The sequence below is a fragment of the Stomoxys calcitrans genome, chromosome 3 (assembly GCF_963082655.1).
Source record: "Stomoxys calcitrans chromosome 3, idStoCalc2.1, whole genome shotgun sequence".
In the NCBI taxonomy this organism is placed as follows: Eukaryota; Metazoa; Arthropoda; class Insecta; order Diptera; family Muscidae; genus Stomoxys; species Stomoxys calcitrans.
The window spans coordinates 125911839-126056017 of record NC_081554.1 but is presented as its reverse complement, the minus strand read 5'-3'; the positions used below and the strand labels follow the sequence as shown (position 1 = coordinate 126056017).

Sequence of the window (144179 nt, the reverse complement as noted above, 5' to 3'; positions counted from 1 at the left end):
TATATATGGGAGCTATATCCAAATCTGAACCGATTTTTTCCAATTTTAATAGGCTTTCTCTCTAGGCCAAAAAACATGCCTGTACCAAATTTGAGGTCCTCGGGCCCGAGACCCCCCTAAAATGAACTTGCCTATAGTAAAAAAAAATTAAATAAAATTTATTGTAAACACAAAATTTTACTAAAACTTTTTAAAATTACAATATGTCATATTAATAATATTTTACAGAGAAAAAAGGGACCACCAGGACCACCTCAAAATTATTTTTCTTAAGTTCAAAATTTTAATGAAATGTTTTTTCTAAACAAATTTAAATGAAATTTTTTCTAAACAAATTTTAATTAAATTTTTCTAAAGACAAAATTTCAGCACAAAATTTTTAAAGACAAAACTTCATTACAGTTTTTCCTAAAGTCAAAATTGTAATAATTCAGCGTAACAACCGGCCACCAAAATTTTATTTTAATTTTTCAAAATTTTTGTAAAAATTACATTTCAATGTTTTGTTTCTAAAGACTATATTTCAGTGATAAATTTTCTAAAGACAAACGTTTGCGCCGCGTACCTCCAAATTATTTTATTAAGCTCATCTTATATATAAAAATCAATTTGTGTTTGTTTGTAGGTTTGTTTGTTTGAATGTTTGTGTGTTCCTTATAGACTCAGAAACGGCTGAACCGATTTTCTTGAAATTTTCACAGATGGTGCATTATGACCCCGTGGTGAAAATAGGGTACTACATTTTTTGATATCTGAAGGGGGGCGGACCCTCCCTCTTACCCGAATTTTCAGAAACGCCAGATCTCGGAGAAGGGTGGTGCGATTTAAGCAAAATTTTGTGTGCTTCCATATAATACCCTAAGAATAAAAATTTTGTTTCCAAATTTCGGATGGGGTACCTAGGGGGGCCGCCCCACCCTAAAACCTACCAAACATATATTTAGACCAATCACGACAATATGGGACTCAAATGAAAGGTATTTAGGATAAGAAAACGTATCTACCCCTTCTCCAAAACACCCCTCAAACAGGACTTATTTACTGACCATGGGAATATGGGGCTTAAATAAAAGGTATTTGAGTGTAGAATTAGAATCTGATATCCAAATCTGACCAAGTGTTTGGGGGGCCGCCTCTCACCAGAAACATCCCCCAAAGGGGGACTAATTTACGACCATAGGCATACGGGGCTCAAAGGTCTTTGGGAGTAAAGCACGAATCTGATATTAATATTTGGGAAAAGTGTCTTAGTGCCACCCCACCCCCACAACACCAACCAAATAGTGAGTATTTGTTAACTTTTGCAATGTGAGGCTCAAATAAGAGGGTTTTTAGAGTTGAACACGAATCCGGCATATATTTTCAAGGCCAACTCACTGAGTGGCCGCCCATCCCCCAAAACACCCCCACAAGCCGGTCAATATGGGGCTCAAATTAAAGGTATTTGGGAGTAGACCACGTATCTGATATCAACATTAGGGGCCAACTGTCTAGGGGACGTCTCACCACCATAACAACCCCCAAATAGGACGTATTTGCTCACCAAGACATTTTGGTTCGTAAAGAGAGTGGAACTAAATATTTATAGTTTTTAGGGCCAATACCCCAAACCGCAAATATTTGCTGACTTGCAATAAGCAGTTTAAATGAAATTTGAAAACGAATTTGATATCCAATTTTGAGGCCAATGGCAATATGCGGTTCAAATAAATGATATATAGATATATGAGAACCCGGCCGTTACGGGATGACTATGAGCACCACACAGGCTGGCACTTTGAGCTCCGACTTGTGTGGTGCCCATCGTTATCACGGGAAGCTTAGCTGAAAGCTACCGGGCGTCCACAGGTTGCGGATGGTGGAAAGCTCCGTTTTTATACGGAGTAGCTGCAAATGCGGCCGCGGTCAGTCAGCGATTTTCGAGAGGAGAGTCTCAGTGAGGAGTCAGGTGGCACTGGCTCTTAACAAAATACTGAATGGCAATGATACTCGAGATGACAAGGCGAGTTATTGGCGCCTTCAAATAACCAATGGCCAACATCAGCGTCTGTTCCCAGGTTAGGGGCGGCTGGCGGCGAGCGTCGGATCTTGGAACAAGCGGCTCGCCACAACGAGGGGTACATGCAATCCCACAAACCCATGCGGTTGGGGCGCTGGGCCAGTAACCCGCCCCCGGAAAACATAGAACTACTATGAAAAAGAAAGGAATAGTAAAAACGGACCCCCCCAACGTTGACGACCCACGCAAACGAAAAAAGGACCATGATTTGCGGATCTGCACCTGGAATGTCCGCACTCTTTATAGAGAAGGTGCAGTATACGCGCTGGCGGATGTATTAGAGAAGTACAAGGCAGACATAACCGCCGTACAGGAAGTGCTATGGACTGGGAATGGCGTCACTACAACACCAAACGGTGATGAACCATACTATAGCTGCCATAACACGAGGCATGAATTTGGCTGCGGATTTGTGGTTATTCGAAGACTGAAACACCTAGTCTCCAGCTTTACTCCGGTGAATGAGAGGCTAGCCACAATCCGCATAAAAGCCAAATTCTTCAACATCAGTCTTATTTGTGCCCATGCCCCGACGGAAGACAAAGACGAGCAGACCAAGGATATTTTCTAGAGAGAGAATATGACCGCTGCCCCGCCCATGATTTTAAAATTGTTCTGGGAGATTTTAATGCGAAAATAGGGAAGGAAGAAATTTTTGGTCCAACAGTCGGAAAGCTAAGCCTCCACGAGATAACGTCCAGTAATGGGTTGAGGCTGATAGATTTCGCCGCGGCAAAAAACATGGTAGTTAGTAGCACCAGATTTCAACATAAAAATATCCACAAAGCCACATGGCTGTCACCCGATCAAAACACGAGAAACCAAATTGATCACGTTGTGATAGATGGAAGGCATTCATCAAGTCCGTGGAGCGAATATAGATTCGGATCATTACCTTGTTGCAGCAAAGGTTCGCACCCGTTTGAACATGGCGAGGAAAGTACGATCTGACACTGCACAGAAGCTGGACATTGAAAAGCTGCAGACACAACAAATGGCAGCGGCATACTCCACTCGACTGACCCAACTGCTTGATGAAAGCACTCCTTGTTCCGATGATATAATGGCGCAGTGGCAAACTATTGCCCACTCCATGGAAAATGCCGCGAAATCCGTACTTGGGTACCGAAAGCCTCCTCCAAAAAACCCAAGACCAAGAGTGTCGAGATGCTACTGAAGCCAAGAATGCGACATATAGAGCAACCCTGCAATCAGTAGCAACGCGCCAGATGAAGGAGAGGTATCGGGAGAAAAGGAGAGAGGAGAAACGTCTATTCTGCAGAAAGAAAAAGAAAATGGAAAGACGTGAGTGCGAGCGAATTGAGATGTACAGGAGTCAGAATGAAGTCCGGAAATTCTACCAAAGAATTAAACACCAAACCGATGGCTTTGGTGCAGGCACATCCTCCTGCAGAGACAAAGAAGGAAATCTGGTAACTGACACAGACAACATGCTGAGGATATGGGAAGAACATTTTACCCAACTGCTAGTGTCCGATGTTGGCGGCGAAGAGGATACCGCAGAACCAATCCCTGATGATGGTATAGAATGTTTACCTCCTAGTCAAAATTACGTCCAAGTAGTAGTGACCCGACTAAAGAACAACAAGGCAGCAGGAGCCGACGGGTTACCCGCTGAACTATTTAAGACCGGAGGCGACACGCTGATAAGGCGTATGCATCAGCTTATCTGCGCAATCTGGCTAGAAGAACGCATACCCGATGATTGGCACCTCAGCATACCATGTCCCGTACACAAGAAAGGAGACAAGACGGAATGTGCCAACTACAGAGGAATAAGACTCCTCCCCATCGCATACAAGATACTCTCGAGCGTACTGTGTGAAAGATTAAAACCTAAAGTCAATGAGATAATTAGGCCCTATCAATGCGGTTTTAGACCAGGTAAATCCACCCTAGACCAGATATTCACACTGCGCCAAATCCTGGAAAAGACCCGAGAAGGACAAATCAACACCTACCACCTCTTTGTTGACTACAAAGCCGCCTTTGATACTCCTTTACGTTCAGAGGTATTTCAAGCCATGTCTGAGTTTGGTATCCCTGCAAAATTAATAAGACTCTGCAGGATGACACTTGCTGATACGCGCTCCTCAGTAAGAATAGGAAAGAATCTCTCCGAACCATTTAATACCAAACGAGGTTTCAGACAAGGAGACAGCCTATCGTGTGATCTCTTTAATATCCTGCTGGAGAAGATTATACGAGATGCAGAAGTGAATAGATGTGGCACACTAATCACAAGAGAGCACATGCTACTTGCCTATGCCGACGATATCGATATCATAGCTCGGTCACCGGAAGTAGTAACTGCAGCCTTTGAAAAAATCGAAAGAGAGTCAGTGAAAATGGGTCTGGCAGTAAATGGAGATAAGACGAAATAGATGGTCTCCACTCCCAAAAAGCCTTGTACAACCGAGCAGATAAAGAACATGGAGAAAGTTGGGAATCACAACTTTGAGATAGTCAGTAACTTTATCTACCTCGGCACCGCCGTAACGGAAGCGAATGACACCAGTTTTGAGATAAAGCGAAGAATAATACTAGCAAACAGATGCTACTTTGGACTAAGTAAGCAGTTTAGAAACAAGGCCATCTCTCGACAGACGAAGACTACACTTTACAAGACACTGATACTACCCGTGCTGTTATATGGTTCTGAAGCATGGGTACTTGTGAAAGCAGATGAGGCAGTGCTTGGAGTATTTGAGAGAAAGATTCTTCGTAAAATATATGGACCAGTTTGCGTTAACGGAGAATATAGGCGATGTATGAACCACGAGCTGTATGACGACGATAGCATAGTTAAATACATCAAAATACAACGGCTGCGTTGGCTAGATCATGTTGTCAGAATGGATGAAGAAGCTCCAGCAAAGAAGTCTTTTAAAGGCAAACGCGGTGGTACACCCAAACCGGGAAGACCAAAAGCCCGATGGAAAGATCAAGTTGTGGGAGACACCTCGAAACATTGTGTCAGAGATTTTAGAATGAGCGCAGAAGATCGAGGCGCTTGGAACGCTATTCTACGTTCGGCTAGTGGAAGAAATATTCTGTCATAGCCAATTAAAATAAGTAAGTAATATATGAGAATAGAGCACGTTGCTGATATATTTTCCGGGCTTAGTGTTTGGGCGACCACCCCAATCCCCAAAACACCCCTAAATCGGCCATATATACCGACCATGTCAATGTGGAGCTTAAATGAAAGGTATTGGGGGGTAGAGCAAGAATTGATACCCACTTTCGGGACCAATTTTCTGAGGGTCAACCCCTTTCCCAAAATATGGGGTTCAAATAAATGATATATAGATATATGAGAATAGAGCACGTTGCTGATATATTTTCCAGGCTTAGTGTTTGGGGGACCTCCCCAATCCCCAAAATACCCCTTAATCGGCCATATTTACCAACCATGTCAATGTGGAGATTAAATGAAAGGTATTGGGGGGTAGAGCAAGAATTGATACCCACTTTCGGGACCAATTTTCTGGGGGTCAACCCCTTTCCAAAAATACCCCACAAACAGAAATTTTTTAGTGACCATCGCAATATGGGGCTCAAATAAAGGTATTTGGGGGTAGAATACGAATTTGATATCTAAATTTAGGACTTTGTATTTAGGGCATCACCCCTTCCCCAAACAAACCGCAAAGGGTAAAAAATTTTCGACAATGCCAATATGTGGTATTTAAGATTATAAAACGAATTTGATAACCTAGTTTGGGCTGGGGGACGCCTCATCCTGTAAACTCCCCTAAACCAAAGGCAATATGGGGTTTAAATAAATGGTTTTTGAAAGAAGAGCACGATGCTGATAGTTTTTCCGGACCAAGTGCCTGAGGGACCACTTCACCCCCGAAAACACCCCTAAATCAGATATCATGAGAGTAGCGGGCTGATATAAAGTATTTTTAGAATGGAGTACATCTTACATCCAAACTTAAATTTGTAGACCAATAAAGATCAAATGCGATTCGGACAAAGGCACTTATATCAGTCAAGCGATATACTATTTTCGTAGCATGATATTTCACTAATAACTCTTTAATTGTAAATAAATATTCCAAGGAAACTTTTGTTTCATAAAAGGTAAAAGAAGGCGCAGCGGAGCGGGCCTGGGTCAGCTGGTTTTTCTATAAAATTTATTGCACCTGATCAATGCATTGTGCGACACTACCTTTTTAATTTTTATACCCTCCACCATAGGATGGGTGGTATACTAATTTCGTTATCCTGTTTGTAACTACTCGAATTATTCGTTTGAGACCCCATAAAGTATATATATTCTTGATCGTCGCGACATTTTATGTCGATCTAACCACGTCCGTCCGTCCGTCCGTCCGTCCGTCTGTCTGTTGAAAGCACGCTAACTTCCGAAGGAGTAAAGCTAGCCGCTTGATTTCGCACAAATACTTCTTATTAGCGTAGGTCGGTTGGTATTGTAAATGGGCCATATCGGTCCATGGTTTGATATAGCTGCCATATAAAACGATTTTGGGTCTTGACTTCTTGAGCCTCTACAGTGCGCAATTCTTATCCGATTGAGATGAAATTTTGCACGACGTGTTTTGTTATGATATCCAATAACTGTGCCAAGTATGTTTTAAATCGGTTCATAACCTGATATAGCTGTCATATAAACCGATCTTGGATCTTGACTTCTTGAGCCTCTAGAGTGCACAATTCTCATCCGATTGGAATGAAATTTTGCACGTAGTATTCTGTTATGATATCCAACAACTGTGCCAAGTATGGGTCAAATTGGTTCATATCCTGATATAGCTGTCATATAAACTGATCTGGGGACTTGACTTCTTGAGCTTCTAGAGGGCGCAATTCCTATCCGATTTGGCTGAAAATTTGCAAGACGTATTTTTTTATGACTTTCAACAACTGTGTCAAATAAGGTTCAAATCGGTTCATAACCTGATGTAGCTGCCATATAAACCGATCTGGGATCTTGACTTCTTGAGCCTCTAGAGGTTGCAATTATTATCCGATTTGCCTGAAATTTTGTACGACTGATCCTTCCATGACCATCAACATACGTGTTTATTATGGTCTGAATCGGTCTATACCCTGATATAGCTCCCATATAAATCGATCATTCTATTTTACTCCTTGAGCCCCCAAACGACACAATTCTTATTCGAATTGGTTGACATTTTACACAGGTCTCCAACATATAATTTAATTGTGGTCCGAACCGGACCATATCTTGATATCGTTTTAATAGCAGAGCAAATCTTTTCTTATATCCAGTTTTGCCTAAGAAGAGATACCGGGAAAAGAACTCGACAAATGCGATCCATGGTAGAGGGTATATAAAATTCGGCCCGGCCGAACTTAGCACGCTTTTACTTGTTTTTGTTATGCTTTTCTGTCCCAAATAAACACAAAAACAAAATGAAAAATCACAAAATAAAATAAAAAATGAAAAATTTCCTTTGTAAATGCAAAATTTCAATGAAATGAGAAAATAAAAAAAAGAATGGTTTACATTTTTGAAGAAATGAAAAATCTTCTTTTTATTGCCTAAGCCACAACGTAGACAATGCCTTTGATATTTTGTAACCATTTAGCGAAGAAAGGTGGATTTAATAATATTAAGATAAAACAGCACTTCCTGGCTTATTGCCAATTTTTTTTAAATACAAACCATTAAATGCATCAAGAAAGGATTGCAGAAATCTCACTCCTTAGAATTTCGAAAACATTTTTTTTGATATATGTGAATATAAACAAGTAAAAAGGCGTTAAGTTCGGCCGGGCCGAATTTTGGATACCCACCACCTCGGGTATATATGTAAACCACGTTTTGTCAAAATCCGGTGAAAAATGCATACTTTATGCCCCATAGCAGCTATATAGACGCTGTATAGAACTGACCAAATACTTATAAGTATAAGTCATTGTTCAAATGCGCCTTTTATGGGGCCAAGACTTTAAATCGAGATATCGGCCTATATGACAGCTATATCCAAATCTGGACCGATTTCGCCAAGTTTCAAAAAAATGTCGAAGAGCCTAACACAATTTACTGTCCCAAATTTCCGCGAAATCGGACAATAAATGGGCCTTTTATGGCCCCAAAACCTTGAATCGAGAGATCGTTCTATATGGCAGCTATATCCAAATCTGAACCGATCTGAGCCAAACTAAGTCAGAATGTCGAAGAACCTAACACAACTCACTGTCCCAAATTTCAGCAAAATCGGATAATAAATATGGCTTTTATGGGCCTAAGAACCTAAATCGCCCGATCGGTCTATATGGGGGCTATATCAAGATATAGTCCGATATAGCCCATCTTCGAACTTAACCTGCTTATGGACAAATAAAGAATCTCTGCAAAATTTCAGCTCAATATCTCTATTTTTAAAGACTGTAGTGTAATTTCAACAGACCGATGTACAGACAGACGGACATGGCTAGATCGTCTTAGATTTTTATGCTGATCAAGAATATATATACTTTACTAGCTGACCCGGGCCCGCTCCGCTGCGCCTTCTTATACTTTATATGAAACAAAAGTTTTCTTGGAATATGTATTTTCGAAGATCTTTTAGTGAAATACCATGCTAACTTAACTAAGAGTTTAACAATATAAGTGCCTTTATCTGAATCCCATATGATCTTTATTGGTCTACGAATTTAAGTTTGGATGTAAGGTGTACTCCATTCTTAAAATACTTCACTTCAGCCCGATATTCTCAGGATTTCTGATTTAGTGGTGTTTTCGGGGGAGAGGTGGTCCCCCAGGTACTTGGCCCTGAAAAAACATCAGCATCGTGCTCTTCTCTCAAATACCATTTATTTAAACCCCATATTGCCATTGGCTTAAAAGGAGTTTACAGGATGAGGCGTCCCCCAATCACATGGCCACAAAATAGGTTATCAAATTCGTTTTCTGATCTCAAATACTTTTCATTTGAGCCACATGGTAGAAAATTTTTTTCCCTTTGGGCGTGTTTTGGGAAAGGGGTGATCCCCTAAATACATAGTCCTAAATTTGGATATCAAATTCGTATTCTACTCCCAAATATCTTTATTGGGAAGGGGATAGACCCCCAGAAAATTGGTCCCGAAAGTGGGTATCAATTCTTGCTCTACCCCCCAATACCTTTCATTTAATCTCCACATTGACATGGTTGGTAAATATGGCCGATTTAGGGGTATTTTGGGGATTGGGGTGGTCCCCCAAACACTAAGCCCGGAAAATATATCAGCAACGTGCTCTACTATCATATATCTATATATCATTTATTTGAACCCCATATTGCCATTGCCCTCAAAATTGGATATCAAATTCGTTTTCTAATCTCATTTAAACTCCTTATTGCAAAAGTCAGCAAATATGTCCGGTTTGAGGTATTGGCCCTAAAAACTATGAATATTTAGCTCCACTTTCTTTAGGACCCAAATTGTCTTGGTGAGCAAATACGTCCTATTTGGGGGTTGTTATGGTGGTGGGACGTCCGCTAGACAGTTGGCCCCTAATATTGATATCAGATACGTGGTTTACTCCCACATACCTTCAAGACCTCAGTGAGTTGGTCTTGAAAATATATATCGTATTCGTGTTCCACTTTAAAATCCCTCTTATTTGAGCCTCATATTACAATAGTCAGAAAATACTTACTATTTGGGTGGTGTTGTGGGGGTGGGTGGCCCCATAGACACTTTTCCCGAATATTGATATCAAAGTCGTGCTTTACTCCCAAAGACCTTTCATTTGAGAGGAGTGCTTCACGACTCATACAGAAGATCAATTGCGGAAAAATCTTCCAGAAGATTCTTTTTTTTCATCGCGGGGACGAACGCTCTTCCAAAGTTATGAAAATGTTTGTAGGGTTATGACAAATGTAGCTACACTAGACAGTTTAAGTTTCATCAGATTTGGCTTTAAAGATTCCATGGATAAATCTAAGTATTGAAATGCATAGTAGCTGCCACCCCCGCAAGCTAAATGTGGCCAATATTCAATATAGTTTTTTGGGAAACTTAATATTTCAGTGAATACTTGCAGGGCATGACGCTAGAATATATAAATCGACGCACACCTTTGGATTTAAATATGCACCGACAAGGAGCTGTAGGATTTCTTCCTTAAATTCTGCGAGCAAACTTCTTGGCAGATGTGGCTGGGTAGGATGCGGCCTTAGTGCTGCTGCTTCTTTAAAAGCATGTTCGTCGACAACAATCCTTCAGGGAGAAACTTTAAAAGTTTCATGTTGGCCATTCTCTAAGCGTTCATAAAGGCAACAAACACACAAATTGAGAAGGGAAGATGGCAACTCAATTTCAGACAATTGGGATGTTTAAAGTTAAATGAAACAATTTTCCAACACACGAAATAATTTTCATAACATAAGCAAGATGGTGGGGGTTTTGGAGACTTTGGGTGCAAAAATGCAACAGTTAGGAGGCATGCCAAATGCCAAAGCAGTTCACTATGGTGCCGATGCCGTCCAACAAATATTTCACACAGCGGTGGCGAATGTATCTAATAAAAACATTTTGTTTTGCCAATTTCTATCAACATTAAATCGTTTATCATACATTTTTAACCGGCAATGTTAAGGACGCCACCGTTGCGCAGAGGTTTGGATGTCCGCCTATGAAGCCGAACGCCTGGGTTTAAATCCCGGCCGGAACATCAGAAAAAATATTTCAGCGGTGGTTATCCCCTTACAAAATGCTGGCGACATTTGTGAGGTATCCAGCCTTGTTAAACTTCTCTAAAAAGTGGTGTAGCTAAGTGGCTCGACTCGGCATAAAAACGGAGCCCCGATATTATTATATGGGAAAAATATGTAATGCCAAATATAATAATAATTTTAACAATATGCCCATAAATCATAAACAAATAAATATATATGTGTGTGTGTATGTGTAAGTGGCTAGCAATCGCCGCTCGTAAGAATTGGACCTGCGTATCTATTCACAACTAGCAACATGCAACTCTGCTCAATGAACGTCAAAATTTCCATTGCTTCTGTCATAAATCTTACTAGCCCCTGGGATACTCAAAAATTATTCACCACACCAAACGTCATATTTCTACAAACCCTACCAGTTTGCTATCAGTTGGCACGCAGCCTTAAACTGAAGCAAGCGGAAACGGGTTAAGTTTAACAGCTTCGAGTAAGAATGGAATTCTTTATTTCAGTGTTCGATGCTATTATGTATGGAACTCGATTTCTTTTGCATGGCCACCACGGGGGTTTTCAAGCATAAATCGGCCGGTACTGCTGCAATTTCGTTTTCGTCATTCTTACAAAGTTCATCAATCGTCGCTGGATGTTGACATAGACCATAGACTTGGCGTAGGCCCACAAGAAATTGTGTAACGTCGTCAAATCGCACGACCAAGGCGGCCAATGGATTGGACCATTTCGTTCTCAAAATTTGGTTTCCATTAAATTGATTGTGAAATTCGCTGTCCTCCAAGTCCATATCATTGGGTCCACAACTACTTTGTTACCATTGAATTGTAGCGATTCCCATTCACAGCAATGTGCCGGTGTTTATCATCACAGAAGAAGTACGGCCCAATGATGCCGCCGCATAATTTTTGCGGGATTCAATGATGACTCATGGAGTACGTGTGGATTGCTGTCTGACAATAACGCATAATTTGCTTAATAACGAGCTATTCAGCCAGAAATGAGCCTCATCGCTGAAGCTCTTAACGTTGAGGCCACTGACTCCGAATTTCAGTAGGGACTTTTAATAACTGTTTGCTCGTATATCTTTCCATAATGAAATGGTAAATCTTACTGCAGAGAAATTTCAAACGAGCGGCAAAAAAAAAAAGAAAATGGCGTCGATTGCTGCCCTATCGGTCTACTTTTGTACAGTCCCTCAAAAAAAAGCTCTTTTCTATATGCGATATACTATTTCAAAATCGCACGGTCCTTTCTTCAGCACGCTATCTTTCGAAGGAGGCGCATGTAATTTTGCACAAATACTTCTTATAAGATGTAGGTCAGTTGGGATTGTAAATGGACCAAACCGGTTCATGTTTTGATGTAGATGTCGTATAAACCGATCTTGGATTTTGACTTCCTAAGCCTCTAGAGGGCGCAATTCTTAAACGATTTGACTGAAATTTTCCACATATTGTTTTCTTGTTTGAACCATTCCGTAACTCGAAATAGGTCATTATTTTTAGAAGAAAAATTTAAGTCACACAAGGATAACTACGATAGTGGTATTCATTAGGCGGTTGATGATCTGCGTCTGTTTTTAGTGGAGCGGCAGATCTAGAGCCCGGGAGTAGGATTATAATGGACATCAAAAACCGATAGCTGCAATGGTGGTGGTATCAGACCATAGCATTTTTTCAGCTACTGAAACCTCGAATAGTGAAGCGGGTGCTCCAGGCTCTACTAGCCGACAGACAACTCAGCTGACCATTTGTCTATCTGTCTGGGCTTTTGACGAAGACACCTGGTTCGAGTCTTAAGGATAAGGCCGAAACTATTCTACAATATCTTCGCATGCCTATAATTTGCCTAGGCCATCGGGTATTCCCGACAAACCAACACGCTCTTTAAGAGGTTGGAATAATAGAAGACGCATCGCTCTCAGTTTTATTGAGAGGCTTGGTGCGAATGATCCTAAGACTCTCACTAATAGGGAAAGAGACTCCCTAATTTGGGCTGCACTGGCTTCCCCAAAGACTACATGCCTAGATTCGCAAACTGAACCGTAGTCACCCAAAAGGCTGCGGTCACCTGGAGGGCATCTCATGCCTAAAAGATATAGGCGAACAACAGTAAGATGGGTTCAAGAACCTTTGCTAATGTCGCTAGGGACAGTTTGGTGATGACAGTTGTCGTCAAGGGAGAAAAACAGGGCTGCATACCTAGGAATAATTGAAGTGGGATAGTCAATGGACTGTCATCAGTATACTCCGATGTTCTTGCGGAATTTCCTGGGTCTCCTCCAGTTTGTGACGATGCAGGCTGGAGTCGGGGCCGATACACGCTAATTGCCTTCGGGGATCAACGCTCAATTGAAATGTATCGTTGTGCGCTAAAAAAGATTAATGAGATCTGGCCAGGTACAGAACTAGATTTCGTCGAGAAGGAAGATTCCTTCTTAAGGGTTTTAAACTACACAAGGGTACGGGGAATGGGAGACATGAAGACTGTTTTCTTGCAAAGAGTAGTCTAAATGTTTTTCTTCTTCCGTAGCCAGCCTTAAAATGAATAAGTCTCATTACAGGATGACTTCCATGTATATGGCACACGATACCGGGATGCCGCCTTCAAACTTTAAGTTTCTTGTTGTGCCGCTTCTGCAGGGAAGAAAAGCCTCATTGTAGGAAATGATGCTTATGCACATCACCAGATATGGGGAAGTTCGGATGTCAACGAAAGGGGTGAGCTGCTTATCGAGTATATTATAAGTTGCAATCTGACGATTTGTAATAAAGGGGATAAACCGATACACAATAGATATTACCTTTGTATCGGAAGATATAAGTGGAAGAATATGCAACTGGGAAGTGTTGGATGACCACAGCTTCTCTGATCATCGTCATATTAGTTTCAGCTTTGGGGAAAATATTGCAGAAGTGGTCCCTCGTCTCAAGAGAAAAAAGGCGGATTGGGATAAATTTCTGCAAAAATTCTACACGTCTATCCCTTCTGGACCAGAAAAAGAAATTGGAAACTACGGAGGATATAGACATGATGGTCAAGCGGATCACGATGGCCCGTTATGACTCGCTTGTGTCAGCATGTCCTAGTGCCAAGCCAAGGGGCAAACAGCGACTTCCATGGAGGATTCCAGAGCTGGTTGGTCTAAAGGACTGCAGAAAACTCTTCAACAGAGCGAAAGCCACAAGAGCACCACACGACTGGGACGTCTATATGGCTGAGTTAAGAAGATATAAGGGCGACCTGAGAAATGCTCAGAACAAAACCTGGGGAGAATTCTGCAGCTCCGTGGAGGATACATCTGAGGCCTCTAGACTAAGGAAGATTCTGTCCTCGAGACCTATTACGGTGTCTAGTGAGGAAACACTAGAACTACTCGTTCATACACATTTCCCGGGAAATTCTCCAACGGACAACGTGGCGCCAGAAGAGGTTGTCCCTGGTATGCGTTTGTCGAAGGCTATTAGGGAAATTGTGACTGAGCCGAAAATCCTTTGGGCGATAAGAAGTTTTGGGTTTTTTAAGTCGGCGGGCCCTGATGATGTATCAGCGGTTGAATTATTTACAAGCTGTGTCTAATAGACTGTTTCCCTGGTTTAAGGAGATATACTCTGCTTGTATCAGAATGTCATATATATCTGTGGGATGGAGGGACACGAATGTCATTTTCATTCCGACAGCAGGAAAACCGTACCACACGAATGCAAAAAAAATTTCGTCCTTTTAGTCTGTCATACTTTATGCAGAAGTCTCTTGAGATTCTTGGAGATCGCCTGAAGCGGCAGCAGCATGCAAATAGTGAAGGCGAATCCACTAAAACAGCCCTTCAAGACCTAGTCGGCTACATAGATTGTTCTCTCGCTATCAAGGAATATCGAATACTTAACCGGATCCAAAGGATAGCTTGTTGGATGGATGGCAACTGATGCACTGAATTTAATGATACATCTTATGCCTCCGGACATTGTCGCTAAACAAATTGCAGCGACCACTGCCGTGAGGCTAAGGGAGCTTTCTCATTGATCATATGGCGGCTACGGACACTGTGTTATCCTTACACGCTACTTGAGCCGCTTTTTGATAAAAAATACTGTACCACTATTACTGATAGAACCGATTGGAACTACGATATCCCTGGTAACAGAAGTTACATAGACTTTTATACGGATGGTTCCAATCTAAACAACCAGGTGGGCTTTGGGGTATACTCTAAAGATTTAGAACTGGTCTTATCGAAAAAGGTTTCCCGACCACTGCAGTTTGTATCAAGCGGAGATCCTTGCAATTATGGATGTGGTGGAATGGCTAAGATATAATGTCATTACGACGATTGAAATAAATATCTTCTCAGACAGCCAGGCAGTCATTAAATCGCTGGAGAACGTATTTCTGAACACAAAAACCGCTCTCTACTGTCGCAGATCTCTTAAGGCTCTCTTATGATATCCCAGGGAATTGTAAAGCGGAAAGGCTTGCGAGACTATGAACTACCTTACGCATTTCAGGGAAACTGGAATCTGTGGGTATGCCTCTAGCGACATGTAAGCTAAATTTCAGGACCAGGCTCGAAGGACAGCGAATGATAGATGATCACAAAGAGGAGGCTTTGAGCATTACAAAACCATGTGGCCTTATCTAGACTTGAAGAGGTCTTCCGCTTTGCTGTCATTGGCTGGAACAGATGTCTAAGTCATTGTGTCCGTCATGACAGGTCATTGTCTAATCCGAAAACTTGCTGACAGACTGAAGTTTGCCAGCAACGACGTTTGCAGAAGCTGTGAGGACATCAAAGAAGAAGAGACAATAGATCACCTTCTGTGTGTGTGTCCCGCACTAGCAGTCGGAAGGAGTAAAACTTTAAGTTCTCATTTCTTTGAGAACCTGTCTGATTTAGCGGATGTGAACATTCGCAGGTTGTTTAGCTTTTTAAAGCGATCTGGAGGGTTCAACGGTAGGAACAAGAAGGAATCTTCCTTCTTCTATTCCTGTGGTATCACAATGGACAAAAACGTTTAAGTGAGTCTGATGGCAGATTGCCACATAAACCTAACCTATGTCTGAGACCCAGTGACCCACCAAATAACGTTTATCGTTAGAACAATGAAATAGCGATTAGTGGGAATATTGGGCTAGAAAAAGTCATTGGGCTGTCACTTTTTTTGCTATTTGAAATTTTTTTATGGGTGTGTGGTTTGGTATTTACCCCTGTGGTAAATGTCACCCAAAAAAAATGATCTCGAACGCATAGGCAAAATAAAGAACTATGGAGGTAGATATTTCTTAGTATATATAAATTTCAGATTTTCGTTGAAATAAAAATCCAAATTTCTTTAAGTACCCATCAAAAACTAGGTAAGCACAAGTCATTACACACTGGCATACCAGTAAGCAAATTCTTGTAGGAATACCTAATAATGGGTTACCTATAATGAGTTTAATAATTAATTATTGGTATTAAGCCATAATCCAAAAGAAAATTTGAAAATTAAAGAATTCTGTTATATCTTAAAGTAATTAGAAAATTCTCAAGAAGTCAATAATATTTTTCATTCTTTTTATGATTTTGGGATATATTTTTGATATTTTTTATTTAGTGTTATTAGTTTATTAAACTGTCTATATCATCTAAATTTTTTAGGAGTATTGACATTGATTTTCCGTACTATTCTATCAAACTGATAGATAAAGTGGCCTAGGGGGCCCTTCACATGCGCTTTCCCCAATAATTAGGCTTTTAGTTCCTGTTCCAGGAACCTCTTCAATTATTGACAAAATCATTATTTTTAGCACTTCATTCTTTGTCATCTGGTGGTATGTTTACTCTGAAGCACTTTTCTTGAAGTTCATGCCCATGTTAAAGTATTATTGCGGTTATATCTACTAGTAAGTGGTTGCAGAATCTTGTTTCGGGTTACCCACTGACTTACCCGGTAATATGATTTTGTGCTGGATAGTTCATTCACTAATAAATTTGAAAAAATTTATCGTCAACGACGATATGCTTATACCCATATTTAGTAAAGTTCTCGCTTATTTCAAAAATAATCGTTCGAGGAATATAACCAACTCGACCAAAGTTGTAAGCTATTTTATCTATATTGAACGATTCTGAACAAGCTCCTTAGATATTGTTGTAGTCGTAGGGGAAAGCGATATGCAAAATTATGGGGAAATAAAACAATAAATGCGCTTGCAAAAGCTCTAGAAGTGAAAATCAGGCGATACATATATATATCGGAGCTTTATCTAAATCTGAACCGATTTCGATGAGATTAGAAACTAGTAATGTCGAGAGTAATAAGAGGAACCTTCATGCAAATATTCGTTAGAAGCGATTGACAGATGACGATATTATTGCAATATTAGTTCAAATCGGACGAAAATATATGTGGTGGCCATATCCGAATCTGAACCATTTATTTGCAATTTCGATAAGCTTCGCCTCTAGGCCGAAAAACACGTCTACACTAAATTTGAAGATGATCAGACGAAAAATTGCTACTTGTACGTTGTACACACATTAACATGGAAATACAAACGGACAGACAGATGGGCATATCTAAATCGAATCAGAAAGAGATTTCGTGTCGATCGGTATGCTTTTAAATGGGTCTTTCTCTCTTCCTTCTGGGTGTAACAAGCAAATGCACTAAATTATAATACCCTGTACCACAGTAGTGGTGTAGGGCGAGAATACGCTAAGATGTTGGTAAGCAAATTCTTCGAGATACCCTCATCTGCTCCAGACAAGTTCGTGTGGTCTGTCAAGAGACATTAAGGGTAGAATTAAATTCAGTGCGTGTCATCCTTAATGTGGATTTAGCTGGTCACTTCGCATTTTTGGAGCGAGGTAGTAGTCGCTTTTTTGGAGCGAGATTCACCCGACCAAAACACCATATAGCATTATAGATATGACATCTTAAGTATACAGCTAGTGTATGCTACATGTTTTTTTATACTAATTTCGTCATTCTGTTTGCAACTACTCGAAATATTCGTCTGAGACCCCATATAGTATATATATTCTTGATCGTCGCGATATTTATGTCGATATAGCCATATCCGTCCGTCTGTCCGTCCGTCCGTCCGTCTGTCTGTCGAAAGCACGCTAACTTCCGAAGGAGTTAAGCTAGCCGCTTGAAATTTTGCACAAATACTTCTTATTAGCGTAGGTCGGTTGGTATTGTAAATGGGCCATATCGGTCCATATTTTGATATAGCTGCCATATAAACCGATCTTGGGTATTGACTTCTTGAGCCTCTAGAGTGCGCAATTCTTATCCGATTGGAATGAAATTTGCACGACGTGTTTTGTTATGATATCCAACAACTGGGCCAAGTATAGTTCAAATCGGTCCATAACCTTATATAGCTGTCATATAAACCGATCTGGGATCTTGACTTCTTGAGTCTCTAGAGGTCGCAATTATTATCCGATTTGCCTGAAATTATGTACTACGGATCCTCTCATGACCACCAACATACGTGTTTATTTTGATCTGAATCGGTCTATAGCCCGATACAGCTCCCATATAAATCGATCTCTCTATTTTACTTCTTAAGCCCCCAAAGGGCGCAATTCTTATTCGAATTGGCTGACATTTTACACAGGTCTCCAACATATAATAATAGAAGAGCAAATCTTTTCTTATATCCTTTTTTGCCTAAGAAGAGATGCCGGGAGAAGAACTCGGCAAATGCGATCCATGGTGGAGGGTATGTAAGATTCGGCCCGGCCGAACTTAGCACGCTTTTACTTGTTAAGCCTCAACTTTCTCCAATGGCTCTGTAGCAGGTCTAAAACGTTAAATAACTTCCTAAATTGATATTTTACACTTATGGCTACCTATGATACCGACAATTACGGAAAGGATCAGCCTTAATTATTTCACAGCACTCACAATAATTTCCACTTCCACTCTGAGCTATTTCAAAGAATTTCTTTTCATCTCTTGTTAACATCAACTCAATTAGTTGTGACATTAAGCAATTTTGAGAATACAAGAACAAAAAAGAACAAGATTTTAACTGAAGCAAATTCATGAATAAAGAATTCCCATAAATCACGTATAAAATGGTTTGAATATATTTGTCAGCAGATTTCTTGCGGCGACTGGACTAAAGTACAAGTAGCAGCATAACGAAGCTAAATGTCGTTAAATGGAAACGGAAACGTAGTTTAAAAACAGTTTTTGCCTCACGTTGTTGTTGGAAGGACGAATAGTTCTCAGTTCATGACTACATGGACTGGCAACACAGGTAGTCTGTCGGCTTGGCAGATTGTGTATATTCCATTGGATTAGGGGGGCGTTTGGAAAAACTTCATTTGTACAACCCATTCGCTCTTTCACTTAGTATGCGAACTCACAGTTATCGAATAAGCAAAATCTTCAACAATTTTTGGAAGTTTTTTGTGCGCAGTGTTTCATATATGTATTTACAACAACAACAGCAATGAAAATGACAACAAAACTAACCAAACGCTCAAGGAAACTCAACAGTTTGTTGTTTTTATTGCAGCAGTTTTGTGGTTTCGTTTGCGGATAGGTGCCATCACAGGTCAGAGCAACCTTGAAGATGTTAAAAATTGGTAACATCCACATATACAATACATTTATTGTATAACTCTTATTCAAAACGCACCACAATATTTTTTCTTCCATGTTTAAATGCGTGTAAAATGAAATTATTCAATTAACATACTCATAGGTATTTTTAAAATCGGTTAATATATAAATCGTCGGGCCAAACCTCAAAGTCGTTCTACTGAATACTACCTGCCTTGAAAAATGACATGAGTTTTGTTGTAGATAAGTCCACCCAAAGAAATTTGTTTGCTGATATCACCAAAAACTTTCTGCTGATTTTAAATCAAAATTTTTGAACTACTGAAGAAAACTTTCTCAAATTTATGAACTTCAAAACAATAATTAAAACACCGCTTATATGTTAATAAAATTTTTTAGCCATTTTAGGGGACCGTTTTTTGTGTAAAATCATCAATAAGATTTTAGCTGATATTTTGTCTGCTGTTATTTGAAATCGGTAAAAAATTATTGTTCGTTTCTCTTTCGAGACGAGCTCAATGATCGGTGATGCAAATGGAAAAGGAAAGGCAAAGATAGCAACACACACCAACCACTATGGGACGCGTTTCGTCTTTGGTTAGAAGACTTTTCAACCATATTAGGCGTGATGGCTTCAAGTGTCGTGCGTTGGTATGTTGTATTTGAATTGTATTAATTGCGAATACGCGTCTATGATACAATTACCACATTAACCAAGCTCGACAACCCTGCTTATTAGCTGTACTTTTCCAATGCATTTATTTTTGTGTAATAGCAGACATTCTGTCTGTGGTAAATTACACTTCTTCCGTACCACACATGATTTTGATCATCTGTTGGAAGTTGTATTCAAATACAACATACCAACGCAAATACAACATGCCTAACGGGCAAAAAAAAAAACTGGAAAAAATCGGTAAAAAATGATTAAATTGTAGGAAATAAAACAAGTTAAAGTGCGCTAAGTTCGGCCGGGCCAAATCTTACATACCTTCCATCATGGATAACATTTGTTCCCGCTACGGGCTTAGATAATTTCGCTCCCGCTCCGGTAAAAACTCCGCTTCGAACCTCTGGTTGAGACTACAGGTGGGGTTGGGGAATCAGTAGACGACTCAGAAGTTGTTGCTGAGGAACTATCGACCACATCTCCAAAGGTGGCGGATCGCAGGAGACTTAAAATATCTCCGTCACAATCGAAACAGAAGGTGTCAAAAAGGGACTCGATAAGCCCTGTGTGAGTGGGTCATCCGGTAGGATTGGGATCAAGGTGTGTGGCGACGGAAAAGGACGGAACTCAACAGGTTCTTCAATAGCATCAGCTAGTGAAGCATCTAAGGAGAATACGTCCACACCACAAGTGTTCAGTGTCCTGAGGAAGAGTGATTTCAATCCTTTCTCAACTGCCCCTGTATGTGATAGGAAACTCATCATGACAAGATCGAACGAATTTTGTGTGGATAAACTCCTGGCGCTCCAGAAGGCGAGGCTAACGCAACGTTGGTGCGAATTCTGAATCCTGACTTTGGTCCGGTTTCTGCAGATAAATCTCCACCATTGTAAGGCTGCTTTGGCGGCACTAAAAGTCCTTCTGATGGCAGGAGGATTTAACGTGGTTCTTATCCAAGAACCATAGGTGTGCGTAAAAATGGTTCGTGGACTAAGAATTACTTGATTTAAACTACTCAAGGGTACGGGGAATTGGCGAAACATTGCCTTCTTCCTTCACTAAGCACTAAACATTCAGTAGTAGCCAGCCTTGAAATTGATAAGTCTCATTACTGGTTGGCTTCCCTATATATGGCAAACGATTGAGAGATGCCGCCCCTTTAAGCCTTAAGTTTCCGGCGCACATTCGACGCACATTCTGCACTTCTAGACCAGAAATAAGTGAAAACTGCGGAGGACATGACACAATGGTTTAGCGGATCACGCAAGCCATGAATGACTCGCTTCTATCGGCATGTTCTAGAGCCAAGCCAAGGGGCAAACAGCGATTGCCAAGTTGGATCCCAGAACTGGTTTGTCTAAGAAAGGGTCAAGTGCTGTCAAGGAATACCCAATAGTAGCATTTCTGGCACTTTGAAAGTGCTTTCAATAATGTAAAACCGACGTCAATCAAGAAGGTGCTGGAGTTTTTAGGCATCAACACTACCACAATAATGTTTATTTATAACTTATTTATTAATAGATGCATTACGGCAGGCTTATCATCTGTAAATTTAAAAAGATGGGTCAGCAGAGGAACTCCTCAAGGAGGTGTACTGTCTCCTCTACTTTGGGACATAGCCATTAACAATATAAAGGGTGATTTTTTTGAGGTTAGGATTTTCATGCATTAGTATTTGACAGATCACGTGGGATTTCAGACATGGTGTCAAAGAGAAAGATGCTCAGTATGCTTTGACATTTCATCATGAATAGACTTACTAACGAGCAACGCTTGCAAATCATTGAATTTTATTACCAAAATCAGTGTTCGGTTCGAAATGTGTTCATTCACCGTTCAGCGATGAGGCTCATTTCTGGTTGAATGGCTACGTAAATAAGCAAAATTGCCGCATTTGGAGTGAAGAGCAACCAGAAGCCGTTCAAGAACTGCCCATGCATCCCGAAAAATGCACTGTTTGGTGTGGTTTGTACGCTGGTGGAATCATTGGACCGTATTTTTTCAAAGATGCTGTTGGACGCAACGTTACGGTGAATGAACACATTTCGAACCGAACACTGATTTTGGTAATAAAATTCAATGATTTGCAAGCGTTGCTCGTTAGTAAGTCTATTCATGATGAAATGTCAAAGCATACTGAGCATCTTTCTCTTTGACACCATGTCTAAAATCCCACGTGATCTGTCAAATACTAATGCATGAAAATCCTAACCTCAAAAAAATCACCCTTTATTATTGTCTCTGGAAGAAAAAGGTGTAAAAGTGGTCGCTTATGCTGATGACTTGGCTACGCTCTACGTGCCATAGCAAAGTGGGCTACCGAAAGTGGTCTAGACGTATATCCGTGCAAGACAGAAATAGTTCTTTTCAGCAGGAGATACAAGTTACCTACTGTGGCACCTGTCTCCTTGGGAGATACTTGGGTGTTTTGCTTGGCAGGAAACTTGTCCTAATTTTAGTGATTCGAGCCAAAGTTTGGCAAACTTAATTTAAAGATGATCAATTTCAACTGTTTAAGTTAACTTCTTGAGCCTCTAGAGGGCGCGATTCTCGCCCGATTCGACTGAACTTTTGCACGTGGTGTTTTGGCATCACTTACAACAACTGCGCTAAGTATGGTTCAAATCGGTGTATGTTTTAATATAACTGTCATATAATCCCATCTTGTGTGCGTCATGACAGGTCACTGTCTGATCGGAACACATGATGACAGACTGATGGTTGTAAGTAACGAATTTTACAGAAGCTGTGAGGACGCCCAGAAAGTAGAGACTATAGAACATCTACTGTGTATATGTCCCACATTGGCAGTCAGAAGGAGTTCCACTTTAAGTTCTCATTTCTTTAAGAACTGTGATTTGGCGGATGTGAACATTCGCAAGGTTTTTTACGTTTTTAAAGCGATCTGGATGGTTCAACGGTAGGAACTAGAAGCCATTTTCCTTCTTCTGTTACCGTGGTATAACAATGGACGATAACATCTAAGTGAGTCTTATTGCAGACTGACTTATAACCTAACCTAGGTGGAGACACAATGCCAAACATGAACCAACGTATTGTAAGTAGCACGGAATTCCTTACTTAGATTTTCTCTTTCAAGGTTAATTTTTAGTATTCAGAGCGCACAATAAGCCAATTGCTGGCTAAGGTATATGTCCATAGTGGCATGGGGCGAATTAATATCATACCCTCGTTTCAACACAACCTAATCTAAACTAAAACTCTCTTGAAAAAATATGCTTAAAAAAATTCTTAATATTTAAGGCTGCCATATTGTTAAGAAGCTCGCTCTATATAAAAATATAGTTTTTTCTAATGAGTATATAAAGAAAACTCAGATGAAATTTTTTCTAAACATGCTACCAATTCTGCTACCGGGGCTCTTAACATTTAAGGGGACCAAAAAGTCGAATCTATTGAGAAATTGCGGCCCCTCGAAAACCTCCCAAGCAAACTGTCAGGGCAATATGATTGTCCAATGAAGGATATTAAAGAGTAAAGTTCGAATTGTATATCCAAGTAGATATCGATTCGCATATAAAAATTGAAACTCAAATATGATATGTATTGTAAAGGGTGATTTTTTAAGAGCTATAGAAGCTATTGTTCCATGCAAATGTTGACAGTAACTGCGCCTCAAATGGTCCATCATCTTAGTCTAATTTTGGCATACTCTTTTTAACATTTCGGCCGGTATCTCACGAATGAATGATTCAATGTTGTCTTCCAATGCGTCACTTGCAGCGGGCTTGTCAGTATAGACATGAGTTTAAACAAGGTCCCACAAAAATAGTCTAATGGCGTTAAATCGCACGAACTAAACGGCCAATAGGCTGTTCCGGAATGTGAAATAAAATATTCACCGAACTCGCCTGTCAAACCAAATGTCATGCAATCAAGGTCTTGCATCTTGGGCAAAAAAATTTGGATATCATTTCACGATAACGCTCACCATTCACAGTTACGTTACGATCCGCATCATCTTTGAAAAAGTACGGTCCAATGATGCCACCAGCCCGATGAATTTTCTTAAGAGAGCACGCATTTTGAAAAAAAAAATCAATAATTTGCAAGCGTTGTTCGTTTGTAAGACGATTCATGGTTAAATTATAGACCAAACTGAAGATGTTTGACAGTGAAACGAAACACAACAAGTAAAAAGGCGTTAAGTTCGGTCGGGCCGAACTTTGGATACCCACCACCTCGGGTATATATAAACCACCTTTCGTCAAATCCGGGGAAAAATGCTATATCGAAATATGTTCCGATTTGGACCAAATACTGATAACTACAAGTCATTGTTCAACTGTGTAAAATAAAATTTTGATCTTTTTAGTAGGTATATCTAAAAATAAACCGATTTGAACCATAAACGACACGGATGTCGAAAAGCCTAACATACGTCACTGTGTCAAATTTCAGTGAAATCGGATTATAAATACGCCTTTTATTGGTCCAAGGCTTTTCGTCGAGATATCGGTCTATATGGCAGCTATATCCAAATTTGGGCCGATTTCGACCAAGTTGCATGTCGAAAAGCCTAACAGAACTCACTGTCCCAAATTTCGGCGAAATCGGACAATAAATGCGCCTTTTATGGCCCCAAAACCTTAAATCAAGAGATCGGTCTATATTGCAGCTATATCCAAATCTTGACCGATCTGAGCCAAATTGAAAAATAATATCGAAAGTTTTATCACAACTCACTGTCTCAAATTTCGGCGACATCGGACAATAAATGCGCCTTTTATGTGCTCAAAACCTTAAATCGAAAGATCGGTCTATATGGCAGCTATATCCAAATCAGAACCGATCTGAGCCAAATTGACAAAATATGTCGAAGGGCCTAAGACAACTCACTGTCACAAATTTCAGCAAAATCGGATAATAAATGTGGCTTTTATGGGTCTAACACCCTAAATCGGAGAATCAGTCTATATGGCAGCTATATCCAAAACTGAACCGATCTGGGCCAAATTGGCGAAGGATGTCGAAGGGCCTAACACAACTCACTGTCCCAAATTTCAGCAAAATCGGATAATAAATGTGGCTAAGAACCTAAATCGGAGGATCGCTCTATATGGCAGCTATATCCAAAACTGGACCGCGAAGGATGTCGAAGGGCCTAAGACAACTCTCTGTCCTAAATTTGAGCAAAATCGGATAATAAATGTGGCTTTTATGGGCCTAAGACCCTAAATCGGAGGATCGGTCTATATGGCAGCTATATCCAAATCTGAACCGATCTGAGCCAAATTGACGGAGGATGTTGGGGAGTCTAACACAACTCACTGTCCCAAATTTCAGCAAAATCGGATATTATATGTGGCTTTTATGGGTATGAGACCCTAAATCGTCGGATCGGTTTATATGGGGGCTATATCTTGATATTGTCCGATTTGGCCCATCTTCGAACTTAACCTGTTTATGGACAAAAAAAGAATCTGTGCAAAGGTTTAGCTCAATATCTCTATTTTTAAAGACTGTAGCGTGATTTCAACAAACAGACGGACGGACATGTCTCGATCGTCTTAGATTTTTACGCTGATCAAGAATATATATACTTTATAGGGTCGGAAATGGACATTCGATGTGTTGCAAACGGAATGACAAAATGAATATACCCCCATCCTTCGGTGGTGGGTGCGTGAGATGTTTACATCAGTGTTGCCAAAAACATAACTGCTCAAAAATCACCCTTTATATGCAAAGGAAAGTTATCTTAAAATTATGCACCCAGTTCTAAGAACAATCGTTTTTGGCGATCCTGTCATCAAATGAAAATCATATTTTCATCGGAGATCCGGTTCAGTTGTGTTTGAGTCGGAACAGTCAAACAAAAAATTATATTCACTTTTATAAAGTTAAATTTAAATTTACCACCAATTTTTCGAAATATTTTTTAATTTGTCATTTATTTGGTAATTGACATCATATATTTTTCATTATTCTTCCAAAGGGGAGAGATTTCTTTAAGAGATGTTTAAAAATAATGAAATGACCAAGTTCTTAACTTATAGCGAAAAGTCGGAGATCGAGCATACAGGTATAGATTGTATATCAAATTTGATCACCACAGGAAATGAATCCTCTCAATCCTACAAAACCAGTATATGCCCAAGTGCCCAATGAAAATTCCCTTCCATGTGGCCCCGCACAATGCCACAAGTTGTGTTAGCCCTGCCAGGAAAAAGTTTATTCTGTTTAATTCTTTGGTAAGCAATGTGAATTTGAATCAACTACGTGTGTCCGTCCGTCTCGCTTTCGGTCTGCATGTACATTATCCTGTTCGTCCTGTTCATTGTTTGGGTGCAGGACGCTAAAATCGAATGAGCTTAAAACGCACTACCATGGGCGAGAGAAGAATACTGCTGTGCTGTTACCTTGCAGTCTGTAATGCTTCGCACGTGATCTGATAACACAAATAACAAATGTTCTACGTATTCTTGTTTTTTGTGCTTTGGAGTTTTTTTTGTTTTTGCCTCGTTTTTTTTGTTTTTTTTTTCTTGGGTGCTCAACTCTTTTGTTCCGGCTTGTCGCAATTTACGCTTGTAGCTTATTTACAGCTTGGTATAAACTTATCCACAATTGCACACTCTCACACACATTTATTAAAGTCACACCGCAGTATTTTCGCATTCCTTTTTCTCAGTGTTATCATGTACTCTTACACTCAAACATACATGTTCTTGGGCTCTGTGTTTGGGAAATTATTTTAAATCCAATCCAATATAAACGTATGTGAGTATTATCGCTCCTGTTTCTTTGCCTGTGGTTGCAAGCGTGTATGTGTCGCTGCTTTCTCCAATAAGTCTGTGGCTTTAATAAATTCCCTCTTGCTGTGGTAACTTTTCTCGCCCGAAAGGAAAAAGTTGAACATCAGAAATTATCATATTCGTATCCTCGCTAAAGGGGGTGACACAGTGTCATTTATAATGCATTCATGGTCTCTTATCGGCGTCTAGTTTTTGTTGGCGTTGCTTTAAGAATAAACTTTGCTGCATCTTTTGTCCAAAGAATGGGTAAGGACTTCTTTAATTCAGATATTTCACATGAGTCTTATATGTCTTCCTGCAGAGACAAGGAGGAAAATCTCGTAAGAGATGCAGATAATATGCTTAGGATGTGGATAGAAAATTTTTCCCAGCTGCTGGAGTCCGATGTTGTCGGCGAAGAGAATACAGCCGAATTAATTCGCCTATGGAATGTAAACCGCCTAATGAATGCACACCGCTTAGTGAAGAACAACAAGACAGAATGATCCGATAGGTTGTTATAGGTTGGACTAGTCAATACCGTAGCTGACTCGCTTATGCGTCATATGCATCAGCTTTTCTGTACAATCTGGTTAGAAGAACACATACCCGATGACTGGAAGATACTATCGAACTTTCTAATAAATTGGTTTTATAGAGTTCCTAACCACTTTAATTGGGATTTTGAGTTTATCATAAATCCAAATTGCAAAATTGTTAATCAACAATACAAATTCCTTTATAGGAGCGATTTCTCCAAATTTTTTAATTGAATATACAAATTTCTTAACTGAACATATTTTGTATACCCTACACAACCACTATGGTACAGAGTATTATAGATTTGTGCATTTGTTTGCAACGCTAAGAAGGAGACGCGGTAGACCCATTGAAAAGTATACCGATCGGCTTTGAATCACTTCCTGATTCGATTTAGCTATGCCCTTCTGTCTGTCGGTCCATATGTCCGTCTGTCTGTCTGTCCATGTATTCTTGTAATCAAGGTACAGGTCGCATATGCTGGCCGATTTTCACAAAATTTAGCATAAGTCTGTAGAAGCCACAATTTTGCTCCGATCGTTTCAAAGGATCGGATCAAGTGTTTCTTTTGACGTCCCAATATGTGTGCAAACTTTCATGAAAATCGGTTCAGAGTTAGATATAGCTCCCATAATTTGGTAAATATAGGTCCGACCTTTACCAAATTTAGATTAATATGTTTCGTGTGACGTCTTAATACGTGTGCAAAATTTCATTAGATTTGGATCAGATAGCTCCCATATATATCTTTCATCCGATATGTTCTTTTAAGGCTGTAGAAGGCATAATTTTGGTCCAATTTGGCACGAAATGCTTTTTGTGACGTCCAAGTATGTGTGCAAAATTCCATCGGAATAGGATCAGATTTATATATAGTTCCCATATATATCATTCATCCGATATGCCCTTTTAAAGCTGTAGTAGCCACAATTTTAGTCCCATATTTACAAAATTTTGCAGGTGATGTTCTATTTGACTTCGCACTACATGCAAAAAATGTCAACAAAATCTTTAATCGTTTCGACTTTTAGGGCTGTAGTAGCTGCAATTTTGGTCCGATCTCTAAAAAATTTTTCATGAGATGTGGTAAATTGACATCCCAATACGTGCGCAAAATTTCATCAAAATCGAATCAGATTTAGATAAAACTCCCATACATATATTCGTCCGATTTGCAGTAATATCGCGTTTCGACTTTTAAGACTGTACAAGCTACAATTTTCATACCATCGTAAGAAAATCGTACAAGGTTCTATTCGATATTTCAATAGGTATGCAAAATTAAAGTCTGACCAATTTTGGATATAAGTGCTTTAGATTAAAAGTATTACGTAGACTCGGATGAGTAGGGTATTATATAGTCGGCTTCGCCCGACTTTTGTCCTTCCTTACTGGTTTAATTTTTTTCTGTGCAGGGAGACAGTTAATGATATTAACCCTTTAATATAAGGTTATAAATAGGCAAGGCACACCATTCACAAAATAACACATTCTGCTCACCTACAACATAGATATTATGGGTCGGTCGTTGGCAGCAGTAACTGCAGCCTTTGAGAATACTGAAAAGGAGCCAATTAAGGTGTGACTGGCAATAAAGGGATAAAACAATGTGGCTGGTGTCAAAGCTCAGAACGCACTGTAAATCAGACCAAATAGAAAAAATTAGGAACTTCAACCTTTATCTACATCGGCACCGAAGTTAACTATACAAACGCAAAGCCACCTATCGACAAACGAAAATTACTCATGTTGTTATATTGAAGATGCCCCTCTAAGAATTCTTTGGAAAATATAATTCCGAAAGTGATTGGTTAGAATCGGCTCACAAAATCAACTTATCGGAGGTACTGACAACTATGCAGATGATCATCGACAATCACGCTGCACATATTTCTAGATCTGCTGCCAGATATCTTTGACATATGTAGACATCGCATAGTGGGGTATTTGACATTAAAATGGAGATCGGGGAAGCGTCTAATCTTGATGAAAATTTGCAAAAATGCCTAAGAATGAAAAAGCTTCCATAGATGTATAAGGAACGATATGTACTTTAATGGCTATAATATCGACAATTTCACTCTGATCTCTAAAAAATTTTGAAGAAGACGTTCTATATGATGTCGCAATATCAGAATTTCATCCTTATCTTATCAGACTTAGATATAGCTCTCATATATATCTATCATACGATATGCGATTCAATGGCTGCAGTAGCCAAAATGTTGGTCCGAACATTAATAAATTTGGTAAGAGATGCTATATTTTATGTCTCAATACGTCTGCCAAATTTAATAAGGATCGGTTCAGATTTGGATCAAGATCCCATAGCCACGATATGGGAGCCACAATTTCGCTCCGATCATTTTTAGATTTTGAATTATGTGTTTAATTTAATATCTAAACATGTGTACAAATTTATTTTCATAATCGGTTCATATTTACATATAGCTCCCATATTTATCTCTCACCCAATATACATTTTTATACCCTACACCACTACTGTGGTATAGTGTATTATAACTTAGCGAATTTGTTTGTAACACCCAAAAGGAAGAGAGATAGAGCCATTGATAAGTATACCGATCGACTCAGAAACACTTTCTGATTCAATTTAGCTATGTCCGTCTGTCCATGTTAATTTGTGTACAAAGTACAGGTCGCAGTTTTCATCCGATCGTCTTCAAATTTGGTATAAGCATGAAGACGAAGCCTATTGAAATTGGGAAAAATCGGTTCAGATTTGGATATAGCTCCCATTTTCGTTTGTTAACCGATTGTCTCGGAATTTGGCAAGAAGGATTTTCTCTTGACTCTCGATATTACTGGTGAATTTCATAGAAATCGGCCGATATTTAGATATAGCTGTCATATATGTATATCGCCAGATTTTCACCCCAAAAGCCACAGCAAGCGCATTGTTTGACCAATCTTGCCAAAATTTTGCAAACCGCCTTCCACGACGACTACCACATTATCTGAGAAGTTTGCTCGAAACGGTTCAGAATTAGATATAGCTCCCATATATATGTTCGTTAGATTTTGGGTAATTAGCTATAATGTCGTCATTTGTCAACCGTTACAGTTGTTACAGTTTGAACATATTTGCTCGCCGAGGTCTATCAAAATTGGTTCAGAATTTGACATAGCTCCCACATTGTACTTATAGGGTAGTTGTAGGGTATTATACAGTCGGCACCGCCCGACTTTTGCCCTTCCTTACTGGTTAAGTTTAGGTTTGACTTTGACGGTTTTGGTATGATTTCCACCAACTGTGCCAAGTATGATCTGAATCGGTTCATAACTTGATATAGGTAACGTTGAAAAGCGGGTGCGAATATTTATTCGCCCCATGCCAATGGACATACACTTAAGTAATTGGCTTGTTGTGCACCCTCAATACTAAAAAGTAATCTCGAAAAAGAAAAATCTCCTTTACGGCATGGGACCCACAATTTGTCTATCTGTTCCTCAGGTTATGGTTTATCCAGTGTCTAAGGATCTTGTTCAAATGGTACTAGTCTAAAGAGTGGACAAGTGTGTTTTAGAAGCCCATCGATGTAAATGCATACCACCAATGTGATGTACACATTGGCATCGAAAAATACTTATGCACAACCTCGTGCGGAGCAGTTTCCACCGCATGCTTTTTGTACTTGGGCAGTTTGCTGGATGTCCTACTCTTTATCATGGTATCCACGATATGTTTGATGTCGCATACCTTGCCTCTGGTATTAATACTATCCTTGCTTCCTGCCAGGCTTTCGGATTACATGCAAGTCTTAGGCACGCTGTGAAAATTCAGGCCTGCTAGCGTGCCAGATAGTAGACCTCCTTCTGCAGTAACGCCGGAAATATTCCATCAGGATCGGGTGACCTAAATGGTTTGATGCTCCTCAAGGCTTCCTTTGCCATAAAATCTGTCATGATAAGCCTATGATCAACGTCATTATTCCAAGATTCCGGTGTCTCCGTGAGTCCCGTCGTATCATGTGGAAAATTTGTTTTTATCAAAAGACTGAACATGTCCTCCGTTCTCTCTTCTCTCACTCTCATGTCGTCTACTAATGTTTCAGTTTGGACATGGTGTTTTGAGAGAAAATTTTCATCTTGGCGGTGTCATTAACATTATCGACCTGTTAGCAGAAAAGCTTCCAGGTGCTATGTTTTGCCGCTCTGATAATCTTATTGTGTTCCTTGAGCCGTGTGTAATACACATTGTAATATACTTCCGCTTTTCTACGTCATGGTCTGTTATAAAGTCTACGAACGTCTTTACCAATATTGCGAATCTCCCCGGTCATTCAAAAAAATTTTTTTTTGGGCGCGTTCCTTTCACGACGAAGAAAATTATCTTCGAGATAAATTAATGTAGCTGTCCTAGAAACCAATCTTTCAATTTGACTTTTTGAGCCAATTATTACTCGATTTGCTTGAAGTTTTGGAGTTGGTATTTTTCTATGACTTCTAACAGCCATGACAAGTGCGTTTCATATCGGTGGCAGCAAAGCGATTTTGGCACTTATCTTTAACGTGTTTGAAGGCCAAAAAGTGACAGTTTTTCATATTCGGCTACCTGCCACAGAATTGGTTCAATATAATTTTCAGTCACATCTTTTTATACCCACCACCGAAGGATGGCGGTATATTCATTTTGTCATTCCGTTTGCAACACATCGAAATATCCATTTCCGACCCTATAAAGTATATATATTCTTGATCAGCGTAAAAATCTAAGACGATCTAGACATGTCCATCCGTCTGTCTGTTGAAATCACGCTACAGTCTTTAAAAATAGAGATATTGAGCTGAAATGTTGCATAGATTCCTTTTTTGTCCATAAGCAGGTTAAGTTCGAAGATGAGCTATATCGGACTATATCTTGATATAGCCCCCATATAGACCGATCCACCGATTTAGGGTCTTAGGCCAATAAAAGCCACATTTATTATCCGATTTTGCTGAAATTTGGGACAGTGAGTTGTGTTAGGCCCCCAAACATCCTTCGTCAAGTTGGCCCAGATCGGTTCAGATTTGGATATAGCTGCCATATAGACCGATCCTCTGATTTAGGGTCTTAGGCCCATAAAAGCCACATTTACTACCCGATTTTGCTGAAATTCGGGACAGTAAGTTGTCTTAGGCCCTTCGACATCCTTCGTCAATTTGGCCCAGATCGGTTCAGATTTGGATATAGCTGCCATATAGACCGATCTTTCGATTTAAAGTTTTGAGCCCATAAAAGGCACATTTATTGTCCGATGTCGCCGAAATTTAGGACAGTGAGTTGTGTTAAAACTTTCGATATTATTTTTCAATTTGGCTCAGATCGGTCAGGATTTGGATATAGCTGCAATATAGACCGATCTCTTGATTATGGTTTTGGGGCCATAAAAGGCGCATTTATTATCCAATTTCGCCGAAATTTGGGACAGTGAGTTCTGTTAGGCTCTTCGACATTCATCTGCAACTTGGTCGAAATCGGTCCAGATTTGGATAGCTGCCATATAGACCGATATCTCGATGAAAAGCCTTGGCCCAATAAAGGGGCATTTATAATCCGATTTCACTGAAATTTGACACAGTGACGAATGTTAGGCTTTTCGACATCCATGTCGTTTATGGTTCAGATCGGTTTATTTTTAGATATACCTACTAAAAAAAAGATCAAAATTTTGTTTTACACAGTTGAACAATGACTTGTACTTATCAGTATTTGGTCCAAATCGGAACATATTTCTATATAGCATTTTTCCCCGGATTTGACGAAAGGTGTTTTGCATATATACCCGAGGTAATGGCTATCCAAAGTTCGGCCCGACCGAACTTAACGCCTTTTTACTTGTTTTACTTTTTGTGTGAATATATAAGTAATAAATCCAGTTGTCTTCTATTCCTCACAAAAACGTTACACGTTTATGTGTGTTTCACAACTGAAACAAGACTTATATTGGTTTTTAATTTTTTTGGCTAGTAAATAAAAACATTTTTGTAGCAATTGTTGGTCGTTAAATGAAATTCACACTTATACGATTGGCCGTTTAAAGAGTAATTTGTGCAGAAATATTGGAAAGAAATTCACTCATTTTTTAATTTTTGGCAGAAATAACAAATTGCACTTAAACGATTGGCAGTTAAACTAAACTATTCTTTATTTATGAATGTCTTGACATTCAAAGTCTACTTAGCCATGTCCGTCCGTCTGTCAAAAGAACGTTAACTTTCAAAAGAGTAAAGCTAACCGCTTAAATTTTGCACAAATACTTCCTATTGGTGTAGGTCGGTTGGTATTGTAATTGGGCCATATCCTTTCATGTTTTGATAGAGCCTCTAGACGGCGCAATTCTTATTCGATTTGGCTGAAATTTTGTAAGAGGTATTTTGTTATGATCCAACTTCCACAAAAACATGATCTCAATCGGATCATAACCTGATATAGCTGTCATATAAACCGATCTCGGATTTAGTCATCTTGAGCCTCTTGAGTGCGCAATTATTATCCACTTTGGCTGAAATTTTGCATGAGGTGTTTTGTTTCGACTTCCAAGACCTATACCAAGTATGGTCTAAATCGGTTCATAACTTAACTTCTCCTATGATCTTCGACGTATTTGCAAAATATGATCTTAATCGGTCCATAATCAGATATTGGCACTATGTAAACCGATCTCCCGATTTTATTTCTGAGCTTCTAAAGGGCGCTATTCTTATCCGATTTGGCTGAAATTTTGCACAGTGTCATCTACTATGGTCTCCAATATCCAAACCAAGAAAAGTCCGAATCGGTCCCATAAAGATATAGTGGGCAAAGAACTTGACAAATGCGATCCATGATGGAGGCTATAAAAGATTCGGCCCGGCCGAACTTTGCACCCTTTTACTTGTTTTGCTTTTTTGTTCTTCGTCTCGAAATATTGACTACATTCAAAGCAGCAAAGTTTAAGCTTCAGTAATCCTGGTGTACAATACCAAAATCCTCCATTCAAAGCAGCCATTACCTTGGACAGATGCTACTGTGTTCATGTTCATATAACTACATTAAACTTTTACATTTAAGAAACCCCCATCCACATCTGGTCTCCTAGCAAAAAAATTTTGGAAAAGTTATCCAAAAAATAATGCCATGCAATGGCCACAGGTCATATTTAGCACAATGAAATTTAAAATTTGTTTCTTCTTCTCGTTTGGATGTTTGTTTCTCAAATGACTCGATGAAATTACACTTTATTAAGCAAACTCCCCAAAAAGATGAAGAAAAAAATGAAAACTTTCAGCTGTATAACTTCTTTGTAAGCTTCATGATAGCCAATGGCATTCTTAGAAAAAAACTACCCAACGCACATTGGGATGAAACAAAAAAAAAAGTGGAAACAAGTTTGATATTTTAAAACGATTAGATATATATCTATGCAAATACGAAAGCGTTAGGAAAATCCTGTGCTTATCCTTGGGCTCTTACAGTTCATCATCCTGGCCCTACAAAAATTTGTTGGGGGATTGAAAAACCAATATGGGGTCGAATTGCTCGTACAGAGCAAAAGATATGCGCATGTTATGTAACTAAACCCAAAGAACACAAAAGGGGCGTTTAACCGCAAGCACGCACGCGAGCACGCACATCAGAGAAAAGCCTATGTAACTTCACCTTTTTTCCGAAGAGTATTCTAGAAGAGATCAATGTCAAGAATTTCTTGTTGCTCACGAAATCTTCAATCGTTTTCAATTCTATGCCCCTGAGCTGGTCTGTTATCGTATCCGAACCCTATGTCAGAGCTGCCAAAACTGGGCATTGATATAGGATATGTTCCAAAATCCAATAATCTTACTCACTGCCCTACACATACATACTCCCAACCGCACCCATTCTGCATAAAAGCTCCCGTACTCATATTTGACCCGTAATGATACCTTAAGCCATACTGATATTATTTCTGCTTCCCCTCAGTAATACTGACTGTTTTATTGCCGCTCTCGCCCTTCACTTAGTCTGCATCGCCCCGATAGGCTTCGGATTCAATAAGTTTACTGATGACAGTCCTCTGGCCCCAATGGCCAAATCGTGTGCCCTTGCGTTCTCCCCTACTCCGTTGTGGCCTGGCATCAAATGATGCAAATCGTGCCTTGCTCAGAGAAAGCGTTAATCTCCTTGCATTCCGAGGCGGTTGTCGACCCTACCGGTTTTTATAGCCCCGATGGTTATTCCCTTACCACATTTGTAAGCTATCCAGCCAAGTTAAGACTTCTCTAACAAGTTGTATCGTGAAGAGGCACGCCGTTCGGACTCGGCATAAAAAAGAAAGCCCCATATCAGTGATCTGAAACTTGTATACGACTGCAATCTCTGATATGAGAGAAGTATCCCCTGTTGCGAAGGACAACGAATAATAGTTTGCCACAAAGACGGGACTGTGAGCATTCCAAAACTATGTGGCCTAATCTAGACTTGAAGAGGTCTACCGCTTTGCTGTCATTGGCTAGAACAGTCGTCTCAGTCATTGTGTCCGTCATGACAGGTCACTGTCTAATCGGAAAACATGCTGCCAGTAATGACCTTTGCAGAAGCTGTGTGTATGTCCCGCACTGTGGGATATCGGTGATGTGGTTCTCATCATCCCGCACATAAGTGTAGAAAGGAACTTAGGGAGTAGCCTAAGTACACACCAGAAAAGTCTTAGTGCCTCAGTATGACCAAAGCTGTAACACTTCCAATTTCCTACCCACGATCACTGCCAAGTATTTGACCTAGTCGGTAATGGAAATCGTGCTGTTAAGGAAAAATCGCCCACCTTTATCTTCGTCGTAAACATATCTCAGCTTTCTCTGGAATTACATTCAGACTGCTAGTTCTAGTCGGGTGGTTGTTGTCGGAGCCACATTTTCATGTTGAGGCTGCGATCTTTGTCAAGCTCCTTTAGGCGAGCAAGTTCGTTCTGGTCCATAGAAGCGACGCCGCGGGAACATGACGGTCATTGGTTATTTAAAGGCGCCTAGTCGTATGCCACCTCCAAGACAATTGCTGATTCAAACTTTTACTTCTTAAAATATTTTAACATCGTTAGGAGCAGTTTCAAAACTCTCCTCAGTCAGCATCCATAGTAGACTATTTATGGTGGCCACTCATTGTTGCGTTGTGCCACATTGTGTTTTATGCCCAGATTCTTGTCTCTCCGTGTATCCCGCTGTATCCTGTGTAAAATCCGTTTTCATCAAAAGCCTCACCATGTCATCCGGTGACAACTCCACTCATATTCTCGTGTTGTGAGCATTCCAAAACTATGTGGACTAATATAGACTTGAATTGTGCTACCGCTTTGCTGTCACTGGCTAGAAGAGACGTCTCAGTCATTGTGTCCGTCATGACAGATCACTGTCTAATCGGAAAACATGCCGATTGGCTGAAGGTTGCCAGTAACGACTTTCAGAAGCTGTGAGGACATCGAAGAAGCGGATCCCGCACTGGCATTCAGAAGGAGTTCCACTTTAGGTTCTCATTTCTTTGAGAACCTGTCTGATTTAGTGGATGTGAACATTCGCAATGTGTTGGGCTTCTTAAAGCGATCTGGATAGTTCAACGGCAGGAACTAGAAGGGATCTTCCATCTTCTGTTTCTGTGTGATCATAATGGACGAAAACGTCTAAGTTAGTCTGATGACAGATTGCCACTTAAACCTAACCTCACCTATTCCCATGTTGTCCACCAACGTCTCAATTTGGTTTTTGCTGCTCTGGCCATCTTATTGTATTCCTTGAGCCGTGTACTAAGCAGGGCATAGGCGGAAAGTAGTACTGCTTATTGCGAGGAAAATGGCAAAAAAGTATTATAGTGGCAGCACTTGAAACTATTGCAGGCATCATTTTCGTTTGTTTTATGGGTTTCAATGGTTCTTTGTCTTTATTTATTTGCAAAAAAATATATTAAATAGAGAAAACAATTAATACAGATAAAATCAAATTTCGCTCGCGACTATAAACATCCAACTAAACTGCCTCTTCAATGTCCCTAGATTCTCTAGGGTCCTACACACAAACTGGCAAGTAGTTCTTGTACTCATTCTAAATTTCATGGAAATATTTGTATACCTTCAATAATGACAACCTTTTAATACTTTTTGTCTCAACCCATTGTGCAATGTAAGAAATAAAGAAGATGGAAACTTGTACTTATTATCATTGTCATCATTATTCTCAACACAGAAAGGGAATGAGATGGAGGAAAGATAAACTTAGCCAAATCGTTGGATAATCTGTAAAGTGGTTTTTATCGATATGGAAATGTCTAAGGATTTGAATTCACGTCTAAGGCGAGAGTTAGAGGGCTATAAAGGTCGAAGTTTTAAGAAACGTAATGTAGCTATTAAAGTTAAGATCCACTGTTACTTAATGATGTTTATTAAAAAAAATTTATTTGATTATTTGCTTTAATGGTGGTGGTGAAATAAACGTATCCTTTGTAAAATGTGATGCTGCCGGTGTTTGGAAAGTTAATATGAGGGTAAAACGTGAATCAAAAATATTTTCTATTTCCTAGCAAAAGAACAATTTATTTATAGCATGCTTTGTGACTTTAGCTCATAAGTAGAGCGAAATTAAAAATTTGTCCATTAATGTTCCATTAACCCATTAACGCCTGACCTTCGATTCCCTCCAATTCCAATTGTGATGTAATTTCATATACCAATATTTATATCATTTTATTAAATTATATGCATAGAAGTGCAAAATACGAATTATGTACAAGCTTTTGAAAAAAACAAGTAAAAAGGCGTTAAGTTCGGCCGGGCCGAACTTTGGATACCCACAACCTCGGGTATATATGTAAACAACCTTTCATCAAAATCAGGTGAAAAATGCATACCTTATGTCCCATAGCAGTAATATCGGAGTATGTTCCGATTTGGGCCAAATATTGGGTTGCCCCAAAAGTAATTGCGGATTTTACATATAGTCGGCGTTGACAAATTTTTTCACAGCTTTTGACTCTTTCTTTTGTCAGTTATCAGCTGTTACTTTTAGCTTGCTTTGGAAAAAAAGTGTAAAAAAAATATATTTGATTAAAGTTCATTCCAAGTTTTATTAAAAATGCATTTAATTTCTTTGAAAAAATCTGCAAATACTTTTTGGGCAACCCAATACTTATAAGTATAAGTCATTGTTTAATTGTGTATAACAAAATATTGGTCTTTTTAGTAGCTATATCTAAATCTTGATCTTGATTTGCTATATGCATATCTTGATCGACCTAGAACAAATTGCAGAAATATGTGGAGGGCCTTAACTTAACTCAGGGCACAATAAATGCGCCTTTTATGGGCCCAAAACATTAAATCGAGAGATCGGTCTATGTGGCAGCTATATCCAAATCTGGACCGATCTGAGTCAAATTGAAGAAGGATTTCGAAGGGTCTAACACAACCCACTGTGCCAAATTTCGGCGACATCGGACAATAAATGCATTTTATTAAATTATATGCATAGAAGTGCAAAATACGAATTATGTACAAGTTTTTGAAAAAAACAAGTAAAAAGGCGTTAAGTTCGGCCGGGCCGAACTTTGGATACCCACAACCTCGGGTATATATGAAAACAACCTTTCATCAAAATCAGGTGAAAAATGCATACCTTATGCCCCATAGCAGTAATATCTGAGTATGTTCCGATTTGGGCCAAATATTGGGTTGCCCAAAAAGTAATTGCGGATTTTTCATATAGTCGGCTTTGACAAATTTTTTCACAGCTTGTGACTCTGTAATTGCATTCTTTCTTCTGTCAGTTATCAGCAGTTACTTTTAGCTTGCTTTGGAAAAAAAGTGTAAAAAAAATATATTTGATTAAAGTTCATTCTAAGTTTTATTAAAAATGCATTTAATTTCTTTGAAAATATCTGCAAATACTTTTTGGGCAACCCAATACTTATAAGTATAAGTCATTGTTTAATTGTGTATAACAAAATTTTGGTCTTTTTAGTAGCTATATCTAAAAATAAACCGATCTAAGCCATATTCAACATGGATGTCGAAAAGCTTAACATAAGTCACTGTGTTAAATTTCAGTTAAATCAGATTATAAATGTGCCTTTTTTGGGGCCAAGACTTTAAATCGAGATACCGGTCTATATGGCAGCTATATGCAAATCTTGATCGATCTAGAACAAATTGCAGAAATATGTGGAGGGCCTTAACTTAACTCAGGGCGCAATAAATGCGCCTTTTATGGGCCCAAAACATTAAATCGAGAGATCGGTCTATGTGGCAGCTATATCCAAATCTGGACCGATCTGTGCCATATTGCAAATTATGTCAGGGGCTTAACATAACTCACTGTCCCAAATTTCAGCAAAATCGGATAATAAATGTGGCTTTTGTGGGCCTAAAACCCTAAATCGGAGGATCGGTCTATATGTCAGCTATATCCAAATCTGGACCAAGTTAAGGAAGGATGTCGAAGGGCCTAACACAACTCACTGTCCCAAATTTCAGCAAAATCGGATAATAAATGTGGCTTTTATGGGCGGATCGGTCTATATGTCAACTGTATCCAAATCTGGACCGATCTGGACCAAATTGAGGAAGGATATTGAAGGGCCTAACACAACTCTTACTTACTTTTAATGGCTATGACAGAATATTTGTTCCACTAGCCGAACGTAGAATAGCGTTCCAAGCGCCTCGATCTTCTGCGCTCTTTCTAAAATCTCTGACACAAAGTTTCGAGGTGTCTCCCACAACTTGATCTTTCCATCGGGCTTTTGGTCTTCCCGGTTCGCGTGTACCACCGTGTTTGCCTTCAAAAGACTTCTTTGCTGGAGCTTCTTCATCCATTCTGACAACATGACCTAGCCAACGCAGCCGTTGTATTTTAATGCGTGTAACTATGCTATCGTCGTTATACAGCTCGTGGTTCATACGTCGCCTATATTCTCTGTTAACGCAAACTGGTCCATATATTTTACGAAGAATCTTTCTCTCAAATACTCCAAGCACTGCCTCATCTGCTTTCACAAGTACCCATGCTTCAGAACCATATAACAGCACGGGTAGTATCAGTGTCTTGTAAAGTGTAGTCTTCGTCTGTCGAGAGGTGGCCTTGTTTCTAAACAGCTTACTTACTCCAAAGTAGCATCTGTTTGCCAGTATTATTCTTCGCTTTAGCTTAAAACTGGTGTCTTTCGTTTCAGTTAAGGTGATGCCGAGGTAGATAAAGTTACTGACTATCTCAAAGTTGTGGTTCCCAACTTTCTCCATGTTCTTTATCTGCTCGGTTGTACAAGGCTTTTTGGGAGTGGAAACCATCCATTTCGTCTTATCTCTATTTACTGCCAGACCCATTTTCACTGACTCTCTTTCAATTCTTTCAAAGGCTGCAGTTACTACTTCCATGGACCGAGCTATGATATCGATATCGTCGGCATAGGCGAGTAACATGTGCTCTCTTGTGATTAGTGTGTCATATCTATTCACTTCTGCATCTCGTATAATCTTCTCCAGCAAGATATTAAAGAGATCACACGATAGGCTGTCTCCTTGTCTGAAACCTCGTTTGGTATTAAAAGGTTCGGAGAGATTCTTTGCTATTCTTACTGAGGAACGCGTATCAGCAAGTGTCATCCTGCAGAGTCTTGTTAATTTTGCAGGGATACCAAACTCAGACATGGCTTGAAATACCTCTGAACGTAAAGGAGTATCGAAGGCGGCTTTGTAGTCAACAAAGAGGTGGTAGGAGTTGATTTGTCCTTCTCGGGTCTTTTCCAGGATTTGGCGCAGTGTGAATATCTGGTCTAGGATGGATTTACCAGGTCTAAAACATCATTGATAGGGCCCAATTATCTCATTGACTTTAGGTTTTAATCTTTCACACAGTACGCTCGAGAGTATCTTGTATGCGATGGGGAGGAGACTTATTCCTCTGTAGTTGGCACATTCCGTCTTGTCTCCTTTCTTGTGTACGGGACATAGTATGCTGAGGTTCCAATCATCGGGTATGCGTTCTTCTAGCCAGATTGCGCAGATAAGCTGATGCATACGCCTTATCAGCGTGTCGCCTCCGGTCTTAAATAGTTCAGCGGGTAACCCGTCGGCTCCTGCTGCCTTGTTGGTCTTTAGTCGGGTTACTGCTACTTGGACCTCATTCTGGTTAGGAGCTAAACATTCTATACCATCATCAAGGATTGCTTCTGCGGTATCCTCTTCGCCGCCAATATCGGACACTAGCAGTTGGGTAAAATGTTCTCTCCATATCCTCAGCATGTGCCTGCACCAAAGCCATCGGTTTGGTGTTTAATACTTTGGTAGAATTTCCGGACTTCATTCTGATTGTACATCTCAATTCGCTCGCACTCACGTCTTTCCATTTTCTTTTTCTTTCTGCGGAATAGACGTTTCTCCTCTCTCCTTTTCTCCCGATACCTCTTCTTCATCTGGCGCGTTGCTACAGATTGCAGGGTTGCTCTATATGCCACATTCTTGGCTTCAGTAGCATCTCGACACTCTTGGTCGTACCATGGGTTTTATGGAGGCTTCCGGTACCTAAGTACGGATTTCGCGGCATTTTCCATGGAGTGGGCAATAGTTTGCCACTGCGCCATTATATCATCGGAACAAGGAGTGCTTTCATGAAGCAGTTGGTCAGTCGAGTGGAGTATGCCGCTGCCATTTGTTGTGTTTGCAGCTTTTCAATGTCCAGCTTCAGTGCAGTGTCAGATCGTACTTTCCTCGCCATGTTCAAACGGGTGCGAACCTTTGCTGCAACAAGGTAATGATCCGAATCTATATCCGCTCCACGGATCGATCGTACATCTAACACGCTGGATGAATGCCTTACCATCTAACAACGTGATCAATTTGGTTTCTCGTGTTTTGATCGGGTGACAGCCATGTGGCTTTGTGAATATTTTTATGTTGAAATCTGGTGCTACTAACTACCATGTTTTTTGCCGCGGCGAAATCTATCAGCCTCAACCCATTACTGGACGTTATCTCGTGGAGGCTAAACTTTCCGACTGTTGGACCAAAAATGTCTTCCTTGCCTATTTTCGCATTAAAATCTCCCAGAACGATTTTAATATCATGGGCGGGGCAGCGGTCATATTCTCTCTCTAGGCGCTCGTAAAAAATATCCTTGGTCTGCTCGTCTTTGTCTTCCGCCGGGGCATGGGCACAAATAAGATTGATGTTGAAGAATTTGGCTTTTATGAGGATTGTGGATGGACTCATCCACCGGAGTAAAGCTGAAGAAAAGGTGTTTCAGTCTCCGACTAACCACAAATCCGCAGCCAAATTCATGCCTCGTGTTATGGCAGTTATAGTATACTTCGTCACCGTTTGGTGTTGTAGTGACGCCATTCCCAGTCCATCGCACTTCCAGTAACACAACGCACTGTCCCAAATTTCAGCAAAATCGTATAATAAATGTGGCTTTTATAGGCCTAAAACCCTAAATCAGAGGATCGATCTATATGACAGCTATATCCAAATCTGGACCGATCTGAGCCAAATTGACGAAGGATGTCGAAGGCCCTAACACAACTTACTGTCCCAAATTTCAGCAAAAGCGTATAATAAATGTGGCTTTTATGGGCCTAAGACCCTAAATCAGAGGATCGGTCTATACGGCAGCTATATCCAAATCTGAACCGATCTGAGCCAAATTGACGAAGGATGTCGAAGGCCCTAACACAACTTATTGTCCCAAATTTCAGCAAAATCGGATAATCAATGTGGCTTTTATCTCTCTTTTTAAAGACCGTAGCGTGATTTCACACAGACGGACAGACAGACGGACATGTCTAGATCGTCTTAGACTTTTACGCTGATCAAGAATATATATACTTTATAGGGTCGGAAATGTATATTTCGATGTGTTGCAAACGGAATGAGAAAATGAATATACCCACATCCTTCGGTGGTGGGTATACAAATATTTTTTTTTTATTTTCTAAGCCACTACATTTTTATAACAAAAAAAAATATTTTCTTAATATTTAATGGCCATTTAAAAATGGTTTTTATTCACTTTGACATAAAATCGCACTGTCAAAAGTAGTAAGTTAACGCCATAAATTTATTTTCATACCCACCACCATAGGATGGGGGTATACTAATCTAGCCATTCCCCGGTTGTAATCCCTCGTAATGTTCGTCTAAGACCCCATAAAGTATATATATATATTTGATCGTTTCGACGTTCTGAGTTGATCTAGCCATGTCCGTCCGTCTGTCGATATCATGATAGCGGTCGAACGTGTAAAGCTAGCCGCTTGAAATTTTGCACAGATACTTGCTGTAGGTCATTGGGGATTGCAAACGCTTCATATTGGTTATATTGGTTCAGATTTAGCTCCCATATAAACCGATCTCTCGATTTGACTTCTTAAGCCCCTGGAAGCTGTAATTTTTGTCCGATTTGGCTGAATTTAAGCATGTTGTGTTCTGTTAAGACTTCTAACAACTGTGCCAAGTACGGTACAAATCGATCAAGAATTTGATATAGCTTCCGCGAACCATAATTTTTGTCCGATTTGGCTAAAATTTTGCATGTCAAGACTTCTTACAACTGAGCCAAGTACGGTACAAATCGGTCTATTACATGATACAACTCCCATATAAATCGATCTCCCGATTTGACTTTTTGAGCCCCTGGAAATCGCAATTTTTGTCGATTTTGCTGAAATTTTGCATGCGGTGTTTTGTTATGACTTTCAACAACTGTCCTAAGTACGCTCCAAATCCGTCGATAACCTGACATAGCTCCCATATAAACCGATCTCCCGATTAGACTTCTTGAGCCCCTGGAAGCCGCCATTTTAATACGATTTAGCTGAAATTTTTCATGTGGTGTTATTTTACGACTCTCAATAACTGTACTCAGTACGGTCCAAATCCGTCGATAACCTCATATAGCTCCCATATAAACCGATATCCCGATTTGACGTCTTGAGCCTTAACGAGCTGCAATTTTGTCCGATTTGGCTTAAATTTTGCATGTGGTGTTCCGTTACGACTTCCAACAACTGTGACAATTAGTCCCAGTCAGTCTATAACCTGATATAGCTTCTATATAAACCGGTCTCTCGATTTTTCTTGTCCGGTTCCTTTAATATTTGCTGGTTTGACAGATGTTTGGTATGTAGAATAAAATTATGCCCTTCAACAAAATTTATTTTGTATAAATTTTAAGCAGAATCCATGGTGGTGGCTTCCCACGATTCGCCCCGGCCGAATTTAGCATGCTTTTACTAGTTTTTACACAGAACCCATCAAATGCAACAACACACTAAAACGGTTTCAGAAATCTCGCTACTTAGAATTTTGAAAAAATTGCGGACAATTCGATTTATATGACTGGAAAATTTTTTTTTACACGGTTTCATTCGTCTACTTTACGCCAATGCAAATTTCTTTAACAAATTTCATTTGTCTACTTTACGCCAATCCAAATTTCTTAAGGATACCTCTTTCCTATCTCGAGCTAAAATTTTTCCAAGACAGCTCTATTCTTTGGTATTTTTCTATCCATTCGCCGTTAATGGGTTAAGGTACAGATGGAAAACGTCTCTCATATGAACAAGTGCTGCCGGATTCAAGCTTTTGAACTCAGGGTTAGGAGACCTCCACTTAGCAAAAAAGGTGTACACGGCTGAATACTTCACAAATGACGCCAGCATAAGTGAGATGCTGATGTTCTTGCTGGAATTTGAACCCAGTCGTTTGGCCACCCAATGGCCATCAGTAGGGTGCCACTAAATCAAGAACATAAAAAATCGCCCCACTCTTATCTATCCTTGTATACTTCGTACATATGTCCTCTTAGTCCCACTTGGTCATTTCTTTGTGACACAACAGCCATGATAAAGTTAAAAATTTAAAAGAACTAAATTATGAATACTTTGCAGCACAACGACAACGACAAGGGCATTCAACACTAACAGAGTCCAAAATAGGAAGAGTGAAAACCATAAAATCCCCTTTTATCCTAAAAAATACAAACAATAGCTTCTTTAGTTTTTGTTGAGTGTTATCTCTATTCTTTCTTTTTTTTTTTTTTGTTGGAAAAAGTACAACGAGAAAAAAATTGTCCACATTAGAGATTCGTTGCACAAAAGCACCGAATAAATCCTCCGGGGAGTACGTGTTTTCATTTTCATTTGTGTTTTTGGTCATTTGTTTTAGGGTGCTGCCACCACCCGACTCACTGATGGTGCATACTTGAAAGTGGGTGATAAGAATCTTCTTGTTAGTATAAAATTTAAATGTTGAAAACTTATTTAAAAAAGTTTTCACCGCCCTTGCCATTACCATGTGGCCATTGCCCCAAAATAAGATTCCAAACAAAACAAAACTTAAAGCAAAATATCCTATCAACGGTCGAAATGTGGTACGGTGGCCTGTCCATCTGCGGGTGTGCGATTGGTTACTCTGCCTAATGTTGAAGCGTTTTAAATGCATCTTACCTTCCATTATTTTGTTTGTGTGAAGCGGCTTCCTCTGCAACTTTTCTTTTTGGCGGAATCCCTTTTGGTGAAAACAATGTTGGTGTGAAAAATGGAAATTCATTCAACTTTTGCCTTTTTAATGGACGCTTGACTTAGTTTGTTTTATCCTTGATTAATGATGACGACCATTCCAGTGGAGGCAGAGGTGTTATTTTGTCAATATTCACGCAAATAGGCTTGGAATGAATAGCTTAGGGGAGAGGGGAGTAGAGTGTGATATGGTGGTTTGAAATTAAAGTTCACTTTGTTTGTTTTCTCTTTCTCCTGAAACTTTTTGTGGGATAAGTCTTGCCTTGGGTTGTGCGAAAGGAGGGTGTTAACCTAAAGTCATTATTCATGAAGTGGTTCCGCACGATTTTCTATTTTCATTGTGAAACTAGAACAGGTTTACTTAATTAAAGTACGCCACTTCTGCTGTTGTTGCCAACGATTTGCAAGGATACTTCAATTTGTTTTTTATACCGGAGTTTTTCCAATAAAATCTCAAATGGAATATTTGGTGATGCTATACGCTAACCACAATAAGTTTGTGGTTTTATGGTGGTGCAGGGTATGTGGTAACAAACGGGTTGAAATGTCCATAGGATAATATGTAAATTGGGCCACAAATTAATAATTTTAAAAAGTACAAACTGACAGGAGTATATTTGGAAAATATTATACTAACCTAATCATTAGTTCACAAATCGAATCATTAGTTAGTAAGCCTAGTTTTGTGATTTTGAAAACAATGGATTCAAAACCATTTCGCATCTTGAATTAGATAGAAAAAAGTACACAAAATCGTTTCGGAAACCCGAAATATGAAGGAGATAACTGACACTTTAAAAATATCAAAGGAACGTATAAGTTTTATAATGTAGGAGCATTTGCTCACAGTTGACCAAAACGACAGACAATAAACCGGGTCACAAGTTTCTTGTCGCCAGGGCTATACCGCACGAACTACATTTCGAATACATCAGATTTGGGTCCCAGCGATTTCTGCCTGTTTGCAAACCTGAAAAAAACTGGTCCAAGGAAAGAAATTTATCTTCAATGTGATTTCTGAAACTGCGATGTGATTTCTGAAACTGAAGCCTATTTTGGGAACAAAAATAAATCGTTTTCAAAAAGCTGCTGACATGATTGTATCGTCCACGAAGGAAACTAGGTTGAAGAATAAATTAAAATTTTGATAACATATCTTTTTACCGAGTCTTTTAGCCATGTGTTATAGCAATGATACTAACTGATTTAAGTTTAGATTTATGAATAATTTTGCCAATTTAGATTTTATTGATAGTAAAGAAGAAAAAGTTGGAAAATCTTAGGATAAAAAAGTAAGAGCGTGCTAAGTTCGGCCGGGCCGAATCTTTTATACCCTCCACCATTGATCGCATTTGTCGAGTTCTATGCGCGGTATCTCTTTTTAGACAAACATAGAATATTGAATAAGAACTGTTATCCTATTGGAGCTATATCTAGTTATAGTCCGATTCGGACCATAATTGAATGCTGATTGACATTGTAGAAGTCATTGTGTAATATTTCAGTTCATTCGGATAAGAATTGCGCCTTGTAAGGGCTCAAGAAGCAAAATCGGGAGATAGGTTTATATGGGAGCTGTATCAAGCTATTGATCGATTCAGACCATACTAGACACGTATGTTGAAGGTCGTGAGAGAAGGCCTTGTACAAAATTTCAGACAAATCGGATGAGAATTGCGCCCTCTAGAGGTTCGAGAAGTCAAGATCCCAGATCGGTTTATATGGCAGCTATATCAGGTTCTATATCGATTTACGCCATACTTAGCACAGTTATTGGAAGTCATAACAAAACACCTCATGCAAAATTTCAGCCAAATCGGATGAGAATTGCGCCATCACTTGGCTCAAGAAGTCAAGATCTGAGATCGGTTTATATGACAGCTATACCAGATTATGAACCGATTTGAATCATACTTAGCATAGTTGTTGAAAGTAATACCAAAACACTACGTGCAAAATTTTAGTTAAATCGGACGATAATTGCGCCCTCTAGAGGCTCAAGAAGTCAAGACCCAAGATCGGTTTATATGGCAGCTATATAAAAACATGGACCGATATAGCCCATTTACAATACCAACCGACCTACACTAATAAGAAGTATTTGTGCAAAATTTCAAGCGGCTAGCTCTACTCCTTCGGAAGTTAGCGTGCTTTCGACAGACAGACGGACGGACGGACGGACGGACATGGCTAGATTGACATAAAATTTCGCGACGATCAAGAATATATATACTTTATGGGGTCTCAGACGAATATTTAGAGTAGTTACAAACAGAATGACGAAATTAGTATACCCCCCATCCTATGGTGGAGGGTATAAAAAGTTAGGTCAAGTCATAAATTCCATGGATTTTTTATATATTTGTATAAGATCTGCCAAATCCAGGAACCGGATTACATAAGAGCTATAGAAGGTTGTCGGTCGGTTGGGACCATACCTGTTTTAGCGATTTGGGTTAATAGAAATCAAAGCAAAAATTTCAGCAAGGTTGGTTAAGAATTGTTCCCTCTATAAACTGGAAAAATAATGTGTCCTAACATTAAAGATTTTTTTCGTAATATTAAGAAAGCGATATTGTCCTAAATGACACGTAAGTGTTACTAATAAAATCTCTGACGCCAAGTTTCGAGGTGTCTCCACTTGATTTTTCCATGGGGCTTTTGGTCGTCCCGGTTTGCGTGCACCACCGTGATTGCCTTCAAAAAGCTTCTTTGCTGGAGCTTCTTCATCCATTCTGACAAAATGACCTAGCCAACGCAGCCGTTTCATTTTGATACGTGTAGCTATGATATCGCAATCATATGGCACGCGGTTCATACGACGCCCATATTCTCCATTTGCGCAAACTGGTCCATACATTTTACGAAGAATTTTTCTCACAAACACTCCAAGCATAACCTCGACTGCTTGCACAAGTACCCATGCCTCAGAACCATATAACAACACGGGTAGTATCAGTGTCTTGTGTTGCGTGATCTTCCTCTGTCGAGAGGTGGTCTTGTTTTTAAACTGCTTACTTAATCCAAAGTAGCCGCTAGTTTTATTCTTCGCGGTATTTCAAAACTGGTGTCATTCGTTTCGGTTACGGCGGTGCCGAGGTAGATAAAGTTGCTGACTATCTCATTGACTATTGTGGTTCCCAACTTACTCAAGTTTCTTTATCTGATCGGTTGTACAAGCTTTTTTGAGATTTGATACCATTCATTTCTTTTTATCTCTATTTACTGCCAGACCCATTTTCACTGACTACTTCCATTGACCGACCTATGATATCGAATGTAGCATGTGTTTTCTTGTGTGTAGTGTGCCATATCTATTCACATCTGCATCTCGTATAATCTTCTTCTTGTCTGAAACCTCGTTTGGTATTAAATGGTTCGAAGAGATTCTTTCCTATTCTTACTGATAATCGTCTTTCAGCAAGTTTCATCCTGCAGAGTCTTATTAATTTTACAGGGATACCAAACTCAGACGTGGCTTGAAATACCTTTGAACGTACAGGGCTCTCGAAAGCGGGTCTGTAGTCAACAAATCGATAGTAGCTGTTGATTTGTCCTTCTCGGATCTTTTCAAGGATTTGGCGCAGTGTGAATATCTGGTCTATTCTGGATTTACCTGGTCTTAAGCCGCATTGATAGGGCCCAATTATCTCATTGAGTTTAGGTTCGAATTTTTCACACAGTACGCTCGAGAGTATCTTGTATGCGATGGGAAAGAGACTTATTCCTCTGTAGTTGGCATATTCTGTCTCGTCTCCTTTCTTGTGTACGGGACATAGTATGTTGGGGTTCCAATCATCGGGACATAGTTTGCTGAGATTCCAATCATGCATACACCTTATGAGCGTGTCGCCTCCGGTATGAAATGTTTGGAACTTTATTTTAAAGACTTAAAAGCACTTAAACAAAAGTTAATTTTTTACTAAATTTTACGATATTGTCTTTATTATGACGCCTATTTCCATATCCATTAAATTAGACCTCATCAAGTGGTCTAATTTAAAAAATATGGAAATACGGAGTGCAATCCTAATATTAATCAATAGAATTTTTTGTGTTCAAGAATTTAAATATGGAGAATCTCCATTGAAGAAAATTTTCACATTCAAAATTGGGAATATGAATATAATTCATGACAATTAGGCTCAAGGAGTTTAAGAAGTTAAAAATGTAGATCGATTTTGGAGCGTTATCTAAATCTAACCGTCTAGCACCGATACGCGCATTATTATAAAGTGTGATTTATGTGACGCGATACATCTATCAAGTCGCTAAGCTGCACAAGATGCCCAAAAATACATTGAATGACGTTCAATCGTCGAATGTAGTGAATCATAATACACAACTTGGTAACATCCGAAAGACACTGAGAAAAGTATGATGGCAATGAAACATTTCGGAATTAAAGAAAAATTTATAAAATAGTTCGAACTATATCATATCAAAGAGAGAAAAAAATTAGAATAGTAAGTAATTTTTAACAAATCATACTTTTTGGTACCAAAAAGAACGAAATAGCTTATTTACTTCTACAATGAACGGAAAAGGGTACAATTAAGCGAAGAGCGAATCTTATATACCCTCCACCATGAATCGCATTTGTTGAGTTCTATGCGCGGTATCTCTTTTTAGGCAAACAAAGAATATTGAATAAGAACTGTTATGCTATTGGAGCTATATCAAGTTATAATCCGATTCGAACCATAATTGAATGCTGAACATTGTATAAGTCATGGCGTAATATTTCAGTCCTTTCGGATAAGAATTGCGCCTTATAGCGCAGCTGTATCAAGCTATAGATCGATTCAGACTACAATAGACACGCACGTTAAAGGTCATGAGAGAAGCCGTTGTACAAAATTTCTGCCAGAGATAACGCTCCAAAATCGATCTACATTTTTAACTTCTTAAACTCCTTGAGCCTAATTGTCATGAATTATATTCATATTCCCAATTTTGAATGTGAAAATTTTCTTCAATGGAGATTCTCCATATTTAAATTCTTGAACACAAAAAATTCTATTGATTAATATTAGGATTGCACTCCGTATTTCCATGTATTTTAAATTAGACCACTTGGTGAGGTCTAATTTAATGGATATGGAAATAGGCGTCATAATAAGGATAAATTCGTAAAATTTAGTAAAAAATTAACTTTTGTTTAAGTGCTTTTTAGTCTTTAAAATAAAGTTCCAAACATTTCATACTGGAGGCGACACGCTCATAAGGTGTATGCATGATTGGAACATCAGCAAACTATGTCCCGATGATTGGAACCCCAACATACTATGTCCCGTACACAAGAAATGAGACGAGACAGAATATGCCAACTACAGAGGAATAAGTCTCCTCCCCATCACATACAAGATACTCTCGAGCGTACTGTGTGAAAAATTCGAACCTAAACTCAATGAGATTATTGGGTCCTATCAATGCGGCTTAAGACCAGGTAAATCCAGAATAGACCAGATATTCACACTGCGCTGAATCCTTGAAAAGATCCGAGAAGGGCAAATCAACAGCTACTATTGAATTGTTGACTACAAACCCGCTTTCGAGAGCCCTGTACGTTCAAAGGTATTTCACGCCACGTCTGAGTTTGGCATCCCTGTAAAATTAATAAGACTCTGCAGGATGAAACTTGCTGAAAGACGATTATCAGTAAGAATAGGAAAGAATCTCTCCGAACTACTTAATACCAAACTAGGTTTCAGACAAGAAAACCGATTATCGTATAATCTTTGCAATATCCTGCTGGAAAAGATTATACGAGATGCAGATGTGAATAGATATGGCACACTACACACAAGAAAACACATGCTACATTCGATATCATAGGTCGGTCAATGGAAGTAGTCAGTGAAAATGGGTCTGGCAGTAAATGGAGATAAAAAGAAATGAATGGTGTCAAATCTCAAAAAAGCTTGTACAACCGATCAGATAAAGAAAATTGAGTAAGTTAGGAACCCCAATAGTCAATGATATAGTCAGCAACTTTATCTACCTTGGCACCGCCGTAACCGAAACGAATGACATCAATTTTGAAATACCTCAAACAATAAAGCTAGCTGCTACTTTGGATTAACTAAGCAGTTTAGAAACAAGACCACCTCTCGACAGAGGAAGATCACACAACACAAGACTCTGATACTACCCGTGTTGTTAAAAGGGTCTGAGGCATGGGTACTTGTGCAAGCAGTCGAGGGTATGCTTGGAGTGTTTGTGAGAAAAATTCTTCGTAAAATGTATGGACCAGTTTGCGAAAATGGAGAATATGGGCGTCGTATGAACCGCGTGCCGTATCATAGTTACACGTATCAAAATGAAACGGCTGCGTTGGCTAGGTCATGTTGTTAGAATGGATGAAGAAGCTCCAGCAAATAAGCTTTTGAAGGCAATCACGGTGGTGCACGAAAACTGGGACGACCAAAAGCCCCATGGAAAAATCAAGTGGAGACACCTCGAAACTTGGCGTCAGAGATTTTATTAGTAACACTTACTTGTCATGTAGGACAATATCGCTTCCTTAATATTACGAAAAAAATCTTTTATGTTAGGACACATTATTTTTTCAGTTTATAGAGGGAACAATTCTTAACCAACTTTGCTAACCTTTTTGCTTTGATTTCTATTAACCCAAATCACTAAAACAAGTATGCTCCCAACCGACCGACAACCTTCTATAGCTCTTATGTAATCCGGTTGGTGTTACAAACAGAATGACGAAATTAGTATACCCCCATCCTATGATAGAGGGTATAAACAAATTTTTAAAAATGATCGATGTCTTGACAGATATAGAATGAGTTGTACCAAATATGAAATGTTGAAATCGTACCAGGAGTGGAATAAAAAGTACTTAAGTGCGATAATTGGAACTATTGTATATAGTACTTTCTTTATAGATTGAGCTACAGATCTGAAATTTTGGATGCAGACACATCTTGGCTGTATGCACCGGACGACTAAAAGATTTTGTTAATATTCTCACATTTTGATACTAAAACGTGCAATATGGCACCTTCTATACTGTGCGAGCTACAGCTCTGAAATTTGGAATGCAGTTACATCTAGGCACTATGTACCGAGCGAAGATTTTTGTGATATTCATTCATTTTGGTACTAAAACGTTCAAATTGGTGCTTTATTTACAAACCGAACTACATCTGTGAAATTAAGGATACAGGTACATCTTGGCGGTATGGCTGGCTAGCAGATGGTTTTGATTTTTATACATTTAGGTACTAAAACGTACAAAATGGTACTTTATTTACGGTTTGAGCTAAAGATCTCAAAATTGCGATACAGTTATACCTTGACAATATTTATCGGTCGACTAGAGCTTTTTATATCCTACACCACCACTGTTGTACAGGGTATTTTAGATTTGTGGATTTGTTTGCAACGCTAAGAAGGAGAAGAGTTAAACTCATCGATAAGTATAAGGTTCGGTTTGGAATCACTTCCTGAATCGATTTAGCTATGTCCGTCTGTCCGTCTGTCTGTCCGTCTGTCTGTCCATGTATTCTTGTAATCAAGATGCAAGTCGCATTTGTTGTCCGATTTCCAAAAAATGTTGCATATGTGTCTTTTTTTGGTCCAAGGACGAACGCTATTGATTTTGAAAAAAATCGGTCCAGATTTAGATATATTTCCCATATATAGCTTTCATCCGATGCGCCCTTTTAAGCTGTAGAAGCCCCAACTTTGTTCCGATCCTTACAAAATTTAGCACGAAGTTTTTTTTAACGACCCAAAACGTTTGCAAAATTTTATTGAAATCGGTCCAGATTTAGATATAGCTCCCATATATATCTTTAATCTGATATGCCCTTTTAAAGCTGTAGAAACCACATTTTTTGGTGCGATCTCTACCAAATTTGGCACGAAGTGCTTTTTGTGACGTCCCAATATATGTGCAAAATTTCATCTAAATCGGTTCGGATTTAGATATAGCTCCCATATATAACTTTCGTCCGATTTGACCTAATAAGGCTTTAGAAGGCACAATTATGGTCCGATCTTTACAAAATTGAGCACAAATTGCTTTTTGTGATGTCCCAATATGTGTGCATTCTAATCGGATTAGATTTATATATAGCTCCCATATATATTTTTCATCCTATATGGCCTTTTAAGAATGTAGATGCCACAATTTTGGTCGTTTTGAAAACCTGGGCAACCGAAGCAGCAGCTAGAGCCATTGCCGTTTTTTAGCGTTCGAAGCCATTAATACAACTTCCAAAAGATATTTGCACTTTAACAAATGTCACTTTATGACCAAAGGCCACCGCCGATGTGTTAGTTCTAACGCCAAGTTAGCACGATTTTCCAAAAAAATTGAGGTATTGTGGGGTGGGCCTCCCCAAATATAAAATCCTGGCTACGTCCCTGATGGGAGCTATATACAAATCTGAATTGATGTGGCCCATTTGCAATCCCCGACGACCTAAATAAATATTAGGTTAGTCAGACTCACTTAGACGTTTTCGTCCATTGTGATAACACAGAAATAGAAGAAGGAAGATGCCTTCTAGTTCCTACCGTTGAACCCTCCAGATCGCTTTAAGAAGCCCATCAACTTGCGAATGTTCACATCCGCTAAATCAGACAGGTTCTTAATGAAATGAGAACTTAAAGTGAAACTCCTTCTAACTGCTAGTGCGAGACACTGTTTGTCTCTTCTTCTTCAATGTCCCCACAGCTTCTGCAAAAGTCGTTGCTGGCAACTTTCAGTCTTTCAGCATGTTTTCCGATTAGACAGTGACCTGTCATGACGGACACAATGACTGAGACGTCTGTTCTAGCTAATGACAGCAAAGCAGTAGACCTCTTCAAGTCTAGGCCACATAGTTGTGGAATGCTCAGAGCCTCCTTTGTGACCATCTATCATTCGTTGTCCTGTTCCTGAAAACTTAGCTTATATTACGCTAGAAGCATACCAGTATCCCTGGAATGTGCAGGGTAGTTCCTAGTCTCGCAAGCTCAGCCATATAGAAGTCCCAATAGTGTGGTGCTCTTGTGGCTTTTGCTCTGTTGAAGAGTTTTCTGCAGTCCTTCCTTAGAGCAACCAGCTCTGGGGTCCAACATGGTGGTCGCTGTTTGCCCCTTGGCTTGGCACTGGGGCATGCTGACACAAGCGAGTCATTCAGGGCCTTCGTGATCCGCTTGACCACTATGTCTATATCCTCCGTAGTTTCCATTTCCTTTTCTGGTCTAGAAGGGATAGGCGTGCAGAATTTTTAACGAAATTTAACCAGATCGGCCTTTCTTCTGTTTAGACGAGGGACCACTATTTCAGTATTTTCTCCAAGGCTGAAACTAATATAACAATGATCAGAGTAGCTGTGGTCATCCAACATTTCCCAGTCGCATATTCTTCTACTTATATCTTCCGATACATAGGTAATATCTAGTACCTCCTGCCTGTTCTTGGTAATAAAGGTCGGTTTTTCCCCTTTGTTACAAATCGCCAGATTGCAATTTTAAATATATTCAATAAACAGCTCACCCCTTTCGTTGACATCCGAACTTCCCCATATCTGGTGATGTGCATTAGCATCACTTCGTATAATGCGGCTTTTCTTCCCTACAGAAGCGGCTTCAACCAGCGACTTAAGGTCTGAAGGCGGCATCCCTGAATCGTGTGCCATATCCTATATATGCCAGCCAGTAATGAGACTTTGGACTGCTCTTTGCAAGAATACAGGCTCTGTGTCTTCCATTTCCTGTACCCTTGAGAAGTTTAAATGCCGGAATTCTTAGTCCACATAAATATTAAGTATCGCTGCAAAATTTTAAGCGGCTAGCTGTACGTGTTCGGCCGCTATCGTGATTTCGACTGACGGACGGTCGGACATGCCTAGATCGACTCAGGATGTCGAGACGATCAAGAATATATATACTTTATAGGGTCCTAGATCAATAAAAACAAAAGTTCTGACTACAGAGGTCATGCCTATGTATATTGGATTCTTGTTTGAACCGTTGAGTGGAGCAGACGTTTTGTTTTTTCACTCCGCAAGAGTTTTCCTGCAACTCGTAATAAACCTTTAAGTCACTCAAGGATAGCTGCGATAAAGGTATTTATTAGGCGGTTGATGATCTGCACCTGTTGACAGTGGAGCGGCAGATATAGAGCCCGGGAGTAGGCTTAGAATGGACTCCAAAGACTATCAGGCCTTAGCATGTTCACTGCTACTGAGACCTCGACTGATGGGGCGGCTGCTCCAGGCTCCACTAGCCAACAGGCGACTGGTCAGCAGGGGCTTTTGACGAAAACACCTGGTTCGAGTCCTAAGCACAAGGTCGAATCTATTCTTTCTTCGCATGCCTATAATTTGCCTAGGACATCGGTCTTTCCCGGCAAACCAACAACTCTTAAAGAGTTTGGAATTATTGTATTGACAGGCTTGGTGCAAATGATCCTAAAATTCTCAATAATAGGGAGAGCGACGCCCTTTATTTGGGCTCGGGAATTCGCTGCTCAGGCTACCCCAAAGACTACACGTCTAGATTCGGAAACTGCACCGTAGTCAACCAAAAGGTTGCAGTCACCTGGAGGTCATCCCATACCTAAAATAACAAGGGCGACCAATTGTAAGATGGGTCCAAGAACCTTTACTAATGTCTCTAGGGACAGTTTGGTGATAGCAGTTGTCGACAAGGGAGAAGGACAGACTTCGGCTGCATTGAGTTTCCTGTCACTACCTGATGATTCAATATAAGGATCTTTGCCTATACTAACATCATCGGGTCCTTTTCGTTAGGCTGTACGGAGTCTCCCATCCCTGCACTGCCGGAGGTCTCAATATAATGATCTTTGCCTATCATTGTCTTCACAATCTTGAAAAGGACATCCTTGCTCCAGCCTTTAATCTTAGCCAAACTTGTAACCGAAACTTGGTAATTCCCAACACACAGAACTGCACGCTTCAGCTCGTCTCTGCTGTGCTTTCTTACATTTTTCAGCGACCATCTTCCCCTTCCGTTGTGGCTGTGGCGTCCTTTTGGAAGTCACAGTTCGTCCTTTGGAAGTCACAGTTCATGAAATCTCAGGGACCATGGGCGCTTCCTTCGATCCTATTCCGACTATGTCTACCTGCGCAGGATCCTGTCTAGCGTCTCCATGGAGAGAAATCTGGCTTGGTCTTTTCAGAATATTTGAAAGCGGGGAGCTCTTTTCCTTTTTCATTGTTTTAGCGGTGTCATGCTCTTCGGGAGATCTGATTGTTTTTCCAGCTTCCGTAGCAGTGCTTGGAATGTCCATTCTTTCCTCTTCAGCATACTGCACCTTTGCGGATGGGATTACCGCGGGAACAAACAAAAAAGCTCAACCCCAATGCAATGTGTCCGCTTGAAGGTTTGCTGGTGAGAGCTAGACTCGCGGGTTCTTACCGGGTTCATGTTCTGATGTATCTTTTAGATTAAGTACCAAGTTGTCTGTCATTGAATCATCTTGAAACATGTTGAAATTGGGAGATATCAGCAGACATGACTTTTTTTTACAGAAATCAAATTGCCTCAAACTTAGAGTAATTATGTTATGAAATTTGGCACATTCAAATTAATAGTGAATAGCACTCTAACGCTTAAATATCCCGAAATTCGATTGTGTTTTATAGTGATTGATGCGTACTCACCTAATTATCTGCTTCAATAAAAATTGATTCTATTTTGTATTTTATGTATTACAATTTTCTATATATCTATAATTTATTTACAGTTTTCAATGATTACATAAAGCACTTAAACATAGGCAACTTTACAGATCGACATGTCTCTCTTTCGAATGATGCAGCGTGGCAATCAATGATACAGGTACAAATTCATTAAAGTTTATCTCCTCTGGCTTGGCCAATAGGTTACGACTTTTATGGTAATAGCTGAGATTTTCCTCAGGTGGTGGTTGCGGCACTTCTTTCTCCGACTCCACATCCTTGGCATCCATCAACAGCATGCGATCGTCGGCATCGAAAAACCACTGCCGGTAAATCTCATTTGGATCCAATTGCCAGAATTTGTGAAATGAGACGGGTGCTTCCTGTTCCAAGCGTTCAGCTGGGTAATCGTTAGGGCGAGCCTGTGAGTATAGCAGTGGTAGAGGGAGACGAAAAAGCAAACAAACATTAATGACACATGGCCCACATATAAAGTCAAGTTGTTTTTATGTATCACTCTTGGCGAGTAAATAAAATTAAAGTATCCTACTTGATGGAAACGCGATGAATGAAGTGCTTTCAACTGAAGTGTGTGCAAACAGGAACCCAAAATCATATCGTCGGGCGCCGAGGGTGAAGGACAGCTACAGTGCTGCACAATCAATTGAAGCGCCGGCACCGACAATGCAATGCCACCACCCCCAGTGATGTAGTTGAAGCCATCGGGAGCATACAGGCGATAACCATAGCGTTCGCCCAGATAGATTTCATCCATTGAATTGTAACAGCCAAGTACTTGGCAAACACCTGAAACACTATAAGGGTAAAAAAGCGAAAAAAAGCAATGAAAAAACAGGAAGACAGAAGTGGCACATTAACACAAATACAAAAAAAGTCACCACCAAGACGGAAGAGCAGGGAATTTTTATTTGTGGCATGCATAATGAGGTGGTGAACGACAATGTGTTTGTATATGCAAAATTGTGCCCACAATGAGCGAACTGATTTCGATGGAGGATTCTCTATTCAATGAGTCCACCACAGTAGTGTGAAAGTATAAATTATTTAAAACAAGTAAAAGCGTGCTAAGTTCGGCCGTCCGAATCTTATATACCCTCCACCATGGATTGCATTTGTCGAGTTCTTTTCCCGGCATCTCTTCTTAGGCAAAAAAGGATAAAAGAAAAGATTTGCTCTGCTATTAGAGCGATATCAAGATATGGTCTGTTTTGGACCACAATTAAATTATATGTTGGAGACCTGTGTAAAATGTCAGCCAATTCGAATAAGAATTGAGCGCTTTGGGGGCTCAAGAAGTAAAATAGAGGGATCGATTTAAATGAGAGCTGTATCGGGCTATATGCCAATTCAGACCATAATAAACACGTATGTTGATGGTCAAGAGAGGATCCGTCGTACAAAATTTCAGCCAAATCGGGTAGGAATTGCGCCCTATAGAGGCTCAAAAAGTCAAGATCGGTTTATATGGCAGCTATATCAGGTTATGGACCGATTCAAACCATACTTGGCACAGTGGTTGTATATCATAACAAAACACGTCGTGCAAAATTTCATTCCAATCGGATAAGAATTGCGGACTCTAGAGGCTCTAGAAGTCAAGACCCATGATCGGTTTATATGGCAGCTATATCAAAACATGGACCGATATGGCCCATTTACAATATCAACTGACCTGCACTAATAAGAAGTATTTGTTCAAAATTTCAAGCGGCTAGCTTTACTCCTTCGGAAGATGCTTTCGACAGACAGACGGACGGACGAACGGACAGACGGACGGACATGGCTAGATCGACATAAAATGTCGCGACGATCAATAATATATATATATACTTTATGGGGTCTCAGACGAATATTTCGAGTAGTTGCAAACAGAATGACGAAATTAGTATACCCCCATTCTATGGTGGAGGGTATAAAAATGTAAATACCATAACTCTTTAAACAAGTAGAAAGGCGTTAAGTTCGGCCGGGCCGAACTTTGGATACCCACCACCTCGGGTATATATGTAAACCACCTTTCGTCTAAATCCGGTGAAAAATGCATACCTTATGCCCCATGGCAGATACATCGAAATACATCCGATTTGGACCAAATACTAGTCACTGTTCAATTTTGTATAACAAAATATTGGTATTTTTAGTAGCTATATCTAAAAATAAACCGATCTGAACCATATACGACACGAATGTCGAAAAGCCTGACATAAGTCACTGTGTAAAATTTCAGTGAAATCGGCCTTTTATGGGGCCAAGCCTTTAAATCGAGATAACGGTCTATATGGCAGCTATATCCAAATCTGGACCGATCTAGGCCAAATTGCAGAAATATATCGAGGGGCTTAACTTAACTCACTGTTTCAAATTTCGGCGACATCGGACAATAAATTCACCTTTCATGGGCCCAAAGCCTGAAATCGAGAGATCGGTCTATGTGGCAGCTATATCCAAATCTGAACCGATCTGGGCCAAATTGAAGAAGGGTGTCGAAGGGCTTAAAACAACTCACTGTCCCAAATTTCAGCAAAATCGGGCAATAAATGTGGCTTTTATGGGCCTGAGACCCTAAATCGGTGGATCGGTCTATATAGGGGCTATATCAAGATATAGTCCGATATAGCTCATCTTCAAACTTAGCTTATGGACAAAAAAAAAAAGAATCTGTGCAAAGTTTCAGCTCAATATCTCTATTTTTAAAGACTGTAGCGTGATTTGAACAGACAGACGGACGGACATGGCTAGATCGTCTTAGATTTTTACGCTGATCAAGAATATATATACTTTATAGGGTCGGAAATGGGTATTTCGATGTGTTGCAAACGGAATGGCAAAATGAATATACTCCCACCCTTCGGTGGTGGGTAAAAAAAAGGTGTGGATATTATGGATTATTTGATTTACTTTATTGTTAATAAAAATTCTCTAAATGGTTCATAGAGCATTCATTACTTAAAAGTCGCAAGGAGCACTGCGCACGCCTATGAGCGTATTTATAAAAAAACACGTATAAGGACACACTTCAATGGCAACATGAAGGGTAACGGAGTGATATCGGGAGCAAAGGTCACGGAGAAAGACATATTCCGTTGGGAAAAGAACATTAAAAGCGTGCTAAGTTCGGCCGGGCTGAATCTTATATACCCTCCACAATGGTTCGCATTTGTCGAGTTCTTTTCCCGGTGTCTCTTTTTAGGAAAAGGAAAGGGATGGATAACCGAAAAGAATTGCTATGCTATTGGAGCTACATCAAGTTATTGTCCGATTCTGATCGTAATGGAATGAATATTGGAGACCATAGTAGTAGTCATTTCAGCCAAATCGAATAAGAATTGCGCCCTTTAGGGGCTCAAAAAGTAAAATAGGGAGATTATTTTATAGGGGAACTGTATTAGGCTATAGACCGATTCAAACCATATTTGACACGTATATTGAAGATCATGGGAGAAGCCGTTGTACAAAATTTCACCCAAATCAAATAATAATTGCGCCCTATAGAGGCTCATTAAGTCAAGTCAACCCTGATCGGATTATAAGGCAGCTATATCAGGTTATGGAACGATTTGAATCATACTTTGCGCAGTTGTTGAAAGTCATAACGAAACACGTCATGCAAAATTTCAGCAAAATCGGATAGGATTTGCGCCTTCTAAAGGCTCAAGAAGTCAAGACCCCAGATCGGTTTATATGACAGGTATATCAGGTTATGCACCGATTTCGCCATACTTGCCACAACCGTTGGAAATCATAACAAAACACCTCATACAAAATTTCAGCCAAATCGGGTAAGAATTGTGTCCTCTAGTAGATCAAGAAGTCAAGATTCAAGATCGGTATATATGGCAGCTATATCAGGTTATGAACCGATTTCAACCATACAAAGCAAAGTTGTTGAAAATCATAACAAAACACATCGTGCAAAATTTCAGTTAAATCGGATAAAAATTGCCCCCTATAGCGGCTGAAGAAGTCAAGACCCAAGATCGGTTTATATGGCAGCTATATCAAAACATGGACCGATATGACCCATTTACAATCCAACCGACCTATTTGTGAAAAATTTCAAAGCGGCTCGCTTTATTCCTTCGAAAGTTAGCGTGTTTTCGACAGACAGACATAAAAATGTCATGTCGGCATAAAATGTCATGACGATCAAGAATATATATACTTTATCGGGTCTGAAACGAATATTTCGAGGAGTTACAAACAGAATGACGAAATTAGTGTACCCCCATCCTATGGTGGAGGATATAAAAATAACAAGTAAAAAAGAGGCATTAAGTTCGGCCGGGCCGAACTTTGGATACCCACCACCTCGGGTTTATATGTAAACCACCTTTCATCAAAATCCGGTGAAAATTGCATACCTTATGTCGCACAGCAGTTATATCGAAATATGTTCCGATTTGGACCAAATACTGATAAGTATAAGTCATTGTTCAATTGTGTATAACAAAATATTGGTCTTTTTATATATACGACACGGACTTCGAAAAGCCTAATATTTGCCACTGCGTCAAATTTCAATGAAATCGGATTATAAATGCGCCTTTTATGGGGCCAAGACTTTAAATCGAGATATCGGTCTACATGGCAGCTATATCCAAATCTGGACCGATTTGGTCCAAATTGCAGAAAAATGTCGAAGAGCCTAACACTACGGACAATAAATGCGCCTTTTATGGCCCCAAACCCTAAAACCGAGAGATCATTCTATATGGCAGCTATGTTCAAATCTGAACCGATCAGGGCCAAATTGAAGAAAGACGTCGAGGGGTCTAAGACAACTCACTGTCTCAAATTTCAGCGATATCGGACAATAAATGCGCCTTTTATAGCCCCAAAACCTAAATCGAGAGATCGGTCTATATGGCAGCTACGTCCAAATCTGGACCGATCTGGGTCAAATTGACGAAGGATGTCGAAGTGCCTAACACAACTCACTGTCCCAAAATTCAGCAAAATCGGATAATAAATGTGGCTTTTATGGGTCTAAGACCCTAAATCGGCAGATCGGTCTATATGGCAGCTATATCCAAATCTAGACCGATCTGAGATAAATTGACGAAGGATGTCGAAGGGCCTAACACAACTCATTTCCCCAAATTTCAGCAAAATCGGATAATAAATGTGGCTTTTATGAGCCTAAGGATGTCGAAGGGCCTAGCACAACTCACTGTCCCAAATTTCAGCAAAATCGGATGATAAATGTGGCTTTTATGGGCGTAAGACCCTTAATCGGCTGATCGGTCTATATTGGGGCTATATCAAGATATAGTCCGATATAGCCCATCTTCGAACTTAACCTGCTTATGGACAAAAAAAGAGTCTGTGCAAAGTTTCACCTCAATATCTCTATTTTTAAAGACTGTAGCGTGATTTCAACAGACAGACGGACAGACGGACGGACATGTCTAGATCGCTGATCAAGAATATATATACTTTATAGGTTCGGAAATGGATATTTCGATGTATTGCAAACGGAATGACAAAATGAATATACCCCCATCCTTCGGTGGTGGGTATAAAAAGAATAAAGTGAAAGTTGAATTATAGACTGAAATCAGACTTATGGCTTTGGTAAAGGCACACTTCTCTAGAGATGAGGATGACAATTAGTTAACAGATAAGAAGGATATGCTAAGTATACGCTAATGCAGTAGTGGCGAGAATACCTCCAAACCAATTATAAATAGGTGGTATGTACACATACCATCGATGGTATTTGAAATTGTTGAAACTTTGCCCTCGATCATCATTTAAAAAAGAAATTGTATGAAGTATCTGAGTGCTCCTTCCGTAAGTGAACTGTATATTTACGAGTGAGTCTGTCAATGTAGGAATTTTCTTATTTTTGCTGTGCAAAGAATAAGGTCAAAAGCTACGATTGAGAACGCATCCATTTTAGAGGAAAAAGTGGTCATATTGCAAATAGCAAATTTTGCCCATGAACATTCCACTAAGGAACAGGGGCAAACTTCTCACATATCAATGAGTGCAGTCCGATTCAAGTTTTAAGCTCAATGATAAGGGGCCTCCTTTTAATAGCCGAGTCCGAACGGCGTGCCGCAGTGCGACACCTCTTTCGAGAGAAGTTTTACATGGCATAGTACCTCACAAATGTTGCCAGCATTAGGAGGGGAAAACCACCGTTGAAAATTTTTTCTGATGGTCTCGCCAGGATTCGAACGCAGGCGTTCAGCGTCATAGGCGGACATGCTAACCTCTGGGCTACGATGGCCTCCGTGCCATATAGTGCCATAAAACTGATAACTCAGTTTAAGAGTCAATAAAAATTCAGTAAATTCAAAGATATTTTCTTAATGCTGTAACATGGGTTCAAAATTTTATACAGTTGGTTTGGCAGAAAACGGAGATCCTGCCAATGGATTCCGTCAATCATTATGTTGCCGCTGCTCCCCCATCTCAAAGCATGAAATTGACCAGCATTGTGTCCAGGAGTTTCTAGTGTAGATCCCGGTTTGTTCACAATGGGCACCGCCTGGCTCGAAGGACCCAGTCGCCCAGCTGGGTGCGTTTTATTTTTGACTAAAATAGCGTTTATTCTTTTTGAATATTAAACAAGTAAGAGCGTGCTAAGTTCCCCGGGGCCAAATCTTATATACCCTCCGCCAAGCATCGCATTTGTTGATTTCTTCGCGCGGAATCCCTTTTTAGGTAAACAAAGAATAATAGATAAGAATTGTTATGCTATGCATGTTGAAGACCATAGTAGAAGTCATTGGGTAATATATCAGTCCATTCGGATAAGAATTGCGCCTCATAATCTGGAGATCGCTTTGTATGGGAGCTGTATCAGGCTATAGACCGATTAAGACACGTATATTGGATACGTATGATGAATATATATACCTTATGGGGTCTTAGACGCATATTTCGAGGTGTTACAAACGGAGGGTATAAAAAGTTCCCGCACAATCCTCTTTCAAATTATATTTTTTTGAAAAAATTTTTACTTTTTCTTTTTTTAAATCATACAAGTCCGAAACGGAAAAATGTGTCAAGCCTTATAACTTTCACGAAAAGCCACATCTTTTATATAAAAAATCTAGATACAACACGTCGAAGTATAGGGGGTCACCCAATATAATTTTTAGATATTGGGTGGAGGCGAACCCTCCTCCTTACCCCAAAAACCCCACCCATATCCGAAAGTGATCCGATAGACACAATAAGAGTATCAAATAAAAGGTATTTGAGACTTAAAACGAAAATGGTATTACCATTTTGGTGCAAGTACCCAGCGGGCCCGACCATCCCAAAACTCCAAAAGATATATTCGTAGTTCATGTCAATATGGGACTCAAATGAAAAGAATTAGTCAGAAGATTACAAATATGGCATAAAGCATTAGCTTAAAGGAGTAAGGAGAAGTCGCCCACCCCCAAATACCCCCAAATGGGCATATAAGCCGACCATGGCTATATGGGATTCAAATTAAAGGTATAAGGGAGTAGATTACGAATATGACATTAAAATTTTGCGTTCAAGTCTAGGTGGCGTTTTTCCTCCTAAAGATACGTCAATTTTGGAGCCAAGTGTTTCGGGGTACGCCTTAAAGCATCCCGTTAACTGAACTTCATTTCCGTTTTGGGAATAAAGTACCAATTTTATAACAATTTTCAGTGTGTCTTTTTTTATCTTCATCGTGTTTTCGTTGTAATTTCTTTATACAGGTTTACACGTGGCACATTTTAGCTCACTACCTTTAAGGATGTTAAAGGCAACTACCCAGATGACACCGTGGGGAGGCTTCTGTCCACATTTGAGATGGAGGAAGACCAAGATAAGCCGAGTGTAAACCAATCAGAACAGTTGCTTGGTTTTCAACATCACTAAGTCACCTTTCGATGAATGGTCTTTTTGAAAAAAAATTGCTTTAAAATATCCACATTTTTTTTAGCCTCCGCAGAAAAATTACTAGAAAATGCCGATTGGGTATCTATCTTTGTCCGAAATGGACGTTATAGATGTTTCTGTGAAAAGTTTCAAGCAGTATTTATTATTGGTGTTTTAAGGGTACTTTTATCTGCAAAACTTCCGAGAAATGATTAGGATAACTCCATTCGTTTTTGTCTTAGAATTTTCGTTTTCAGAAAAATTGAATTTCTCCCCTAATTATGTGGTTACACATTCATTCATTTAATTTTCACAGTCATTCCTCTGAGATTCACTACACTATTGAACAAAAAAAGAATTTTGGAAATCGGACCACATATGAAGATTTGGCAGCCCAAACAAATTTTCGAAATGCCGAGGTTTTAACCTAGGGGCTTGAAATTTTACAAATAATATCAAATTGCATAATTTTTTCTAGTTTTATCGACTCTATTCCACTGTATGTTTCTTGAATCTACCATATACCATTTTTAAATTTATATTCTTTTAATGACATCCCAAAGCCTCCGGAACTTCATTATCCACCCATATACGCCAGGTAAACCAATCTGACACCTCTACCACCAGTCCGCTTACCTTACTTTAGAGAATATCTTACCTTTTCTTGGAATGCAATAGCTTCCATTGTTGTTCCAAACCACAGTAACATCATGATTATCTACCCAGCAAAAACAATTTGACCAAAAAGTAAAGGGAAAACTTGTTGCCACCCACAATCAAATAAAAATTTTCGCCATCATCGTCGATGCCAACAACTTAACCTATATAAAATATGAGACTTATCTAAAAAGGAAAACCAGACTACAAAAAAACAGGAGCAGAAAAAAAATTCAGATGTGAAATAAAGCCACAAATATGATGCTTATACGCTGACTCTTTCCATGAGCAAATCCATATCGAAATCAATGAAGCAAATTCGCTTAATCCTCCATGATACAAATTGGAATTTTAATTGAAAATGGATGTGTTAATTTTAACTCTTCTCAGACTTAAACTGAATTGGAAATAATGAATGGACAAGTACTGAATATGTTATTCACATTCCCAATGCCCCAGGCACAGATTCACCAAGTCATTAAAATTTGTGGAAAAAAGAATAAAAAAAATATGTTCATGCTTCTCCCAACAGAATCCTTATTCAATTAAATTACCTTAATATCGTATCATCATCGCTAAGAACCAGCCATTGAATTTTACGATCCTTTTGTTCAATTTGATTGAGATGGTGATGGAAATGATTGTTCGAATTGAAGATGTAGTTGTTGTCGTCATCACTGCTTTGAGCTTCAATATCCCTCAGCGCCAATTTTAAAATTTGAATTGTTTTAGCACAATGGCCCATTTCAACATTTGTCACACCTGTGTTGATTGTTGGTATCGTGTTATCTAAGTTAGAAAAACAGGCAGACAATATGGAGTTCATTAACATTGATAGATAGGTATATCATACCTCGCACAGTAAGCTAAGCAATGTAAAGGGTGATTTTTTTGAGGTTAGGATTTTCATGCATTAGTATTTGACAGATCACGTGGGATTTCAGACATGGTGTCAAAGAGAAAGATGCTCAGTATGCTTTGACATTTCATCATGAATAGACTTACTAACGAGCAACGCTTGCAAATCATTGAATTTTATTACCAAAATCAGTGTTCGGTTCGAAATGTGTTCATTCACCGTAACGTTGCGTCCAACAGCATCTTTGAAAAAATACGGTCCAATGATTCCACCAGCGTACAAACCACACCAAACAGTGCATTTTTCGGGATGCATGGGCAGTTCTTGAACGGCTTCTGGTTGCTCTTCACTCCAAATGCGGCAATTCTGCTTATTTACGTAGCCATTCAACCAGAAATGAGCCTCATCGCTGAACAAAATTTGTCAAAATTTGAACACATTTCGAACCGAACACTGATTTTGGTAATAAAATTCAATGATTTGCAAGCGTTGCTCGTTAGTAAGTCTATTCATGATGAAATGTCAAAGCATACTGAGCATCTCTCTCTTTGACACCATGTCTGAAATCCCACGTGATCTGTCAAATACTAATGCATGAAAATCCTAACCTCAAAAAAATCACCCTTTACATTCAAATGTTTCAAGTTCTCTTAAATAATGGGCGGAGCAAAACTTCTTACCTTCAATATCACTAAAAAATTTAATGTGTTTGGCATAAGGAGCCCATGTACTCTTGATGATAGGCAAACGTTCCTTATGGTATTTGGAGCATGTCTTAACAGCAAAATATATATGGTCACGTTTAACAGGAATCTAAAAAGTACATATGTATAGTAGAGTGGTATCAAAGTCGTTTAATTGATTTCCCTTATGACAATGGGATATCTAAAATACTTTTTGGACGTTCATACAAAACGCAATAGTGTAGGCTGAGATTATATGTAAAGAGTGTTCAAAATTATGTTACGTATAGAAATTAACTGTTACTGTCTTGAATAAGACAGAGACCAAAGGAGAATTCATTGGTGTTTGGCTAAATTTCAGCCAAATAACGAAGTAGAATCTGGAGATCGGTTTATATGGAAGCTATATCAGGTTATGAACCAATTTAGACCACACTTGGCATAGTTGTTGGAAGTTATAACAAAACACTTCAATTAAAGCTAAATTTCAGCCAAATCGGGTAATAATTCCGCCCTCTTGTGGTTTCAGAAGTCAAGATCCGAGATCCGAGCTATATCAGGGAATGGACAGATTTGAACTATATATAGAACAGTTGTTGGAGGCCACCGTAGCGCAGAGGTTAGCGTGTCCGCCTATGACGCTGAACGCCTGGGTTCGAATCTTGGCTAGATCATCAGAAAAAATTTTCAGCGGTGGTTTCCCCAACATTTGTGAGGTACTAAGCCTTGTAAAACTCCTCTCCAAAGAGGTGTCGCACTGCGGCATGCCGTTCGGACTCGCCTGTAAAAAGGAGGTCCCTTATCATTGAGCTTAAACTTGAGTCGGACTGCACTCATTGATATGTGAGAAGTTTGCCCCTGTTCCTTAGCGGAATGTTCATGGGCAAAATATGCAAATTTGCATAGAACAGTTGTTGGAAGTTAAAACAAAACTTTTCATGCACTTTTTCAGCCGAATCGAATAATATTTGCGCACTCTAGAGGCTCAAGAAATCAAGATCCGTGACCGGTTTATATGGTAGCCATATCATATTATGAGCCGATTTGGATCACACTTGGCACAGGTATTGGAAGTTACAATAAAATACTTCGTGCAAAATTTAAGCCAAATCGGATAAGAATTTCGCCCTCTAGAAGCTCAAGATCCAGGATCGATTTATTTGGCAGCTATATTTCGATGTGTTCCAAACGGAATGACGAAATAAGCATACCCCAAAATTGGTATATCATGTGCTGGAGCGCATGAAAATATTAGAGAGGGGTTGGTCATATTAAATCATGCATCGCTATTATTAGTTTTTTGATGCTTTTTCAAGTATTTGCGACGTTTATAAACTCCACCATAAAAACAAACATTGCCATACCCTCTGTTACACCTCGAAGTAATGATAATTTTAAAAACGACCGGGTGAAAAATTATAAACTGGCTTAAATTTTATATGTGGTGTGTTTTTCTTGACTTCCACTTTTACCTCTTTCACCGCTACAAGTTTAATCCAAATCTTTCTAGAAACTGATGTACATAGTTCCCATAAAAACCGATTCCCGAATAGTTGCTAATTTTGTACGTAAAGTACGCATGTTCCCTTTGAGTGGTGGGATAGCACTCTGTTTTCTATATCACATTGGAGCTATATTCTCAAAGCCTTTAGTCAGAGACCCATATTTTCCACTTGGCTTATAAGTCCGCTTGGATGATTTTTGAGAAGGGGAGTTGTTGTTGTTGTGTTGTAGGCACTTTTGAATATGTATTTATGTATGATGATTCATTTGATAATATAAAGGACTAGCTGAACCGGGCCGGCGCCGTTGCGCCTCAATAACTCTTTAATGTCTTTTTAGGGTTGGGACACTTCGCCCAGAATGTGAATATCGAATTCGTGCCACTATAGCCTATATCCGCCTATGACGCTGAACGCCTGCGTTCGAATCCTGGCGAGAACATCGGAAAAATTTGAAGCGGTGGTTATCCCCTCTCAATGCTGGCGACATTTGCGAGGTACCATGCCATATCCGATTAGGGAGGTGTTTTGGGGTGGGACGGCTCCCAAACCACATGGCTCTTCAATTGGATATTAAATTCGTTTTTATACCCTCCACCATAGGATGGGGGGTATACGAATTTCGTCATTCTGTTTGTAACTTCTCGAAATATTCGTCTGAGACCCCATAAAGTATATATATTCCTGATCGTCGCAACATTTTATGTCGATCTAGCCATGTCCGTCCGTCCGTCTGTCTGTCGAAAGCACGCTAACTTCCGAAGGAGTAAAGCTAGCCGCTTTAAATTTTGCACAAATACTTCTTATTAGTGTAGGTCGGTTGGTATTGTAGATGGGCCATATCGGTCCATGTTTTGATATAGCTGCCATATAAACCGATCTTGGATCTTGACTTCTTGAGCCTCTAGAGTCGCAATTCTTATCCGATTGGAATGAAATTTTTCATGACGTGTTTTGTTATGATATCCAACAACTGTGCCTAGTATGGCTCACATCGGTCCATAACCTGATATAGCTGCCATATAAACCGCCATATTTGCCTGAAATTTTGTACGACGGATTCTCTCATGACCATCAACATTCGTGTTTATTATGGTCTGAATCGGTCTATAGCTCGATACAGCTCCCATATAAATCGATATCTCTATTTTACTTCTTGAGTCCCCAAAGGGGGCAAATTCTTATTCGAATTGGCTGACGCAGGTCTCCAACATATAATTTAATTGTGGTCTAAACTGGACCATATCTTGATATCGCTCTAATATCAGACCAAATCTTTTCTTATATCCTTTTTTTTGCCTAAGAAGAGATGCCGGGAAAAGAACTCGACAAATGCGATCCATGGTGGAGGGTATATAAGATTCGGCCCGGCCGAACTTAGTACGCTTTTACTTGTTTTCTCTCAAGCACCATTTGTTTGAGCTCTATATTGTCATGATTGGTCTATATACCCATACAGGAGGGAAGGCACCTCAGACATTTCGACTCAAATTTGGATATCAAATTCGTGTTCCACTCGGACTTGGACTCCATATTGCCGTAGGGGGAAATGAAGTTCAATTCATGGGGTGATTTAGGGCGTACCCCCTAACACTTGGCTCCAAAATTGGATATCAAATTTGTTTTCTACTCCCAAGTACTATTCATTTGAGTCCCATATGTCAAAATTGGATATCAAATTTGTTTTCTACTCTCAAGTACCTTTCATTTGAGTCCCATATTGTCATAATGGGTCATTAACCTATTTGACATATTTCGAGGAGGAAAAGCGCCACCTAGACTTGAACGCGGATTTTAATATCATATTCGTAATCTACTCCCAAATACCTTTCATTTGAGTCTCATATAGCCATGGTCAACTTATACGCCCATTTGGGGGTATTTGGAGGTGATGCGGCCCCCCAGTTACTTGGACCCAATTTAAAATATGAAATTTGTAGTCCATTTCTGAATACGTTTCATTTGAGTCCCACATTGTTTCGATTGATTCACTTTTATTTTTGGGCAGTACTTTTTGGATAAGGGCGAGGATCTAACCCCTTTCAATATCAAAATATTATAAAGCCTATGTTTCCTTCCAGACCAACCTACACAATCTGCGAAAATTTTCAAAGTAATTGATTCAACCGTTTTTGAGAGACAAACACAAATTGATTTTTATATATAAGAAGATATACTTAATCTTAATTTTATTATAATAAATCATAATAAGACAAAACATAATTTGTTGTGTGTCTGATTGGCAGCAATAATCTATTTGAATATTAAAGATTAAAAAAAAAACAAGATTTTTTTTTCTCACCCATATTCGGTAATTAAAAGTGATCTGTATTTGTGACATTAGGAGTGTTTTTGGGGGTGAGCTGGTCCCCCGACACTTGGCCCTGAAAAAACTATCAGGATCGTGTTCTTCTCTCAAATACCATTTATTTAAACTACATATTGCCATTGTTTTAAGGAGAGTTTATAGGATGAGACGTCCCCCAAAATTTGTAATCGAATCCGTTTTCTAATCTCAATTGCCTTTCATTTGAGGGGTTTTTTGGGGAAGGAGCGGTGCTCCAAATACATGGTCCCACATTTGGATATCAGATTCGTATTCTACTCCCAAATACCTTTATTTGAGCCCCATATTGCTATGGTCAGTAAATAATTGCTGTATATGGGGTATTTTGGAAAAGGTGTAGACCCCCAGAAAATTGCTCCTGAATATGAATAACAATTTCGTGCTTTATTCACCAATAACCTTCATTTGCGCCTCACATTGACATGTTAGGTAAATATGCCCTTAAAGACCCAAATTGAGTATGGTTGAAATCGGTCCATAAGCTGATATTGCTGTCATATAAACCTATCTGGCGTCTTGACTTCTTGAACCTCTACAGGGAGAAATTCTTATCCGATTTGGCTGAAATATTGCATGAGGTGTTTTGTTATAACTTTCAACAACTGTGCTAAGAATAGTTAAAATCGGTCCATAACCTGATATAGTTGCCATATAAAGCAATATGGGATCTTGACTTCTTGAGCCTCAAAGGGCGCAAGTATTACCCGATTTGACTGAAATTTTGTACAACGGATTATGGCATGAATCGGTTTATAGCTTAATACAGCTCTCCTATAAATCGATCTCCCTATTTTACTTCTTGAGCCCTAAGTGCGTAATTCTTACTAGATTTGGCTGAAATTTTACACAAAGACTTCTACTATGGTCTCCAATATTCAGTTCAATTATGGCCCGAAATGAACCATTATTTGATATTGGTCCAATAACATAGCAATTATTTTCTTTTATCCTTTGTTTGCCTAGAAAGAGATACCGTGGCAAGAGCTCGACAAATGCGATCCATGGTGGAGGGTATATGAGATTCGGCACGGCCGAACTTAGCACGCTTTTACTTGTTATATATAATATTGTTTTACACGACATTGACCAATGTTGTTCAAAATTTCACAAACTTCGGTAGTTTTAAATAGACATTTTTCGCGAAATAATGCACTCGATAGAATGAAAATATTCGGCATCTCCCAAGAAAATTGTATGTATTTTCCATTTCATGTAGATTACAAAGTATGCAAACGTCAATATTGTCGGTGCGAAAAGAACGAGCATTTAACTTAGTAAACCATCTCTGGCTTTCATGATCGTTCCAACAAAAAAAGTCTTAGGGCGGCATATCATATTGCATAATAGAATACATGTCATGAAATCTAGCTACCATCGCACTCCTAACAAAATCATCATATTCCAATGATTTTAATGACTCCAGGATAAAAGTATGTAGAGACTATAGGTCCCATCTCCATCTCTCAAGGGATGGCAATTTGCTGACACAATGTCCACCAATGTGAATACCAAAAAGCACCCAGTCGCACAGTCTTTTCTGCAAGTAGACGTGGTAATCTACCAACGTCAAGGGCAAAACCCTTCCTAATGTAGCACAAATGCAGATGGAGAGTACCTTTACACAGCGAAGGAATGCTTGTCTCCAAGTGGAGCATGTAATTCGGAGTATTCTTTGGTAAAAATAACATCTTATTTAATAGCAACTTCTCAAATGTTGAAAAGTCCAAATCTATGTACCGTAAAACAGTACAAATTGGCAGCAGAGTTAAATATCTGCACCTTATTCGAAAGATTTATCTTCGGATTATAGACATAGCTCAGCCAGTCTGCATTGATAGCCTTTTTTTCTAAAGCGAGTTTCGATTCTAGACGGTTAGGTTAAATGTTCTGTTAACACCTAGGTACTTATACTCATTTACAAGTTAAATACTCTGTTCTCCGTACTTCCATTTCGTGTCTCTCCCAATTCTAAGACCTTTCCTAAATATCATTATCTTTGATTTACTGAGATTGATTTCCAGACCCCATAAGCTGCAGTAAGGAAGGAGAACATCTATCATACTCGGTAGCTCGACTGGTGAATCTGATATCGTCCGCATACAATAAAACCTTTAACATCGTTCCACCGACAGATGCTCCATGGCAAACATTCCGGCAAGTCGCTCAAGTACAAAGAAAATAAAACTGGACTCAATGACATAAAAAGGTTCAGAGAGTGTGTAGTCGTACACTCATATAAACTCCGTAATACACTGACCACTTTGGTCGATAAACCAGTGCTGCTCAGTTTAAAAAATAAAAGATTACGCGAGATCTTGTCGAAAACTGCAGAGAAATCTGCAAAGAAAGAAAGACAATTTTAAAGTGGAATATCCTTTACGGAAACCAGCCTGTAGCCAGCTCTTTATCCGATTAAGTAATATCCCGCTGAACAAATTATAGATTGTGTCTAGTAGCGACAGCCCTCTTTAATTTGATACTAATATGTTCGCATCACGCTTTATGAACAACGGTACCAATATAGAATTAAGAAAAGATGTGGGAATAGCATTTGACTAAACTGAAGCAGAATCTCATTTAGAAACGACGTTGGGGATTTTTTTTTAAATTCATAACTGATTTTATCGTTTCCTGGGGCTTTATTGGATTTCGTTGTAAAGAACAAGGATAAGCTCTCTAAGTTCGAAAGGTGAGTCAAGCCAAGGTTGAGCATTATATCCCCCACACCAGGCGATGACCCAGTTCAAGGACACGTTAGTCAGCAGCGATGAAAAGAAATCTCGGAAGTCTGTTATGGAATGATTAGTGGCTAAACTTGGTAAACGTTTATTGAGTGAATTAGAAATCTTCCACCATTCATTGCTTTTATTGACACTGTTAAGTCTCTGTGTATTGCGATCCTCAACAACACGTTTTTCCCGTTATAATGTCTCCTTTACCTCGATCTGTATTCTTAATAAGTCATCCTATCTGCGTCCAGCCCCGTAACTCTGTTCTTATTAAATTTCGAAAACATCTTCATCCTATATCTCTCATCCTTTGCATCAAACCATTTGTTCTTTGGATATATAAATATTTCACATTACAATTCATACCGGCAGCGAGTAAATTTTATCGATACAATTGTGCAACTTCTCCTGTATACTTTACTCCAAATATAAATAGTCCAGCCCCGCAAGTGAAACTAGATTCGAGACATACTTGTCAAAATTGCTTGGAATCCAAGGTAATTTCAGCGGTAAAGTCAGTTGCTTATTGTTGTCAATCATAGATGAACAAAAAGATATCGAAAGGGGCATACGATCAGAGAATGATTTGCTTAGAATGCGGAAATCAGATAATAATAAATGAACAAACAATAGTCGATAGTAGAACTTCCCATTACCCCGCAAAACGTTCTCTCGCCGCCCATATCCCCATTCACTCGACCGTTCAAAATTATTCCGCCTATTTCCTCCAAAATACTGAGCATCTGCCTATCTTTGGGTTCAATTTTCATATCTATTGACCTAATAAATTAGCTCTTGTGCGCTTCTCACTCTGGCATTAAAATCTCTTAAAATGCAATATGATTCGCCTTTGGAGCACTGCATAAAACGTTGCAGCTTATCGAAATCTTCAGACCAATTCGTACAGTTTAGGAAACACGGTATGAAATGGAAACTTATACCACACTCATAGAAATTTGTTAGTAAAAACAGCAATTTTACAAGTATATACGTTAATTTTTTTTTTTTAATTTTGTACAATTTGCTAATTTCTGATCGAATTTCAATAACAGCAGGCAAAATAGCTTCTACTTTTATATTTGGGCTTTGGAAGAAAAATATATGCATTAAATTGTCAATTTTTTTTATTAATATCGAGCAAATGCCTCAATTGTTGTTTTTAAGTTAAAAAAAAAAAAATTTTTAACTGATTCATTCAAAATTTAAACATTTTTAATGTTTAAATTTTGAATCAAATTTGAATCAATTGTTGTTTTCAAGTTAAAAAAAATTTTAACTGATTCATTCAAAATTTAAACATTTTTAATTTAATATCAGCGGACAGTGTTTGCTGATTTCAGCAGACTAATTTTTTTGGGTGCACCAATTTTCGGTATTTACATGCAATTTTATTAGATTTCTTGAGACCGAACAAGCACCCACCAGAAGTCCGACTCAATGAATGTCCTTTTTTAGCCTCTATCCATTGAAAATTTCAGAAAAGAATGTTTGTTTATCTGCTAGAATATGTGTTTTATGGAGACAAAAAGATATCAAACTTATTAATAAATGTAAAAAATTTACCATACTTTAATTAACTGTTTAAATTTGCTACGTTCTATGAAACCATACGACACACTTCTAATTTTGAATATGTGGATATGGCGATCCTCAAGCTAATGCAGGTGAGCAAGCTTGTTCCGGTCCAAAGGACCGATCGTCGCGGGAACATGGTGGTCATTGGATATTTAAAGGCGACAATAACTCGCCTTGTCATATCGAGCATAATAGGAACTCAGTATTTGTGCAAGAGCCTGTGCTGCCCGGCCTCACACTAAGACTCTCCGCTCGATACCGCTGATTGTCCGCGAATGCTCACTGCTGTCCCGTGCCGGGAGAGGGGAGTTCTCCTAGTTGATGTTTCTCCAAATTAGTTTTAGAAATTGGTGTATTTGGATTACCATTAAACTGCAAAAAAAAATTTAATCCGCCCAGTCCTACGATTGCCACTATGAACATAAACCTAAGCCAGTAATCAGCTTGTTGTGCGCTCTAAAAACTAACAAGGTATCTATTAGCGGCGAAAGACGGGCAATAACATAGGAAATGCTCCAACGTCTCATCATCCTCCCCACATGCCCTACACATGCTGTCACTTGCCGCACCGACTTTGCATAAGTGAGCTCGTAGTCCTTTGTGTCCTGTTATAATACCAAAAGCTCTACTGACAGCCTTCGTACTTCCCCTCAGTTGGCGCTAAACTCCTTCTTATATTCCAAGAGTGTTCGTGATTTTACCGTCCTGATTGTTATTGCCCTTATGGCCTTTTTACTGTCCGTATAGATGTGCCTGGGTTCAAATCCTGGGAGACCATCATAAAATTTTCAGCGGTGGTTATTCCCTGCTAATGCTGGCGACATTTGTACTATGCCATGTAAAAGCTACTCCTCAAAAGGGGTGTCGCACTGCGGTACGCCGTCCGGACTCGGCTATAAAAAGGAGGTCCCTTATCATTGAGCTTAAACTAGAATTGGACTGCACTCATTGATATGTGAGAAGTTTGCCCCTGTTCGGTCTTTTTGCCAGGACTCCTTCCTCTTTATCCAAATTAAAAAAAAAAAACACTAAATTTGCGGAATGGTTGGGTCGAGTGAAACAAAATTAGTTTTTGCCCCAAAAACATAAATCTGATATACGAGTAAAAGTTTGGAATCAAGATACTGGGGAAGCCCCCATCTCCATAATTTCCAAACTGACATGTGATTCGATCTGGGCATATGGGACTAAAATGAGAGGTCTTTGGGAGTAGAGTCCTAAACTGAGAGTCATCCCACACATAAACCTCCAACCGGGCATGTCGACCCACATGCCCGGTTGCTAATTTGCCCATGAACATTCCATTAATGAACTTTTCTGATATAAATGAGTGCAGTCCGATTTAAGTTTAAGCTCAATGATAAGAGACCTCCTTTTGATAGTCGAGTTCGAACGGCGTGCCGCAGTGCGACATCTCTTTAGGGAGAAGTTTTTACATGGCTTCTATACACCTCACAAACGTCGCCTGTATTTGGAGGGGTAACCAATGTGCTCGCCCTAAAAGAAGAAGAGAACTATATATCTTCTTTTTACACCACTGCAAGGTAAAATACAGCAAAAAGGACAGAAAAATGAAGCCAACGCACAAGACAAAAAAAAAGTGCGCAACCAGAAACGGTCCAGAGTATGGACCAGTCTGCCAATTCAGGCTTATACAGAAGTCTAGAAAGACAAGGGAAACAAAGGCTTGGAAGGAATCCAACCACCAAAAGAGGTATACACACATGGCACTGTGTCTTCTTTTTATAATTGACGGGTGACGTCATCGCACACCCTGCAGGAGTCTGGCTCCCCTGCGTCCAGCGGTACGTCAATGACCCGATGTTGCAGCGACCAGCCAAGACTCTTATCAGCAGTCATGCTTCCTCCTTCCCAGGATATGCAGCGCCCTGTTGTAAGAAATACTCGAACATGCAACCCTGCAATACACACAGTCAGTCCTCGCCTTATTCGCAAGATCATCATAGAAGCGTCCACCCTACACTAGAAGCTTGCACAAATTAGGGATCTCTGACTCCATATCTCGATAAGAGTTAATCAGCGAACCATTCGTGGACAGCTCGTCGACCGCTTCCATGCCCGTTACTCCTTGAAGGTGCGGGACCCAGAAGAGCCATACAGCCTTTCACATGATTCCGGGAAGCTCTTTGCATATTCTAAACAGTCTCTACTACACATGACCCTATTTCTGAGTACCCAGGGCCGCTTTACTGTCCAATTATGTTATGACAGTCTAATCGGGCACCGCTCACACATCGACATCGCCCCAGTTCTAACACGACCGCGAAGACCTCTGCCTGAAATACGATGCACCCGTTCAAAAGCCTATATGATACCTGATTCCGAAAAATTCATTTTAATTAGACCCATCAGTGTAAGCAGTAGGTGTCAGAAAGGGCGGGGTACCCCTAGCCTAGAGATCACTTTTCGGGAAAATGACATCCAAACGGTCAGCGAGGTAAGACTCCCCTAGTATACTTTGATGGCTACGTCATCCCCGTAGGCAATAACTTTTACCTTTTCCCTATCGAAAGTCCTCAGTGTCCCATTGATAATACACACAAATCCAAAAAGTGTGGATATAATTTCTCATTGCGGAAATGATTTGGATCGTGGCTTTCTTGGATGCTGCAAGGGGCTGCGGATACGGGCTCTGAATTTTTGGTATACACAAATGGTTCGAAGGTGGATGAGGGGCTTCAGGGTTGGGTCTTTATTGAGTTGTAAGGAGTTAGGAATTTGGTTTTTTTTTTTTGTAGAAGGTCTTTGTAATGTTGAAGGTCGGAATGTCACGATATACATGGGAAAACAGGCGGCGCTAAAATCTCTGACATATGCTCATAAGGAGTCGAGATCTGTTAAAAGATAAAGGAAACGAATTCGAGTCATGAGAAAGACTATCAGGGTTTGCAAAAGTCCCAGGCTTTAGTCACAGTCTTCCTAATCGACCCCTCCGCTAGTGATGTGTTTTTAATCTGGCCCTTCAGCATAGTATAAACTCTATTCACCAAAAGAGGAGGTCTCTGATGTCCACCCGAGCGCCAAGTATGAACTCCAACTTCACCACATTAAAAGCCGTTAAAGTGAAATCACTGCACTGTTAGCATGCTTGTAGCCACATACCAATGAGAGTGTAGAATTCTAACAACAACCCACGTATGGTCCGAACCGATTACCCGATTTGTGCCAAAATTGATTGATTCACATCCTGGTATAGCTCCAGTATAAACCAGTCCTACGATTTCACTTCTTAAACACCTATACAATTGTTGTCCTGTGTTACTGTTATCTAAATTTAATATTTTGCATGTGAACTTTGGAATATCCTCAAATTATGCCCTTACAGTTCCTTCCTATAGGAAGAAGTTGACTATCCATTGTGGCGACCGAATATAATGCATTGTTATATGTTTGATTTCTTTCCTTAGTATTTATAACAGTTGTGTTATATTAAGTTTACGATGTAGTATGAAATCTATACCTGTATAAGTTGCCAGTTTTTGCCTTTTTTAATCAATTTGGAAAAGTTATTGAAGCAGTCTCAATTTCTGCATTGAAAGCAAACATAATTCCAATCACGGATTGTACTTACACACGACAGTGGTGATGATAATGCTGACGCAGTGGCTTCTTGTGTTGCATACATGGCACATGCTTTAACTTTTTTCTTTGTATGACCATGCTCCCATGTGGCCTCCGGACATATATATGAAGCTTTCTTCAAAATTATTTTCTTTGCTTTTGTCTGAGTTGTTGCTGACGACGATGATGATGATTTCGAGTCCCCACCATCAATGATTTCATTAGGATGCCGGAAATCAGAGTGTGACCCACCCTGCTTATTATTATTCTTGATGGTGTCAACATTCATGGTGGAAGCATTGTCGTGTGCCACAGAATGGATATCAGTAGTGGAGGTCCTTGTGTGAATGTGGCCTCCTGTGTGACCTGCCGTGGCTGTTATATCACTATTACTCCTCACCTTGTTGTTGGCAGTTGCCCCATGATAAACGTTGACATCAGGACTTTCGCCATCATTTAGTGATGACGTTGTCGACGTGGTTGCCTTTGTCAGCCTTGCTGTTGCTGGTGTCTCTGTTACTGTTGCTGTTGCTTCTGTTGTCACTGGTATTTGGACATTATCATAAATGAAACGAGCCAGCTCATGTGCCGCATCAATACTAAATTCTGAACGTAGAAGTGGTTTCTGTTTTAGATGTTTGTTGCGGTTGCTGAAAATGTCAGCAATGCTGATGGCGCCACATTCAGGCACAGGAAATAATTTGTAGAGCATGTTGCAGGGGGTCGGTAATGCATAAAGGGAAGAAAGAAAGGAAAAGAGAGAGAGAGAGAGAGCGAATCAACAGGGTTATAATGTGTTAAAGTGCAAATATGTACAAATGTTCATAGAAACACATACAACACAAGCACTCGCACTAATATATGCATTCGTACATAGTGTCTGCGAAGGATGTGTACGCTTGAGTTGCTCATACGCATCGAAACACCAGAAAATGTTCGCACAACATCCCAACTAGTACTGGTATAGCAACACCTACTCCAACTTCACTCACACTAACACACACACATGCACCTATCCACACCGACTAGAAAACCAGCAACAGATTTTTCTGTTAAAGTTAATGGCAACAACGTGTTACCAACACTGCACAAACAACAATAACAGAGGTATCACAAGCAACAACGAAAAATGGCAAAATAAACACAAATAAATCACAAAAGCTTTGCACACTTAACACTGGGTCTAAGGCACAGCATTTCGTATGGCATGATAATATGTAGAAGTTCTACATTAAGTCAATGGTCCATTTCGGTTGGTCTTTTACACCCACAACCACAAATATAATGATTTTGTCATTCCGATACAACCTGCCCGTCACAATCCTTCATCCAGGTATATTGCCCGATTATTAGAATATTGGTTTTAAGTGAAATTATTCGGAGGCCACTAGCACAAAGGATGGCATGCCCGCCTATGATGCTGATCGCTGGGTTCGAATCCTGGCGTCAACATCAGCAAAAATTGTCAGCGATGGTTATGCCCTCTAAATGCTGATAACAATTGTGAGGTACGTTGCCATGTAAAACAAGTAAAAATATATTGGGTTGCCCAAAAAGTAGTTGCGGATTTTTCATATAGTCGGCGTTTACAAATTTTTTCACAGCTTGTGACTCTGTAATTGCATTCTTTCTTCTGTCAGTTATCAGCTGTTACTTTTAGCTTGCTTTAGAAAAAAAGTGTAAAAAAAGTATATTTGATTAAAGTTCATTTTAAGTTTTATTAAAAATGCATTTACTTTCTTTTAAAAAATCCGCAATTACTTGTTGGGCAAACCAATATTAAGTTCGGCCAGGCCGAACTTTTCATGCCCACCACATGAATACATTTTAACCACATTTTTCATTTATGAGCCTATAGCAGCTATATCTAAATATAGTTCCATCTTCACCATATTCAGGAAGGCTATTTAAGGGTATAACCCAACTCTTTTTACCAACTTAGTCGTTTAAAAAATGCATCTTTTATGGGCCTAAGAACTTAAATCAGGAGATCGGCATCTGCATATGGCAGCTTTATCCAAATATAGACCGATCTGTACTATATAGGCAGAAATGTCGAAGAGCTTAGAAGAAGGGCCCACTTTGCCAATTATAGTGAAATGCTCCCTTTATAGGTCCAAGGCCTTAAATAGAGAGATTGGTCTATGTCGCAGCTATATCTGAAATATAGACCGATCTGGGCCATATTGAACACAAATGCCAAATACTGCCCACTATGTCAAATATCAGCGAAATGGAGTAATAAAGAACTTAAATTGGGAGATCAGTAAATATGACAGCTATATCTAATCTTAACCATACTCGGTACGTATGGCCGAACGCAACTCATTGTGCTAAATTTCAGCGAAATTGGTTAAATAATTCAGCTTTGATGAGCCTAAATTTAAAATCGGGAGATCGACATATATGGCAGCTGCATCCAAATCTAGACCGATCTTGGATATATTGAACTGGGATATCGAGGGGCCTAATACAAATTTCTGTCCTAAATTTCAGCGAAATCGGACAATTAATGCGCCTATTATGGGCTCAAGACCTTATATTGAGAGATCGGTCTGTAAGGCAGTTATATCCAGATAGAGACCGATCTTGACCACACTCGGTACGAATATGGTAAAAGCGCCTTTAATGAGCCCAAGACCTTAAATCGAGATAAAACTGGACCTCTCCGGCCCGTATTGAACAAGGATGTTGAAAGTCCCAACACAATTCACTTTTCCAAATTTCAGAAAAATCTGAGAAATGAAATGAAATGTTTCTTTAATGGGTACAAGACCTTAAATTGAGAGAAATCTGGACCTATCCGGTCTATATGGGGGCTATATCAAGATAAAGTTCGGCATAGCACATCTTCGATCTTAACCTGCCTATGGACAAAAAAAGAATCTGTGCAAAGTGTCAGCTCAATATTTCTATTTTAAAGACTGTAGCGTTATTTCCGCAGACGGACGGACCAACTGAATATACCCTCCATCTTTCGGTGTATAAACCTTCTCCCCAAAGAGATATCACACTGCGGCACGCCGTTTGGACTTGACTGTAAAAAGAGAAGAGGTCCCTTTTCATTAAGGTTAAAACTTGAATCGGACAGCACTCATTGATATGTGAGAAGGTTTCTCCTTTTCCTTAATGGAATATTCATGGGTAAATTTGTTTGAAGTTAGGTGTATAGTAGGATGCAAATGTAATTTGGAAGTTTCTTAGTTACCATTAGTTTATTTGGTATTTTCGTTTAAAACCTATGATATATCTAATTTTCATTCGCAGCCACTGTGCAGATTTTGTATACCTTTTAATAACAGAACATGGTGAACATTGGCGCCCAACTCCGTCACTCCAACGCATGTATCCGATTTCAACGACATAGTTCCTTGTACACAACAAACAAATAGCCTCACACACACACACACAAACTGTTATGAAAAGCCAAAGTGAAAACCTACCTTTTGAGTAGAGGCATGCTAAACACGACACCGGCACGCAGCATTGGATATGGAAACCATTTGGGATTCTCGAAAAATGCAAAGTGATGTATTATAGTCGGTTCACGATCATACAATGGATGGCCTAGAAACAAAGGCTGCCACAGAAACATGTGGAGAGATGAAACATTACGCATCAATTTTCGAATTGCATTCCCCTTAAGTCGGGTGACCTCCCAGCCTCCCCCTGCCAGTTTCAGGCCACCCGCTTGGGTCTGAGTGGAAAAACAAAAACATACCTGTGTATGATTTTCAAGAGTTAATCTTTGCATGAGTAGCCGTACATTAACGCTCGTGGTGTCCTCACAAAAGACAATCCATCTGGTAAGATGTGTTATTAATTCCTCACCAATCTCAATTTGTCCACTTGTCCTGGGCGATGTTGTTTCCGTTGTCCTTGTCATGTATGTTGTGGACATTAGATGTGGGATTATGTGTAGTAGGCTCCACTCCCCGGGGTAATTGAATAATTCATGTAATATCTGTACCTTAATGCTGTAGTCTGGTTGCAACTCTTTGGATTGCCTGATGAGATTCTCTTTCAGATGTTGACTTAATTGATTTTGTGGCGGGGCATCTTGGCTTCTGATGAAGAATATCACTTCGATGGGTGCTGCAAATGTAAATGTTGAATATATACTATGTTTGTCTATACGTGTATGTGTTATTGGTAAATGCATCAATGTTTATTAGGTTGTTCTGGAAATGTTAACGTTTTGTGAAATCGTAATATTTAGAATTTAGTTTTATTTTATTTATTTCTTTAAAGTAAATACAATTTACGAAATTACGTTTGAATCCTGAATATCATTTCAAAATTGTTTCAAATAATTGCTACAATAATTGAATATTGTTGGGAAGATGCCATTTTAATTGTTCGAAATTAATTTCTTGGATAGAAGAAATTAGTGATTTTGGAATGTTGTTGTTATTATATTGTAGCAGAAGTACACGTTCCATACACTGGAAAAAAAGATGTCCCAAATTTGAAGATTTTATCGATTCGTAGGATTTAAGCAATGAAAACGAGACGAGCAACCAAATATTCAAAATAAAGATGCTATCTTAAAATTTGATTTCCTATTATTACTAACGGATATGGACATCCTTTTAAAATTTTGATCGCTGATTGATTCTTATTTTACTTCATGGATAACTGCCCAATTATTATTTTTTGAAAATTCTTCTTTTAAGCTTCGCATCTTAACCCAAAACAAGTAAAAGCGTGCTACGTTCGGCCGGGTCAAATCTTGGGAACCCACCACCATGGATTCTGCTAAAAATGTATGCAAAATAATTTTAGTTGAAGGGCATAATTTTATTCTACATACCAAACTTCTGGCAAACATTAAACTGATTTGGACCGTATTTGGAAGTCGTAACAGAACACCGCATGGAAAATTTCACCCAAATTGGACAAAAATTGCGGCTTGTAAGGACTCAATAAATTAAATCGTGGAATCGCTTTATATGGGAGCTATATCAGATTATATACCTATTTGGACCGTACTTGGCACAGTTATTGAATGTCATAACAGAACACGACATGGAAAATTTCAGCCAAATCGGACAAAAATTGCGGCTTGTAAGGACTCAATAAATCAAATCGGGAAATCGGTTTATATGGGAGCTATATCAGATTATAGACCGATTCGAACCGTACTAAGCGAAGTTATTGGAAGTAATAACAGAACACTAGATGCAAAATTTCAACCAAATCAGACCAAAATTGTGGCTCCCGGGGGCTCAAGAAGTCAAGTCGGGAGATCGCTTTATATGAGAGATAAGTAATTAAAAGTCATAACAGAGCACTACGTGCAAAATTTCATCCGAATCGAAAAAAATCGCGGCTTCCAGAGGTTTAAGAAGTCAAATCGGGAGATCGGTAGCTATATTTAAATCTCAACCGATATGGCCCGTTTGCAATCCCCAACGCCTACATCAATATATAGTATATGTCCAAATCTCATGCGGCTAGCTTTACGCGTTCGACTACTATAGTGATTGTGACAGACGGACAGACGTGGCTTGATCGACTCAGAAAGTCGAGACGATCCAAAATATATATACTTTATGGGGCCTTAGAGCAATTTCTCGAGGTGTTACAAGCGGAATGACTATTTTAGAGATTTAGAGACGCTCCTTTTTGTAAGGCTATTTTGCGTCATTAACTACGGATCACTGTCGTCTGGTTCCTAGGCCAATTTCCTAACTTTGAGCGATATTTTGACCTTCATTTTAGAATTTTGTCTTAGTAACAAGATGCAAAGGTAAGGATTTATTAACATACCATTTCAAATAAAAAATCTTCATCATGAAGGAAACTTTTTTTTCAGTAAAGGGGGAACATTCTCTTTAGTGAAAAAAAAAATTGGAAAATTGATGATCTTTGAATTAAGTTCGCTAGTCATTGGCTCGAATCTTCAAAATTAGGACAAAAATTTAAGGTATAATTTCCTATCATTTGGTATATATTTGTGAGTCTATTTGGCATGACCCACTTTAGATTGAGTGGGTTGCTCAACAAAGGTGAGTTCACTCGGAGGCCAGCCTGGCCCATTGTGGAACCCTAGAAAGAAAGGGAAGAGAAAGGAGATGTAAGACCTCGAACCAGAGGTTCTACACGAATAAAAGAAAAACAGGAGGAATGGAGAACCCGAGCGGGGGGTGAAGAAACGCCCATCCCCATGCAAGCACGGATGTACCTACGCCGGTGCTTATTGCACCCCACATCGGAACCATCCTATTCCTTCAACAAATCTAAGAAGATCTACCGGGGGTACGTTCGTAAATTCATCCAGATCACAGAAGAAACGGCTCCCCAGAAAGGAAAGCTTATGTCCTTGCAGACGCGGACATGAACACAGCAAGTGCTCATTGGTCTTCTCTTTATCCTCATTGAGGCTACTCCTACAGAAGTAATTGTGCGGTATTCCCTTGCGCGCCGCAATGAGGCCTATGGCACAGTGTGCGGTTAAAACCCCTCGTCCTCCTCCGGTCGATGAGAGGCCAGAGCGCCTTTGTAGTCCGTAAATTCCTTTCCAGAATTTCCCTGTAATGTGACTACTATAATGGCACAGTCCTCTGCCTGAAAAACCGTATACTCATCTGGCCATCTCAGAGACATACCGATATCGAGTGCGTCGGAGTAAACCCCCAACCCAGTTCCCGGCTCGATCTTGGAGCCAACAAGAACAGCATTCGCCCTCCATTCATCCCTCCCAGGAGAACTAATCGCGAATGCCCTCGCTCTAGTCGACACTGGTGCCAAGAGATCCTCCTCAATCACCCAGAATCGAACTGTGGCAGCAACCATCCTCCTTCAACACGCCGAGTACCCTCAGCTTAAGAGCGACCTTGGCGGCGCGGTTTCGAATAAAGGCCTCAATGGACTGCATATCCAGCATCGCCTCCAGGCCTGCCTGCGGTGCGGATCTCAGTGCACCTGCGACCCCGACGCAGGCCAGACTCTGGATCTCCCACCATACAAGTGCTTCACAGGTCAGTACTGGTCTCACGATGGCCGTATATATCTAATAAATCATCTTGGGAGTTACACCCCACTTCCATCCGAACATTCTCCTGCAAAAGTAAAAAGCGCACAGTGCCAGTACAGTTTGGAATCAAGGACTATGCCTAGGTACTTCACCTCCTTCGACAGCAGCAAGGTGACCCCGTCCAAGGACGGGAGTCTTATATCTACGCGTGAAGAGCACCAGCTCCGTCTTCTCAGGATTGGTCCCCACTGAAGTTTTACGGTGTCAGTCAACCTCTCACCTTCATGTCAATCAATCTTTCCAGTGTTTTCAGCAAAAATGTTGACAGACTAATAGGCCTATAGTCTTTTGTCGTACTGTGGTTTATTCTTCCCGTCTTGTGAATAAAAACCACATTGTCCTCGCTTTTAGGACGTGTTGGATAGACCGAATTTAACAAATCAGGGTTTATTATCTTGTAGTGTGCATTTGTAACAGATTTTATGTATCGTGTAGTTTCGATTATATTAAAATCTTTAGGTCCTTTTTGGTGTAGTTGTTTATAGTTATGGCCGGCGAACGGTTTGCAACTTTTGCTGCAGCATCAGCATATTCGTTTCCAACTCCATATGAGCTGGAGTGTACATAATTTTTGTAGTTTTACTACGAAATTTAAGTTTTTTCACACGACTTATTAGGGGATCATTAGCGGTAAATGAACTAAGGACCTTTTTTGATAAGTGACTATCCGCACAGAAGAGAATTTTATTATTTTGACGTTTTACTTTTAGTGCTTCTTCGATGGTTGTGATTTCTGAGTTGAGAATAAATGTAAAATGTGGGAAGTTTCCCATTTTCAAATTAAGGTGGTTTTCGTTTACTATTGCAAAAGTATTTACATAAGGTGTGCTTGAACCATCACAGGTTTCCTTTCCAAGCAAAGTTTTTGGAGTTCTTCTATTGTCTTATTCATCCTCGTTTCCACGTTATGTTCCAAGGTGGTTGTAAAACGCGCAATTTGGGCGGTTTATTTAGAGAAACCAAAAATTCTTTCACCAAGTCCAAGATAAATACCATTGTACACTAAATTTTAGGCTTCCGTTTAATTTTTTTTTGATAATAATTGACGTCGTTGTATATTATGTTTGATTTGATTTGTGAACTTGATTCGCAAGAAGAATTTTTGACCTATGGTCTATTGTAAATTAGTGCGGTCTTGGGCTTGGGCGATAATTCTTAAGTATTGGTGGTTATACTTTTTTATTGGTAGTAAATGCGATTTCGGTGATTTAATGCGCAGTCAATTTTACTCAAAATTATTGACCTGAAAGTATGGATAAATGAACAAATATGACTTTCGCTGTGCATTCCGCAGATACTTTTCGATACGCTGTTACCGACAAAGGTTATGTGGTTTACCCAATTAAGTTTTCTGTTAAAAATTAAACCCAAAATTCTTAATTCAGATACGTCTTTAAACGTTGTGTTTCGTAATCATATTAGAGATTGGACATGCAATTTGTATGAACGTTGAAAAATAGAAACACATTGTTTTTGATTTGTTGACGATCAATAGATGTGATAATAAGTAAAATATGAATTTGTACCTAATTGTTTTCTTAGAAATACACGAATTCGTGGAAACCCTTTATTAGCAGAAAAAAAGGAAAAATATATGCTTTTTCGGAATTGGGCGATTGCAAAAAAGGGAGATCTGAAAATGTTTTTTATATTTGGTTCATGGGTCAGTCCCTGGGTTTTCAATGTAAACCCCCAGGCCCACTCTGTCCTCTAGCTTTGATCCATCCGTGTAACATGATCTTCCAGATGGCAATACTAGGGTTGCGTCAATCCAAGACTGTGCCGATGGCAGCAGTGCGTCGCACTCGACTTCAAGGTTCATATCAGGTATCCGATCGGAAACCTCTTCCCTTCCTTCCTGGTTTCCTATCGTCGCCTCGATTATACCGCGATGGTATGAGCTGCTCCCATCCTCAATCCATTCTCCCATCACCTCAAGTCTCATGGCCGTAGTGGCTGCCTCACACTTAATGTGGGTCGGATATCTAGAATTGTCTCCAGTGCCCTAGTGGGCGTGGTCCTCATCGCTCCGCCTATGCAAAGACAACATGTTCTCTGAGCCTGTTGTATGGTCCTTATGTTGCACTTTTCTCCATAGCAGTCCACCAAACTACTGAGGCGTAAGTATTGGTCTAATCATGCTCCTGTAGAGCCAGTGGACTATCCTACGATTCAGGTCCCATTTCGAGCCTACGGCCCGTCTACATAGTGCCCAACATCTGTGAGCCTTCTCAGTACCCTCCTGAATGCGACACTTCCAATTCAGTTTCCTGTCCAAGATCACACCTCAGTATTTGACCTTGTCAGATATCGAAATCGTCTTATTGAGGAAACATGGTGCGTTAAAATCGCCCACCTTCGTATTCCTCTTGAACAGACTTATTTCAGTCTTCTCTGGGTTAACATTGAGACCTCTGGGTCTAGCCCAGTCAAATGCCATATGCAAGACCCTTTCGGACCTTCTGCATAACTCGTTCGGATCCTTACCTCATAGAAATATTATAACATCGTCTGCGTAGCAGACGGGTTCAAATCCCTCCTCAGTCAGCATCCGCAACAGGTCATTTATGGTGGTCATCCATAGGAGTGGCGATACAATGCCCCCCTGTGGCATGCCCTGTGCTATTCCGTTTGTAACACCTCGAAATATTCGTCTGAAGACCCAAAAAGTATATATTTTCTTGCTCGTCTCAACATTCTGAGTCGATCTTGCCGTGTCCGTCCGTCTGTCGAAATCACTATAGCGATCGAACGCGTAAAGCTATCCGCTTGAAATTTTGGACAGATACTTAATATTGGTGTAGGTCGTTGGGGATTGCAAATGGGCCATATCGGTTCAGATTTAGATATATCTCCCATATAAATCGATCTCCCGATTTGACTTCTTGAGCCTTTGCAAGACGCAATTTTTGTCCGATGTGGCTGACATTTTTCATATGTTCCGTTATAACTTTCAACAACTCTGCCAAGTACGGTCCGAATCGGTAAATAGCTTGATATAGCTCCCATGTAAACCGGTTCTACAGGGCAATTTTTTTTATCATTGAATACATTATTCTGTCGGGACCGGGTCCACTATCTTTTGTAGATCTAAAAGCCTTTTCTAGCTCAAAATATCCAATTTTAAATTCAATTTGCAACTCAGACTTTGAGGCGAGTAGTCGTAGTCCAAATATTTTTGTTTTTGTAGTATAAATGAGTTTTAAAACGTAAAATCACCAGAAATAGTGGCGAATTGGGATGATAGCATTTCAACTATTTCCTTGGTAGAAGATGCAAAATCTCCATTTGGTTTCCTAATAAATTGAGTACCGGAAGAATTACCTGAAAAGGAATTAGTTGTACGCCATATAGACTGGATGAAATGTTTGCTGCTTTTTTGAACATTGCATTAGCTTTACGGTATTTTGTTGACAGCTCAAGGCTGGGTGGTCGGTGTAACTGATACCAAAGATTCATTGTTTTCATTTCTAAGAGATTGCACATTCCACCAGTAGGTGTTGCGGTTTGATTGAAAATATTTACTTTGAGGTATAGATATGCTTGCAGCAGACAAGATACATTTTTTATCGCAGCATTCTCTCTGATTGTTTGCGAGGATATCTCTGTTTTACTCAACTCTGGGCTTAATCTTATTTTTTATTGGCTCCAGTTGGCGTGTTTAAGTCTAGGGTTTTAGACAGATTTCGGATAATAAGGCAATGGTCACTGCCATGAGGATCATCTAAAACATACTAGTTTAGTTTGGTTGAGAGATGTGGACTACACGCGGATATATCTATGGCGGTAAAAGTGTTGAGCGTTGAGTGATGCGTAAGCTTTCTATTATTTAAAATGAAAAGATGGTTATCTTTCAGAAAATGTTACAGTTTTACCTCTTTTTTATGGCTGATAGCTGACCCGGGCCCGCTCCGCTGCCCCTTCTTTTACTTTATATGGAACAAAATTTTTCTTGGAATATTTATTTTCGACAATTAGAGAGCTTTTAGTGAAATACCATACTACGAAAATAGTATATCGCTTGACTAACATTTTAACAATATAAGTGCCTTTATCTGAATCTCATATGATCTTTATTGGTCTACGAATTTTAGTTTGGATGTAAGGTGTACTCCATTCTTAAAATACTTTATTTCAGCCCGATATTCTCATGATATCTGATTTAGGGGTGTTTTCGGGGTGAGGTGGTCCGCATGGCACTTGGCCCTGAAAAAATATCAGAATCGTGCTCTTCTTTCAAATACCATTTATTTAAACCCCATATTGCCATTGGTTTAGGGGAGTTTATACGATGAGACGTCCCCCAAACACATGGCCCCAACATAGGTTATCAAATTCGTTTTCTAATCTCAAATACCTTTCATTTGAGCCTTTGGGCGTGTTTTCTGGGAAATGCCCTAAATACATGGTCCTACATTTGGATATCAAATTATTACTCTACTCCCAAATACCTTTATTTGAGCCTATGGTCCTACATTTGGATATCAAATTCTTATTCTACTCCCAAATACCTTTATTTGAGCCCCATATCGCGATGGTCACTAAAAAATTGCTGTTTGTGGGGTATTTTGGGAAAGGGGTAGACCCCCAGAAATTTGGTCCCGAAAATGGGTGTCAATTCTTGCTCTAACCTTTCATTTAAGCTCCACATTGACATGGTAAATGTGCCCGATTTAGGGGTGTTTTGGGATTGGGGTGGTCCCCCAAACACTAAGCCCGGAAAATATATCAGCAAGGTGCTTTAATCTCATATATCTATATATCATTTATTTGAACCCCATATTGCCATTGCCCTCAAAATTGGATATTAAATTCGTTTTGTAATATCATTTAAACTTCTTATTGCAAAAGTCAGCAAATACGTCCGGTTTGGGGTATTGGCCCTAAAAACTGTGAATATTTAGTTCCACTTTCTTTAAGACCCAAATTGTCTTGGTGAGCAAATACGTCCTATTTGGGGGTTGTTATGGTGGTGGGACATCCGCTAGACAGTTGGCCCCTAATGTTGATATCAGATATATGGTCTAATCCCACATACCTTTAATTTGTGCCCCATATTACCGGCTTTGGGGGTGTTTTGGGGGATGGGCAGTGAGTTAGTGAGTTGGCCTTCAAAATATATGTCGGATTCGTGTTCCACTTTAAAACCGTCTTATTTGAGCCTCATATTCCAATAGTCAGCAAATACTTACTATTTGGGAGGTGGTGGTGGCCCCATAGACAATTTTCCCGAATATGGATCCCAAATTCGTGCTTTATTCCCAAAGACCTTTCATTTGAGCCCCATATTGCTTTGGTCGTAAATTTGATCCCTTTGGGGAATGTTTTTGGTGAGAGGCGGCCCCCCAAACACTTGGTCCCATATTTGAATATCAGATTCGTATTCTGCATTCAAATACCTTTTATTTAAGCCCCATATTCCCATGGTCAGTAAATAAGTCCTGTTTGGGGGGTGTTTTGGTACGTGGTCCCCCATTTGAATATCAGATTCGTATTCTACTCGCAAATACCTTTCATTTGAGTCCCATATTGCCATGGTCGGTAAATATGTCCGATTTAGGGGTGTTTTGGGGCTTGGGGTGGTCCCCCTAGCACTTAGTCCGACAATTGGATATCAGATACGTTTTCTTATCCTAAATACCTTTCATTTGAGTCCCATATTGTAGTGATTGGTCTAAATATATGTTTGGTAGGTTTTAGGGTGGGGCCGCCCCCCTAGGTACCCTATTCGAAATTTGGATACTAAATTTTTATTTTTTGGGTACTATATGAGAGAACACAAAATTTCGCTTAAATCGCACCACCCATCTCCGAGATCTGGCGTTTCTCAAAATCAGGGTAAGGGGGATATCAGATTCAGATATCAAAAAAAGTAATACTCTATTTTCACCACGGGGTCATTATGCACCATCTGAGAAAATTTCAAGAAAATCGGTTCAGCCGTTTCTGAATTTAGAAGGAACACACAAACATACAAACAAACAAACCTACAAACACAAATTGATTTTTATATATAAGATAACCCCCAACCCGATTCCAACCGTTAACATTTGCTAGTAAAATATTATGGTGGGTATTTGTTTTTATTACTCGTTGGTTCGGTTCAAGGTCAAGAAACAATACTTAAAAACCTATGTTTAGGGTTTGGTAAATTGTTTTATTTTGAAAACTCCAATATTTCGAACACCGCCGGTGTTCTTATTCTGGGAAATTCCCTGAAAATTAATCTATCTTCTATATATATAAAAGCGAATTTGTGTTTGTTTGTATGTTTGTTTGTGGGTTTGTAAATTTGTTTGTTCCGTATAGAATCAAAAACTGCCGAACCGATTTCTTGCCAATTTTACAGATTGTGGGGAATGATCCGGAAGGAGCAATAGGCTATATAATTTTTTGATATCGGTAGAGGGCGGACCCTCCCCCTTACGCTAAAAGTACGACCCCAAAATAAAAGTGAACCGATTGGGACAATATGGGATTCAAATGAAAGGTATTCAGGAGAAGACTACGAACTTCATATTAAAAATTGGATCCAAGTAACTGGGGGGCCGCCCCGACCCCAAAACCCTTAAAATAGGTTTATTGGACGATAATGACAATATGGGACTCGAATGAAAGGTATTCGGGAGTAGATTACGAAAATGGTCAGGAAGGAGGAAAATGCTTTTTAGTTTTTTGATATTGGAAGGGGGGCGGACCCTCTTCCGTTACCCCAAAAACGCAACTTGAAATCAAAAGTGAACCGATAGGGACAATGTGGGTATCAAATGCAAGGTATTGGGGAGTAGAATACGAATATGGTATTAAAAATTGGGATCAATTATGCGAGCGGTCGTCCAACCCCAAAACAAACATATTGGACGTAAATATCAATATGGGACTCAAATGAAAGGTATTCGGGATTAGACTATGAATATGACATAAAAAATGAGGTCCAAGTAATTGGGGGTCTCCTCACCCTCAAATGGGAATATAATTCGATCCTTGCTAGGTGAGCCTCAAATAAAAGAATTTGGTAACAAATTACGAATATGACATTAAACTTTGTGTCCAAGAATCAACTAGCTTTACCTCCTAAAGTCGCCTCCAATAATTTATTGGAGAGAGACGCCCCCACTAAACGGCTGTATACACCAATTATGACAATATGGGGTTAATTTCAAAGTATATGGTTGTGGACTGCGAAAATGATATCTTTATTCTGTTCATATATCTAGCGGACCATCTCACCTCAAAACTGTCGATCAATTATAATGACCTAACGGGACACTGTGTGTCCGCCATAGCCCCGAAACTGTGACGTTCAGCGTGATAACAGGAGTTGCAAACCTTAACGTTAAGGTTGCAACCATTTTTAGCTTATCGATAGACAAGACCAAACAACGTGTTGCTAAGCAACATTTCTTTGTTCAAAAGTTGTACATGGTTTAACAGTAAGAACTATCGCCTCTGCACCAAAAATATGGCAAATTAATTCTTTACCACAGAAAATCGTTTAATATGGCAATTTGATTTGATTAAAAAAAGTCTAAATGATGGCTATTTAATAGGTAGCCATATGGTGTGGTGGTTGTCTATGAATGACTATTCATAGACAACCACAACATGATTATCCACTCTAACAGAGTAGCACTATCTTTTAAATTAGCGCCATCTGGCTGTCTTCAATTGGATTTCCTTGATCCAATTGAAAACAGCCAGTAAATGACGCTAATTTGGAGAAGCCAACATTAACAGAAAGAGGGCAGAGTGGTAAAAATTAATCATCCAGCATGTATCTTTAAGGTAGTTTAATTGCCAATCTTTGCCATAGAAAAAAAGATATATATATAAAAATTTCTATAGAAAAAACAATTTTTTTGCAGAAAAATCCATTTTTGAAGAACCCTAATTTTCAAAAACGCTAGATCTCGGAGATGGGTAGGGCGGTTTGAGCGAAATTTTGTTGGCACACTTACATACATTAACCTAAAATCAAAAATATGGTATCATAATCTGGGGGGGGGGCGGTGCCCAGGAGGGCCGCCCACCACCAAAACCCGCCAAACGGATTTATAGACCAAACACTACAATATGGGTATCAAATTAAAGATATTTGAGAGTAGAAAGCGAATCTGATATTCAATTGCGGGACTAAGTGCTATGTGGGTCACCCCACCCCCAAAAAAACCCCTCAAATCGGGCATATTTACCGACCATGGCAGAATGGATCTTAAATGAATGGTCTTTGGGAGTAGAGCACGAAATGGACTTCCACTTTTGAGAACAAGTCTCCGGGGATCCAAAACACCCTCAAACAGGACTTTTACTTATTGGGTTTTAATGGGGGTATTTGAGAGTAGAAAAATCCACTGGAAAATTGGAATACATATTCAACTGAAATTATGCAGAAATTTTCAAATTAAGAGTAATTTTCTCCAACATAGCATTACCGGGCGCAGCAGAGCGGGCCGGGGGGCTCATCGAGTTTTACATAAAAATACAAACAGAAATGGACTACCATGGAGAAACATACAAATATTCCAATGGACCTATAAGTCTCGAGATACTTCACATACAACCATAAAGTGTACGAACAGAGAAAAGGTATGCCAATTAGTCCCCGTATCAACCATAATTGCGGATGTTATAATGGAGGAATAATTGGACGTTTCGATATGAAAACTGACTAAGAAACCAAGATTATTGGCAAAATATGTGAACGACATATTCTGAGTCATTGAGAAAACTGAAGTGGAGAATACACTCAAGGTACTCAACGCATTTGATTAGTAAACACAATTTACAATGGAATACGGGTAGGACAACAAATTAACATATCTTGACACAATGGTGTGCAGACACGAAAATCATATCAAATTAAACTGGTTTCAAAAAGATACGGCTTCATGAAGACTAATCAACTTCCAGTTCAAACATCACAGAAAAATAAAGACTAATACGGCAACAAATTTTATTAACAGTGTTATTAGAACAGGCGACACAATGTTTCATAAGGAAAACGAAAAGAAAATTCGCCATATATTAAAATTAAATGTCTTTCCCAACAATACAATAACTAGCCTTATAGAACACGCAAAAGAAACAGATGAAAACACGGAAAGGGAAAAAACCGAAATACCGAAAGTATTCAAATTATCAACTACATATCTGGGTTTTCAGAACGCCTTAATAACTCGGACATATATGACAAAAATAACTTTAGGCTAGCATTTAAAAGTAAGAAAATCGTAGGCAGTTTATTTATTAGGACAAGGACTAAGATAAAGACAAAATACAATGCGAAGGGGACATGTCAAATTTATGCCCAATGGCACATGTAGGCACCACTCGGGCAAAATTTAATACTAGACTTTCGTCACATAACTCCGATCAAAAATGGTACACAAACCAATAGAACATAAGACGGCACTAGCCTCTCATCCTACTTTAACTGGACACATTCCCAATCTTAAGGACGTAAAGATTTTAGCGCAAGAAAGCAATAGTAAACGAATATAAGTGCTTGAAATGGTTCAGATTATTGATACACCTTCTGACGAATTAATGAATTTTAAGACCGACACAGACCACTGTGCACAGATTTACAGGAGTTTAGTACATAAATATAGGCAATAAACCGAGAAAGCGTCAAGTATACTTTTCACATTGTCATAAGAGAGCCATTTGTAATTGTTAAAATGAAATTATTTTATAGCACAGTTTTCTGTTTGTATTTTTTGGTAAAACAATAAATTTTCAGTGAATTTCCCAGAAGGAGAACACCGGCAATGTTCGATAAATTGGAGTTTTCAAAATAAAACAATTTTCAAAATCTTAAACATCGGTTTTTAATTATTCTTTCATGACCTTGAGCCAAACCAACCAAAAATTGTAAGATTTTAAATTGTAGTTGGATGGTGAATGATTGCTTGTGTGTGTTAACAATGATAACTGTACACTCTTGTCAGGGACGTGGCCAGGACTTTTTATGGGGGGAGGTGGGGGGCACCCTATTTTTCAAAACCGAAAATTGTCAAAACTCTTCTGTTACTGCAAAATTGGTTGATACCTTAAACCTATTTTAAAAATTGTGGTCGCTTATGGGTGCAGGAACTGTCCCCTCGGTATTGACATTTGGTCATAAAGTCAGACTTGAATTTATAGGCCGACCCTAATAATTTTTTCCTTTTCATGTTTAGCGCTAAATTTATTTGGCCTTAAAATAATTTTTCTTTTTTGCTGCGCTACAAATGAAAATACTCTTAAGAGCATAGTTTCAACGTAGATGTAATACCTTTTTGACAAATCCTACCGACTAGTTTGGGTGGTTCCAAACGAAATCGCGATCTAAGAAACCAGTCAAATGCTATAACAAAGCAAATAACACATTTTTCTACCTAACTAACTAAAACAAGTAAAAGCGTGCTAAGTTCGGCCGGGCCGAATCTTATATACCCCCACCATGGATCGCATTTGTCGAGTTATTTTCCCGACATATCTTCTTAGGCAATCAAAAGATATAAGAAAAGATTTGCTCTGCCCATTAGAGCGATATCAAGATAGGGTCCGGTTTGGACCACAATTGAATTATATGTTGGAGACCTGTGTGCAATGTACAAAATTTCAGGCAAATCGGATAATAATTGCGACCTCTAAAGGCTCAAGAAGTCAAGATCCCAGATCGGTTTATATGGCAGCTATATCAGGTTATGAACCGACTTGAACCTTATTTGACACAGTTGTTGAAAGTAAGAATAGAATACGTCATGCAAAATTTCAGCCAAATCAGATAGGAATTGCGCCCTCTGGAAGCTCAAGAAGTCAAGTCCCCAGATCTGTCTATATGACAGCTATATCAGGTTATGATCCGATTTGAACCATACTTAGCACAGTTGACGGATATCATAACAAAACACGTCGTGTAAAATTTCATTCCAATCGGATAATAATTGCGCCCTCTAGAGGCTCAAGAATTCAAGACCCAAAATCGGTTTATATGGCAGCTATATCAGGTTATAGACCGATTTGAACCATACTTGGCACAATTGTTGGGTATCATAACAAAACATGTCGTGCAAAATTTCATCCCAATCGGATAAGAATTGCGCACTCTAGAGGCTCAAGAAGTCAAGACCCAAGATCGGTTTATATGGCAGCTATATCAAAACATGGACTGATATGGCCCATTTACAATACCAACCGACCTACACTAATAAGAAGTATTTGTGCAAAATTTCAAGCGGCTGGCTTTATTCCTTCGGAAGTTAGCGTGCTTTCGAAAGACAAACGGACGGACGGACAGACGGACGGACATGGCTAGATCGTCATAAAATGTCGCGAAGATCAAGAATATATATACTTTATGGGGTCTCAGACGAATATTTTGAGTAGTTGCAAACAGAATGACGAAATTAGTATAACCCCCATCCCTTGGTGAAGGGAATAAAAACGGGTTTTTTTGTGTTCTATTTATAATAGAAACAGATTACCCTATAGTCTGCAACCGCATATCATTTGTCATTCCGTTTGCAACGGAATGACATATCCATTTCCGACCCTAGAGATATTGAGCTGAAACTTTGCAAACTTTTTGTCCATAAGCAGTTTAATTTCGAAGATGGGCTATATCGGACTATTTCTTGATATAGCCCCCATATAGACCGATCCGCCGATTTAGGGTCTTAGGCCCATAAAAGCCACATTTATTATCCGATTTAGCTGAAATTTGGGACAGTGAGTTATGTTAGGCCCTCGACATCCTTCGTTATTTTGGCCCAGATAGGTCCAAATTTGGATAAAGCTGCCATATAGACCGATCCTCCGATTTAGGGTCTAAGGCCCATAAAAGCCACATTTATTATCCGATTTTGCTGAATTTTGAGACAGTGAGTTGTGTTGGGCCCTTCGACATCCTTCGTCAATTTGGCCCAGATTGGTCCAGATTTGGATATAGCTGCCATATAGACCGATCTTCCGATTTAGAGTCTTAGCCCCATAAATGCCACATTTAGGTTTTGAGGCCATAAAAGCGCATTTATCTTCCGATTTTGCCGAAATTTGAGACAGTAAGTTGCATTAGTCTTTTCAACGTCCTTCTTTAATTTGGCCCAGATCGGTGCAGATTTAAATATAGCTGCCATATTGACCGGTCTCTCGATTTAAGGCTTTGGGCCCATAAAAAGCGCGTTTACTGTCCGATTTCGCCGAGATTTGGGACAGTTCGTTGTGTTAGGCTTTTCGACATCCGTGTAGCATATAATTCAGATAGGTTTATTTTTGGTTATAGCTTCTAAAAAGACCAATATTTTGTTATACACAATTGAACAATGACTTGTACCGATTAGTATTTGGTCAAAATCGGAACATATTTCGATTAAACTGCTATGCGACATAATGTATGCAATTTACACCGGATTTTGATTAAAGGTGGTTTACATATATACCCGAGTTGGTGGGTATACAAAGTTCGGCCCGGCCGAACTTAACGCATTCTTACTTGTTTTCTTTTTTTCAGAGAATCAGATACAGTATTCAGATGAAAGTTTTCCTTTTCCGCTCAGTTTAACTTGCTCCCAAACTAGTTTTATGATTCCAACAGATTATTGTTGTTGTCGGTCTTTTTTTTCCATCAAATTTCATTTAATTGTTAAATATTTCAAAAAATTTATTTCGGTCAATTTTTACGATTTATTTGCGTCAATGACGTCGCTAATTTCTTTTTCGGACGTTATTCAAATCGATCGAAAATTCGTTTTTGATGGAAAAGATGTCTGGTAAAAATTGCATCCAACTATTGCAGTATATGCTTATAATTTGCATTATATCTTTATAAGTGCTTTTCTTATTTTATCTCCAGCAAATAAATTGTTAAATATTTCAAAAAATTTATTTCGATTAATTTTTACGATTTATTTGCGTCAATGACGTCGCTAATTTCTTTTTCGAACGTTATTCAAATCGATCGAAAATTCGTTTTTGATGGAAAAGATGTCTGGTAAAAATTGCATCCAACTATTGCAGTATATGCTTATAATTTGCATTATATCTTTATAAGTGCTAAAGCTTTCCTAATTTGCTGGAGATAAAATAAGAAAAGGTGGTTGAACTAAAATTCAGAAAAACCAGGAGATTTATAGATATCGCACTAACTGATTGCCCACTAATTGATGTCAAATGACTTAGCAGCGAACGTAAGTGTAATATAATAATAATAATATAATAATAATAATAATAATAATAATAATAATAATAATAATAATAATAATAATAATAATGTAATATTGCTCTCATAGACGATATAAAACCTCATTTACACTGCTCATTAAATCCGGATTTAAAGCTCTTATCAGCTGATTTTGTGAAGGGGAAAAAGATGATCGAGCCATTAAATCCGGATTTAAAGAGCAGTATAAACGGAGTTGAAGTCTGCTGACTAATATTACAATATTTTAACACATTTCTTTACTTAAGGTGGGTATTAAATTCGTGTTTCACAGTGAAAGTTAATATTTTTTAAGATTACTTTTTGTAGATAATACGTCTTGCAACAAAAAGGCGTTTTGATTTCATTCATTAGGGAATTCCATTATTTTGTGATAAAATTTTAATAAAAGTGTTATGTTATCAGTGATTGTTTTGTAGTTTTTTAAAAAAGTATTCGTGAAAAATATGGGTATTTCACCGTGCAACACCAACTTAATACCCACCTTTTGATAAACGTGCCATTTGACTCGTCGTATTTCGTTATGGACTTTCGTACATAACACATAAGAAAATCATTATTCGCAAAATCTTTTCATTGTAAAAAAGTTTTTTTGGAAGGAAATCAAAAATTCAAAAAATTAATTTAAAAAATTTTTAAAACAATATTTCACTGTGACCAAATCTATCGTCAAAGCCACCAGAACTAAAAAATGTCTAAATAGAATTTTCGTTTCTTAATCACTATGAGCTCCGTATCAATTGCCTAAAAGTCTGTATTGTGTATTATGAAATTCCAATAAAATAAGGAAATAGTTATATTTGAAATAATTATTTAAAAATGTTATTTATTCTGGGTGATCATTTTGGGGTTTTAAAACTGTGTTTCCGAGTCCTTAAAATTTTTCACATCATTGGTGATTTTATTCAAATAATTTATAATTAAATATTACAATTGTTCATTGGAAAAGTATTTCAGACAGACAAGCAAAATATTTCATGAAAAGACATTTTTCAAATAATATTTTTTCTACGGATAAAATTTAAAATAAATTAGTACAACGAGAATTAAAAGAAAATTCATACAAAATTATGTCTTAGAAACATTTTTGTTAAATGTTTGTCTTTCGGAACAATTTTTATAAAAAAAATGTTTGGCAAGAAAATCCCAGAAAGATTTTGGCTTAAAGAAACTTTTGATAACTTTACGTTTAAAACTTTGACAATAATATTATCTTTTGAAAAAACTACATTGCGATTCGGTCTTTAAAAAAATTCCATTAACCCATTAACGACGAAAAACACCCAAGAAAAAACACTTTAGAAAAATTCTAGCTCGAGTTAGGAAAGAGGCATCGTAATGAAATTTTGGATTAACGTAAAGTGGACGTTTGAAACCAGTTAAAACAATTTTCCCTACATGTTTTGGGGGGAAAATTGGCTTGTCGGAATTTGGCAATTTTTTATATCTCAAAAATCAAACGAAAAAATTTCTTAAAACTCTTTGAAGTGAGATTTCTAGAATCCGTTCTCTTTTGTTACATTTCATGGTTTCTATATTCAAAAATATACATTTATGACAATAATCCTACTACTTTTGACAGCAAGAGCTATTTTCTGCCAAAATCCATCTTTCTTCCCTAAATGGTCATAAAATATTAAGAAAATGATTCTTTTGTTGTAGGGGCTTAGAAAAAAACGGTTGTTTTTAAAAAAAATTTTAAATTTAAAATATTTAAAAATATTGCTACGTCACTTTAAATTCTCTATGAATATATAAAATTTCATCAAAATCGGAGAACGGAATCGAGGGTCAAGCGTAATGGGCTAAGTTTTTCTTTAAAAATATTTATTTAAATTTGTCTATAGAAAAATTTTTTAGAAAAATGTTATTTGGGACAGATAAGCATAATAATAAGACTTTAAAAATGTTTATGCAAAAGGTTGTGTCGCAAAATGCAATCTCGGGGTTATGTTGTACTTAGAGAATTTTTCTTTAAAATTAAGTCCTTAAAAACAGTTGATTAAAATTTAGTCTTCAGAAAACTTTTAATGACATATTATTTAATAAAAATTTTATCTTTAGAAAAATTTTATGAAAATGTTGTCTTAAGAAGAAAATTTTAAAGAAATTTTCAGGTCTGTGCTGAAGTTATGTCAATAGCGAATATTACGCCGTAATTTTGTCTTTAGAAAAATTTCGGGCCATTTTTAAAAGACTTTATTTGAGCCCGATATTCTCATGGGCAGTGGGAAGGCACCCAGAGTGGTGGTTAGTGGGTTAAGGGTGTAGTGTGAAACCCAAAAAACGTGGTCCCGAAAGTGAGTATCACTTTCGTGCTCTACTCCCAAATACCATTCACCAGCCGTTGCGGCTCCGACGTGGGTGGCAGTGTCGGAGAGTCGTAAGGCAAATAAAGTGAGGGCAGGTAAGTTCCACCATCTCCCTGTCTCATCACAGTTGCAACCGACTTTGACAACTCTGGGGAAAATAGATAATTTAAATTTTATGACTAATAATATGACATAGTTGATATGGTTCAGTCCAGAAACTTTGTTCCTGGTCGTCAATGGCTCCTGAATTAAGGCAATATTAATCTTGCCCTTGCTGATGTTCTGCTGATCAGAACGAGAGTAGTTGTCTCGCTCCGGTGGAGGTTTATCTGGATGACCTCAATTATTGGCCCTCCATTAGATAGGCTCCCTGTTCTTAAGGCTGCATTGAGTTTCCAGTCACTTCACTGCCTGACATTTTAAAATTATGATCTTTGCCTACCCTAGTCTTCCGAATCTTGAGAAAGTCGGTAATGGTTCCATCATCTGATTTCTGTTCCAATAAGCATACACAGTTATGAAATCCTAGTAGGTCCAAGAGCTGATCCATGTGACTTGTAAGCTGGTTATCTCGATCATGTACAAATTTGAATTATTTATCAAACTGTCAATTATGGGCCAATCAGCTTAATTTTTTTTAAAGATAAAGATTGAAAAATCTACAACAATTTAAAAATGCCCGGAATATCCCTAACGGTTTATTAGATATTGAATTTCCAATATTTTTTGATTGATTTAGACAAGGTATCTTCGACCTATTTGTGATTTTAATATACCGTGGGAAATACAACAGTTCTAAAGTTCTCAAAAAAAAAAAAAATGATACACAATGTTATTTCCTTCTAAAAGTTACAAGCTTCATAGCCTAAAATTTCCGAAAAATATTTAAATTTTGTATATTTAAAAAAAAAGAAATATCATTATTTTTTGACTCTTAGTTGCAAGACAACTTTCTCCCCTTGATTTTTCCATTGGATCGTTGGTCTTGCTCTTGTATGTTTGGTTTAAGTTTAAGTGGTAGTCTGCCACAAGACTCACTTAGACGTTTTCGTCCATTGTGATGCAACAGGAACCGCAGAAGGAAGATATTTTCTAGTTCCTACCGTTGAACCATCCAGATTGCTTTAAAAAGCCCAACAACCTGCGAATGTTCACATCCGCTAAATCAGACAGATTCTCAAAGGAATGAAAACCCAAGTTGAACTCCTTCTGACTACAACTGCTGGACACATTCACAGCAGATGTGAACCTTCAATCGTGGAACTGGTTTTTGATCAGACAGTTACCTGTCATGACGGACACAATGACTAAGACGTCTGGTCTAGCTAGCGGCAGCAAATCGGTAGACCTCTTCAAGTTTTGATTAAGCCATATAATTTAAGAATTTTAAAAACCAGGCCATAGCATTATAGAGTTGCCTTTCTTGTCCTTTCCAGAATGTTGGATTTTAGGTTTAATTTCCTATCCAGCAAGTCACCTATGTATTTTATTATATTGTAAATGGTTGTATTTAAAAGTAGTACCTCTACTGAAACATCATTTTAGATCTACAAATCCAAATGCGTCTTTTAGTAAGTAATAAACTTTCTGTTAATGTCTAGAAACTCTAGCTCCTTCATGATTGATGTCGGTTTCACATTATTGAATACAACTCCAATGTCAATAACCTCCAACGAATGCATATCAGTAACAACTTCTTCTTCCGCCACATCCGTTGAAGAGAGTGAGAAACGTGTATCAACAAGTGGTTCTAGTGTTTCCTCACTAAAAACAGTCCATACATTATCTGAGTTCTGAATATATCCCACCGTAATAGGTTTCGAGGATAGGATCTTATTTAGCCTAGAGGCCTCAGATATATCCTTTACGGAGCTGCAGAATTCCAGCTAATATTTGTTCTAAGCCTTTTTCAGCTTGCCCTTGATTTTTTTTAGCTCACCTTTATAAAGGGTGATTTTTTAGCTATTATCTTTTTGGTAATACTGGTTTATACAGCTCACGCACGTTTTGTGCTTTGTTACACTGTTAAACATCTTCAGTTTGGTCTTACAAACGAACAACGCTTGCAAATTATTGAATTTTATAATCAAAATGCGTGCTCTGTTAAGAAAGTTAATTGCGCGCTTCTTCCATTCCATCGACGAAGCTCATTTCTGGCTCAATGGATACGTAAATAAGCAGAACTGTCGCTTTTGGTGTGAAGATCTACTAGAAGCATTGCAAGAACTACCAAAACATCCGGAAAAAGTCACAGTTTGCCGCGATTTATGGGCTGGTGACATCATTGGACCATATTTCTTCAAATATGATGCGAATTGTAACATAACTGTGAATGGTGAGCGCTACCGTGAGATGATATTCAACTCTTTTTGCACAAAATGCATGAGCTTGACTTGCATGACATTTGGTTTCAACAAGACGTTGCCACATGCCACACAGCACGCGTAGCAATGGACTTATCGGGAGGCGAGTTCAGTGAACATTTTATTTCACGTTCGGGACCGGTCAATTGGCCGCCGGATCGTGCGATTAAACGCCCTTAGACAATTTTTTGTGGGGCTATGTTAAAGCTCATGTCTATACAGATAAGCCCGCTTTAATTGAAGCATTTATTCGTGAGATACCGGCCGAAATGTTGAACAGAGTATGTCAAAATTGGACTAAGCGGATGGACCATTTGAGGCGCAGCCATGGTCAACATTTGCGAGAAATAGTCTTTAAATATTAAATTATATGGACCGTACTATCGATACAAATAAAGATTTCAAACATTTTTCTGAATTGTATGTGTTTTTTATTTGAAAAATTTTCCTAAAGCTCTTAAAAAATCACAATTTAGAAGTCTCAATCGTGTGGTGCCCTTGTGGCTTTCGCGCTGTTTAATAGTTATCTGCAACCCTATTTTAGACCATCCAGTCCACGGTGGTGGTAGCTGGTTGACTGTTGGCTTGGATCAAGGACATGCTGACACAATCGAGTCATTCAGGGCCTTCGTGATCCGCTAGATCATTATGACTGTTTCTGGTCGAGAAGGGATAGTCGTGCAGAATGTGTGCTGAAATTTTTACTCTCAGGTTCATTTTCGAACGACTTCTTAGCTGGGCCTTTTTCATTCATTCCAACAAGATGAACTAGCCAACGTAATCATTGTATGTTATTTTGATACGTTTAACTATGTATGCTTATCTCGTCATGCATTTGACACAGATCGTTGTTCATACTATGCCGGTATTCACCATCAACACAGATTGGTCCGAAAGTTTTACATATAATTTTTCTCTCAAACATACTATCGGTATCATTTATCAGATTTTATTATTTGTCTTTGTAGTTGCAGTAGCAGTTGATATATAAATCGTTGGTTGAATCGTTGTTGGGCCCCATTTCGACTATTGAACTTCTTGATTTGCTCACACTCACGTCTTACCATTTATCCCTTCTTTCTGTGGAATAGACGTTTTCCTCTCTACTTTTCTATCAATACCTTTTCTTCGCTAGGAGTTTTGCTGATGACTGCAGAGTTACTCAGTTCGCTGCATTCACCATTCCCGGCTTCTATAGTATTTCGACATTCCATGGGATTTTTGAGGGGAGTTATTTGGTACTCAAGTATGGACATTTGCGACATTTTCATTATACTGCGTGCAGTATCAGATCTTATGTTTCATGCTACGTTTCGACGAGTGCGAACCTTCGCTGCAATTATGTAAGGATCTATATCGTTCGTCAAACATGGTGGATAAATGCCTTCAATCTATCACAACATAATCCATTTGGTTCCTCACTTTTCGGGAGACAAACATGTGTCCTTGTGAATATCATTATCATATCATATCATTCCCTTGTAGAGCCAAACCAATAACTAGGCCAAAGATATTCTTCTATGCCATGGTCGGTTGTTCTCCCTCATTTTGTACGGGCCAAAAATACTAAACAGACGGTTATGAAAATCGTATTCTGTTACAAATTTAACTCAAAACAAAAATGTGTTTAAAATTAAAATCGAGCTTTCAGCTTTCTGCTTCTAAAAACAAAAACTTTTGCTTTTGGACCAATATTAAACAAACTTCCGATTTTACCATTAAAATCCGGTGATGGGTGCCGAGTTCGACGAAGGGGTCCTGTTGAGGATATTAGTTCTTAGAATGAAATTCGTAAACGAAGTACACATTAAAATGGGATTTATCATTAAAACATTAACCATACCCTGCACCGCTATCAAGGAAGTGTACAGTTCAACTCAGAAACTCTTCCTGAATCGGTTTAGCCATGTCCGTCTGTCCGTATTGAAATGAAATGAAAAGGAATGAGAGTGATCAAATCGAGGTACTCAAGAGTTGGAATGAGATCGATTGAAATCTCGTAACACACACAATAATAGAGAATATTTTAAACTGTTGATGTTCCATTGTAGCAGGATACATCCAGACAAATTTTGATGATGGGAATTAGAAAGAGTTAGATATTTATCCGAAATTTATATTTATCGAAAATCCATTTTTAAATTAGATTTTTCGTACAGTTCACACGAAGTATACAACTTTCAGAGTTGCTTTCTTTGAAAATACATATGAAAATGCGTATAGTGTGATAGCAACTTTAGCAGATAATGCTCAATGTACAAGAACGGGGATATAACATTAGGTGGCAACTACAGACGAAAAAGTCTCTATCTTATCGCATGTACAACATTATCAAGGGCACTATGTGATCGATTAAAATGTCATTGAGACAATTCAATCTTATTAGGACCGCTTTTGAAACCCACAATCCCACCTACGACCAAATAACCGTTATTTTTAATTTTTTCAAAAAGTATTCATTTATTCATAAATAACTATCTTCTTCCCTAGAAAGCCGAAGTAATGATCTGAGACTCAACATAGTATACGAGGTCTGGTAAAAAATAACCGTTATTTTATTTATTTTTTTAAAGCAATTATTATTTATGAATAACTATCTTGTCCCCTTCAAAAATAATCCCCCTCACATATTTTTTCCCCCTTTTTCAATCCTCTGAACACTTCTGAAACTCGCTTTTTGCTTACACAAAACTTAATACAGTTTTTTTGATTCATTTTTTTTTTTGAATAGTAAAAAATCTAAGAGCACACCAAAACACGACTTACCTTTTTATCTGTCAAAAGCAACTGGCTATCGGAAATGGCTGGTATTATCAACATTTATAACAGACATGTGTACCAACATAACAGAAAACAAGAAGTTATAGTCCGATTCGGATCATAAATGAAGTGAATGCTGAACATTGTAGAAGTCACTGTGTAATATTTTAGTTCATTGGGATAAGAATTGAGGCTTGTAGGGGCTCAAGAAGCAAAACTGGGATATCGGTTTATATGGGAGCTGTATCAAGCTATAGATCGATTCGGACCGTATTGGACAAGTATGTTCAAGATCATTTGCCAAAATTTCTGGCAAATCGGATGAGAATTGCGCCCTCTAGAGGCTCAAGAAGTCAAGATCCCAGATCGGTTTATATAGCAGCTATATCAGGTTATGTACCGATTTGCGCCATACTCAGCACAGTTAGTGAAAGTCACAAGAAAACAACTCATGCGAAATTTCAGCCAAATCGGATGAGAATTGCGCCCACCTGCGGCAAAAGAAATCAAGACCCAAGGTCGGTGTATACGGCAGCTATACCACGTTACGAACCTATTTGAATCATACTTTGCGCAGTTGTTGAAAGTGATACCAAAACACTACGTGCAAAATTACAGCCAAATCGCATAGGAATTGCGCCATCTAAAAGCTCAAGAAGTCAATACCCTTGATCGGTTTATATGGCAGCTATATCAGGTTATGAACCGATTAGCGCCATACTTAGCACAGTTGTTGGAAATGATACCAAAATGTCAGTCAAATTGGACGAGAATTGCGCCCTCTAGAGGCTCATGAAATCAATACCCAAGATCGGTTAATATAGCAGCTATATCAAAACATGGACCGATTTGGCCCATTCACAATCCCTACCGATTTGTGCCGTACTTGGTTATTGGAAGTCACAAGAAAACACCACATGCTAAATTTCAGCCAAATCGGATGAGAATTGCGCCCTCCAGCGGCAAAAGAAATCAAGACCCAAGGTCGGTGTATATGGCAGCTATACCACGTTACGAACCTATTTGAATCATACTTTGCGCAGTTGTTGGAAATGATACCAAAACACTACGTGCAAAATGTCAGTCAAATTGGACGAGAATTGCGCCCTCTAGAGACTCATGAAATCAATACCCAAGATCGGTTAATATAGCAGCTATATCAAAACATGGACCGATTTGGCCCATTCACAATCCCTACCGATTTGTGCCGTACTTGGTTATTGGAAGTCACAAGAAAACACCTCATGCTAAATTTCAGCCAAATCGGATGAGAATTGCGCCCTCCAGCGGCAAAAGAAATCAAGACCCAAGATCGGTTTATATGGCAGCTATACTAGGCTATTTGAATCATACTTAGCACTGTTGTTGAAAGTTATAACAAAACACCATATGCAAAATGTCAGTCAAATCGAACGAGAATTGCGCCCTTTAGAGGCTCAAGAAGTCAAGACTCAAGATCGGTTTATATGGCAGCTATATCAAAACATGGACCGATTTGGCCCATTCACTTCTCTACCAAACTACACAAATAAAAAGTTTTTGTGCAATATTTCAAGCGGCTAGCTGTACTCCTTCGTAATTTAGCGTGCTTTCGACGGACAGACGGACATGGATAGATCGACTTAAAATGACATGACGATCAAGAATATATATACTTTATGGGGTGATAGACGCATATTGCGCGGTGTTAGAAACAGAATGACGAAATTAGTCATCCTACCATCCTATGGTGGAGTTTATTACAAATGCGAAAATCTATCATACGTTAATCACGAAATTTGAAAATAACGTTCAGTATTTGATCAGCCCTCGTATTCCCACAACACTTTATTCTTCCATCGATTTGTTGACTTCAAATTCTCTTTCGATAATCCCACACGTTCCGAAGTCGGATATTGGTGTTGTGTCATGTTGTGAGAATGGAAATTTACTCGAAAACATTCCTGATGGTTTACACATAATGGGAAGAAGTTTATTTTAGGTTAGGTTGGAACGATTTACTTCGTTCGGCCATGGACTCATACTCATGTAGGCAATCTTTTCACTGATTTCTAAGCTCTAACATTGCTTCTTGCGCAGAGGTTCCAAAAGCAATCACGGATGCCTCATATAATAATTCATATTTTCAAATTATACTAGAGTTATATTATCTTTAATTTTCGACATTCAATGACCTGCTATAAGTAATAATATATATATTTTTTTTAATGAAAACATAATTTGCAATAACGAAACGAGTTGAAAAGTTTGTATTCGAAAATACCACATTAACATATATGGCATTTTGCTAATAAATTTTCGTTTAATGCAAATGAAATAAAGACACATAACAGTTTTCAAAAGAATAACATATTGCAAAGATAATAAATCATCTATTCCGATATATTCTAATACATACCTTTTGCATGTGTTAATTTGCTGATTACGAAGACAATGTATAGCCAATTTAAAATATTCATTTTCCTCTTGTCGTCAATAGTCCAATATTGATTAAAACTTGTAATATTTACATTGATGCAATTTTATCGAAGAACTTATGTCGGAAGATATGGTATTTACTTAATATTGGAGATATGCCTTAGGTCAGTCAGCTTATCAATTCATCTATGTGTGGAAGACAATAGAGTTAATTATCAATGGATAAACACAATTGAAATTGATCAATTGTTACTGTGGGCATTCACACATTTGTTCACATACACATGGAAGTCTATTGCAATAATAATAGCATAAAGACCATACATGGTCACAAGTTGTGTCTGCAGGATATGGCGATGTAATGGGTAAACATTACCAATTGTACATGAACATGTAAAAGTGCTCTAAGTTTGGTCGTGCCGAATACCATCCAATATCGAAGCTGTGAAATATCGGGTAAATAATAAGCTCATGCTAAGTCTGAGTATTAAGCCGGAGTAAGAGAGCGCTTCGGAGTCGGGTCAAACGTGCTCAACTCCGAACCAAACTCTGACTCCGGCTTAGTAGTTCGACTCCGGCATAAAAACCTCGACTCCTCAGCCCTGGTCTGGACCCATTGGAGCGGTTGTGGAGATGAGTAGCACAACATACTGTTCTTAAGTTCTGAGAAATTGAATAAAAATACGCTTTTAATGACATCTAGACGTTATAACGCGATCAGTTTATTTGGAAGGAATATCTAAATATATCTACCATATAGTTGAATATGCCTATCTTAGAAATCAACCCGCCAATTGAGATTGGATAATCAAGGTGTCCTAGAGGAACGGGATAGAATGGCAGATGTTTCGGGTCGAATACGTGGAACAATGATTCAGGTCGATTTAGACACACAAATATCAACCATGCAGGATTTGGCAGGAGGAACCCTAGTACTTTGTTCTTGACAAAGCGCATTTCAGATTCGTAATCAAATAGCATGAGTATAAGTAACTATTTGATCATCAACTTCCCTTGGATATTGCATTAAGCTTGCTAATGGGAATAAGATGTGAGATTGGACTGCGTTTTAGGAATTTTGAACTATAAACATTCGAAATGTACTTATAGGTACTAAATGTCGTCGAATTGGTTTTATGTGAACGGTAGTGCAAAAATTCTGATAACTCATATTTGCCTTATTTTGAAAAAAAACGGTTTTTTTTGTTTTGATAATTGTACTTTTCGGACACTAAAAAAGAAGTATAACTTGTTTTAATAGTTCTAAATATTGAAACATTGGTGTTAAGTAAAAAAGCCTAGTACTGACTTCGATTATGCGAAAAAGGTTGCTAAACTTCAATTCAATTTTGTGAAATCTCACAACTTCATAGATAAATTATACATAGATAAAGAATTTGAACTTCGCACATAGACTGTTTGGTGGCACTTGTGAATGAAGATAAATGAGAATTATCTAAGAACATGCAGCAAACAGAAATCTGCTCTCAACGACATGCAGTTTGCGCCGTTTGCTTTTTCTAAATATGCATTATTTCCTTTCCCGTAAAGGAAACTATGGCGTAATGCAAGTATAGGGGGTCACCCACCCCCACAAAAACGCCCAAACTGGGCACATTAGCCAATCACGGTTATATGGGATTCGGTTTGTTTATTCCGTATAGACTGAAAAACGGCAGAACCGATTTTCTCGAAATTTTTGCATATAGTGTATGTTGGTCTGGAAGGAAACATAGGCTATATAATTTTTCGGTATCGGAAGGGGGACGGACCCTCCCCCTTATGCCAAAAACACAACCTAAAATCAAAAGTGGACCGATCCGGACAATATAGGTATCAAATGAAAGGTATTGGAAGTAGAATACAAATTTGGTATTAAAATTTGTGTCAAAGTACCCATCGGACCGCCCCAACCCCAAAACGCCCCCAAACAGACATATTGGACGTTATTTATAATATGGAGCTCAAATGAAAGGGGCGAAGTGTCCCCACCCTAAAGAGATATTAGAGAGTTAAAGAAGGCGCATCGGACGGGGCCCGGTTCGGCTGGTTTATTATAATTCTATGTAGCTTACGGTTTTGCTACACGATTAAAAAAATTAAACTTGTCCTTATGTACATATGAAAACCGTATATCGGACTTTGTCAAAATTGTGTGTAACCTGTTAGGTGAAGTTAGGTTTAAGAGGCAGTCTGCCATCAGACTCACTTAGACGTTTTAGTCCATTGTGATGCCACAGGAGAAGGAAGATGCCTTCTAGTTCCTACCGTTGAAACATCCAGATCGCTTTAAACAGCCAATCAACTTGCATATGTTCACATTCGCTTAAAGAAATGAGAACCTCAACTGAAACTCCTTCTGACTGCCAGTGCTGGACACTAACACAGAAGGTGTTCTATACTTTCTTCTTCTTCGATGTCCTCAAAACTTCGGCAAAAGTCGTTGTTGGAAATCTTCAATCTATCAGCATCTTTTGCGATCAGACAGTGACCTATAATGACGGACACTGACACAGAGACGCATGTTCTAGACGACGACAGCAGAGCGGTTGACCTCTACGAGTTTATTTTACGCACAACCTCTCCTTTGTTACTATCTATCATTCGTTACCCTTCGGGCCTGATCCTGAAAACTTAGCTTCCATTTCGCTGTATGCATACCCACAAATTTCAGTTCCCCTGGTATGTGTAAGGTGTTTGAACTGTTTAGCCACTCCGTTGGGAGATATCCGATAGTCGCGGGCGGTTTTTGAATTACATATAAATACATTCTCCAGGGATTTACATCTTCGCCATTCCACAACTTCTTTAATAGCAAGGAACTCGGCTTGATACACATTCCAGTGGTCGGGTAAGCTTATCGATATGGCCAGTCGAAGTTCTTCCGAGTACATCCTTAAGCCCACCTGCTCGCCTAGTTTGAAACCATCCGTATAGAAGTCTATGTTACGTCTATTACCAGGGATATTGTATTGTAGTTCCAATGGGTTCTATCAGGAATAGTGGCACAGTAATTTTATCAACAAGCGGCTCAAGCTATGTGTAATCCACACTGCCTGGAATATCGGGCCTTGTAGCCAGGATAACACAGTGTGCGTAGGCGCCGCATGACCAATGAGAAAGCCTTATAAGCGCCATAGCAATTTGTCTAGCCACAATGTCCAGAGGCATAAGGTTTAGCATTAAATTCGGTGCATCAGATGGTGTCTTCCTCAATGCGGCTGTGATGTACAAACAAGCAATCCTTTGCATTCAGCTGTATATATATATATATATATAATGATGAATATTGCTACATTTTTTTTTCGGTGTATGGAATACATTTTTCTTTTATTCATGTTAAATTAAATTATTAAATTAATTATTAAATTATTATTAATTAAATTAATTAATTAATTAATTAAATTAATTATTAAATTATTATTATTAAATAGAAAAAAAGTTATTACATTTTTTTTTGGTAGCGGCTTTCATCAGCCACCCTGTATAAGTATATACACAGTGCATGACACTCGTTCTATGCCCCTAACTTTTGTCAATGGCTCTCTTACAGGTGTATAGGGCAAGAATTGCCTTTCTTGCCCTTTCCAAAATGTTTGATTTGAAGTTCAAGTTCCTGCCCAACAATACACTTCGGTTTTTGAAAATCGTATTTTCGGGTTTTGTACTGAATATAATAATCGGTTTCGCAGAAATTTATTGGTAAAATTTCTCTTAACAAATTTGTTATTAAAATTTTGTTCTGAAAAATTTATTTTTTCTCTAAATGAAACTTTGGTGAAAGTTTTGTCGTAAGGACGGCCCACAGCTCTAGTAAAATTTTTGCTGGTAACACATGGTGACAATTTACGATACATTAGTCGCCTCTTCTGCAACACTTATGCTGGTAAAGTTGGCATATGTTACAATTAAGCTTTATCATCTACAAATCAATTCATTACATGGCGAAAATAATGATAGAATCATTAGTTTTCGGCCAACTATTCCAAAAAATCTCAAATTATTACAATTTCACCCTGTAAAACAAAGCAAACCGAAAATTTCGCAAGGAAATTTAGAAAATTTTGTTTGAGCTGCTTACAGGTCTTTAAGAAAAAAATTCAAGATTCGACTTTCCAAAAAAATGTGTATACAATTTTTCTTAAAAAAATTTTTATCAAAATTTCATTTTCTTTTTATTTAAGAAACTGACTAAGAAATATGTCGTAGAACGTTAAGTTCATCCAAAGGTTTATTTAAAAATTTTAAAAAAGGTTGACCTTAAGAAAAATTTTTTTCAAATTTTCAAAACTCAAACCGGTTTTTTAAAAAAGCAAATTTTTCGAATAAAAGTCGGTTTATTGATCACCCTAGTAGAAAACATACATTGAGTGATAGAATTCGTACTTTTTAGTACATTCTTTACGCACAGTTACACAATTTAGACTCCAAAACTTGGGATTTGGGTTTTAGACAATTTGCAGTCCATTGCAGTTTTAGAGATCTGCAGCGGTGTATCGCATTTGTGGTGCATCACAAAAAACGTCTTCCTGTTGAATCAACGGAATTATTCAACTATAATCAATGCAAGCGGCTTGTACAAAAACACAAATGATTTGCGGTGGTGCAGATGTGTACGTACCGCTATGAAGCAAAGGACCTGGCAGTCCAAACGTCTCTCATGACATTGTCTGCAAAGACTTCTTTAAGACAAATTGAAATTTGTCATCGATATGGCATATCTGACGACATGTCTTACAGATTTTCTGATTTAAAATGTGATTGTTGACGAATTCATAAACCTTGCCCACGACCAATTCAGTACAATACTTTTTTATTGAGAAATTTAAAATTATTTTTTTCTTCGAAAACGGACGCTTTCTAAACGACATTGTAAAGACCAGTCACTTGAATAGTCACGAGACAGGATGACATGTTCGTTCACAATGTCTTTTAAAATGTCATGCATGATTTTCACGATAACTATATGAAAATGTCATCAACGATTTGTATGGGCTGCCGGCTATATGTCTTCAACGATTTAACATGGTCATGCACCCTTCATTTAAGACGTCTTGATGACTGCCACCGCAAACACTTACATATGCTCGTGTGTCTCTTTTATTTGCTGTGGTTTTTGAGTGTTTGACGAAAACAAAGCAAACAGCTCAATTTTATTTTTAACATATAAGAGTTTAAATAGTATAGAACAAAACATGTAAAAGCGTTCTAAGTTCGGCCGAGTCGAAATTTGGGAGCCCACCATCATGGATTGTGCAAAAAAATTATACAAAATAAATTAAGTTGTAGGGCATAATTTCATTCTACATACAAAAGTTCTGTCAACCCAGCAAAAATTAAAGCTTCTAGGAACCGAACAAGGATGATCGAGAGACCGGTTTACATGGAACCTATATCAGGTTAAAGACTGATTTTGGCCGTACTTGGCACAGTTGTTGGAAGTCAAAACAAAAGACTACATGAAAAATTTTAGCCAGATCGGACAAAAATTCGGCTTCCAGGGGCTTAAGAAGTCAAGTTGGAAGATCGGTTTATATGGGAGCTGTATTAGGTTATAGAACGACTTGGACCGTACTTGGCACAGTTGTTGAAAGTCAAAACAAAACACTACGTGCACAATTTCAGCCAACTCGGACAATAGCTCGGCTTCCAGGGGTCAAATCGGATGATCGGTTTATGTGGAACTTATTTCAGGTTATATACCGATTTGGACCGTATTTGACACAGTTGTTGGAAGTCATGCAAAATTTCAGCAAGATCGGACAAAAATTGCGGCTTCCAGGGGCTCAAGAAGTCAAATCGTGAGATCGGTTTATATGGGAGCTATATCAGGTGTTAGACCGATTTAGACCATAGTTGACGCAGTTATTGGAAGTCATGACGGAACACTACATGCAAAATTTTAACCAAATCGGATGAAAATTGCGGCTTCCAGGGGTTCAAGAAGTCAAATTAAGAGATCGGTTTATATGGGAGCTATATCTTAATCTGAACCAATATGACCCATTTGAAATCCCCAAGGATCTACATCGATATTTAGTATCTGTGTAAAATTTTATGCGGCTAGCATTACGCGTTCGACAGACATACGGACATGGCTAGATCAATTCAGAACGACGAGACGATCAATGTTTATATACTTTATGGGGTCTTAGACGAATATTTCGGAATGACTATATTTGTATACCCCCATTCTATGGTGATGGGTATAATAATCCCAAAAAATTGGCTATAAGAAATATTAAAATAAATGTTTGCTAAAATAAATAGGTTTTCTCATCGTGGCAATACCGCAATTACGATTCGAGTTAATGTGTTGCGTTGATGTGGTGTTTACGGTGTTTTCATTCTCGTCCAACACTCAAGCATAACATCGCCTTAGCCAAAGACAATGTTAAAAGCTGTGGTACACAAAGCATGCAAATTAATGTAGGTATTCATACGATCGCCACTCATATCAGTGTGCTGAGCAGAACACCGCATCAATTGCGGTGACGATCGATAATTACACCGCAATTTAATGAGTATTTCGAAAATCAGAAAAAAGCACCGCTTCTCTGATAACGATGCGGACCGGAGGTATACTAGTAAGTATATGCGCATGAATAATTCCTTCTAAAAGGGAAACCATGGACTTTGCATTTGATTGATTTCTGTTATAGAGGTGGTCTTTGTCCAAGAAATTTGATGGCGACCAGCTAAAAATACCCTAGCAACATTCTAGACATAGACTTCATTTACATATAATTACTAAGTGTGCAGATTCAATTTGAAATCTCAATTGATTTGCTATTTGTTCTATGAGTCCAAATTTCAAGCACTATGCAATTGGCTATCCGTTTGATCAAGTTCGGTCCGTCTTTCATCCTATTTAAAATGGGAAATTATCACCAGAACAAATCAATCATATCACTTGAATGTTGTGTAAATTAATTAAAGGTATTTAGTCAGTCATCCAGTTCGTCAGTCACCAGCAAGTCAGTTTGCAATGCGAGTGCTGTATTGAAGCTTTTGTAACAGCATCATCAGCTACATCTATAGCATTCAAGATGCACTCTCCATTTCAAGTGGTCCAATGTAATCAATCTCTCCTCACTTTTTTGTTTGGCAATTTTAGATAAATTAATTCAAAGGCTATTGTTATTGTATACAGCAGTCATGGAATGGATGTTGGTGCACTGCGCGTTTTACACCCGGGATACAAAGAACGAAAACTTCAATGCGAATCTGACACACAAACACACACACAAAAGTTAATACAATAACGACCGATGCAATTCTCCGCATTGACATTGAAATTTGATAGTGCCACTATTCAGTCAGTCCATCATATCCATGATGACATTGTCAAGTGTTTTTCAAAAAAGTTTCGAATTTCTGTTTGTCACGTGCTTGGATAGACTCGTCCTCAAAGATGTGCGGTGACGGTGCGACTGGAATGACGTGCCGGCTTGTACTGAAAGTAAACACTGTGATGGCATGCTGTTGGAGCACTTGGAGCTGCTTGTTCAGGAATTTGCCATAAATCACTCATCACACATTGAGCGAATTGCTAGTGCGCCGATGCGTACTTTCGAAATTTATGAATGAAATGTCCACCCAACGTGGCTGCTGCTACCGCTGTGGGGAGTGAAGAGACATGGAGTGGAAACTTTGTGGCCAGTGGAATTCTTATTGTAAAGTGCCTGATGATTTGTCCGTCTGTTGAAATTACGTGTGATTAACTTAATTCACTAATCGTTTGAGTGATTCTTGTAGTGTTTGTTAGACTGATGGTCGGGTGTCCGTTTATGAAGTTATGTGCGAACTTAATTGTTGAAACATATGGAAGAACTCATTTTCTGTCGAAGATGTGTTGAGTTTAATTACAATGGTGCATTTTTTATGATATTATTGTAAAAATCTCCACTCTCTCTGTCATGTGGTGTGCTACATCATTGTTGTTTGGAACAATTAAAAATGAAATATTTTCAAATATACAAATAATTGAATAATTTTAAACGACTAATCGATAAATCGTTTTGATGTTCAAAACAAGTAGAAAGTCATCAAGTTCGGCCGGGCCGAACTTTTGCCCGGGTATAGATGTAAACCTCGGGTATAGATGTAAACCACCTTTCGTCATAATCCGGGGAAAAATTTATTATTTATGCACTTATAGCAGCTATATCGAAATATGGTCCGATTTGGACCAAATTCGGCACGGACATTGAGCGATCTAATAAATATTGTACAAGTCACTGTTCAATTTTGTAGAACAAAGTATTGGTCTTTCTGGCAGCTATATCCAAATATTGACCGATCTGAACCATATAGGAAACGGACGTCGAAAATCCTAAAATAAGTGTGTTAAAATTTTGCGAAATCAAATAATAAATCCGCCATTTTTCCAATACCTTAAATCGGCAGATAAGAATATATTGGAGTTATCCAAGTCTGAACCGATTTGAACCAAATTGAAAAAATATGTCGAAGGGCCAAACATAGCTCAATGTCCCAAATTTCGGCGAACTCGGACAATAAATACGCCTTTTATGGGCCCAAGACCATGAATCGGAAGATCGGTCTATATGGCAGCTATGTTCAAATCTGGACCAAACTGAGCCAAATTGAAGAAGGATGTCGAGTAGCCTAACACAACTTACTGTTCCAAATTTCAGCAAAATCGGATAATAAATGTGGCATTTTTGGGCCTTAGCCCTTAAATTGGCAGATCTATCTATATGCGGGCTATATCAAGATAGCCCATCTTCGAACTTAAACTGCCTATGGACAAAAAAAGAATCTGTGCAAAGTTTCAGCTCAATGTCTCTATTTTTAAAGACTGCAGCGTGTTTCAACAGAAATCACTCCCATGCAAAACCGATCTACCGTTTGGTCTTCTACGGCTCAAGAAGCTTAATTTCTGGTTGATTTGACAGACATTTTGTACGCAATGTATACTTGTGCCCTTCAACTACGTTCAAGAGATTATCCCAATCTGACTCGACTTTGATGAAATTAATAACAGGCTATAAGATATATAATATAAGCTTCCATACCAAATGTATATGATAAATCGGGTGATAGATGGAGCTATATTTAAATCTGAAACGATTTTTACCAAAATAGCGTTTACCTTTGGCCTAAAAAGAGGATATGTGGAAAATTTCGTGATGATTGCATAATAAATGCGATCTCCACATTGATTATTTTGCCTAGATGGTTGTTGTGGTTGTAACCCCATTCGGTGTAAATATGTCGTCTCCAGATTTATCTCCAGGAATCTGGTTGTTTCAATTGGATCGCTCCATAGAAAGACTGCAGACAAATTAGTAGGTTTTTGCGGACATGTAAATCTCGTTGACGGGTGTCCACCAAGGACTATATTTGACTGTTATGATGAAATTGCATTGGTTACAGTATCCTGTAAGCCCGTTCTATATGTAGAGGTTGTGAGTGGATCGGCTATGAGTTGTCGAATTGCGTCCCTAAACATCTGGATACTCCTCCTGACGTGTCTCGAAGGGGCTTCCAGCTCCGTGAGTTGGAAACTCGGTTGATTCTGCTGGTGGAACTCAGGAGATACTGTTTAGAGAGAGGCTCCCTATGATCTTGTGTTTGAAGAATCTTGGTCTCCTCGTGTAGATGGTAAATTGTTGTCATCTGTAGTCAGCCCGTGATAGTTATTAGGTCTGCGTTTTTACCGTTCTGCAGGTTTTTACTTGTGTTCGGCCAATCGCTTTATGAATGGTTATTCATTTTTCTTTATCCTTACCCCAAAAACCCGCCCTTGGATCTTCGAGTAAGTTACTGTCGGAATTTTTCGTCCATCGACTATGACTTTAAACTTCATTGACATTTCTTTCGTCTAGGTGGTGAATAGTGTAGCTGTGGTTTCGTGAAAGAGATTTTCAGTTTGCGAGTTTCTGAAAAATTCTGTCAGAGCTAGAAGATAAATGTTAATTCGATCATACAGCCATCTGCGCCACACAGTGGGATGGTATAAAAAAAGCCATATTTGGCACAGTTGTTGGATACCATAACAAAACATGTCGTGCAAAATTTTATTCCAATCGGTTAAGAATTGCGCACACTAGATGCGCAAGACTCAAGATCGGTTTATATGGCAGCTATATCAAAACATAGACCGATATAGCCCATTTACAATCCCAACCGACCCTAATAAGAAGTATTTGTGCAAAATTTCAAGTGGTTAGCTTTACTCCTTCGAAAGTTAGCGTGCTTTCGACTGACAGACGGACGGACATGACTAGATCGACATAAAATGTGACGACGATCAAGAATATACATACTTTATGGGGTCTCAGACGAATGTTTCGAGTAGTTACAAATAGAATAACGAAATTAGTTTACCCCCATCCTATGGTGGAGACCCCCCCATCCGATTTATAGACCAATCACTACAACATGGGACTCAAATTAAAGATATGTGAGAGTAGAAAACGAATCTGATATCCAAATGTGGAACTAAGTGTTTCGTGGGTCACCCCACCCTCATAAAACCCCTCAAATCAGACATATTTACCGACCATGGCAATATGGATCTTAATTGAAAGGTCTGAGCACGAAATTGATTTTCACTTTTGGGACCAAGTCTCCGGGGGTCCATCACACCCCAAGGTAGACTTTTGCTTACCATTGCAAAGTGCGATTTAAATAAGAGGTAATTGAGTGTAGAAAAATCCATAGGAAAATTGGAATACATTTTCAACTACAATTACGCAGAAATGTTAAAATTTAGAGTACTTCTCTCCAAAATAGCATAATCGGGCGCAGCAGAGCGGGCCGGACTCAGCTAGTCTTATATATAAAAATCAATTTGTGTTTGTACGTAGGTTTGTTTGTTTGTATATTTGTGTGTTCCTTATAGCTCAGAAACGGCTGAACCGATTTTCCTGAAATTTTCACAGATGGTGCATAATGACCCCGTGATGAAAATAGGGTACCACATTTTTTGATATCTAAAGGGGGAGCGGACCCTCCCCCTTACCCTAATTTTCAGAAACGCCAGATATCGGAGATGGGTGGTGCGATTTAAGCGAAATTTTGTGTGCTCTCATATAGTTCCCTAAAAATAAAAATTTGGTTTCCAAATTTTGGATGGGGTACTTAGGGGGGCTGCCCCACCCTAAAACCTACCAAACATATATTTAAACCAATCACTACAATATGGGACTCAAATGAAAGGTATTTAGGATAAGAAAATGTACCTGATATCCAATTGTCGGACCAAGTGCTAGGGGGACCACCCCAAGCCCCAAAACACCCCTAAATCGTACATATTTACTGACCATGGCAATATTGCCACCCCACCCCCACAACATCACCCAAATAGTAAGTACTTTCTGACTATTGCAATATAAGGCTCAAATCCGATATATATTTTCAAGGCCAACTCACTGAGTGGCCGCCCATCCCCCAAAGCTGGTCATGTTTGCCATTATGTGGCTCAAATTAATGGTATTTGAGATTAGAAAACTAATTTGATAACCTTTTTTGAGGCCATGTGTTTGGGGAACCACCTCACTCCCGGGTGGGAGTGGGAGCGTACCCTCCCCCTTTCCCCAATTTTGAAAAACGCCAGATCTCGGAGACAGGTGCACCGATTTAAGCGAAATTTTATATGCCACGTTTTGGTACCCTAAAAACACGAAATTGGTATAAAGGTTTTTTGGTAAAATAACCTGGAGGACGCCCCATCCTAAAACCCACCCGGACGAACGTGTTTACTGATTGTGGCAATATTGGTATCAAATGAAAGGTATTTAAGAGTAGAGTACAAACTTGATATACAAATTTCGTCCAAAGTGTTCGAGGGAGTCCCCCACCCCAAAAAAACCCCCCAACAGGACTCTTTTTCCCGCTTTTGGGCAATATGGGTATCAAATAAAAGGTATTTAAAAGTAAAGTACAAATCTGACATAAAAATTTGTTCATTGGTGTCTGACGGCCCTCACCACCCCTCAAAACCCCCCCGCAGGGCATATTTACCAATTGAGACAATATGGATATTAAGTGAAAGGTATCTTAAAGTAAAGTAAGAATCCCCATCCCCAACCCTAAAAACACCTTAAACGGGCATGAATGTCCACGTCACAAAATGGGTATCAAATGAGAGGTCTTTGGGAGTTGACTACGAATCTGTTATACATAATTGGGACAGAGTCTAGGACCGGACCCCCACTAAATACCCTTCAATATGTGAATTAAAAGAAAGGTCTATATCAGTAGAATTAGAATCTAATGTGGATATAAAGATTCAAGAATCGGGGTCACGACCAGCAGTCCTGACGTTCAGCAAGATATGTATATCGCGACAATAAAGGACTCAAATAAACTGTTTTTTGGGTTTTAGGGTTGGGACGAGCGATCCCTCCTTCCAATAAAAACAACACCAAAAAGACGACCGAGAATATATTGTTCTCAAATGATGGGAAGTGTCAGAGGGCAATCCACCTTCCCCTTTTCCTACCCTAAAAAAAAATAAATTAAAAATAATATATGAAGGCCGATCAGGTTAGAAAAGTCCTTTGGTGGTAGAGTACACTTTTTACCCTCAAATTGGGATAAACACAGAAAGACCAAAACAACAACAAAATATTAATTAGTGTGGGTCTATACGAGACCCTTTGCCCTGAATATCTTGATTGCCAACTTCAAAATGCTTGCTTTTTGGGGCCAAACAAAATCATGCTCTAGCACGATGCTGAAATTATTTCAGTGTCTGCCCCCTAAACTCCCTTCAAACCGGCCATGTTTGCCTTCTATGGCAATAAATAATAGGTATTTGATAATACAAAACCAATTTGATATCCAATTTTGAGGCCAAGTGTTTGAGGGTCGTCTCACCCCATAAATTCCCTCCAAAACCAATGGCAATTGGGGCTCAAAAAGAAGAAATTTGAGAAGAGCACGATGCTGATATTTCTTCAGGGCTAAGTGAGTGGGCCGCCCGTGTCGTTATTTAGGCCGCGCCACCTCCAAAACCCGCCAAATGGAAATATAAACCAATAATGACAATATGGGGCTCAAATGAAAGGTAAGTGAGACTAGGGCGTCCACTCACCCCCAAAAATACCCCCAAACCGGATATATTCACCGACCACAGCAATAAACGACTCAAATGAAAGGTATTTGGGAGTAGAGCACGAAAATGATATCCACACTGGGGCGAAATATCTGAAAGGCCGTATTAGCACGCCAAATCAGGATTTATTTCCTGCTCGTGTCAATATAGGGCTCAGATAAAATAAAAGAGTGAAAGAAGGCACAGCGGAGCGGGCCCTGTCCAGATAGTAGCTCCCATATAAATCGATATGCCGATTTGATTTCCTGAGCCCTTGTGAGCCGCTATTTTTGTCCGATTTGGCTGAAATTTAGCATGTAGTGTTCTGTTACGACTTTCAATAACTGTGCCATATACGGTTCAATAAGGTCTTTAAACTGATATAGCTCACATATAAACCGATCTCCCGATTAGACTTCTTAAGCACTTATAAGCCCCAATTTTTGTCCGAGTTGGCTGACATTTAACTTGTCGTGTTTTGTTATGACTTTCAACAACTGTGCTAAGAATGGTCCAAATCGGTTTATAAACTGTTATAGCTCCCATATATAAATCGAACTCAGGTTTGACTTTTTGAGTCCTTACAAGACGCAATTTCTGTCCGATTTGGCTGATGTTACGACTTCCAACAACTGTGCCAAATACGGTCAAAATCAGTCTATAACCTGATATGGCTCCCAAGTAAACCGATCTCAAGTAAACCGATCTCGATCATCCATGTTCGGTTTCAAGGAGCTTTAGTTTTTGCTGTTTTGACAGAAGTTTGGTATGTAGAATAAAATAATGCCATTCAACTAAGTTTATTATACCCTTCGCCATAGGATGGGGGTATACTAATTTCGTCATTATGTTTGTAACACCTCGAAAAATACGTCTGAGACCCCATAAAGTATATATATTCTTGATCGTCGTGACATTTTATGTCGATCTAGCCATGTCCGTCCGTCCGCTTGTCTGTCAAAAGCACGCTAAATTTCGAAGGAGTAAAGCTGGCCGCTTGAAATTTCGCACAAATACTTTTAATTAGTGTAGGTCGGTTGGTATTGTAAATGGGTCAAATCTATATATCAAATGTTTTGATATAGCTGCCATATAAACCAATCTTAGATCTTCACTTCTTGAGCCTCTAGAGGGCGCAATTCTCGTCCGATTTGACGAAATTTTGCACGTGGGGTTTCGCACAAATACTTTTTATTAGTGTAGCTCGGTTGGTATTGTAAATGGGTCAAATCGGTCCATGTTTTGATATAGCTGCCATATAAACTGATCTTAGATCTTCACTTCTTGAGCCTCTAGAAGGCGCAATTCTCGTCCGATTTGACGAAATTTTGCACTTGGGGTTTTGGTATCACTTCCAACAACTGCGCTAAGTATGGTTCAAATCGGTCTATGTTTTAATATAGCTGCCCTATAAACCGATCGTGGGTCTTGACTTCTTGAGCCTCTTAAGGGCGCAATTCTCGTCTGATTTGACTGTTTTGGTATCACTTCCAACAACTGTGGTAAGTATGATTCAAATCGGTTCATAATCTGGTATTGCTGTCATGTAAACCGATCTTGGGTCTTGACTTCTTGAGCCTCTTAAGGTCGCAATTCTCGTCTGATTTGACTGTTTTGGTATCACTTCCAACAACTGTGTTAAGTATGATTCAAATCGGTTCATAATCTGGTATTGCTGTCATATAAACCGATCTTGACTTCTTGAGCCGCTGGAGGGCGCAATTCTCATCCGATTTGACTGAAATTTTGCATGAGGATTTTTGTTATGACTTCCAATGAATGTGCTTAATATAGCGTAAATCGGTATATAACCTGATATAGCTGCCATATAAACTGATCTGGGATCTTGAACTCTTGAGCCTCTAGAGTGCGCAATTCTCATCCGATTTTGCAGAAATTTCTGACCTTCAACAATTTTTTAATTATGGTCAAAATTAATTTAATTTATGGTCCGAAACGGACTATAATTTGATTTATTTCCAATAGCATAACAATTATTTTCCATTATTCTTTGTTTGCCTAAAAAGAGATACAGCGCATAGAACTCGACAAATGCGATCCATGGTATATAAGATTCGGCCTGGCCGAACTTAGCATGCTCTTACTTGTTTTTTTATAAATTTTTGGCAGATTCCATGGTGGTGGGTTCCGAACTTAGCACGCTTTTATATGTAAGTAGCATCTAGTATTAATTCTACGTAATAAACCACAAAAATTGAAAGAAGGGTATATAAGATTCGGCCCGGCCGAACTTAGCATGCTCTTACTTGTTTTTTTTATAAATTTTTGGCAGATTCCATGGTGGTGGGTTCCGAACTTAGCACGCTTTTATTTGTAAGTAGCATCTAGTATTAATTCTACGTAATAAACCACAAAAATTGAAAAAAAACATGCTCGTTATTTCCCATTACATTTCTATTCCTTTGAAATTGTATTATAGTGAATGCCCTTAAAGTTGCTTCCCAAATCATCTACCAATCGCATTTGGTGCCTCCCTATCGCAGTAGTCAATCTAAGCAATCCAATAAAAATAAATGAAGCCATTCGATAAGGTTAAATACATTTCGAATTAGTTCTGGTCGTGTTTTTAAAGGTATCCGTGACATGCAGGCGGGGCGTACCCTTGGCCATGTTTGCTTGTCTGCACAAACAAAAACAAGTGCAATTATCATTAATCACCCTCACTAAACAATAGCGTCACACAAGATATCCGATCAAATCTTAAAAAAAAAACTTTCAGCTGACGATACATAGCGAAAGAAAGCAAAGTAGGAATGTGTGAAAAAGTAAAACCCTTATTTAAAGTAATATTGGCCCTTTTATTTAAGACAAATGAATAGATTGGCTGATTTTTTAATTGTTTCATATTGGGATCGTATGTGTGAAGCAACTTTTTAGTAAGTCTATACAACATGTCACGGTGTCAGGTTAACAAAAGATTTATATTTCTTTATAGAAGAGTTCCAATCTGAACTTTTTATACCCACTACCTTAGGGTAGAGGGTATATTCATTACGTTGGCTATACATCGCAGTATCCATTTCCGACCTTAAAAATATACACATATTTCTTAAATCGTAGTAAAATTCTAAGATGATTTAACGTGTATCCGTTATTGAGTTATTGCGCTGAAATTTTGCACAGACACGTATTTTTTCTATACGCAGGTTAGGTTCTTTAATGGGTGAAATCGAACTGTATTTGGATCCAGCTGCCAGCTAAACCGACCCGACGATTTAGGGTCTTATGCCCATAAAAGCCGCATGTTTTGTCCGATTTCGTTAAAATTTGGGTCATCGATAGCTGCTTTATAGATCGATTTGCCTATTAAGTCTGTGTCTACAGTCCATAACTTACTTAATTAAAATGTCTGTGACAGAACATTTGACCCGCCTCGATATTCTGCGCTCATTCTAAAATCTCCGGGGGGTGTAAGTGTGGGGTGTCGGGTGTCTGCCACCACTTGAGCTCTTGGTCGTCCTGGTTTGCGTTAACCACCGTGATCGCCTTCAAAAGGCTTGCTTGTTGGGGCTTCTTCATCTGTTGCACGATGGACCCAATGAACAGTTTCATGAACAGCAAAAAGTCAATTTTTCAACTTAGCAATCTTCATAAAGTAAAAGCGGTTTTTATGCCTATGCGTTTGGAACGACCATGAACAAAATATTAGACCTAGGTGGCAACTCTGTATTTAGAAATGATCTGGTAAAATTGTCGCAAGTTGTTGTGTTTGATTGTCTCTCGTAAATATACCGTAAATGAAGGAAAACGTGTCTGCTATTTTGTTTTGCTTTATGAAAACGCATGCAAACGATTACCGAACGTCTGTCGACGGTAAACAGTAAAACCAAAATTTTACGTTCCGTTTTCGTGCCAGGTGATTGAAATTTTGAAGTTGGAAGAACTTTCAAAACCAAAGATTAATGTTAGAGAACTGATATTCTCCTATTCTATTAATAATAAAGGTTAATTGGGGAGCCCATCATGAAGAGGTGCTCAGTCTGACCTGTTGTGAACAGTAAATGTTGTGAAAAAAGGGAGACATATGTGACAACGCCAATACGGCGCTGTCGTATCCGCTAATCCATGTTATCACTATGTCGTGAAACTGAGGTCTATGCAGGGATTCCACACACTCCCCCACACACTGTTCTACAGCCCACGGCCTTGAGGGCCGCCAAATACACATACTGATTTCGACCCGGCACGCGATGATTGTAAGCACCACATTAGTTTAAACTCTGATCTTCAATTTGTTTGGTGTTCATCGTCATTACGAAAAGTTTAGCTGAGAGCTACCGGGCGAGTCCACAGGTTGCGATTAGTGAAAGGCTTTGTATATGGGGAGTAGCTGCAATTAAAGTCGCGGACAATCAGCGGTATCGAAAGAAGTATCTCCGTGAGAGGCCGGGGGGCAACGGCTCTTGCTTAAACACTAAGTGCCTGAGATACTCGATGTGACAAGCCTAGTGGCGTCTTTTAAGAAACTATGGCCTTAACGTTCCCGCGGCGATCGGTGACCGGGACGAGCTTGAAGAGAATCGCTACCTCCACATAAATATGTGGCTACAACATCATCAACAACAACAGATTTGGACAGCTGTAAATCTCTTAATCGCGATCTAGCCATGTCCGTCCGTCTGTCTGTCGAAAGCACGCTAACTTTCGAAGGAGTAAAGCTAGCCGCTTGAAATTTTCCACAAATACTTTTTATTAGTGTAGGTAGGTTGGGATTGTAAATGGGCTAAATCATCCCATATTTTGATATAGCTGCCATATAAACCAATCTTGGGTCTTGATATCTTGAGCCCCTAGAAGGCGCAATTCTCATCCGATTTGACTCAAATTTTGCACGTGGCGTTTTGATATCACTTCCAACAACTGCGGTAAGTATGATTCAAATCGGTCCATGTTTTGATATAGCTGCCATATAGACCGATCTTGGGTCTTAACTTCTTGAGCCTCTAGAGGTCGCAATTCTCATCCGATTTTACTGAAATTTTGCACGTAGTTTTTTGGTACCACTTCCAACAACTGTGCTAAGTGTGATTCAAAGCGGATAATGATCTTAGATCTTGACTTCTTGAGTCAATAGAGCGCGCAATTCCCATCCGATTTGACTAAAATTTTGGATGAGATGTTTTGTGATAACTTTCAATAAATGTGCTAAGTATGCCGAAAATCGGTACGTAGCCTGTTATAGCTGCCAAATAACCCGATCTGGGATCTTGACTTCTTGAACCTCATCCGATTTGGCAGAAATTTTGTACAACGGCTTCTCTTATGACCCTGAACATACGTGTCTAATATGGTCTAAATCGATCAATAGCATAATACAGCTCCCATATAAACCTATCTCCCGATTTTGCTTCTTGAGCCCCTACAAGGCGAAATTCATATCTGAATGAACTGAAATTTTATGCAATGACTTCTACAATGTTTGGCATTCATTTATATATAATTTGATATAGCTCCAATAGCATAACAGTTCTTATTCAATATCCTTTGTTTGAAGAGATACAGCTCATAGAACTCGACAAATGCGATCCATGGTGGAGGGTATATAAGATTCAGCCCGGCCGAACTTAGCACGCATTTACTTGTTATACCCTCCACCATAGGATGGGGGTTATACTAATTTCGTCATTATGTTTGTAACTGCTCGAAATATTCGTCTGAGACCCCATAAATTATATATATTCTTGATCGTCGCGACATTTTATGTCGATCTATCCATGTCCGTCCGTCTGTCTGTCGAAAGCATCTTCCGAAGGAGTAAAGCTAGCCGTTTGAAATTTTGCACAAATACTTCTTATTAGTGTAGGTCGGTTGGTATTGTAAATGGGCCATATCGGTCCATGTTTTGATATAGCTGCCATATAAACCGATCTTGGGTCTTGACTTCTTGAGCCTCTAGAGTGCGCAATTCTTATCCGATTGGGATGAAATTTTGCACGACGTGTTTTGTTATGACATCCAACAACTGTGCCAAGTATGGTTCAAATCGGTCCATAACCTGATATAGCTGCCATATAAACCGATCTTGGGTCTTGACTTCTTGAGCCTCTAGAAGGCGCAATTCTTATTCGATTTAATTGAATTTTTGCACGTATTATTTATTGTTGTTATGATACCCAACAACTGTGCCAAGTATGGTTAAAATCGGTTAATAACCTGATATAGCTGCCATATAAACCGATCTGGGGTCTTGACTTCTTGAACCTCTAGAGGGCGCAATTCGTATCCGATTGGAATGAAATTTTGCACGACGTGTGTTGTTATGATATCCAACAATTGTGCCAGGTATGGTTCAAATCGGTTCATAACCTGATATAGCTGCCATATAGACCGATCTTGGGTCTTGACTTCTTGAGCCTCTAGAAGGCGCAATTCTTATTCGATTTAATTGAATTTTTGCACGTATTATTTATTGTTGTTATGATACCCAACAACTGTGCAAGGTCTGGTTCAAATCGGTTCTTAACCTGATATAGCTGTCATAAAAGAAAAAACAGATCTGGGGACTTGACTTCTTGAGCTTCTAGAGGGCGCAATTCCTATCCGATTTAACTGAAATTTTGCATGGCGTATTTTATTCTTACGTTCAACAACTGTGTCAAATAACGTTGAAATCCGTTCATAACCTGATATAGCTGCCATATAAACCGATCTGGGATTTTGACTTCTTGAGCCTCTAGAGGTCGCAATTATTATCCGATTTGCCTGAAATTTTGTACGACGGATTCTCTCATGACCATCAACATACGTGTTTATTATGATCTGAATCGGTCTATAGCCCGATACAGCTCCCATATAAATCGATCTCTCTATTTTACTTCTTAAGCCCCCAAAGGGGGCAAGTCTTATTCGAATTGACTCAAATTTTACACAGGTCCCCAACATATAATTTAATTTTTGTCCGAACCGGACCCTACCTTGATATCGCTCTAATAGAGGAGCAAATCTTTTCTCTTATCGTTTTTTTGCCTAAGAACAGATGCCGAGAAAAGAACTCGTCAAATGCGATCCATGGTGTAGGGTATATAAGATTCGGCCCGGCCGAACTTATCACGCTTTTACTTGTTTTTTTGTTTGTTTAAATAATTGTTTTGTTTGGAATGTCAAATGCTAAGTTTGGTAATAAGCATAATTGCCTTTTTACATTTACGATATATTTGTTCTTCATTTACACTACATTTACGAGAACATGACCAGGTCTTTACTTTAGTTATTTTAATTGGCTATGTCGGAACATTTTTTCCACTAGCCGAATATAGAATAGCTTTCCAAGCGCCTCGATCTTCTAGGCTCATTTTATAATCTCTGACAACAAGTTTCGAGGTGTCTGCCACCACTTGATCTTTCCATCGGGCCTTTTGGTCGCCCCGGTTTGCGTGTACCACTGTGTTTGCCTTCAAAAGACTTCTTTGCTGGAGCTTCTACATCCATTCTGAAAACATGACCTAGCCAACGCAGCCGTTGTATTTTGATATGTGTAACTATGCTATCGTCGTCATACAGCTTGTGGTTCATACGACACCTATATTCGCCATTAATGCAAACTGGTCCATATATTTTACGAAGAATCTTTTCTTCATCTGCTTTTACAAGTGCCCATGTCTCAGAACCATATAACAACACGGGTAATATCAGTATCTTGTACGTTGTGATCTTCGTCTGGCGAGAGGTGGCCTTGTATCTAAACTGCTCATTTAATCCAAAGTAGCATCTGTTTGCCAGTATTATTCTTCGCTTAATCTCAAAACTGGTGTCATGCATTCCCGTTACGGCGGTGCCGAGGTTTATTAAGTTTTTAGCCCAAATTTTGAAAAATAAACATTTATGTATCAAAAAGAAAAAAATGTTCATAATGTATTGTAATTGTAACATGTATAATGCTCATTCAGAGATGCAATTTTAAAAATAATACAAATGTTTGCTAAATTATTATTGTCGACTATAATTTTGGGTGTTAAAGTGTATCCTTGCCTTTTGTATGAAGTTTTCTTAATTTTCCTCGAGTTTTTTGGAGCAAAACTTTGTTCGTCTGACCTCGTCCAACCATCGTCAGAAAGGTTATTTTGTCTACTTTAATGTTTATAAGGAATAAAGTGCCCGAATTTGCCTCAACTTCGGAAATTAAGTCAATTATTATCCGAATTGGCTAAAATTTTGCACACTGTCTTCTCCGTCAATATCCAAGCAGGGTATGGTTGAAATCGGTCCACAGATCTTATGTAAACCGATGTCCCAATTATATTTCTTGAGCCCAAAGACGGTGTTATTTTTTTCCGATATGGCTGAAATTTTGCACGATCATTTCTGCTATTATCCCCAATATCCAAGCCAAGTATGACCTGAATTGATCACCCAAAATAATTAGTCTGCTGATATAAGCAAACACTGTCTGCTGATATTAAATAATAATAAATAAAATAAAAATAATAAATAAAATAAATAATAAATAAAATATTAAATAATAAAATAAAATATAAATAAACATTTAGACCTTTTGAATAAATCCATTCCAAATTTTTTAACATCGAAACAATAATTGAGGCATTTGTTATGTATAAATACATTTGACAATTTTGCTCGCTATTTTTTTTTTTGTTCAAAACCATTAAAATGAAGTAGTTATTAGAAAATTTAAAAAATTTTAAGTTATATGATTATAAAACTTATAAATGGATGGAATATAAAAACTTTCACAATATTTACGACTATTTTGAGCTTTTTTCTACTTTTTAAAATTTTTTTGCTGTTTTAGCAAAAAATTACTGCTTTCCCCATTTTTGGCAGATTTTTTGCCGTTGCAGCAAACATTTGTTCTATCTTTACTAACAAATTTCTATGAGAGATCCATAGCCTGATATAACTCCCATATAAACCTGTCTTTAGATTTGACTTTTTAAGGCCTTAGAAGCATCAATCAAATTGAAGCATCAGCTAAATCGGATAAAAATTATATCAGGTTATGGACCGATTTGAACCATATTTGACGTGGATGCTGACGGTCATAGAAGAGGTCAATATGTAAAATTTTAGCCAAATCGGTTAATAATTTCGCCTGATACGAGCTCAAAAAACCGATTTAGAGGAAGTCAGTTCTACGCCCACTGCTAAATGTAGGCATGGCATATATCATATTGACATCATATTTTGTCAGCGTCGTTTTGTGCAAAATTCACAGTCACTTGTGCAAAATTCTAGATGCTTCCTGTGATTTGTTGCCTCTAAAAGCCTTCAATGGGCTTATAGTGTATTGTGACAACATGATCTAGTCAACGCAACCGTTGTATTTTGATGCATTAAACTAAGCTATAGTCGTCCTACAGCTCGTGGTTCATACGACGCCTATATTCTCCATTGACCCAAACTGGTCCTAATATTTTTCAAAAAAATTTTCTCTCAAACACACCAAGTACAACCTCATCTGCTTTCGCAGATTCGCAACAGGCGCATTTATTTCGCTGCAGTTCAGATAAGTGAGTTTTATAAAGCCCGTCAAAATCAGAACCAAATAGGATCGAGATTTTGAGTGTAAGGCCAATAACAGGCGCATTTATAGCTCGATTTCGCTGAAATTATGAAAATGAGTTGTTTCAAGACTCCCGATATCTGCCCCGAATATGGTCATGGTCGGGCTATATTTATATATAGCTGCTACATGGACCAATCTTCAGCTTCAACTATGGCTGCTACATGGACCAATCTTCAGCTGAAACTATAAAAATGAGTTGTATCAAGACACCCGAAATTTTCCGCGAATATTTTTCATGGTCGGGCTATTTATACATAGCTGTTACATGAACCAATCTTCAGCTTCAGAACTAAAGACCACAAGTGCGCTTTTATGATCCGATTTGGGTGAAAACTCTAGGCATCCTATCCCAATTTGGTCCAGATAGGACCATATTATATATAGCTGCCATACAAACCGATCTGCCGATTTAGGAACTTAATCAGCAGTTAACACTCTATTTTGCTGAAATTTGGAAATGTTACTTGTATAAAGCTTCTCGGGACCTGCACCAAATAAATATGATTAAGATCGGCCTATATTTTGATATTAATGTGGATATAATGGAGGCCTATGTAAGGGCCTAACACAACTCTTTGTACCTTATTCATCGGATAAAAATGCATGCTTTATGAGCCTAAGAACTTAAATCGGGTTATCGGTATAAGTATATGGCAGCTATAGCCAAATATGGACCGATCTGTACCATATAAGGCAAGAATGTCAAAGAGCTTAGAAGGGCTCACTGTTCCAATAATAGCGAAATCTGACAATAAATCGGCCTTTTATAGGTCCAAGACCTTAAATCGGGAGATCGGTCTATATCGCAGCTATATCTAAAATATAGACCGATCTGGGCGATATGAACACGAATGTCGGAGAGCCTAACACAGCCCACTGTGTCAAGTTTCAGCAAAATAGAGTAAAAAGGACTTAAATTGGGAGATCAGTGTATATCACTGCTATATCCAAGTATAGGCCGATCTTGACCATACTCGATTCGAATGAGCCAATCAGAACCCACTGTGCTAAATTTCAGCGAAATTGGTTTATTACAAAAAGTGTCCCCTAAATGGTCCTGATATCTTAAATCAAGAGATAGGTCTAAATGGCAGCTATATCCAAATCAAGACAGAGCTGGGCCAAATTGAACAAGAACTTCGACTCACTTCCCTAAGTTTCAGCGTAATAGGAAAATAAATGCGATTTTAATGGGGTAAGACCTTTATTCTTGATATCGATTTAAATGGCAGCTATATTCAAATTTGGACCTATCCAGGCAGTATTGAAGAAGGATGTTCAAAGTCTTAACACAATTCACTGTTTCAAATTTCAGCGAAATCGGATAATAAATGTGGCTTTAATGGGCCTCAGAACTTATATCGGCAGATCGGTCTATAAATCAAGATATAGTATATTGGACTATATCTTGATTTATAGATCGATCTGCCGATATAAGTTCTGAGGCCCATTAAAGCCACATTTATTATCCGATTTCGCTGAAATTTGAAACCCATCGCACAGTGGGCCAAATGGCAAAAAAATTGGAAATAAGTCTACAACTTTTTATCTGTTGATTTTAGCCATACAAAATGTTCTAGACATTTGTAGAGGAGGACATAGGCTTTCAGAAAAGTGCTGTTGTTGGTCCATATCTTTAATACAGGGTGAGCTACAGGGTGTCAAAGTTGACCACTTTTGACTTCTCCAAGCTTCTGGGGGCCATAACTTTTGATCTACTCAACCGATTTACATGATTTAGGACTCTAGAGAAAGAGCTTGACAAGATCTAAAAAACTTATGCATAAAGTACCATGCCATCGTGTACTGTTAAGGAGTTATGAATTGTTTAATTTTAAAATATGAAAATTTGGCCTTGGTTTTTTTCAGTGTTTTTTAAATAACTCCGTCAATTTTAAAGCTATAAACTTCATACTTCACACAAATTATGCCAGCATATGTGTGCATAAAATACAAAAGGAATCACGTGAATATCTTTGGCGGTTTAAAAATGGCATCGTTTTCAATATGAAAAATATTTTTTTTGTCAAAAAATTGCAAAATTTTTCAAAAAAGATACTCCCATTTCCTTTAAGTTTTCGCAAACTTTGGCCGTCAAAGCATTATCATTTCTTTCCATTTTCACAAAGTCGAGGTATTAAGAAAAGTTTTAAGTGCTAATTTGGCTAATTTCGATATCAAACAACACCGTTATCTTAAGACCAAAATGGCCAATTTTTTTACTAAACTTCAAAAGTTTCTCACTGGAAAAAAAGTTCCACGGGGATTTTTTCGCTTTTTTTGAACTTAAATGAAAGCTTAAAATGTTCCCAACATTTTAAGGTATGTCTCGCCATATCCTAGCCATAAATGAGATCGTAGCGATCAAAATACTGAAAAAAGTCAATTTTCAAGTAGTGCTATATTCATTGCTAAAAAACAAGTATTACGTCACATTTTATTGCAAAGATGTTAAATAAACTTTTATTTGGTAACACTTCTTCTACAAAACACAAAAAGAATCATGGAAATATCTCTATTCTATTCCATTTTATGGAACCGGCAATAAAAAAGTCAATTTTTCAAAAAAGTCGAATTTCCCAAATTTTGTTTTTGTTGTCCTAATTGCACATGACACACTATAGCCATATTTACGCAACATACCTTATCGTAAAGGAAATTTTCATACCTTTCCAACAATGTATAAAACATTTCTCAACTCGGATTCTATCTACTCTAAAATTCATTTACACTTCATTAAACTCTATATAAAAATGTCTATTTGTGAAATGGAACCTTATATGGGGCCTACACTAAAACATTGATAGATTTGCCCAGGGTTTACAATACAAATGTGTTAGAATAAAAAAAGGTCTCCTGCCAAAGTTTAAAAAAATTGGAATAAAAATATGTGTTTTAGAGCGAAAACACTTCGCATCGGCGTGCGTTTGTATAGTACCTACATCTATTTTTAATGTAAGCTGATGATTTTTGAATAAAAAGTAACCTAGAAATATACCTGCATATATATATATATTTGTGTTAAGATTTGATGCAGACAAATGTTACCTGTTTCGCTATGTCGAATTCCCAGGAAATCCACCGTATCAATGAATGTGAAAAAACCTACCCATAAAAAATTCATTGTCATTTTTTTTAACCAAATTCGAGTCCAGGTAAATAATTATAGAAGAGTAAGTAAAAAGAGGCACTTTGGACCCCTTTTTACGATTGCGTCTGATACCTGAAATGGGTCATTAATTGTGAATATATTGCATAAATATTTGAACAAAATCCAAATTTTCTTCATTATATTTTGTAGAGGCGTAAAGGACATTTATAAGTTATGGAAGTCATACTGAAGTATTCCACTCTTTCGAAAATTGTATGGGACATCAAAAATGATTCCAAATCATACACGGAGTCATTTAAGGAACTTGTTTACACTTTGGACCACATATATGGAATAAGGCTAAATAAAGACGCTTTAGACAAACTTGAAAAATTCTACAAATCATTTGAGAGAAGGTTGCCAGAATGTTCATTCGCAAAAATCAAGTTTTTCAAAATGTATGAGAAGTGGCTGAAATCGGATCTACTTATTGAAATTAAACCGCTGATTCCCGGCCGGCCTAGCAAAGCATACGACGAAGTTACGGAGAAAACCAAAAAGAAAAAACAAGAGGAACTATTGGCGGCACATCCGCCAAATTTAATAAAAGATACGTTCAAAACAGCATTGTTAAAAACACAACCAAAAAATGTTGGACGAATTGTCGATGTTTTACCATTAGCATCTCCGAAAAGGGTAAAGAGAATGGTAGAAAGTATTCCAACTCCAAAATCGACTACAGAATTCACGGAGGAAGATGCACTGGCCCTGATTTTGAACCTAGGCCTCTCAAGAAACAAATACTCAACAATGAGGAAGGCTCTTCGTGAAAAAGGATGGGGTTGTTTACCCTCAAAACATAAATTGTACAACACCAGGACGAAAATGGTGCCATCAAATATATACGTGGACGAATTAAAAGCAAGAGTGAAACTTGCTGATCTTGTTGAAAATACAGCTGTTAGAATTATTTCTAATTTTACTGAAGAACAGTTGAACACATGTAATAATTCCGAAGTGGTTTTGATCAGCAAATGGGGTTGTGATGGATCATCTGGATTTTCCGAATATAAGCAACAAACAGAAATAGATACCAACTTCGCATCAATTTTCATGGCATCATTAGTACCATTGAGAATGAGATTGTACAAGGACCAATCTTCATCATCGAAAGAAAATGCATTTCAAGATATATGGATAAATAGAACACCTGGGTCAAAATATTTATGTCGCCCAATTCGGTTTGAGTATACAAAGGAAGACCGGAACACAACACGATCTTTGGTGAACGAAATAAAGGAAGAAATTGCTGCATTACCCATGATTGTTATAAACCAATTGGGAAGAAATATAAAAGTTTCGTTTCAACTACAACTCACTATGATCGATGGAAAGGTGGCAAACGCATTAACTGGCGTTATGTCCAATTGGAGATGCAATATTTGTGGCAAGAAGAATGGGCAATTCGAGGACAAGTCTGATGAAAATTTAGTAAACGAAAATGCGCTCAATTTCGGTATTTCGCCCCTGCACTGTAGAATTCGATTCATGGAGTATTGTTTGCATTTATCGTATGACCTTAAATATCGGACTAGCCCTGGAAACCGCGATGTCTCTGCTAGAAACAACCAAGATCTTCACAAAATGAGGCAGGAAGAGAAGAATCGAATCCAGTTGGAGTTTAAACAAAAGGGACTTATAATAGATAAACCTCTTTACGGATACGGAAGCACAAATGATGGCAACTCGGCAAGGCGGTTTTTTGAGGACCCCGTATCGACATCTAAAATAACCGGTCTTGATGAACACTTGCTAAGACGATTCAAAGTGATTTTGGCTGTAATCAATAGCAAAAAGATGATAAATTCAACCAAATTTGAAGCTTATAGTAATGACACAAAAAACATTTTATCTGATTTATATTCGTGGAAAGCTTTAACACCGACAGTACATAAAGTCTTACATCATGGCAAGGAAATTGTGGAATACAACATACTTCCGTTAGGAGAACTTACAGAAGAAGCTCAGGAATCCCGTAATAGAGATGTTAAACAGTTCCGGCTTTTCAATACCCGAAAGAGCACCAAATTTAACCAAAATTATGATTTACTTCAATATTTATTGTTATCGTCTGATCCGGTACTATACAGCATCAGAACTAAATGGCTACCAAAAATATGTGACGATATAGATAAGGACGATCCCGATGCCATTCAAATTAAAGAGCTTTTAAATTTTGATACCTTAGATTATTTGGTAGAGAATAAAATCAAATAATACAAAACTAAAATGCTTTTTTATTTTGGGAGTAGCTAATATACATATAAACGCACGCCGATGCGAAGTGTTTTCGCTCTAAAACACATATTTTTATTCCAATTTTTTTAAACTTTGGCAGGAGACCTTTTTTTATTCTAACACATTTGTATTGTAAACCCTGGGCAAATCTATCAATGTTTTAGTGTAGGCCCCATATAAGGTTCCATTTCACAAATAGACATTTTTATATAGAGTTTAATGAAGTGTAAATGAATTTTAGAGTAGATAGAATCCGAGTTGAGAAATGTTTTATACATTGTTGGAAAGGTATGAAAATTTCCTTTACGATAAGGTATGTTGCGTAAATATGGCTATAGTGTGTCATGTGCAATTAGGACAACAAAAACAAAATTTGGGAAATTCGACTTTTTTGAAAAATTGACTTTTTTATTGCCGGTTCCATAAAATGGAATAGAATAGAGATATTTCCATGATTCTTTTTGTGTTTTGTAGAAGAAGTGTTACCAAATAAAAGTTTATTTAACATCTTTGCAATAAAATGTGACGTAATACTTGTTTTTTAGCAATGAATATAGCACTACTTGAAAATTGACTTTTTTCAGTATTTTGATCGCTACGATCTCATTTATGGCTAGGATATGGCGAGACATACCTTAAAATGTTGGGAACATTTTAAGCTTTCATTTAAGTTCAAAAAAAGCGAAAAAATCCCCGTGGAACTTTTTTTCCAGTGAGAAACTTTTGAAGTTTAGTAAAAAAATTGGCCATTTTGGTCTTAAGATAACGGTGTTGTTTGATATCGAAATTAGCCAAATTAGCACTTAAAACTTTTCTTAATACCTCGACTTTGTGAAAATGGAAAGAAATGATAATGCTTTGACGGCCAAAGTTTGCGAAAACTTAAAGGAAATGGGAGTATCTTTTTTGAAAAATTTTGCAATTTTTTGACAAAAAAAATATTTTTCATATTGAAAACGATGCCATTTTTAAACCGCCAAAGATATTCACGTGATTCCTTTTGTATTTTATGCACACATATGCTGGCATAATTTGTGTGAAGTATGAAGTTTATAGCTTTAAAATTGACGGAGTTATTTAAAAAACACTGAAAAAAACCAAGGCCAAATTTTCATATTTTAAAATTAAACAATTCATAACTCCTTAACAGTACACGATGGCATGGTACTTTATGCATAAGTTTTTTAGATCTTGTCAAGCTCTTTCTCTAGAGTCCTAAATCATGTAAATCGGTTGAGTAGATCAAAAGTTATGGCCCCCAGAAGCTTGGAGAAGTCAAAAGTGGTCAACTTTGACACCCTGTAGCTCACCCTGTATTAAAGATATGGACCAACAACAGCACTTTTCTGAAAGCCTATGTCCTCCTCTACAAATGTCTAGAACATTTTGTATGGCTAAAATCAACAGATAAAAAGTTGTAGACTTATTTCCAATTTTTTTGCCATTTGGCCCACTGTGCATCGTCAAACATGACCTGCCTACGGACGAAAAAAGAATCTGTCCATACTTTCCGCTGAATGTCATTATTTTTTTAAAGAGTGTAGCGTGATTTTAACAGACATACAGACGGACATGACTAGATCGTCTTAGATTTTTCCGACGATTAAGAATATGTATACTTTATAGGGTCGACGTGCTGCAACCGAAATGACAAAATAAATATACCCCCATCCTTCGGTGGTGGATATAAGTAAAAGCTTCTCTCCAAAAAGGTATCACACTGTGGCACGCCAAACAGTGCTGCCCCGGTGAACAAAAATGCAAAAATCTAAAATGAAAATTGTTATGACATTTGTTACTAATCCTTAAAAAAAAACCTTTTAAATAAGATGATTTAAAAAAATATATTTATTATTTTTGGTCCCCCTTCAGCTAAACGATGTTTTCATATGAAGGTTTTTTTTACAAATGAATGCTACATAAATTTTTTCAAAAAAATAAAATGTGTGTTTATTTAAACAAAATGGATTTTTTTTAAATTAGGGTACCAAAATGGAATAAGGTCTTAAAGAGCATATAACTGAAAGCTCATTTGTCAACGACAGGTGGTGTCACAGAAATGAGCATATGGTTAGAAAATATGAAGCAATAACTGTCAAATTAAAATGTCAGCAGAGTAGATCTAAAAAGGGCTGACTTGGGCCACACTAATTTCTTTTTTAGTGTTCTTCTTCTTCAAAAAAGTTAAATTTCAGCTGCACAAACTAGCACCAATTCAATATTTTCGATTATAATTTAAAAAATAATTGTTCGGCCCCATTTTGGAAACATGGTTAAGAACATTGACTTTAAGCATATCAAAATTTCATACAAATCGGGTAATAATTGCGACCTCTGGAGGCTCAAGAAGTTAAATCGGGAGATCCATAGCAACTTTACTAAAAAAAGCCGATTTTAAAATCGGCTTTTTTGGCTTATTCCCCGAAATGGGAATAAGCCAAAAATAAATTCTGGCCCATTTTTTTTTTCAAAAATACCCAAAATACCCACTTCATGTAGAGATGATTTCAAATTGGCTTACGAATATTGTGTTTAGGAGACATATAAAGTAAAAAAAAACACTAGCCCGAATGGAGAACCTGATCTAGTTTTTTTTTCCAATTTTTTAACAAAAAATTGCCTATGGTTAACTTCATATTGCACCCATTTAAGTTGTTCAAACTTCAGTTCATTATCCAGTAAAAAATTTGAAAATCGGCCACAAATTAAGACTTAAACGCCCGAACAATTTTTTGAAATGCCGAGGTGACCAACTTTAGGGTCTTTCCAAGAGGAGCTCGGACCATCTAGGGCCTTAAATCTTAATGATCTCGACAACACCTCAGCTCTACCCATTTCAAATTTCAAGGAGTTATCTCGATCCGTTCTCAAATGGCATATTTTTAACAATTGTTTTTCGGATCTATCCCACTGTGCTTCGGTCATCGGTAAGAGTGTCTTGAGATTTCGCCATCCATATACAGGTTCCCACCTCACCACGACTCCGCACTAGCCAACTCTTATACTATGTTTAGTAGTTCGACAAGTGGCAAGTATGAAATACTGGGGATTGCTTCCCTCGATGTGGAGGAGCTCTTCCTGGCATATTCGTGCGGTTTTTCATTTCCCGGGACTCAAGCTTGGGAAACCAAGTTAGTGACATTTAGTGAGCCAGCACTTAATTTTGGGATGGCAAGCATAATGTCACACAATTCGACTTAATTGTCCTTCAACAAAAAGGAGGACCGTTATAATATCCACGTAAATTCTGAGCTACGAAGACGGTAAATCATTTGGCCTTTCGCAATGCCATACACCTCTGCCTGAAAGACCGTGAACTCGTCCGGCTGGCTCACTGACATACCGATGCTGAGTGTCTCGGAATAGACTCCCAATTGCGTCCCAGACCGAGGTATCAACCTCCTCTTCCACTCCTCTCTCGAGAAAGCGAATTCTCAAGTTTCTACCACGAATTCGTCTAGGTCAGAGATTCTACTCAGTCCACCTACCGTATCCACAGCAAGCAGAATGGAACTGTAGCTCTACCTGTTCTTCGTCATTATGCGGAGTTCCCTTAGCCTAATGGCAAAACACTTCCGAATATAGTCCTCAATAGGTTTCACATCTAGCTTCGCTTCCTAACCAGACAGCGTTTAACTCTTCCGTGATTCCGACGCAGCCCAGTCTTTGCACCTTTTAGAACTCTCTGTTGCGAGCCCCCTTCTCCACAGCCTTTTTCCATACCAGTGCTCCTTATGTCAGAATTGGTCTCATAATGGCTGTACATTCAGCTTATTATCTTGGGGCTAACTGCCCACTTCCCACCGAACATCCTTCTACAGGAGTAGAAAGCGCGCAGCGTATTTCCTTTTCCAGGACAGTTTCGAATCAACTGCAGAGTTGTCCCGTCTAAAGAAGATATTCTAAAATACGATAGGTTAATCCTCAACCCATTTCTTGTAAACTTTTCATGATCTCGCTGACCATCGACAGAAATTTACTTCAGATTAGTAGGACGACGTCCTTATATGTTGAGATTTAATAAAATTTCATTTGTCAAAAAAAAAAAAAAAAAAAAAAATATCATTTTTATACCCTACACCACTACTGTGGTACAGGGTATTACAACTTAGTGAATTAATTTGTAACACCCCAAAGGAAGAGAGATAGACCCATTGATAAGTATACCGATCGACTCAGAATCACTTTCTGATTCGATTTAGCTATGTCCGTCTGTCCATGTTAATTTGTGTACGAACTACAGGGTGCAATTTTTATCCGATCGTCTTCAAATTTTTTCCTAGCCTATTGAAATTGGAAAAAATTGGTTCAGATTTGTATATAGCTCCCATATATAAGTTCGTCCGATTGCAATAAAATGTTATTTTGTTAACAGATTTTCTCGAAATTTAGCAGGAAGGATTTTCATATGACTCCCGACATTACAGGTGAATTTCACTTAAATCTGTTCAGATTTGGATATAGCTCCGATATGGTCATTTTTTACCCAATTCTCTCAAACTATATATATCGCCCGATTTTGACCCATCTTTCTAAAAATTTTACAAAACGCTTTGCTATACGACTGCCACAATATCTGAGAAGTTTGCAGAAATCGATTCAAATTTTGGCATAGCTCCCATATATATGTTCGTCCGATTTTGAGAAATATTGCTAGAAAGTGCTAATTTTTTAACCGATTCTCTCGGAAGTTTGCAGGATGGATTTTCCTCGATATTACTGCCGAATTTCATAGATATCGGCCCAGATTTTGATATAGCTGTCATATATGTATATCGCCAGATTTTCATCCCAAGAGCCACTGCAAGTGCATTGTTTGACCAATCTTGCAACAATTTTGCCCAACGCTTTCCCCGACGACTACCACGTTATCTGAGAAGTTTGCTCGAAATAGTTTAGAATTAGATATAGCTCCCTTATACATACTCGTCAGATTTTGGGTAATTTGCAATAATGTTGTCATTTGTCAACCGTAGTTATAACATTTTGAACATATTTGTTCGACGAGGTCCATCAAAATTGGTTCAGAACTGGATATAGCTCCACATTGTACTTATAAAGGGTGATTTTTTTGAGGTTAGGATTTTCATGCATTAGTATTTGACAGATCACGTGGGATTTCAGACATGGTGTCAAAGAGAAAGATGCTCAGTATGCTTTGACATTTCATCATGAATAGACTTACTAACGAGCAACGCTTGCAAATCATTGAATTTTATTACCAAAATCAGTGTTCGGTTCGAAATGTGTTCATTCACCGTTCAGCGATGAGGCTCATTTCTGGTTGGATGAATTTGGTAATAAAATTCAATGATTTGCAAGCGTTGCTCGTTAGTAAGTCTATTCATTATGAAATGTCAAAGCATACTGAGCATCTTTCTCTTTGACACCATGTCTGAAATCCCACGTGATCTGTCAAATACTAGTGCATGAAAATCCTAACCTCAAAAAAATCACCCTTTAGGGTAGGTGTAGGTTTTGTTTAAATTAGTGTTTTTGTAGATTTTTCTCTCATTTTCAATAGACACGTTATTATATTTTTTATTATTAATATTTCTAATAACCAATTCCATAAGGGCGGTTGTAAATGTATGTATATATCATAGAAATTATATTTACAAATAATTACAATAAACAATAATAATTATATCTACAACTTTTCCCCCTTTTGGAATCAAATCAATTATCATTATAATTGGATTTACAAAACCAGGTCTTTGCCGATAATTAAAAACTAGCATCCTATCCCAATTTGGTCCAGATAGGACCATATTATATATAGCTGCCATACAAACCGATCTGCCGATTTAGGAACTTAATCAGCAGTTAACACTCTATTTTGCTGAAATTTGGAAATGTTACTTGTATAAAGCTTCTCGGGACCTGCACCAAATAAATATGATTAAGATCGGCCTATATTTTGATATTAATGTGGATATAATGGAGGCCTATGTAAGGGCCTAACACAACTCTTTGTACCTTATTCATCGGATAAAAATGCATGCTTTATGAGCCTAAGAACTTAAATCGGGTTATCGGTATAAGTATATGGCAGCTATAGCCAAATATGGACCGATCTGTACCATATAAGGCAAGAATGTCAAAGAGCTTAGAAGGGCTCACTGTTCCAATAATAGCGAAATCTGACAATAAATCGGCCTTTTATAGGTCCAAGACCTTAAATCGGGAGATCGGTCTATATCGCAGCTATATCTAAAATATAGACCGATCTGGGCGATATGAACACGAATGTCGGAGAGCCTAACACAGCCCACTGTGTCAAGTTTCAGCAAAATAGAGTAAAAAGGACTTAAATTGGGAGATCAGTGTATATCACTGCTATATCCAAGTATAGGCCGATCTTGACCATACTCGATTCGAATGAGCCAATCAGAACCCACTGTGCTAAATTTCAGCGAAATTGGTTTATTACAAAAAGTGTCCCCTAAATGGTCCTGATATCTTAAATCAAGAGATAGGTCTAAATGGCAGCTATATCCAAATCAAGACAGAGCTGGGCCAAATTGAACAAGAACTTCGACTCACTTCCCTAAGTTTCAGCGTAATAGGAAAATAAATGCGATTTTAATGGGGTCAAGACCTTTATTCTTGATATCGATTTAAATGGCAGCTATATTCAAATTTGGACCTATCCAGGCAGTATTGAAGAAGGATGTTCAAAGTCTTAACACAATTCACTGTTTCAAATTTCAGCGAAATCGGATAATAAATGTGGCTTTAATGGGCCTCAGAACTTATATCGGCAGATCGGTCTATAAATCAAGATATAGTATATTGGACTATATCT

General features: G+C 38.5%; 1 protein-coding gene across 5 annotated transcripts; it reads right to left on the bottom strand.

The window, feature by feature from the left end:
- Positions 1–57499: 57499 nt before the first annotated feature.
- Positions 57500–116821, bottom strand: LOC106092614 (beta-1,3-glucosyltransferase). 5 transcript variants are annotated; one of them, XM_013259512.2, is made up of 9 exons: positions 116466–116821; positions 109350–109555; positions 82995–83368; positions 82717–82853; positions 79284–79941; positions 67536–67668; positions 66551–66785; positions 58015–58279; positions 57500–57886 (listed from the first exon to the last, which is right to left on the bottom strand). In XM_013259512.2, exons 2-9 carry the CDS (start codon positions 109408–109410, stop codon positions 57569–57571), a joined length of 2181 nt encoding a protein of 726 aa, XP_013114966.2. In that variant the 5' UTR covers positions 109411–109555; positions 116466–116821; the 3' UTR covers positions 57500–57568. The 5 variants fall into 5 exon arrangements, with proteins under 5 accessions (XP_013114966.2, XP_013114967.2, XP_013114968.2 ...); XM_013259513.2 differs by having other exon boundaries at positions 116521–116821; XM_013259514.2 differs by having other exon boundaries at positions 116616–116821.
- Between the last annotated feature and the right edge of the window lie 27358 nt (positions 116822–144179).

Coding starts and splice junctions, on each gene's coding strand:
- LOC106092614 (XM_013259512.2), bottom strand. CDS start 109,410: ATGAATATTTTAAATTGGCTATACATTGTCTTCGTAATCAGCAAATTA. Junction 79,942..82,716: donor AGCATGCCTCTACTCAAAAG/GTAGGTTTTCAC, acceptor TGGCGCCATCAG/CATTGCTGACATTTTCAGCA. Junction 67,669..79,283: donor TATCATCACCACTGTCGTGT/GTAAGTACAATC, acceptor TGTACTTTTTAG/ATTCCTGTTAAACGTGACCA.